Source organism: Rhipicephalus microplus, chromosome 1 (genome assembly GCF_043290135.1).
Source record: "Rhipicephalus microplus isolate Deutch F79 chromosome 1, USDA_Rmic, whole genome shotgun sequence".
Lineage (NCBI taxonomy): Eukaryota > Metazoa > Arthropoda > Arachnida > Ixodida > Ixodidae > Rhipicephalus > Rhipicephalus microplus.
Window position 1 is genome coordinate 192,162,142 of NC_134700.1, and position 144,179 is coordinate 192,306,320.

The 144,179-nt window shown below is 47.4% G+C and overlaps 1 protein-coding gene across 3 annotated transcripts; it reads left to right on the plus strand.

Moving 5' to 3' along the window:
• Nucleotides 1-734: 734 nt before the first annotated feature.
• Dgkepsilon (diacylglycerol kinase epsilon) lies at nucleotides 735-77,000 on the plus strand. 3 transcript variants are annotated; one of them, XM_075889274.1, is made up of 11 exons: nucleotides 735-817; nucleotides 1,162-1,237; nucleotides 1,863-2,163; nucleotides 3,124-3,476; nucleotides 8,085-8,228; nucleotides 25,113-25,261; nucleotides 26,586-26,640; nucleotides 28,363-28,476; nucleotides 61,024-61,226; nucleotides 75,298-75,409; nucleotides 76,529-77,000. In XM_075889274.1, the coding sequence occupies exons 2-11, from the start codon at nucleotides 1,178-1,180 to the stop codon at nucleotides 76,655-76,657; spliced, it is 1,620 nt and encodes a 539-aa protein (XP_075745389.1). In that variant the 5' UTR covers nucleotides 735-817; nucleotides 1,162-1,177; the 3' UTR covers nucleotides 76,658-77,000. The 3 variants fall into 3 exon arrangements, with proteins under 3 accessions (XP_075745389.1, XP_075745381.1, XP_037284965.2); XM_037429068.2 differs by having other exon boundaries at nucleotides 810-980; XM_075889266.1 differs by lacking the exon at nucleotides 1,162-1,237 and having other exon boundaries at nucleotides 768-980.
• The last annotated feature ends 67,179 nt before the right edge of the window (nucleotides 77,001-144,179 follow it).

The window sequence follows — 144,179 nt, forward strand, 5'->3', positions numbered from 1 at the left end:
GTATCGATACCATTATCGAAACGGCCAGGAGAGCTAAATGTCGTAGGCGGCTAGATAGATAGATACGCTCAGAGTTGCTGAAGCTCGCTAAGAATGCTTCGCATTTAAAACTAAGCTCGAGGACTAAAATTCAAAATCTACTGAATTCTACTCATATTGCTCAAAAAAGTCTGCTACCATATTTTTGTGTGTCGTGGCAACACTGCGTCCCTGTTGCGAGCGCGAACTATATATAAGTCGCGCGGCCATAGGACGGCTCCGAATTTCGTCTACTGGTAAACCCGCACACGCAGTTAACGCTGGCGATCCTCCCGCGAATTTTCGATCATGCTGCATGACTGAGGCAATCGTTAATTTGTACCGTTACAGTATTCTAGTATATTCGAATGGTCTTAGACAGTGCCTCCTTTATCTGTCTATCTAACTCTATCTGCATATCTAACTGTCTTATGTTGCCCTAGTTTTCACCAATTTTTTCTGGTGTTACATCGTGAGCACGCTTATCAAAACGAAGCTGTGTTGATAACTGTATAGTGTTTCACCTTTCAAGTAATGAGGTTATATAACGCGTGCAGTGCGCAAGAAACCCAACCGGTTAAATAACGCGTAACCTCCGCTCATGGTATTCGACTCCAAAAGAATGTTTTCAAATATTACCGCCTTTCAAAGAGGGCGCCACTGTTAATTTCGGATTCAGGTCTTCAGGCAGTTTGTTTACTGCACAACAGCTCCACGTGTGTTCACTTAGCTGCTTCTCGTGCGCGCGCACGCCACTCGTTAACTTCCTCCAAAAATGGCGGCTGCCGCTTCGAGAATGGTACCTCGAAGAACATTTAAATATTCTACGTTATGGGACGATGTGTTTGGTCTTCTTCCGTAACTGTCCTCTGTGCAAACGTCACGTTCTGTGTTCTGTGTTCGTCTTGGTGTTGGTTGCAGGAACTGTCGATGCGCTTTTTTCTTTAATACGTCGAAGTGCAGTAAGTATACACAGTGAACCTCCGGGCGATCAGCTGTAAACACTGCATGACTATGCACATCTTATCTCGCACGCTTTAACCTTGGTATGAAGCCTTGAAGTACTCAAGCGCATCAGTAGTTTTACTACCATGGCAGCCGATCCTGTGTAGCGCTGCTAACAAGCCTTCCTTGCATTCGTAGGTGCTGCTACGAGAGAATGCTGCTCCCAATATCGATGGCCTTGCTCTCGGTCGAAAACTTTGCGAGATTATCTGAGGTGTGTCAGCTCTTGCGAAATTATTCATTTTGTTCATCTGACACCTGTGGCCTTATATGTGACAGCATATATCTATGTAAATGTTGACAAATCTGCAGCCTTGCACGCGAAGGGTGCATGATGTTACGTTGTGTGTTTCGTAATTTCAAGCATTGGAAACGTTCATTGTAATTTGATTTAAGCTTACACTTTAGGCGGCAGTAAATTAAGAGGCGCTGTGTCAGGGAAAGCCGGATTAGTTCATTCCGTCTCGTTTCACATCGGAAGTTTCCGTGTGTTTGCGAAGAGCGTAATGTTCGGCGTTGTAACTGTATTAAGGCAAAAACTGTTACGCCTTGTAATGTTTTCAATGTAGACTGGACACATTTTCTGAATTTAAAAGTGCTTGCCTCTGCCTCATAAAAAAACAAATAAAAAAGACAACCTCACCTGCCTTACTCCGTTCATGCATTGATATGCGAATAATTCTTTCATGTTAACCGTTGCTATCTAGCCGTGTTTTGTATTATATTACGTGCAATGCAGAGATGTTATGGCATTTTTACGTTCTAGTGCATGCACTCGATAAAATTTCAGAAATATAAAAGTATGAGCATGTCTAAATAACTATTTGCTTCTCTTTCAGGTTACAGTTTATTTAGGGATGCTACTGTTCATAATCTTTCTCATATGGAGGTGCTTCAAGAAACCTCCAATCTATGAGGTACCAGCTTGGGACATCACCAAGGGCCACCGTTGGTCTGTTACGGACATCCTCAGCCGCACAGGTTATTGCAGTGTCTGTGAGAATCTTATTGTGGATGGCCTCTTCTGTGACTGCTGTGGCATATGTGTGGATCACGGCTGTTGTGGTGTAGCTGATAGGAATTTCGCATGCAAGACTCTGTCCTCCAGCGGCGATTCCATCAATCATCACTGGGTCAAAGGTATGTTCTCATACGGTACTTTCTCGAAGAGGATTAGTAGTTGTTACACATGGTACGTTTTTTTAATAATAATATGTAAATGCTGCTGTTGTGGGTCAGGAATTCATCGCTTTTAAGAACAATTGAGCGTTCTCTTGACATTTTGAAATGCTAATTCTCTCGGAGTACAAAGACAAGCAAGTAGTTTCTTTCTCTCCTTCATTACCCTTTGTACAGGCACTGTCTTCTCTTCAGTACTTATTTCTTTATAAAACATGTGGATAATGTCGGAACTAAGCGTTAAGCCTATTAGGATTTCATGCTTTTCCGCTTCATGTAATCTCGGCTTGTGCAGTTGAAAATGAACACAACCAAGTGATGTCAGTTGATCACATTCAATGGTCATGCGAGACAATGCAGTACGAGTGTGCGACTGCATGGTCAGGCAGGGTCGGAGGCCAATCCCAATGGCTATCCCTTTCATATGGAGCAATCGAGAGCTTGTTTCTTCATGATGTCACGTGAACAGATTGCTGGCATCATGACTCGTGCTTATAAAGTGTTAGGTGTCAGGAAACAGTAATGCACTTATTTTCGTATTCATGGAGGTAGTCTAGGGGTCCAATAAAAAAAAAACGTATTTGTGAGGGCTCGTGCATGCGCTATTCACACAGCCGCACGCAAGCGGAGAGCAATAGAGCGCAATTGATATCCTCTTTTGCCCTCTGCTTGCGTGCGGCAGGTGTCTCGGCACATGTGGTGCGGGTAGCGCGTGTACAGGCCCTCAGTGCTACACGTGGGATAGGTAAAAATAAATCTTTGCGACTGATGTGCAGAAAGTCGATCAACGAGCTGTCATTACAAGACAGCAAGAGCAAGCTCTAAGTCAATGCAAGTTTTAAGAGAGTGATTATGGCGGAGAAAATGGCAACTGAACATTCGGGACACTACTGTGGCTGACTTCTCATCGAATGTGTGCAGGCAATACCTCTCCAAACAGCCGATGTGCGGTGTGCGGCCAGCTGTGTGGGCTGGAAGCAGCGTTGTCCGACTTCCGGTGCTGCTGGTGTCAGCGGACGGTGCACACAGGGTGCACGGGCAAGCTTGCTGAGGTGTGCGACCTGGGGCGACATCGTGCATGTGTGGTGCCGCCGTATTGCGTTCGATTGCGCATGGTCGGCTGGAAAGGGCGGCGCCACCTGGTTGTGCGCAGTGTCAACCCCCCAATTTACAGTCCCTGGAGCCCGCTCATTGTGGTGGCCAATCGCCGCAGTGGCAACAATGATGGCGAGCACGTGCTCAGCGCCTTCCGTGGCATCCTCAATCCAGCACAGGTAAATGGCTTATCAACTTGTGAAACCTCAGTTTCAGTAGCATTTAAAGGGGCTCTGTAATATCTTTCCAAGTGATTCTGTAATGCCCTCATTAAAGAAGCTTATTTCCTTTTGGATTGACTACCGCAAACATTTTTACAAGTCGTCAACTAAATGTGGAATTCCGGTGGTTTGTCGAACACTTCAAGCGCTTTCTCTCTCTCTCTCTCTTTGTTTTAGCGAGTGTGCTGAAAGCCACACATGGGAGGGGGGCCAAGGGCTCAAGAAGCTACATCTGTTCTTCAATGCGCTTCATAACTTCTTTTTTTAAATGCCTGGCTTTGCTAGCACAGTGCAAACATGTTGCGGCATCTTGTGGCAGCTGCGATAACTGTGCAGCTCACTATGCTTAAATCAGCCAATTGCCATGGGCTTTAGGTTTATGGTACAGTCATTTTGGATTATGGCACCTTTGTTGAGAGAAAAGCGAGCAATTTCTAGCCCTCTTTAAAATATAGTTGAAAATTCCTGGCCACTTGCACTATAATGTTTGACTCACTAGTACTAAGGATTCTTGACTGCCCATTGAAAGTGTTTTCTGACCATGCTCAAAGGCTGTTGAAGGGCTTAACTGTGCCTCAAAGCTTGCTTATGCTGCTCTTTTACCCGATGCTCTGGCCTGTTATCATTAATATTTGATTGATTTGTGGGGTTTAACGTCCCAAAACCACCATATGATTATGAGAGACGCCGTAGTGGAGGGCTCCGGAAATTTAGACCACGTGGGGTTCTTTAACGTGCGCCCAAATCTGAGCACATGGGCCTACAACATTTCCGCCTTCATCGGAAATGCAGCCGCCGCAGCCGGGAATCGAACCCGCGACCTGCGGGTCAGCAGCCGAGTACCTTAGCCACTAGACCACCGCGGCGGGGCTATCATTAATATTTTGCTACTATGATAATCTAGAGTGTGCTTCGAAGACACCAAGCTTTCATTATTATTGTTGGTAAACACTACGCAGATCGGCAAAAAATTAGACAGCCTCTGTGCAAATACGGTAGGTTCTCATTAAACAGAACATGAAGTGAGCAGGAAAGTGGGCTCCCTTTAACAGTACTTCTGTTTACTGAGTGGTTAACAAGAAGTACAATTCAACCATGAAACCAATGATGCTAGAGGCAGTTGTTCCATTTTAAGGAGTACTGACACGATTTTGAAGCACCCTAAAAAGGACATATATCGTTTGCATGGTGTGCACTATCAACATTTTTCACACACCAGGGTCAGACAACTCATAGAAAATATTTTACATTGATTTTAAAGCTCATTGCCTAACATTGTCGAGCCAGCCCTACAGCAATGGACATTATCATGACAAGTCAACACAGTTCACTTGCTCTAAGAAATTTTCATCCTGCGTGCGACCTAAATCGCAGAAATTGATGTCAGAGTCTCTGGACTGTAATTCACTGATTGTTGTTTACATGAACCACATGGGACTGACAGCAGACCGGCTGTTGTTGCTAGTATGTAGGGAGTTGCAGCCTTCGCATGATGTCAGACAACTCTTAACACAACACACCGAAGCCACCTTCTCGATACTGAAATGGAAGTTGTTGTGTTAAGGTAGTGGGTATTAAAGCTATATTCAATCACTTCCTAAGCACTACGGCACTCTTTTTTGGGGTTCTTGACACCTGCGTTTTTATTTAACACAACAACCTGAAAATATTTAAAATTCGTGTCAGTAGTCTTTTAAGCAGCAGTTCTGTTTAACGAAGAGATTTTTGTTTACTGATGGTCTACTGTACCTGACAACTACTGGGGATGTCTTTAGGTATACAACAGTTCAAGGTTCACACAATAAATTACAGTCGCCCACCGTTTATTTGGACTCGACGGGAACCGTCGAAAAGCCCGAATAATCGGGAGCCCGAAAAAACGGATTCACTCGAAAAAAGTGCTTTTATAGGCCCTATCACCCGAAAAACTGTCTAGTCTACACACACGCACGCTTCTGAGACAGTTTGCTTGAAAATAGAAAATTCCTGAGTCACTTCAGACTGAGGTCGGCCGCCTTCTACCTGGCGAATTATCTCCGCTTTCTTCGTCATCGTGAGCATCTTGTAGCTCCTACGTTGGCCGCGTTTCTTCACTCCCGACGGCGCAGCAACGGGTGGCGTCATAGCCATTTCAGCACTGCACAGAACACGCAAGAGAGCGAGAACAAGACGAACCAGGCCTAGCCGCAGAAGCAGCTGACTGACACGCTGACACACGGCAAACGCCACAACGAACAGACTCCGTAGGTGGCTTGGCTTGGCCGCTTGACTGGCTAAAAAAAAATTTTTAAAAAACGCGTCGCCACACATAGCCTTCGAGATCGTCAATGGCGATTTCTGCATGCATTTTGACACTGGCTCGACTTATGATTATGCTGCTCTCTTACCCAATGTTCTGGCCTGTTATCATTAATACTTTACATACAAGCATATCAGCGCTGGCAACCTAGCAAACGTATTGTTAACGTCGCTGTCAGCGTGTAGTGGCTTATGGCAACGCATCCGGTCAGTCAAACGAAGTCCGAATAATCGAATGGGGCACAGTGGGACGTCCGAAGTTTCGGTCACGAGTTTACCTTAGGATCAATGGGGCGAGTGGCGATGCCATGAAATGTCCGAATAAACGGGCATGTCTGAATTTTTGGGGTCCGAATAAACGGTTGGTGACTGTACTTGAATATAAACATCCGAAAGATGTCTGTCTAGTTGGGTATAAAAACTGGGAAATGATTTTAACTCCAAGCGAAAGTTTTGAAGAAACCCAAAGAAGAGGCCCACGTGATTGCAGATCTCAGAAAAAACGGATATCCAAAGAACTTTATTCAAGCCGCCACCTGCCGCGCAGAGCAACAGAGGGTGCGAAAACCCCAATCAGTGTTTATTGCAGTCTTCTGAAACGCGTACCAGTCCCATACGTTCAGGGAACCAACAAGATGTTGACACGGATCTTCAAAAAAGAAGGGGTTCGCTTCGCACATGTGCCTTCAAGTATGCTGGGCCGCCTCCTCCCCCGCCCGAAAGACCGGCCAACACTGGACAGGACCCCCGATGTGGTTTACAACATTATTTCGCTCTCTTCTTCGCGTATTAGCAAAAGAAACGAAAAACTTACCGGAACGACTTAAACAACACGCCAAGGGCGTGTGGAAGCTCGACAAAGAGCGCAGCGCAGTCGCCGAGCATGCTGAGACGTTGGACCACCAGATGTCGAAGGAACGACCATCCTTGAAAGCGAGACTAACTGGAGGTGAGGGTTACTACTCGAGTCGTGGCATATTCAGCGACCGGTCCAAAACATCAACCGCTCTCTCAGAACCATTCCCCCAGTGTATACACATGGGCTGCACTCCACCGCAAAATGAGAGAGGGAGAAAGGGGCCATAAACCACCCCGCGAGTGCTTTGAAGACACTGCTGCTACGTAGTCTCAGTTTCTCTCGAGAAAGGAACCAGCTCGGTTCCGAAACGTCGGGTTTCTTGGAAAACTTTTGGTTGGAGTTTAAATCAATTCCCATCAAATTACTTCTGTCCAGCCAATGTGCTTCCATGTGCCCGAATAGGGAAAAATGCCAATATTGGAGGAAGTTCTTCTTAATGAGGATTTGGCTAAAGTGAGCAAATGTAGTTGACTCAAACGGTTGTGCTAATGTGCCCTTCTACTGTCCCAAAATTTTGCAATGTTTTCCAACAATCATGTTTCAAAGATGTTAAGAATATCGATATTAAAAAAAAAAAGAAGATACATGGTGTTCCTGATAGCGCCATTCTTGTCAGTTTTTGATCCTTCGGTTGTAAGTTGTCCCAGCATCACAAAAGATGAGATGAGCAATTAGTTTGAGCAAATTTCTGCACAGATGTTTGTGAAGCAAAAACAAGACTGACAACCTTTTGTGACAGCACTTGGCCACTCACCCTCGACTTTTCCATGTTCACTGCAGCTTGTGTGCAGCATCTGAACTTTAGTCTTTGTCTATATGTGGGGGCATACTTAACAAAATTCTTCGCCAGGTTGTGCCGTTAGTCTTTGTCTATATGTGGGGGCATACTTAACAAAATTCTTTGCCAGGTTGTGCCGCAGTGGGAGAGCGCTTCGGATGATGACGATAATGATCGTCAGCAGCGGAGATCGCCATTGCGGCGACGCTTTTGTCGAGCATTTACGGTGACGATGTCACCTTGGCGCAAATACGGGCGAACCAAAATGCTTCCAAGCAAAGTATGAGGCAAGGCAGAATCATGGACTTTTTTAAGCCTGCCTGATGCAATAAAGTTCATATTTTTGACAAAAGGGAATTTTCTGGACTGTTCGATTGTTCGGACCTTTTCTGTTGGTCCCCTCCAGGTCTGAAAAATCGGTCAGCGACTGTACATGATTTCGCTTGTCGAAAAGTGCAGTATTATTAGATCGTTTCCGACTTGAACAGAAATGTATGAGGAGACTGACAGACAGATGTCTGGATAAGTCAGCACGTGGCCTGCTGTTAAGAGTTCTGATATTCAGCTAATCAAAATAGCTACTGGTGAAATGCTTTTGATGTAATAATTCGTTTTGCCTTGCTTTATGCAGGTGGTGGACTTGAATGACCTGCCACCAGAATCTGCCCTCGAGTGGTGTCACCTGATAAAAGGTCACACCTGCCGCATCATAGTAGCAGGGGGTGACGGCACGATCAACTGGATTTTCACTGTCATAGACAGGCTGAAACTACAGGTGGGTTTTGCCTATGTTTCGTATTACTTCCTGACCGAGATTTGGTCATCCCTTGTGATGTATGGTCTCACAAGTGGGAAGAACTTGCATGGCGTAAGTGGAATGTCAAGTGCTGGTGGAACAAAACACATTGTACATCAGAGTGCAAACAAATGAAGAGGCTTCTGTGTCAAAGTTGTATTGTGGAACCTGTAAAACAGCTGCTTTTTTCTGAAGTGTGGCGAATGAGTTTCAAGAGTTACATTTTGCGGGCTGACGGTGTGTTGGAGAACTTAGAGTTACAGTGCAGAACTTGTTCAGTATCAGCTCAGGGAGTACTACAGTCAAGCTCACATATAACAGCCCAACTTAAAGTGAACTTTTCCTTAAAACGAACAATGCTCACGTGACCATGGAAATATACATTATATTTCAATGGCACAAAATTGCACTTGCAATGAACGTCTCTGAGGGCTGCCGATCGGTTTCAGCGAACGGAGTCTGCACTCCAGTGACTTCCTGAGACACCACTTTCGACCACCGATAAGCCATCGGCAAGGTGCCCATAGATTTACTGTTAAACGTTGACCCTGCCTTTGCAGCCCTTTAGTTGTAGCTCTCCCTAACCGTTTTTTGTTATGCACCTTTCCATCCTTTGTTCCCCTGCTACTCTGAGCGCCCTGCATCGCCAGACGAGGCCATGTTTTCACATTGCCAATGATTTTCCGAAAACCGGTAGGCTGACAGGTCCTTTGTCAGTTTTTCATTGCTGGTTTTGTTACACTATCGTTAGCGTTGCCAGCCTTGAGTGACCAGACCATCTGCAAACATCATCAACCAGTGACTGTACCCGATTGTCTGCATCTTGTCTGGATAAGTCTCATATCGTTCCAGTGCATGCGCTTGTGCTACCCCACCGACTTTGATAATTTGCTATTCGTTCCATGTTTAAAACTTGTTCTTGCTCACTTCGTATGGGTGCGGAAGTGTAAAAAAAGCTGTTACACGGTACGAATTGCAAATAATGCAGTATGTCGAGCTGCGCGACCACGCCGGCACCATAATGCGATTATTTGACCTCTGCGCATGCAAGCCACTCTCCCATGTTTTCCCACGCGTGCATTGCGCATTTCGCGGACCTTTCAAACAAGCTAGCCGACCTGCCTTTTTCTTGCGTGTTTTGGTTTTCAAGGTCCCCTTCCTGACGTATGTTCCTCTCTTTATCGCAACTCCTTCGCCTGTCTCTACCCCTTCGTGATTAGGAAGTTTCTATGAGGAATCTGGCTAGAAACGGGTGTAGAACAGTCCCACGCGTCCTGGCTTGTATGTCACGCGTGCGCGTCTTGCTCGCTGCTGTGCGTGTGTGGTCAAGATGGTGTATGGGAGGCCTTTCGCGTCTTTTCCTGCCACTCAACACAATGCCGAAAGCGCAACCGCTTGGCTTGGGTGTAATCGGTGTGTTTAAGACTTATTTTAGGTGCCGCGTTGTGGAGTGCTTGCTCATAGCTGTTGACCGCCCAGCAGCTGACTTGCCACTTGAAGTGTCCCTGTATTCAGCTGTAGAGATGGTGAAGGCTACGTGGACGGAGGTAACGACTACATGTGTGCAAAGCCGTTTCCACGAGGCCAACTTCGTGGATGTCAAATTAGATGCTGAGCCTGAAGCACCCGAACGAGACCACTCCGGTTGCATTTGTGGAAGGGGGTCGTCGAATTCATCAAGGGGCGAGACATCTACTGCGATGTTTTTGTTACGGCCGATGATGATGCTGACACTGTGGGGCTATGCATGGATGATGGCTTTGTGAATGAAAGGCTCGGAAAGAGCGATTAGAATCAGATGATGACGACGACGAAACCATAGAGCCAGTGCCTACAAGGGTGCCAGTAGCAATAGGCTACATTAATAGCCTCTGGCAGCTTGTATATGCCAAGGGCCTCGGTGAAGAACACCCTGCCGCTTTAAATAGACTCGAAATTACTTTAATCGCTTCTGCTCTTCGAAACACAAGTACTACAAACTTTTTGGCAAAAAAATCTTGTGTTTTCACATGCAACTGTTTGAAAGCTGTGTTTTGTTGACTACGAACTTCAGCATACAGGGAATGGATGCGGCGTTAGGCTCAGGTTCGTTGTAATTAATTAACTATAAGTAAATAACTATAGGTATTCGTTACATACAAGACCAGGGTTAGTGCCAGACCCAATTCCCTTGTTTCCCCCCCCCAAAATCACATGGAGGGAATGCTGATGAGTGGGGCGAAGCATCCGTGTGTCCGTTCGCCCATGCATGCGTCCGATCACGTTCGAAAATGCAGATAACGCGCAGGTAACACCGACGAGACGTAAGCCAAGGAAGCCTAGCACAAGTGTCTTTAATGCGCCTGCCGCTCTGCTTTGTCCATGCCCCACCAACGATCCGACACGTATGGCCATTATCCAGGAGACTGAGAGAGGCACTCATTCTTTGTGTACCCAGGCACAGCCCTCGCAGCAGCCAATCGGAGAGTAGTGGTACAGCGCCATCTAGAATATTCTCAGTCAACTGCAGTTTGTACGTACAGTGAAATACCATTATAACGAACCTCAGAATAACGATTTTTCGCATATTTCGAAAATCCCCCTCCCAATGTCCATTGATTCAATGTAAAAGTATTTCATTACTACGAATTTCAGAGCAATGAATGTTTCAGAATAACAAATGGAAATTGATCGCCCGGCAATCTTAATAGCATTTCAAAATAACGAATTATTAGTGGTGATCTACTGTATTTACTCGCATGATCTTCGCACTTTCATCGTGCAAAATCGACTAAAAGTTAGAGGGGTGCAATAATTACGCGGGGAAAGTTTTCTCTGAAAACGTACAGATTAATTATGACCCTTGTTATAATAAAGAAGTTCCGCCTCAAGCTGGGGATATTTTGCACTCAGGCCCACGGAACATCCGACACGTGTTGGTGGCCTCCAGTTTCTCGTGCTGCAGTCGCCAGTAGCGAACACAAAACTCACCGACTCCGAAGTGCCTGCCGACAACCCTATTGTCGTTGTTTTGTGCATGGTCAACCGCTTTCAACCTAAAAGCAGCCATGTAGCTTCCGTATCAACACATTGCAATACCACATGCTGCACGAACTTTTACTAACATGCCGCAACGGGTGCTTGCCACTTTGGCTTGGATTGGATTGCGGCTCCGTGCGTTGGTAGTATGGATAGTTTTCAAGAGATGGTGCCAGGCTGTGCATTATCATCATTGGTTGAAAGTAAATATTACTGCGCGAGTGCGATAATCAGTACTTGCGGAAAAATAATATTGCATTTTTGTTGGTTGATTCGTGGAGGGAGGGTGCAAGAATCATGCGAGTGTGAGGATTACGGGAGTAAATACGGCAAATGCCCAGCTCCATACTATGTGGCACTATTATCATCATCAAAGCTTTCGGATCATTTCTCCATACGTCGCCCTATGCTATTGCAGCGCCTTCGATCGTTTTTTGCATCCTCATTCAGCTATTTATCCAAGTTTAGCCTCGCCCACTGGCTTAGCCTGGCAGTCTTTGTTCAGGCGACTGTCAATGATGTTCGATTGTCGTTTAACGATTAGTGTTATTGATTAATGTCAGCGCCTGGTTTATACATTCGTTTCTACGTTTGCCGTTTGCAATATCTACCGGGAGTAGCCTGAGAAAGAAGAGGAGGCAGTTCTCTTTACAAGAAAAAATGGACATCATTTCTCAAATAGGCGGCGATAAAAAGTAAATCCACATTGCGAATGAGATGGTGGTCGTACCATCAACTAACGCGACCACCCTGAAGGATCAGCAGAAGATCATCGAGATGCACTGAGGGTTCCAACTCGCACCGTCACGAAAACGACTCCGACCTGGGAACTTTCAGGACGTGCTCATGTGGTTCCAAGACGCGCGTTCTCAAAATGTGCCAGTGTTGGGACCCATGCTGCTGGAAAAATCCCGGTAATTGGCTTTTGCTCTAGATATCACGGGCTTCGAAGCAAGCGCGGGGTGGCTCCATCGTTTCCGTGAGAGGAACGGAATCACCTGGCAAGTGGTGTCAGGCGAACAAGATGCGGCAGACGCAGCGAGCGCTACTGCAGGGAGGGACAAAAAGTTCCGTGAAATTGTCGCTTTGTACTCTGAAGATGATATCTTCAATGTGGACGAAACGGCGTTCTTCTATCAGATACTTTCCGATAAAACAATGCATTTTAAGGGGAGATGTAAGTCGAAAAACCGCAATTTTTTTTCGAAAAAGTTGATTTGGTGTTTTTTTTCGTTTTGTATTCCTCCAAGCCTTCTCCTTAATATATTAAAAAATCAAAGCTGAAAATAGGTAGAAGTTATCAAAACATACAATTAAAGCACTCGCGGTGTCTCGTGAAAGTGCGAAGTTACCTGATTTTCACGCACGTGGCATTTCGCTCTACGGCATCGCCGGCTCTTGAAATTTCGCGGGCATGTAGGTCTAACCCTCTTCTCCCAGAGCCCACTTTGGTAAAGCGGCATTCACGCTAAAAATACAGCAAAAAAATTGTTTTCCCACTGCATTCTAGCATGGCGACTGGGCCTTCGAAGTCACATGGTATGATCGGAGCCCTGCCATTGGTTGCGAGCATTCCGCCGCACAGTCGGATGCGAGCGCTTTCTTCGTTCTCTTGCAAAAGCCGAGACATCGACGAACACAACCGCCGGAGTTAATATTTCTGCGCCATGGATGCCCGCGAGAAAAGCTACTTTCGTTCATGGAAGTTCATTACGCAGCACCAGTACAAGGGAAGGCACCCCGAACGCAAGCAGTGAGCGCCGGCGAGAGGTCTGTCTGCTGCTAGGCCTAGCCGCGGCAGCAGCGACGCACCCGATTTGGATTGCTTGAGCTTTATTTCTACCGTCGATGACTTCGTCAGCGCTTCAGAGTGAAAGATAAAGATGTTCGACGACTAAAGCAAGTGTCAGGGTGATCGCGGAAGCACATTTATTTGCGAGACCAATGCGATGCAGAACCTCCTCAGCGGCATAGTATGCTCCAACTGAGGCCGGTGCGAGCTGTTCATTCGAGTAATGACAAGTAGATGATAAGGACTGGCATCGTGTTCAACACTTTAGCGCCGAAATGACGCATGTGCTGCAACTGTTGTTTCGTCCACGTATGCGTCAAGCCGCGTGTATCTGTCATGCAGTGGAAGCGAGGAGATGTCCGCCAGCGGCAGTGCACGGGACAGCTTCGCTGTGAGCGTGAAGTCGGTGGTCGAGCAGCTTGTGCGGGTTTTGTGCAATCGTTGATGTTAAAAACCAGTATGTCACAAGAACTGCCATTCGCAAAAAAAAAAAAAGTGCATACCGCGCCGAAACCTCGAATGAGCCCGAGAGCAACAACCCATCGCCGCAGTACCGAAAAAAAAACAAAATGTCCGTCGAAAGGAGGCAGCTTGGAGAGATTGTAAGGGCCCAATATATAGTGCTGGATTATTCTGAAACTGTCAACTTTTTCAAGATAGCGTTGCTGACATTCTCTGTGAATTTCATGGATATTGGTTGAAGAGTATAGTATTGAGCATGTTTTGAACTTTCAAACCACTTTTTCTCAGTTCCTCATTTTTCGGCGTTTTTAGAGCTTGTGCACCATAATTTGTATGCTTTACGTAGTCGGATTGCAATGAAACTTGGCATGCTTAAAGTTTAACATGTCCTGAATTCAAATGAACAACTTTCAGAGGTCTCCAAAGCATATTCAGCTGGATTATTTCAGAAGCTTGTTTCTTGAGTATGGTAAAACTCAAGTTCAGCATTAGAATTTTTTTCTAGGCCAGCACACAAGTGTTACACAATGTTTCTTTGCTTAATTGAGTTCTGCAATTCATTAGGAGCAACATTGGCTATTTTTCGGAGCTTTCTTGTGCTTACTATAGTTGCCTAAGCTTGTGCAATAATGCATTGTTTTTACAAATGCATTAACTGCAAAAAATTAACTGAATGAGCCATGAAAAAAATAAAAGCAGATTTGAAAAGAAGAGCTCGAACTCTATAACTTATGGAAGTTTCATTGAGCTGTCACCAATATCTGAAGAAAAAGTTTTTCGAGGAGCATCTCCCCTTAAGGGGGGAGGCTACCCTGGAGACCGAACTTTTTTATTTTTTAAGATATCTGAATGAAACTTTCAGGGGTTTTTCACTACAATAAAACTAGCACAACTGCTAAGTTTCACGAAGCTGTGTTTCTTAGTTCCAGAGTTATTGAGGTTTAACTGGGTGCTTCACATGGGTGCCTGAGGAAGAGTCGTGAGAAATCCCAGGACATAGTAGAAAGCTGAAATTCATTGTGGTCATTCCTTGATAGCTATCCCAGGGCGCTACAAAGGCGTTTTTTTAATTCCCCCCCCCCCCCAAAAATTTTCACGCAACTTTGAATTTGATGTAACCAGTAATGACCAGATTCATCAAAAATTAATTGTTTATTATAAATTAATAGCACCAATTTTCAAAAAAAAGGAGCTTGTTACGCCCTTGCAAGGTCATTCAGGAACAGAATAAAAAAAAAACGGCACACAAATCTGATGAACGTTTTTCGAGTTCTTGCTTTCCTCAGCACCACAACTAGCAAAAAAATCTGTTCTGAGAAAACAGGCCGAGAAAGTTCAAAACACGTGTTTTCTTCAAAAAGCTCCAGCACAGTAGCTAGAAGTGTCCTGGCACACTCTTTTCTTCTTTTGCCTGGCCTCCATCTTCTCTTGTTGTCTTTTAGAATTCTTTTTTAGGTGTAAAGCGTCTTTTTCACGAGCTCGCTGGATGGCCAGATGACCTGGTTGAAGTCCAATGGAGTCCGATATCACTTGGGTTGCAGCAGCCGGAATTGTAGCGCAGCACTGCTTCATGCAGTGCTGTTTCTACCGCGATCAAGGATGAGTGTTGTTCCTTCAGCATCAGAGACCACAGAATGGAGTGGAATGATTCTGATGCATTTTGCGTCTTCGCTCCCAGGCAGCGCTGAAGAAGCGACTTTTGTGACAGTCTTTCGTAGATGGGCAGCATAGCTGCAGCAACATAGTCCGGTAGGCTGTGTTTATGTTTTGGCTGTGGCTCACGCTTTGCCTCTGCAGCTCTATGGCGGTACCACGATTGAGCCCCCTCTGGGCAAAGTTCATGGTGAGGGTCCTGGTCTGTCGATGTGACGTGGTGATATGTTGCCATCACTGCACGCTGCATGGCTGTTAGGTCAGTTGAATTGTTTCTCAGGGCCCAACCATAATATCCTGTCAGCTTTTCAATGAGGGCTTTAGTCAGCTTCCCCTTCCCACTCAGTGGCTTATCACTTTTCTGCACAATGTTTCGAAGAGCACTTCCAATCCTTTTCTGAACATGGTTCAGACATTCTTCTTTTACAATTGGCACTAGCCCGTACACATTCTCTTCTGTGAGGGCAGTGAAGGTATGGCTGTCTCCGTCGGACACAAGAGTGCTGTATCGCAGGCCATGCTTGGATACAGACCGCCCAAAGAGAGTCAAGCCTGCCTCCACTTCCATGCTTCCCGATTTTGCGTCTGTGTTTTTCTGGCAAATGTGGTGCTTCTGCCAGCTTTCGTATGCTGCATCTCCAGGTTTGGGCCCTGTTTGGCATCCAAGGCAGTGGTTTGAAAGAACTACAGCATCCAAGATGAGACCTGTAAAGAAGTCAATTACCGATCCCACTCCGATGTGTGATGTGTGACCCCGCTTATGCCATGTGCCATCGTACACTACGGTGATGTCCTTGCAGAAGCTGGGGTCCATTTCTTTATATGTTTTGATCACTGCTGTGGCAGAATCAGCATAAAACTTCTCCAAAGCGGTGGCCTCTGGCTTCCTGAACGCCTCTTTCAAGTGCTTTTGAAGCGTCTTGTGGTGAAGACCTCTGAAAGAGACGTTCATGGCAGCCCAAAAGTCATTAAGAGCTGTTTGCCCCTTGCCTATTTGCTTTATAGCCATTATGGCGCGGGCATTTACATCGAAGGCCTGCGTGTCTTTTTTGCGGGGTGATGTCCATAATTTATCGACGGTGCCACAAGAGGCGCACACGACTTCAAGTTTTGTTGCAAGTCCAAGCTTGGTGCTCTCTCGGACAGTCATAGCACCTTTCAAACATTCTTTGCACACTGTGCGGCTGAGCACGACGTTAAAGATGTTCATTTGAACGAGCGAAAAATGTTCGCCCTCACTTGTCACTGCAGGTGCAAGAGCCAGCTGCATCAGTTGAAATTTCTTCTGCGTCGCCGGCGTAGACTCGAGTCCAGCGCGAACGGCGTCACGACGTTTCGCATTCGCATCGATTTCTTCCTTCGTTAGGAAACGCGTCCGCAGATGAAGTGACGGTCCACTCACGCTCGATGGCGGCACCGATTCAGACGAAGTGCTGGGTCCGGCGATATCAGAAGCACTCGGTGTCACGCTCGATGGCACCGATTCAGACGAAGTGCTGGGTCCGGCGATATCAGAAACACTCGGTGTCACACTGGATGGCATCGATTCAGAGCACGTGTCGAGCCCGGCGATCTCGGAAATACTCGGTGCATTTGCGGCTCCAGCCACACTCGATGTGTCGGATTCTCGACTGGCGACAGCCGACAACACAGTTCTGTCGCTGCAAGCGTCTACGCAGTCGGCACCCGCAGCAGAATAGCGGAATTTCGATGATCGTACAAGCCGCATAGCGCGCCTCCGCGCACCGGACTTCCGCACTGACTTCGGCTTCGTTGCCGGCATCGCCCGCAACAACAAAGACGAAAGGCACAGAACTAGTGCAAAAAGAAAAAAAAAACGAGAGAAAATGATCGAAAAGATAGCACAAGGCGAAGAGCGGCTTGTAAGCAGACGTCTGTCGAGGCGGACGGAGCAGAGAGCAACAACGAAGCGAGCGCGCTGGACGCGCCATCGAGAGGAGCGACCGCCCCCGCTGCTGCACAGCAGCCAATGGCGGGCACGCTTTCTCCCGCGAGATATGAATGCGCTGCTCTAGCCAATCAGCGCTTCGAATCGCATCGCGGGAAAACGCCAATAGCGTCTCAACTGTGCTGCCGACGCCATTTTGCAAGGCGGCGAACGAGGGAGAAAGAATTCACGGTCAAAACAACACCAAGATGGCGCGGGACGACCGCATGGTCCGGGAATGGCGCGCGCGCGAAGTTTGGTTTGATTTCGGGATTTGCGCCTGTTTTGGACGCCGCGGCGGCCTCGAAAATAGTGTTTTTTTGCACTTTGCGGTTGAATTAGATGCTGATAATTACAGAATAGGTAGTTTATGAGACATACAACCCAAAAATGTGGTTTTTCAAAAACCGACTTTCTCGCGATTTTTCGGTTTTCAAGGGCCGCATCCCCCCTTAAGGGGAGGAGCTGTAAAGGTGGCAAGCAATACAAAGTTTGTGTTTCGGTGTTGTTCTGCTGTAATGCCACACACACAAAGAAGCTGAAACCGTTGGTTATTGGTAAATAGAAGAAGCCTCGGTGCATGAAGAACGTTGTGTCACTGCGCTGCGATTATCGGGCTAATTCATGCGCATGGATGATGCGAGAGCTCCTCTCTGAGTGGCTAATGAAGGTGGACGACGAGATGAGGCGAGCAGGCAAGAAAGTATTAATTATCGCTGACAACTGCTTGGCGCATCTTGTGAATGTTAGGCTGACTAATGTGCAGCTAGAATTCTTGCCTCCTAACTGCACTTCGTTGCTACAGCCACTCGACCAAGGCGTCATAAGAAGCGTCAAGGCCCATTACCGCAAACGCTCCGTTCAGCGATTGCTGATTAATCTTCGGCTGAAGCTGCCTACTTCAATCAGTGTGCGACAGGCCGCAAAAATCGTTGCCGGAGCTTGGTGGAATGTTACAGCAATCAACATCCAGAACTGCTGGAGAAAGGCAGGCCTAGTATCGATTCCACATGAAGTTGACTCCGAAGAAGGCAGCGAAGAAAGCGACGCGGACGGCATGTGGCAAGAAGTTGCCAAAAAACTGGCGATGGATGCCTCAGTTACGTTCGAGGACTTTGTGGAGTGCGACAGTGAAGCGTACATGTCAGCTGAACTGATGATCGATGACATCGTCAGCGCCGTTCGTGGTTACGATGATGCCAATGGCGAAGATGACGCTGAGACTGCGCCCATGTGCCAGCCCGAAGAATCTTTTTTGAATGCCGACATCATGGAATGCGTTCGAAAGATGGGCACCTACCTTAGCACGTGCAGCAATGCCACCGACCAAGAACATAAGAATGTGGACAGCTTCGAAGTGTTCGTCCTGCAGCAGTTAAGCCGCACCCGCCAGGCCAAGATCACCGACTTTTTCAAAAAAAAAAAAAAAAAAGTGGGCTCATTCTGGGATATTTCGCGTTTTGTGTCTTTTCTCAATCGTCATAGAAACATGCATTTGTGGATGTGCACCTAGCAAAGGTAGGTAGGTGACTTTTGTTGCGTTTGAGATATTTAGGGCCAATTTCGATGTTTTCACTATAGCAATGTTTCGAGATAACGAACGATTTTCCACGGTTCCTTCCAATTTGTTGTATCGAGATTTCGCTGTACTTCCATGCGACAGCGCTAACTGTTATACTGTTCTGTAGATACTGCCTTCTTTCCTTTCTCGTCTCCTTTTCTTTCTTTTACGCGTGTGTAATGAATGGACGAAATTTGGGTGCTAAACGCGTGTGCCTGTGAACTTTGGTGGAATTTGGAAATGTTCGTGCAAGCATTCGAGGAAAAGAAGGACGAGGACAAAAAGCCGAGCCAGTGACAGGTGGTACAAGAGAAAAAAAAAAGAAGAGAGGCGCGTAGGGAACACGCAGAGAGCCGATCAAAACCTAGCTGAAGGACACGCCGGACCAGGGCGCTGTCCTTAGAGGTTTTCGTGGGGTGCTAACAGAGGGCTTGGTGCTCACCTAGTGGTCCTGACGGTGGCTCCAGCTGGGACACGCCGGACCAGAGCGCTTTTTGTGGAGCTCCTCCTATCTTTTGCCTGGGGATCGAGGTCCAGGAGCAGCGGTACCTGTCCAGGGCTACTGACACTGGGCGCGGCTCCTGCTACGTCGGCTTGCGCGACAGAGACGACGAGTTTGGAATCGCCGCCACCACCTGAGACGGCTGAAAGCCGTCTATGAATGTGAGGCCTGATGGAAGCCTTGTCTTTGCTGCGACGGCACGGGCCACCTGCATGTCTGAGCTCGCTACGGACAAGGGGCATCGCCGTGTATGGACTGTCGCCTCCTCGGGATGCTGGTTCAAGCAACTGTGAACTATCGTGTAACCACAAAGATTGGACAGTAGCCGCTCGGACTTTAGGCAGTTTAAGTGTGTACTTCTGTGCTAGTCTTTGTTATAGGCCCCTTGTTCTTATAAATGTTGTTCAATGTCTACTCCGGTGTCATCTCATAACGTTAATTCCGTTGACCACGCACGGGCAAACGTGACTAACCACTCCTGGCGTTACAATATTATCTGGTGTCAGCGAGACAGCACCAAGCTCTGTCGTACATCTTTGAGCTTCACGTTGCTTGAGTGTGGTGGATGACGATGGACAAGCAGAGAACGCTCGTAGAGTTCAAAAAGGAGATGGGACTCAGTGGAGAGGCGCTGCTAGCAGGCGTTTTAGTGCAGAGCGGAAAAAAAATGAGAGACCAGCAAGCTAAAGAGCGGGAAGAGGCTAAGGTAGCGGCACAGGAGGAACACGCGAGAGAATTGACGCACATGGAGGCAGAGCAGATTCTCCTGGAAGCACGATGGCGTGTGTTAGAGGCAGAGCAGGCGATTACAAGAACAGCGAGACTATTGGTGGTCAGTTTCCGCAGCCCCCACAAGATGTTTCCTTCGTTTAACGAGAATAGGAATGAGCTAGATGCTTACATTAAAAGGTTTGAGAAAGTAGCATCTTGCCAAGGTAGGCCACAAGACAAGTGAGCCTTTTCATTGAGTCTCTGCTTGATGGGCGAAGCACTGACAGCAGTAGGTCGCATGTCTGCGGAAGACGCTACCATCAATGCTAAGCTGAAGTAGGCTCACCCCCCACCGAGGGACAATGGGAGGCCCTTCTCTCCAGCAACGACATAGACATCCAGACACGGGTCCTGAAACGAGCGGAAGAAGTCATCGAGAAGCACAGCCTGGCAGCCTTCGTGGCTTAGCCTCCCTTACCCCTCACCCCTTCGATTAATAAAGTTGTTACTCACTAGACCCTATTCTAGCAGTTGTGCTACACGGAACAAGGCTACCGTGTAAAGTTTCGAATGCCAAGCTTGAAATTGTTGAAACAGCACGGCAGTTTGCTGGTTGTCTTCTTGGCCACTTTGACCATTTCCAAGAGCTAGCCAAGACACCTAAGACGTATGGAGCGCTGCGAGACAAGATCGTGTCGGAGCAGTTTCTACGTTTTTGTGAAGAAAAGCTGGCGATCTTTCTCAAGGAAAGAGCCTGTTACAACATCGACACACTGTCAACGACAGTCGACCAGTACTTGGAAGCCCAAGGCATCAGTAATCTTGCAGAAGGCAAGGAAGAAAAAGAAAAGAAGATGAAGCTGCCTGGCAGTTATAAAGCCGCTGCGACGACAGGAAGCAAAGAAAAGCCCTTCTGCTTTCGTTGCAGCAAGCCGGGACATGAAGCTTCCGACTGATGGACTAGATATTCAGCATCTAAGCAATCACCATACTAGATGTGCAAGCAGACTGGCCACAGTGCGGACATGTGTCCTACTAGTTCTGGCAGGCATGAAGCTTCATGTACTCTTCTCGGACTTGACCAGATGCAGTGTGAGCAGGAGAAGCCGAAGCCTGCCCAGCAAAGTGCATGTAACGGGCATGGTATGATCGACGTCGCCCAGAGCTGTACAACATTCTGTGGAGGGGGCCAACAGATGCCGACAGTCACGGGAGGTCTTGAGGGGAAAGTGGTTACTGTTCTTTGCGATTCTGGCTGCAACATGGTTGTAGTGAAACGGTCCCTTGTTCCCGACTCCAAGCTAACTGGTCATCGCCGTGTTATACGCTTACTCGATCGGTCTGAACAGTGTTTGCCAGAAGCCAAAGTGTTCATTGATTCCAAGTTCTTCAAGGGAGTTGCTGTTTGCATAGAGAACCCCCTGTACGATGTTATCCTTGGCAACATCGAGGGTGCTATTTTGATTGCCAACCCCGAGGCCAAGCAAACAGACTTACCAAAGGAGAAAGTGAAAAAAGCAGCGAAAAAAACGCAGGAAGTCAAAAGAGATGGCTGATGCAAAAAAGGTGCATGAGCAAAGGAAACTACCCATACCATGAGTCAAACAGTCAGACATCAGTAAGGAAGAACTGCAGGAATGGCACAGAAAAGATCTGAAGCTGGAGGCTTGTTTTCAAGCAATGAACCAACTGGAGGCTGAGATCAAAGAGATTTCTACAAATGTCGTGGAGCTGAAAATGAAATTATCGTATTTACTCGATTCTACCGCGCCCTCGATTGTAACGCGCACCCGATTTCCATTGCGAAAAAAAAAAAAAAAAATGTAAGACATCGATTGCAACGCGCACCCATTTTTTTTTCGCTGGCCCGCACGATCACACCACTCGAAAAAACGATTCCTTTCGGAATTGTCTTCCATTTAAATGTGAGGTACGGGCGAAGCTTGTGTTCATTTGACGTGTAACAGAGCATTGCCGTCACTGTAGTTTTACCGTGGACCGATGTCAGCACGCGAACTTGCTTCGCTCCCTTCTTCTCGCAGGCATGTCGAAGTAAAGAGGCGTCTGATCGGCATTCCAGATTTGCCCAAGCAGGTAGCCGTTGTTGCGCCGCAAGTTTAGGACGAACCTCTGAAAACTGTAAAGCTTTTCATAGTACTTCTCCGCAAAAGTTTTCGCATATGCATGTTCCCCTTTGGAGGGAAGAGCCTCGTCTCTTCATATAGTTAATTAGCCAGCACCTGCTCGCTTTAAACTGGCTTCGCATTAGACCTTTTTCTAAGACTAATTGCATAGCCCGCACTTGGAGCAGTTCTGTCGTCACGGGCCGCTGTGCCGCTCGCTCCTCAAGCACATACTCGCCGAGCAGCTCTTTAATTTGCGGAAACCGACCCTGCTGTGGTTCACTGAAGCCTTTGCGTGAAGCTTTGCTGTCGACAATCTTCTGCTTTTGTTTCCGCCGGTCCCGCACGCACGTTTCGGGAACGACCGCGATGCGGCCCGATTTCCGTCCGTTTCTGCACACGCGATGACTTTTCTTTTAAAAGCGGCATCGTGGTGCACTCGAGTTTTTGGAGTCGGCCCTTCCACGCCGTCGATGCTGATGCACTACTAGATGACGAACTCCTCAGCACACGTACGAAGTGCCGCACATGGTAAACACATAGGCAGAAATAGCCGACGCACCATGCCGACGCACGTAGGGGGCGGCCATTTTGAATTTGCGATGGCAATAGATTGACCGTAATTTTTTTGTTCGTACTTGATTCTAACGCGCATGCGATTTATGAACTCGCTTAACCGGAAAAAAGGTGCGCGTTAGATTCGAGTAATTACGGTACAGAACACCTGTGAGGTGGCTCATGAAACGCTTCAGAAGACAAACGCCTCAGGAATAAAACACTGCTGCGACAGGAAACTAAAACTTCTACAGCTGTCTGCAGGTGACTAAGTGTTGCTGCTCCGTTCGTTTGACAAGAATGAGCTCATGCGCACTTGGGAAGGCCCCTTCATAATCATAGAGAAGCGCAATGTCAATAACTATCTGGTAGACCTGGGTTCACGAGTTAACTTATTTCATGCCAGCCTCCTCAAAAGACATGAGCAGACGGAAACCGAATCACATCACCGATAGGGTCTCTTAGAATGCGTGTGTATTCCGTTAGCTCTGATCAGTCGTTAATTTATGATGAACACATTGTAAATAGTAATATGTGTTGTTTGTATTCAGGACTGTGAACAAGTTGTTTTATTGGAACAACTTTTTTGAGGGGGGGGGAGAATTGTAACGAATGTAACGAATTGTAACTAAACCCGTGTGGGAACTTTGGTGGAATTAGGAAATGTTTTTGCGGGCGTCCGAGGAAAAAAAGAACGAGGACAAAAAGCCAAGCCACCAACAGGTGGCGACAGGTGGCACAAGATGAAAAACAAGAGAAAGAAGAGAGGCGCGTGGGGAACGTGCAGAGAGCTGATCAAGACTTAGTCGAAGGACACGCCGGACCAGGGCGCTGTCCTTTGAGGTTTTCGTGGGGTGCTAACAGAAGGCTTGCTGCTCATCTAGTGGTCCTAACGGAGGGTCCAGCTGGGACACGCCGGACTACGGCACTGTTTGTGGAGCTCCTCCTGTCTCTTCCCCGGGGGATCAAGATCCGGGAGCAGCGGTACCTGTTTGAGGCTACCGACGCCGGGTGTGGCTCCTGCTATGTCGGCCTGCGCGACAGGGACGACGGGTTTCGGATCGCCGCTGCCAACTGAGACGGCTCAAAGCCGTCTACAACTAGGAAGCCTAACAAGGCCTTGTCTCCTGCTACGATGGCACGTGCCACCTGCGTGCCTGAGCTTGCTACAGACAAGGGGCATCGTCGTGTATGGACTGTCGCCTTCTTGGGATGCTGGTTCAACCAACTGTGAGCTATTGTGTAGCCACGAAGATTGTACACTAGCCGCTCGGACTTTAGGCAGTTTAAGTGTGTTCTTCTGTGCTAATCTTTGTGATAGTCGATCGAGTCCCTTGGTCTTATAAATGTTGTTCAAGATCTACTCCGGCGTCATCTCATATCGTTCATTTCGTTGACCACGCACGGGAAAGCATGACGAACCACCCCTGGTGTTACAGGGTGACACAAGACAAGGTTAGACTAAGAGGATCTTCGTTCCTAATGTCCTAGTGAGTGTCGTCCCTGTACAAGCCTCCTATGAATGGAAACTTGGTTTATGAGATGCAAGTGTATAATCGTAAGAAGTGAGTTAATATTGGTATATTGTTCAGGGCTGTCACATATCTGAGCTGACAAAAAAAAGCTAAGACATACCCTGTAATATTTTTAACTGGCACGCAATATTACATGTGCCTTTTACCACACATCTGAAGGTACTCGCTATGGCGATTTGTTATCTATGGGTTTCTGTAGCCAAACTCAAAAATGCAGTTCATATTCCTTTCTGACAGCATTCAAAGCTTTGTGTAGAGAAACGTGGCAGGAGTACAGGGTTCTAATTGAAGTTCAGCAAATGCGTTGTTTAGCTGGCTCTGAAAAGAGCCGAGCTCCGCCGCAGTGGTCTAGTGGCTAAGGTACTCAGCTGCTGACCCGTAGGTCGCGGGATCGAATCCCGGCTGCGGAGGCTGCATTACGGCGTCTCCACTACGTAGGCCTCCACTACGGCGTCTCTCATAATCATATGGTGGTTTTGGGATGTTAAACCCCACAAATCAATCAATCATGAAAAGAGTTGAAAAGAAGAAAGAAAAGAAAAAAGATGCGTTGTGGCGGGTGCTACCGCATTTGTAAATCCTTAGGCGCAAAAAAAAAGTCACTTTTTGTTTCCGTCGCGTTCCTTTTGCCTGCAATGATGTCTGCCTAAATTTCAGTTCACGTCATGCTGTCCCTGTACACTGATGACAGTGTCAGTGCTCGCGTCATCTTTGAGCTCGTTGGCTCTGTAGGTGCTGCCTCTTTGATCTCGGTGTGGGAGTCATCGGAATCCTCTGTAACTGGGCGAATTATTTTTGTCATCGGTAAATTCTGCTTACAGCTCGAGGTCTTTTTCTCTTGGCATGCTCAAAAAAGAAAAATTGGTCACACTTTTCGGACCTTGGCTGGGCTGTTTGTTTCAAATACGTGTGTTAATCTGAGACACTGAACTCCGGCATTTTGTCAAACTTCATATAGTTGCATGCAGTGGGAAACACTTATGTCATTGCTTTTGGCTTGCAGCCCTTGCCTCCTCTCTGTGTCCTGCCATTGGGCACTGGCAACGACTTTGCACGGGTCTTTGGCTGGGGTGAGGGCTACAGCTCATCAGACATCAATGTCACCGACGTCCTTGACAGCATTAACCAAGCTAAAGTGGAGAAGATTGACAGGTATGTGCAGGTTATGCAAAATATACAGAAATATTGCAAATGTTTTGTTTGTTTAGAATGTAGTTGATGAACAGTCTGTGTCCAATTTCCCAAACCCTCAAAGAACTGCAAAAACGTCTGCAAAATTGGGCAGTTAAGAAAAACGAATGCAAGCAAAAACACATTTTTTGATAGGTATTTTTTGCTGACGAGAGGAACACAGCAGGAGTACAGAGTTCTAATTGCAATCCAGCAAGTGCATCGTTTAGGTGTCTCTGAAATGAGCCGAAAATAAGAAAAAAAAATAAAATGCGATGTGGCCGGCGCTCCCGTATTTGAAAACCCTTAGGTGCAAAAAGAAGTCGCTTATTTTTGTTTGCAAGGCGTTTAACTTTCCCGCAATGATGTTTGCCTAAATTTCAGTTCACGTCATGCTGTCCCTGTACACTGATGACAGTGTCAGTGCTCGAGTCATCTCCGAGTTCGTAGGTGCTGCCTCTTCGATCTCGATGTCGAAGTCATCGGAATCTTCCGTAACTGGGAGAATGATTTCGTCATCGGTCAATTCTGCTCACAGTTCGAGATCTTTGTCAGTGTCGGTGTAGCCTTTAAGGGTTATCACGGCTGGAATCGAAACACTGGCATTGTCTGCGGGTGTAAGTTCGTCGCACACGCTGTCCATTCTGGGCGAGACAGCCGTCTCGGCGTCCAGTATGAAGCTTGCGTGGCGAAAACACTACCAGAGAGTCTGTTGCATAACCGCCTTCCACGAGTCTGCGAGGATGCCGACGGCAGACCGTAGTTCAACAGTGTAGCTTTTCCTGCATTCGGAGCACAGGCTGCACAGTACCGTCAAGCTACGGATGGCAGCAGATTGGTGTTGACTGGATTGAGGCATTTTCAGTTTCTAGGTTACGGCAGCTGCGGAGTAGTGGGTTCGAGCGTCAGAAAACAACGAAAATGGTGGCATCGATAGTGACTTCAAGTCTGTGATTAGTGGTAAGAAGACCGGTAAAAAGACCGGAAGCTAAGGTGGAGCAATACGAACCATTATTGGCTGAGAACCATAAATGTTTAGTGGCAAGAAAAGTTTGTCCATAACCAATTATACGTTACTTATTGTCATGGCGTATAATACTGTGCAACAGACTGTAAAATTACTCACTTAATTGAAATCAGCATAAAAGCCTATATATACAGCAAACATTTCACTGCCCTAGGCGACAGATTAGCACAACTTTTTTTTTCTAATCGCATCTCTCCTTAATGGCTAGTTTACATTAATGTTGTATCTAAGCTAGTAGATGCTCATGGCATTCACCACAAGCTTTTGGCATCTTTTTAGGTGGAGAATCCACATAACTCCTCATCGGCGCTTGGGCTTTGCACCACCATGTCAGGCAAGTTGCTTTTTTTTTCAGTAGTTTTGCACTTTCCTATGCAAACTCTTCTTGTGCACTTCTCTGTTGCTGAAAAAATAGTAAGTACAAAACTGTGACCGATGTTACTGTCAGTGTTCATACTAGTTACTGGTAAATCCAACGAAACATGCCAAATTGAACAAAATGTTGGCAGGCTGTGCATGCACTGTATTTATTTTTCACATTTACAAAATTTTCTGCTGAGAGAGAAAAACAGTAGTAGTGCCCTTGGGTCACTTCTTTTCTTTTTTATGAGTTTTTGTCTCCAAAATCGTTCGCCAGCTCCACTTTGCTGTATGTTTTGATGTGTACCACACTAAAAAAATGAGGCGCAAGTGAAATTTGGAACCTATGACTGTGCAGCTCGCACAAGTTAGTATAAACCACTAGCTTTTCAGGAGATAAAAAGTTAATGCAATTTCTGACTCTAAATACTAGTTTTAACTAAACATATGTTTACAGGACTGACATGATTATGACTGAAGTATGCTGACGTCGGTTGCATATAAACGTGTGTACAGAATCGCATCCAGAAGCACTCCTAGCCTCATACAAATTGCATTTTTTGCTGTGGTGAATTTATGTTCTTCTGTTCTTTTTCATCGTGTGAATCTAGTTGACCATCATGACCTTGACTTATTTTCTTTATCTTGCTTGGTACCAGGTGGCCTTGTGTGGCTTGACCGCTTATCTCGTGATGCCACGAACTGAAGCGGCAGCAACTCTCTAGTGACAACATGTGCGGTGTTGTAGAGCCTCCTGTTTCTGCAGAATTGATTCTGGTCTGCCTAGTGTAGTGATCACTAGCTATGCAAATACTACTTCCTTTGTCGCGGATGTTTTGTCACTGGTTTGTTTGTCATACTAGCTGTGGCAGCTCAGTGGATATGATGTGCTTCTAGGTTTGTGGTTCTAAACCCTTGTTATTTCCGTCAGGTCACCTTAGATGATGTCAATGTCACAAGGCGTGGTGTATAATACTGGATCACACGTGAACTTGGAAATTAATATAAATCACCTACAAAGTTATATACTCATACTGAGTTTTGGTGGGTGACATATCAGTGTTAATGGGACTTGCTCCCACGGGCTGTCTCTGCCACGAAATGCTGTGTCAGTACTTCTGTCATGGCTAGTAAAACGTGAACGAGTCAGGCAAAGTTAAAATGCACCGTGAGTTTGGTTTTCGCCCGAACATATAATTTCAGCTTGGTATCTGCTTGCATGCTTATTGTGAACCTTCATAAATATCTAGCAATCACTTAATTGGCAGCGTAAGGTAGTACTCTCAAGTTGTACACAAAAGATTTCCGACATTTTAAATATATGTGTGCATTTTATCTCCCTGTAAAAGTGCATGGAATGTACGATAATTACAAACATTTGCTGGTTTTGTCTAGAACATTGATTGGCATGGAGATGTAGCATGATGATGTAGGAGCGCCTGTGAAGTTATTTCTTTTTTAGGGTGACAATAGTATGCACCCAACGTATTTGTAGCAAAAATACTGACATGTCTTGTTTTATAGTAGGAAGGTGACTGGGAAGAGAACTAAATTGTGCCAGTAATATTCCAGTAACAGGATTCGGGATGCAAGGATTCGGGATGCATATAGAAACTCCTTTATTTGAGTGAAACCAACCACTTCCGCTGTGCTTTTTTTTTCGTCCACATCATCTGTCATTCGAACTTTCTTTCAGGAAATGTACATGACCAACTATTTCTCTGTGGGTGTGGACGCCTTGGTTACCCTCAACTTCCACAAGACTCGGCAGTCTTGGCTCTACTTTTGGAAGCATCGCCTTTTCAACAAGGTGAACAATGAGTGGCAGTACTGCTGCTATTTTGATTGATTGGCCGTGGTACAATTGCACAGGAATTGCATGAAATGTGTCGATATAGTGCAGGGATGTGATGCTTTGCGTTCAAGTTCACTTAAAGTTGAAACCCTGCATGAGCCTGAAAACAATGTCTGAATCAATCTGTTGGTAAATTAAAGTAGATATTGAGGAGCAATGAGCAGATGCTGATTACATTAAAATGAGTTTTTTTTACTGAGTGATACCATAAATTTTTTTTTCTATATTGCATATAAGCATTCTGAAAACTGCAGTTCTCTACATTTTGGAAATGACAAGAGCTTAGTTTTGTGGTATTCACTGTTATAAAATTACCGTATTTACACGATTGTAAGACGACTCGAATGTAAGACGAACCCCCCAAAATCGCATCTCAAAAAAAAAAAAAAAAGAGAACGCGCACATTTTACACAAGGGAAATTTATTCACGTGGTTGCGGAGGATTATTCATCGTCGCTGGAGTCGTCCTCGCTGGTGCTGCTGCCGTCATTGCTGCTGCAGTCCCACAGCACGTCGTCGTCAAGTGTGAGTCCACACTTCGCGAACGACCGCACCACGGCATCGCGTGGGACGGCCGCCCATGCGGAGAGGACCGATTCTGAACTTCCGTCCTGCTGCACAGTTGTTGGTTTCCTCCGCATGAAGAATAGCAGCCCGCTTAAACTCTGCCGTAAACGAGCGCCGAGTGTTCTTCGAGCCTACGGCACTCATGTCAGACAGAAGTGACTCGAGAGAGCCGGTCGTGGACACAAGCGACAGGAGCACGCGGCGACGCGCCCGCTTAGAAAATTGTATCACAAAGAGGAGCTCTTCCGTCAACTACCAATACCCCCCTACGGCGGCTCTTCCATCGATTACCGGTGCTCCCTCAAGAGCCGTGCGCTCGTCATAAAGGCACTCGTAATGCGCGCAGTAGATGCTAAAAAAAGAAAAGCTTTTGTATAAGCACGGGGAAAACTATGCGCTTTGGGTTGAGCGGGAAACTATTCGAGATGACAATACATGGTTCGATTTCGATTCTAAGGTACATGGTTCGATTTCGATTCTAAGACGACCTCCCAACATTGGATTGTCAAATTTGAAAAAAAGGGTCGTCTTACAATCGTGTAAATACGGTAATCTTTTTTTTTTTTCAAACTATAGCAGTCAACCAGTCTCACCTACATGATAAGGGTAAACGGAAATGCCCTCCTTAAGAATGGGCTGCCTTCTGAAAAATTTTTATGTAAATATAAATTGGTATCAATTAACTTAAAATCCAGGGTCCATTTTCTTATGGTCTCATGCTGCACCGACAGTTTGCTTCACAGCAGTTGTAAGCTGTCTGAAAAGTTTAAAAAAAAATGCAGGTCCAACATACAGTGGTGATCGATGTAGGTAAAAGTTTCAAGTGCTTTCTCTGCCATGAATTGCTAAATCGTCTCAGGTGCACATAGAGCAATAAGACTTTGACTGTTATGTTTACCAATCGGTTGCACTATGCACTGCAGTGAAAGTTACATCAAAACTTGATTTCATTAGAAAGTTTGGCTTTCAAATAACATGGAGGCCAGAAAAAAACCGGAATAATGCTGCCGCACTTCTATTTGTCTACAGTTCAGTCTCGATACCTTTTTCATCTGAATCTGCAAATAAAACATATGCGAAACTTATGTTAACTAAAAGGGTAGGATAACAATCTGCATACTTCATCAGCAACTCAATTTTTTTTTAGCTGGATAAAAGTAGCTGGTCAAAATTTACTGTGTGCTTTCTTCTTTTAAATGTGTTGGTGTAAATGCTAAGCAAGAAAAAAAAGAGCTGTAGTTTACTCACTCACAGTTGCGTTGGCCGCAAAGCTACGAATTCTGTTGAGGTATTGCCATGCTTGGCAGTGATCTTTTCGCTAGAAAACCAATGTTGCTGCGGCCTCAGCCGCTCTTCAGTGGGCAGATTGTGGCATGTTGGAACGCGTTTTCGGGTAGTATACTGAAGAATGAAAGAGGCATTACTAGACATATTGCCCAAGACCCACTTTTGCATGTGTATTGTCAAATCTTGAGCATAAATGTGATCGTATTAAGGGGACATGAGTCGTGAAATTTTTTGAAATTTTTCATCGATTGACATGAAACTCGCTGAGTTTCCATATATTCGTGCGTGTGAAGAAGATGTGCCTGCAGCAAGCAGCATCGCAACGCCCGGCTCTCTCGGCTCGTGCTTCGGTTCGTTGCTGTGTCGATTGCTGGACGGTTCTTCACGCTGTCTCGTCACTGTCTTTAATGGCTAATAAACCTCTTCACATTTGGTGGAAGGTGCTGTTAATCCCCGTTGCTACACCCTGGAGCTGCGAAGCCGCACGCTACCGCCTGCGATGACTGACAACGCCACTACATCGGCGCCTTCGCCCCAGTTCAACTGCCCTGGCCATCCTAGGCTACGGGAGCCGAAGGTCTTCAGCAGTGCGGATGAGACCGACTTCGAAGACTGGCTCGAGCATTACGAACTGGTGAGCGCCAACAATAAGTGGGATGAAGCCGACAAGCTGGGCCACGTCATATTTTATCTCACTGGCATCGCCGAATTGTGGTTTAACAACCACAAACACAACATCCCCACATGGAGCGTCTTCAAGACGACATGTGCTGAAGTGTTCGGTCGGCCGGCTGTCCGCAAGCAGCGGGCAGAACAGCGCTTGCGCGTCCGCTCTTAGCAGACTGGCGAGACCTTTACCAGCTATATTGAGGATGTCGACGTGCGAATGACACCATGCCCGAATCTGACAAGGTCAAACACATCCTGAAGGGCATCGACGACGGCGCATTTCAAATGCCCTTGGCGAAAAATCCGAGCACAGTTTTCGAAGTCGTCAGCTTGTGTCAGAGCTACGACGAGTTGAAGAAGCAGCGCACTATGACTCGGCAGCCTCAGCATGGTGGTGAGTCACTGTCCAGTTTCGGCACACTGCCTGACAATTCACCGTTGCTTCAGCAAGTTCGAGCCTCCGTCCGTGAAGAAGTCGCCCGCCAACTTTCCCTAGTGCCCTTCACTCACGAGACCACCACCCGTCTACCTGCCCCGCTTCGCACAGCTATTTCGGAAGAGGTTGCCCAAGCTGTTTTTCTTGCGCACCACGAGCCGCCTCTATCCAGCTGTGTTCACTGCCAGCGTGTCGCGCAGCCGGTAGGCCCTCCTGTCGCCTATCCGCCAGCCGTGCAGCCTGTGGCCGCACCCCTAACGTATGCAGCGCAGCCTGTGGCTCCTCCTGTCGCCTGTTCGCAAGAGATGCAGCCTGTAGCAGTGCCTTTCACATATGCAGACGCTGTGCGTGAGCTTCTGCAACCACCCTACACCTCGTGCTCACAGCCCGCACACCCGGCTGCTTATACTGCACCTTGGGCGGCACCACCAGTCGCCAATCCTTGAAGGACGCCCGATAACCGACCGATATGCTACGCCTGCTTCACTCCCGGACACGTTGCCCGCTACTGCCGCCGTCGACCTTAGATGTTCGGCGACTATGTCCGATCGTCGCAACCAGGCAACCAACCCTTCGCGCAATACGGGCCGGTCTCGTCACCTCGCTATGCCCCTCCCAACGACCCCGACTTCGTGACGCCGCGCGCACCCTCTCCTCGTCGGCGATCGCTCTCCCCCATGCGTCGCCGGCCCAGACCTTCTGACCAGCAAAACTAAGCACCGTAGTTCAAGAGGCAAGAACTGCGCTATTTTCGAACTGTCTAAGCCCTCACCCCTCTCCTGCTAACGTGGTCGCAGTAAATGTTGAAGGTTATTGTACTTTCGCCCTTGTGGACACCGGCACCGCCGTTTCTGTTATTGCCACTAATGTCTGCCGTGTATTACGTAAAGTCACGATGCCGCTTTCGGGGATGTCACTCCACACCGCAAGTGCACAGCAAGTAACGCCTCTCGCAGCCTGCACTGCAAGAGTGTCCATCGAAGGCATTGTTTACATTGTGGAGTTTATTGTCCTCGCTGTCTGTTCGCATAACGTGATCCTCGTATGGGACTTCCTATCCCGCCATAATGCCGTCATCGACTGCGCACGTGCTGAAGTTGAGTTTTCACCCTTTTGTGATGTCCCATTACTTGACGCTCTTCATCAGCCGCCGAAGTTGTTTGTACATGAAGATACCGATATTCCACCTGAAAATTTCGCACTTGTTCCAGTTTCATGCAACGCCTACACTGACGCTACAGTCTTTTTTATGCCTTCCGATATCTTCACAAGTCGTCGAGCTCTGCCACTGCCTTTCGCAACGATTGACCTTGCCGCCGGAAGAAGCAATATGTTCATACTCAACCCGCTTTCCACACCTGTCACTTTGCTTGCGGGGGAATGTCTCGGCGGCGTGCAGGATCTCGACCCTTCATCTTTGGTTGATGTCCCGGATGACTACTGCGACCACCCAAAATCACTGTCGGCCCTCGAAAGGTCGTCCAAGGATACGTTTTCCAGCGCCATCACCGACACCCTCACTCCCACCGAACATGACGACCTGCTTGATCTTCTACATGAGTTCCGGAATTCTTTCGATGTGTCGCAACCTCAACTAGGCCGCACGTCGCAAGTCAAGCATCATGTTGACACCGGCCTACACCAGCCACTGCGTCAAAGACCATACCGTGTCTCCACTGAAGAGCGCCGCGTCATCAACGATCAAGTCGAAGATATGCTTCATAGAGACGTCATTCGACCATCTCACAGTCCCTGGGCGTCTCCTGTCATCCTGGTGCGTAAGAAAGACGGATCTATTCGATTTTGCATGGACTATCGTTGTTTGAATAAGATAACCCGCAAGGACGTATATCCTTTGCTGCGAATTGATGACGCCATTGACACCCTTCACGGAGCGGAATTCTTCTCGTCGCTAGATTTGCGGTCTGGCTACTGGCAAGTTCCAATGGCTGAAGCTGATCGCCAAAAAACTGCATTTATTACACCTGACGGACTATACGAGTTTAACGTCATGCCTTTTGGGCTTTGTAACGCACCCGCCACGTTTGAACGACTTATGGATAATACGCTACGTGGCCTCAAGTGGAATATGTGCCTCTGCTACCTTGTCGATGTCATGGTTTTCTCACACGACTTTCCTGTGCACCTCCTTCGCCTCAGGCACGTTTTGACTTGTCTGACCAACGCTGGCCTGCAGCTTAACCTGAAAAAATGCCGCTTCGCTGCACGTGAGCTCGTCATCCTAGGCCACATCGTGTCGAAGCATGGCGTATTACCTGACCCAGCAAAACTTCGAGCAGTCGCAGAATTTCCCAAGCCGACGACCATGAAGGAACTTCGCAGTTTTGTAGGCTTTGTTGCGAAGCCACCTCCCAAATCCCACCGCTGCCACCACTGTTGCGCACGACGGACCGATCCCGCCGAAGCCACCACTGTTGCGAAAGACGGCGACGCCAACACGGTCCTGTAGGCGCCACTGCTTCCAACTCCGCCGGGAAGGTCACCAGCCGTTTGGTAGCGTATGTTTATCAGCTCGCGACTGCTTCTGCGCAGAGCTGATAAGACGAGCGGACGAGACGACGGTGAAGTAAACAAGGTTTATGTACAGCATATACACAGAGGCATTACAAATTCGGCACTGGGGCCGACAGAGACTCGAAGAGCCAAGCTCTCCTCTCTAATACATAGGTCAACTTTTCGCCTAAGACTGCCGACTCACACACATGTCGGCTCTCCGACATGGGGACTCCTCTCTCGTAGGACCGCCGATCGCGCCGCGCCGCAGGGCTTCTTTTATTTGCACCGGGTCCAACCAAAAATGTCCAATTAGAAGCGCCGCTGGTCGTCAGGGCAGATTCAATGGGGGCGCCGCGCAATGCGTCAGACCACCAGACACGAGGACGCCGGCTCGCTGTCACGTGCGCCGCTGACTCAATGCATATGGGCCAGAGAGGCGCCGCGCGTGTTCACGCCGTCGAGTTGTTCCCGTCAGGCGGACTGCGGGCTGGCCTTGACCCAGATTGCCTTTTTCAGAGGCACGGACGTTTGACGAGGACTCGCTGGCATACCAGCACCCCCGCCGCCAGACAATGCACCGGAAAGACGAGCTGCTTCCACGGGGCTCGGATGTCAGGTGCGCTCGTTCGCCAGGTCCCTCCAGGTTCGCCTCCAGGGCCATGGGGAGACTACAGCTCCAGACTGTTCCGGGAACACATCCCATTTTTGACGACGGATCCCAGCTCCACTGGCTTGTCGCCACAACTTGTCGACCAGCTTCACTCGTCTCTTCTGACCATCTTCGGTTTCAGCACTTGTCGATGGTTCTGCAACTTGCCAAGAACGGATCGACAACAGACAACACATGACACACGCAAGTGCCTTCGGTCACCCGACAGAACACCAGACAAAGTATAGTACAACATATACCTATCTACGTGTCTATCGGAATTTTGTTCCCTCTACATCAAGAGGCACATGTGGGACACAAGACTCTTAAAATGACAACTCAATTTTTTTTTTCCACGTACAACAACGTAACGAATTAGAATACCACAAAGTTGGCCCCTTGAGATCACTCTAAACGAGAGCGCTCAGCCCAGGTCGTGATGAGGTCAAAATTTTGCCCCGAATCGCCAGCCAGAAACCGAAAGGTTGAGAAGGTACTAGCTAGAACGCACTGCTCAATGCACCTCCATTAGCGTTTAGCTTTCCCCCCCCCTTTTTTTTTTTTTTTAGCGAACGTCAAAGTTGCGCTGTGGAGCAACGTGCTCCACCTCAGTAACCGGCCACTTTTAGGCGACGATACCTATGCGGCACCAAGAGCGGCTCACACTTGCGACGTTGCACAGGGGAACAACGATACGGCTTGCTACGGATTGGCTACATTAGCTCGATATCGTGTTCGATCACCCTCGTGTTACCGGGGCGGTCCGAAAACACGTCTTCAAACTCGGAACCAATCTTTCTCAGGTCCTCTTTCTCAGGTCCTCCTTCACTTAAGCTAGGCTCTAGGTTTATCTGCTCCCGGATTACTTTCGATCCCCCTTCAATTACCTCACTAGAACTCAAAATTTCTGCTTCCTCTTCCTCTGAAGCATTCAACAACAGATTTACGACCGCTTGATGTTGAACGTATAGTTTCATCAAGTTGTAAATTTTGTCCGGCCGCCTTCCTAATTTCACTTCATAATTTGAATCGCAAGGCTTCGATAATACTGTGGCGGGCCCTTCCCAATCAACCTCAAGCTTGTTCCTTTTGGACGGCTGCAGCAGCATTACCTGATTATCAACTTCAAAAGCGCGCTTCTTCACCGATTTCTCGTAGTGCTCCTTCGACAGCACTTTTGCCGCGTTTTTCTGGCTTTCCACTAGCGCTTCAATTTGGCTTTCCACTAGCGCTTCAATCGAGAGATCCTCGCGCTGCTCTCGAATGAGCGTCTCTCGATCAACTCTCGGCAGCTCGCTCCAACTTTCCGCTACAGGCGAGAGCGTTGCAACCCTCTCGCTCTGACTCAATGGCGCCATGTCGTCTCCCCTTTCTACGGAAACGGCGCCGGTCGGTTCGGCGACGGGCCGCTCGCGTGACTGCTCACATGACTCATGCGGAAACTTTCCTTTCTGGGGTTCCGTCGACCCGCCGACAAGGTCACTTGAGAGTTCACCGCATGGAACCAGATCAAGCTGCCGCGATAGCTTCCGCGCTTGCGATCGCGTGAGAGCCATGCACGCTAAGTTGGGGAAGAACGATTTGCCCTGCTCTTTGAGAAGCTGCTCCGAGTTGTTGGAGAAAAGATAAGGAAAACGATCATTTAGCGCGGCAGACACAGCTGCTTCGGTGCGAAGCTCACCGAACGGGCCTTCAATGACAACCGTGGCGATTGGTAAGCGCACACTCTGCTCCTCGGCGACTTGCCTGATCCACGCGCATTCTCCTGTGAAGTCATCCGGAGACACCAATGAAGGATGGACAACGTCCAAGGTTGCCGCTGAGTCCCTAAGTGCTCGGCACGTTTTCTCATTCACCCTAATTTCTTGGAGATACGGCTCCAATAACCGCATGTTTTTTTCTGATTCTCGGATCGTTGCGAAAGCAAACTTTTCCTGACAGTTTCTCGCGATGTGTCCTTCCTTTTTGCAGTTGTAGCAGATTAGCGGCTTTCGTTTGTGTTCCGATTCAAATGCCTGTGTGGTAGAAACCTCACTCGATTTCTCCGCTTCTGTTTGCCCTTCCCCTACACTGTCCTTCGTAAGAGACGGGTCCTTCTTGAAATTACGGTGCGGAGCGGGTTTCCGTTGATCAGGTTTCCTTGAAAAGCCCTCTTTCCTTTCATCCTTTTCAACGCGCACTGCCCTGCTATGCAACTTTCGGCGAGTATAATACTCCTCAGCTAACTCAGCTGCCTTGTTTAACCGTACTTCCCCAAGTCTGTCCTGCAGCCAAAGTTTGACATCCTCCTCGATGCAGCGGTAGAATTGCTCCAATGCAACGCATTCCACCACTTTATCGCGGTCGTCATAAACACCTTCGCCCTTGAGCCATTCAATCAAATCGGCTTTAAGACGAAACGCGAAGTCAACGTGTGACTCATTCCCCTTTTTAGCATACCGGAACCTTTGCCTGAAAGCCTCGGGTGACAACTTATAACGTCTCAAGAGCACTTCCTTAACCTCGACATAGCTCTCAAACGCTTCCCTCGACAAGCAAGTTATCGCGTCGGACACTTCGCCGGGAAGAAGAGCTAACAGGTTCCGCGCCCAAAGACACCGCTCCAAAGCGTTTCGCTCACAGACGTGTTCAAACTTGACGAGATACTTCGCCATGTCCTCGCCTACTACGAACGGTGGCAGTTGGTCCCGAATTCTAAAACCGCTGACCTGAATCGTCTGAGAAGCTACGCTAGGCGCCTGCGAACACTGTAGGATTGCCAATTCTAGTCGTTTCAACTCTAGGCGCTCTTGTCTCTCGGCCTCCTCGCGACGTTCGCGCCTTTCCACTTCTTCACGTTCGCGAGCTTCGCGCCTTTCAGCTTCTTCACGTTCGCGAGCTTCTACTTCTCGCCTTTCAGCCTCGTCGCGGCGTGCTTTAATATCCACCCAGGCCTCATCGACTTCCTCAGCCGACACTCCCTCATCCTTCCTGATCTCAAGGATCGCTTGCTTTCGTTTCGCACGGCCCAAAGTAATGCCGAGTTCCTCACAAATTTCGATGAGTTCCTTCACGTTAAGGTTCTCCATCGTTCACACTAGCCTCTTGCTGTTTGCCCCTGTTAACAATTTACTTGCCGTACCCACTATAAGTCAACTAGCAAGACGCGCAAGCAACTTTTCACTCTCCCGTGTTTACCCCCTCCGCATTAACTTTGGTTTCAAAGCACTTCGACTTTGCTTGAAACGATCAAAGCTCACTCTAATGCTTCACACAGCCCTTCTCTAAACTACTACAACCTGAGCTAGAGTAGTCTGGTGAACTGAGGGGAAAACATCAGGCACTCACCGCATCGATGTCGTTGACGCCGGCCGATCCCACCGCTGCCACCACTGTTGCGAAGCCACCTCCGAAATCCCACCGCTGCCACCACTGTTGCGCACGACGGACCAATCCCGCCGAAGCCACCACTGTTGCGAAAGACGGCGACGCCAACACGGTCCTGTAGGCGCCACTGCTTCCAACTCCGCCGGGAAGGTCACCAGCCGTTTGGTAGCGTATGTTTATCAGCTCGCGACTGCTTCTGCGCAGAGCTGATAAGACGAGCGGACGAGACGACGGTGAAGTAAACAAGGTTTATGTACAGCATATACACAGAGGCATTACAAATTCGGCACTGGGGCCGACAGAGACTCGAAGAGCCAAGCTCTCCTCTCTAATACATAGGTCAACTTTTCGCCTAAGACTGCCGACTCACACACATGTCGGCTCTCCGACATGGGGACTCCTCTCTCGTAGGACCGCCGATCGCGCCGCGCCGCAGGGCTTCTTTTATTTGCACCGGGTCCAACCAAAAATGTCCAATTAGAAGCGCCGCTGGTCGTCAGGGCAGATTCAATGGGGGCGCCGCGCAATGCGTCAGACCACCAGACACGAGGACGCCGGCTCGCTGTCACGTGCGCCGCTGACTCAATGCATATGGGCCAGAGAGGCGCCGCGCGTGTTCACGCCGTCGAGTTGTTCCCGTCAGGCGGACTGCGGGCTGGCCTTGACCCAGATTGCCTTTTTCAGAGGCACGGACGTTTGACGAGGACTCGCTGGCATACCAGCACCCCCGCCGCCAGACAATGCACCGGAAAGACGAGCTGCTTCCACGGGGCTCGGATGTCAGGTGCGCTCGTTCGCCAGGTCCCTCCAGGTTCGCCTCCAGGGCCATGGGGAGACTACAGCTCCAGACTGTTCCGGGAACACATCCCATTTTTGACGACGGATCCCAGCTCCACTGGCTTGTCGCCACAACTTGTCGACCAGCTTCACTCGTCTCTTCTGACCATCTTCGGTTTCAGCACTTGTCGATGGTTCTGCAACTTGCCAAGAACGGATCGACAACAGACAACACATGACACACGCAAGTGCCTTCGGTCACCCGACAGAACACCAGACAAAGTATAGTACAACATATACCTATCTACGTGTCTATCGGAATTTTGTTCCCTCTACATCAAGAGGCACATGTGGGACACAAGACTCTTAAAATGACAACTCAATTTTTTTTTTCCACGTACAACAACGTAACGAATTAGAATACCACAAAGTTGGCCCCTTGAGATCACTCTAAACGAGAGCGCTCAGCCCAGGTCGTGATGAGGTCAAAATTTTGCCCCGAATCGCCAGCCAGAAACCGAAAGGTTGAGAAGGTACTAGCTAGAACGCACTGCTCAATGCACCTCCATTAGCGTTTAGCTTTCCCCCCCCCTTTTTTTTTTTTTTTAGCGAACGTCAAAGTTGCGCTGTGGAGCAACGTGCTCCACCTCAGTAACCGGCCACTTTTAGGCGACGATACCTATGCGGCACCAAGAGCGGCTCACACTTGCGACGTTGCACAGGGGAACAACGATACGGCTTGCTACGGATTGGCTACATTAGCTCGATATCGTGTTCGATCACCCTCGTGTTACCGGGGCGGTCCGAAAACACGTCTTCAAACTCGGAACCAATCTTTCTCAGGTCCTCTTTCTCAGGTCCTCCTTCACTTAAGCTAGGCTCTAGGTTTATCTGCTCCCGGATTACTTTCGATCCCCCTTCAATTACCTCACTAGAACTCAAAATTTCTGCTTCCTCTTCCTCTGAAGCATTCAACAACAGATTTACGACCGCTTGATGTTGAACGTATAGTTTCATCAAGTTGTAAATTTTGTCCGGCCGCCTTCCTAATTTCACTTCATAATTTGAATCGCAAGGCTTCGATAATACTGTGGCGGGCCCTTCCCAATCAACCTCAAGCTTGTTCCTTTTGGACGGCTGCAGCAGCATTACCTGATTATCAACTTCAAAAGCGCGCTTCTTCACCGATTTCTCGTAGTGCTCCTTCGACAGCACTTTTGCCGCGTTTTTCTGGCTTTCCACTAGCGCTTCAATTTGGCTTTCCACTAGCGCTTCAATCGAGAGATCCTCGCGCTGCTCTCGAATGAGCGTCTCTCGATCAACTCTCGGCAGCTCGCTCCAACTTTCCGCTACAGGCGAGAGCGTTGCAACCCTCTCGCTCTGACTCAATGGCGCCATGTCGTCTCCCCTTTCTACGGAAACGGCGCCGGTCGGTTCGGCGACGGGCCGCTCGCGTGACTGCTCACATGACTCATGCGGAAACTTTCCTTTCTGGGGTTCCGTCGACCCGCCGACAAGGTCACTTGAGAGTTCACCGCATGGAACCAGATCAAGCTGCCGCGATAGCTTCCGCGCTTGCGATCGCGTGAGAGCCATGCACGCTAAGTTGGGGAAGAACGATTTGCCCTGCTCTTTGAGAAGCTGCTCCGAGTTGTTGGAGAAAAGATAAGGAAAACGATCATTTAGCGCGGCAGACACAGCTGCTTCGGTGCGAAGCTCACCGAACGGGCCTTCAATGACAACCGTGGCGATTGGTAAGCGCACACTCTGCTCCTCGGCGACTTGCCTGATCCACGCGCATTCTCCTGTGAAGTCATCCGGAGACACCAATGAAGGATGGACAACGTCCAAGGTTGCCGCTGAGTCCCTAAGTGCTCGGCACGTTTTCTCATTCACCCTAATTTCTTGGAGATACGGCTCCAATAACCGCATGTTTTTTTCTGATTCTCGGATCGTTGCGAAAGCAAACTTTTCCTGACAGTTTCTCGCGATGTGTCCTTCCTTTTTGCAGTTGTAGCAGATTAGCGGCTTTCGTTTGTGTTCCGATTCAAATGCCTGTGTGGTAGAAACCTCACTCGATTTCTCCGCTTCTGTTTGCCCTTCCCCTACACTGTCCTTCGTAAGAGACGGGTCCTTCTTGAAATTACGGTGCGGAGCGGGTTTCCGTTGATCAGGTTTCCTTGAAAAGCCCTCTTTCCTTTCATCCTTTTCAACGCGCACTGCCCTGCTATGCAACTTTCGGCGAGTATAATACTCCTCAGCTAACTCAGCTGCCTTGTTTAACCGTACTTCCCCAAGTCTGTCCTGCAGCCAAAGTTTGACATCCTCCTCGATGCAGCGGTAGAATTGCTCCAATGCAACGCATTCCACCACTTTATCGCGGTCGTCATAAACACCTTCGCCCTTGAGCCATTCAATCAAATCGGCTTTAAGACGAAACGCGAAGTCAACGTGTGACTCATTCCCCTTTTTAGCATACCGGAACCTTTGCCTGAAAGCCTCGGGTGACAACTTATAACGTCTCAAGAGCACTTCCTTAACCTCGACATAGCTCTCAAACGCTTCCCTCGACAAGCAAGTTATCGCGTCGGACACTTCGCCGGGAAGAAGAGCTAACAGGTTCCGCGCCCAAAGACACCGCTCCAAAGCGTTTCGCTCACAGACGTGTTCAAACTTGACGAGATACTTCGCCATGTCCTCGCCTACTACGAACGGTGGCAGTTGGTCCCGAATTCTAAAACCGCTGACCTGAATCGTCTGAGAAGCTACGCTAGGCGCCTGCGAACACTGTAGGATTGCCAATTCTAGTCGTTTCAACTCTAGGCGCTCTTGTCTCTCGGCCTCCTCGCGACGTTCGCGCCTTTCCACTTCTTCACGTTCGCGAGCTTCGCGCCTTTCAGCTTCTTCACGTTCGCGAGCTTCTACTTCTCGCCTTTCAGCCTCGTCGCGGCGTGCTTTAATATCCACCCAGGCCTCATCGACTTCCTCAGCCGACACTCCCTCATCCTTCCTGATCTCAAGGATCGCTTGCTTTCGTTTCGCACGGCCCAAAGTAATGCCGAGTTCCTCACAAATTTCGATGAGTTCCTTCACGTTAAGGTTCTCCATCGTTCACACTAGCCTCTTGCTGTTTGCCCCTGTTAACAATTTACTTGCCGTACCCACTATAAGTCAACTAGCAAGACGCGCAAGCAACTTTTCACTCTCCCGTGTTTACCCCCTCCGCATTAACTTTGGTTTCAAAGCACTTCGACTTTGCTTGAAACGATCAAAGCTCACTCTAATGCTTCACACAGCCCTTCTCTAAACTACTACAACCTGAGCTAGAGTAGTCTGGTGAACTGAGGGGAAAACATCAGGCACTCACCGCATCGATGTCGTTGACGCCGGCCGATCCCACCGCTGCCACCACTGTTGCGAAGCCACCTCCGAAATCCCACCGCTGCCACCACTGTTGCGCACGACGGACCGATCCCGCCGAAGCCACCACTGTTGCGAAAGACGGCGACGCCAACACGGTCCTGTAGGCGCCACTGCTTCCAACTCCGCCGGGAAGGTCACCAGCCGTTTGGTAGCGTATGTTTATCAGCTCGCGACTGCTTCTGCGCAGAGCTGATAAGACGAGCGGACGAGACGACGGTGAAGTAAACAAGGTTTATGTACAGCATATACACAGAGGCATTACAAATTCGGCACTGGGGCCGACAGAGACTCGAAGAGCCAAGCTCTCCTCTCTAATACATAGGTCAACTTTTCGCCTAAGACTGCCGACTCACACACATGTCGGCTCTCCGACATGGGGACTCCTCTCTCGTAGGACCGCCGATCGCGCCGCGCCGCAGGGCTTCTTTTATTTGCACCGGGTCCAACCAAAAATGTCCAATTAGAAGCGCCGCTGGTCGTCAGGGCAGATTCAATGGGGGCGCCGCGCAATGCGTCAGACCACCAGACACGAGGACGCCGGCTCGCTGTCACGTGCGCCGCTGACTCAATGCATATGGGCCAGAGAGGCGCCGCGCGTGTTCACGCCGTCGAGTTGTTCCCGTCAGGCGGACTGCGGGCTGGCCTTGACCCAGATTGCCTTTTTCAGAGGCACGGACGTTTGACGAGGACTCGCTGGCATACCAGCACCCCCGCCGCCAGACAATGCACCGGAAAGACGAGCTGCTTCCACGGGGCTCGGATGTCAGGTGCGCTCGTTCGCCAGGTCCCTCCAGGTTCGCCTCCAGGGCCATGGGGAGACTACAGCTCCAGACTGTTCCGGGAACACATCCCATTTTTGACGACGGATCCCAGCTCCACTGGCTTGTCGCCACAACTTGTCGACCAGCTTCACTCGTCTCTTCTGACCATCTTCGGTTTCAGCACTTGTCGATGGTTCTGCAACTTGCCAAGAACGGATCGACAACAGACAACACATGACACACGCAAGTGCCTTCGGTCACCCGACAGAACACCAGACAAAGTATAGTACAACATATACCTATCTACGTGTCTATCGGAATTTTGTTCCCTCTACATCAAGAGGCACATGTGGGACACAAGACTCTTAAAATGACAACTCAATTTTTTTTTTCCACGTACAACAACGTAACGAATTAGAATACCACAAAGTTGGCCCCTTGAGATCACTCTAAACGAGAGCGCTCAGCCCAGGTCGTGATGAGGTCAAAATTTTGCCCCGAATCGCCAGCCAGAAACCGAAAGGTTGAGAAGGTACTAGCTAGAACGCACTGCTCAATGCACCTCCATTAGCGTTTAGCTTTCCCCCCCCCTTTTTTTTTTTTTTTAGCGAACGTCAAAGTTGCGCTGTGGAGCAACGTGCTCCACCTCAGTAACCGGCCACTTTTAGGCGACGATACCTATGCGGCACCAAGAGCGGCTCACACTTGCGACGTTGCACAGGGGAACAACGATACGGCTTGCTACGGATTGGCTACATTAGCTCGATATCGTGTTCGATCACCCTCGTGTTACCGGGGCGGTCCGAAAACACGTCTTCAAACTCGGAACCAATCTTTCTCAGGTCCTCTTTCTCAGGTCCTCCTTCACTTAAGCTAGGCTCTAGGTTTATCTGCTCCCGGATTACTTTCGATCCCCCTTCAATTACCTCACTAGAACTCAAAATTTCTGCTTCCTCTTCCTCTGAAGCATTCAACAACAGATTTACGACCGCTTGATGTTGAACGTATAGTTTCATCAAGTTGTAAATTTTGTCCGGCCGCCTTCCTAATTTCACTTCATAATTTGAATCGCAAGGCTTCGATAATACTGTGGCGGGCCCTTCCCAATCAACCTCAAGCTTGTTCCTTTTGGACGGCTGCAGCAGCATTACCTGATTATCAACTTCAAAAGCGCGCTTCTTCACCGATTTCTCGTAGTGCTCCTTCGACAGCACTTTTGCCGCGTTTTTCTGGCTTTCCACTAGCGCTTCAATTTGGCTTTCCACTAGCGCTTCAATCGAGAGATCCTCGCGCTGCTCTCGAATGAGCGTCTCTCGATCAACTCTCGGCAGCTCGCTCCAACTTTCCGCTACAGGCGAGAGCGTTGCAACCCTCTCGCTCTGACTCAATGGCGCCATGTCGTCTCCCCTTTCTACGGAAACGGCGCCGGTCGGTTCGGCGACGGGCCGCTCGCGTGACTGCTCACATGACTCATGCGGAAACTTTCCTTTCTGGGGTTCCGTCGACCCGCCGACAAGGTCACTTGAGAGTTCACCGCATGGAACCAGATCAAGCTGCCGCGATAGCTTCCGCGCTTGCGATCGCGTGAGAGCCATGCACGCTAAGTTGGGGAAGAACGATTTGCCCTGCTCTTTGAGAAGCTGCTCCGAGTTGTTGGAGAAAAGATAAGGAAAACGATCATTTAGCGCGGCAGACACAGCTGCTTCGGTGCGAAGCTCACCGAACGGGCCTTCAATGACAACCGTGGCGATTGGTAAGCGCACACTCTGCTCCTCGGCGACTTGCCTGATCCACGCGCATTCTCCTGTGAAGTCATCCGGAGACACCAATGAAGGATGGACAACGTCCAAGGTTGCCGCTGAGTCCCTAAGTGCTCGGCACGTTTTCTCATTCACCCTAATTTCTTGGAGATACGGCTCCAATAACCGCATGTTTTTTTCTGATTCTCGGATCGTTGCGAAAGCAAACTTTTCCTGACAGTTTCTCGCGATGTGTCCTTCCTTTTTGCAGTTGTAGCAGATTAGCGGCTTTCGTTTGTGTTCCGATTCAAATGCCTGTGTGGTAGAAACCTCACTCGATTTCTCCGCTTCTGTTTGCCCTTCCCCTACACTGTCCTTCGTAAGAGACGGGTCCTTCTTGAAATTACGGTGCGGAGCGGGTTTCCGTTGATCAGGTTTCCTTGAAAAGCCCTCTTTCCTTTCATCCTTTTCAACGCGCACTGCCCTGCTATGCAACTTTCGGCGAGTATAATACTCCTCAGCTAACTCAGCTGCCTTGTTTAACCGTACTTCCCCAAGTCTGTCCTGCAGCCAAAGTTTGACATCCTCCTCGATGCAGCGGTAGAATTGCTCCAATGCAACGCATTCCACCACTTTATCGCGGTCGTCATAAACACCTTCGCCCTTGAGCCATTCAATCAAATCGGCTTTAAGACGAAACGCGAAGTCAACGTGTGACTCATTCCCCTTTTTAGCATACCGGAACCTTTGCCTGAAAGCCTCGGGTGACAACTTATAACGTCTCAAGAGCACTTCCTTAACCTCGACATAGCTCTCAAACGCTTCCCTCGACAAGCAAGTTATCGCGTCGGACACTTCGCCGGGAAGAAGAGCTAACAGGTTCCGCGCCCAAAGACACCGCTCCAAAGCGTTTCGCTCACAGACGTGTTCAAACTTGACGAGATACTTCGCCATGTCCTCGCCTACTACGAACGGTGGCAGTTGGTCCCGAATTCTAAAACCGCTGACCTGAATCGTCTGAGAAGCTACGCTAGGCGCCTGCGAACACTGTAGGATTGCCAATTCTAGTCGTTTCAACTCTAGGCGCTCTTGTCTCTCGGCCTCCTCGCGACGTTCGCGCCTTTCCACTTCTTCACGTTCGCGAGCTTCGCGCCTTTCAGCTTCTTCACGTTCGCGAGCTTCTACTTCTCGCCTTTCAGCCTCGTCGCGGCGTGCTTTAATATCCACCCAGGCCTCATCGACTTCCTCAGCCGACACTCCCTCATCCTTCCTGATCTCAAGGATCGCTTGCTTTCGTTTCGCACGGCCCAAAGTAATGCCGAGTTCCTCACAAATTTCGATGAGTTCCTTCACGTTAAGGTTCTCCATCGTTCACACTAGCCTCTTGCTGTTTGCCCCTGTTAACAATTTACTTGCCGTACCCACTATAAGTCAACTAGCAAGACGCGCAAGCAACTTTTCACTCTCCCGTGTTTACCCCCTCCGCATTAACTTTGGTTTCAAAGCACTTCGACTTTGCTTGAAACGATCAAAGCTCACTCTAATGCTTCACACAGCCCTTCTCTAAACTACTACAACCTGAGCTAGAGTAGTCTGGTGAACTGAGGGGAAAACATCAGGCACTCACCGCATCGATGTCGTTGACGCCGGCCGATCCCACCGCTGCCACCACTGTTGCGAAGCCACCTCCGAAATCCCACCGCTGCCACCACTGTTGCGCACGACGGACCGATCCCGCCGAAGCCACCACTGTTGCGAAAGACGGCGACGCCAACACGGTCCTGTAGGCGCCACTGCTTCCAACTCCGCCGGGAAGGTCACCAGCCGTTTGGTAGCGTATGTTTATCAGCTCGCGACTGCTTCTGCGCAGAGCTGATAAGACGAGCGGACGAGACGACGGTGAGGTAAACAAGGTTTATGTACAGCATATACACAGAGGTATTACAAATTCGGCACTGGGGCCGACAGAGACTCGAAGGCTCTCCTCTCTAATACATAGGTCAACTTTTCGCCTAAGACCGCCGACTCACACACATGTCGGCTCTCCGACATGGGGACTCCTCTCTCGTAGGACCGCCGATTGCGACGCGCCGCAGGGCTTCTTTTATTTGCACCGGGTCCAACCAAAAATGTCCAATTAGAAGCGCCGCTGGTCGTCAGGGCAGATTCCTCCAATGGGGGCGCCGCGCAATGCGTCAGACCACCAGACACGAGGACGCCGGCTCTCTGTCACGTGCGCCGCTGACTCAATGCATGTGGGCCAGAGAGGCGCCGCGCGTGTTCCCGCCGTCGTGTTGTTCCCGTCAGGCGGACTGCGGGCTGGCCTTGACCCAGATTGCCTTTTTCAGAGGCACGGACGTTTGACGAGGACTCGCTGGCATAACAGCCTATGCTCTTATTTCCGGCGCTTTGTTCGCAATTTTGCATCCATCATGTCACCATTAACCCAGCTTCTTCGCGGTGACGTGAACCTCTCCTCCTGGTCCCCTGCATGTGACGTTGCCTTCACTACTCTGCGCCGTCTGCTGACCTCCCCACCTATTCTTCGCCACTTCGACGCGACGGCTTCTACCGAAGTGCACACCGACCCCAGCGGCATCGGGCTAGGCGCTGTCCTCGCTCAACGAAAGCCCGGCTATTCAGAATACGTTGTAGCCTACGCTAGCCGCACTCTGACGAAAGCCGAAACTAATTACAGGGTGACAGAAAAAAATTACGGCATATTCACAGGGTGAATGATGATGAATGGGCGAAGCTCCGGAGGGATTCATCGGTAAACTGTGAATCTTCCGTGTAATTTGCCCAGTCGATCATCATGTAAAGACGTGAGAAACGCTGTGTGTGTATATACATAAATCAACTTTTATTTGTTCTTAGACGATGGATGGCTTGCGATGTCCCTTGCCTCGCGCGCTCGCACATCGGGATTCTGTCTGCGAGCGCGCGCTGCTGCCGCCTTGCGCTCTCTCCGCTGTGCAGCCTTAACCATCCGGCGACTCCGAGCGCGCGCCAACAGCGAACGGATTTTATTACAACGCTCCCCCTAGCGTACGTCGCCGCACTAAATCGAACGATTGCCTTCAACCAATGACACGCGCCATATGTGACATCATTCCTATTTTATAAGATCTCGCGTCTTTCATCAACTACAAGTACCGCTTTCTAGTTTATAACATCTTGCATCTTTTCATAATCAGCTACAAGTACCACCATCTAGTAAACACTACAAGAACTAAACGAGAGGTGGCTACATACAGGAGACGGTACCGCCATCTAGTGAACACTGCAAGAACTAAACTAGAGGTGGCTACATACAGGGGACGGTACCGCCATCTAGTGAACACTGCAAGAACTAAACTAGAGGTGGCTACATACAGGCTACAGGGGACGCACAGCCCACGCCCTAAGGAGCTTCGCCCCTAAAAGAGTGTTTGGCTCTGGTGTGGGCGCTTGGAAAGTTCCGGCCGTACTTATATGGCCGCCCGTTCGATCTAGTAACTGATCACCACGCGCTTTGCTGGCTCTCCACGCTGAGAGACCCTTCTGGCCGCCTGGCGCGATGGGTACTCCGCATCCAGGAGTACGACATTCGCATCGTATACGGCTGCGGACGCAAACACTCTGACGCTGACGCCCTGTCCCGCTCACCTTTGCCACCAGATCCGAAGTGCGGAAACACGTGCCTCCAGACCATGTCATCGTTAAATCTTGACTCGATTGCCACCGAACAACGTCGTGACACGTGGATCGCATCTCTTCTCGAATATCTATCTGGTACGCCCAACCTTCCGGTATCTCGATCCCTTCGACGTCAAGCTTTCCATTTTGCCATCCGCGATCAACTTCTTCATCGATGCAACTACGCTCCTGTTGGCCGCCGGTGGCTGCTGGTCATTCCACGCACTTTACGATCGCAGGTATGCGCCTCTCTTCACGACGATCCACAATGTGGCCACGCCGGGGTGTTCAAAACTTATGAACGCCTTCGCCATCGCTATTACTGGCGTGGCATGTACAATTTTGTACGCAAATTTGTACAGTGCTGTCCTGACTGCCAGCGACGCAAATCAACACCGCTACGTGCGACTGGCGAATTGCAGCCACTTCCGTGCCCTGCCAAGCTATTGGATCGCGTTGGCGTTGACCTTTACGGCCCCCTTCCATTGACACCAGATGGCAATCGATGGATTATAGTGGCGGTCGACCATCTAACACGCTACGTTGACACAGCCGCTTTACCGAGCGCTACCGCTCAGGATGTTGCGTCTTTCATTTTACGTCGCTTTATCCTTCGACATGGCGCACCTCGACAGCTCCTTAGTGACAGAGGCCGTGCCTTCCTCTCAGAGGTCGTCGAAGCTCTGCTTTCGGAATGCCACATCATTCATCGGAAAACGACATCATACCATCCGCAGACTAATGGGCTAACGGAACGGTTTAACCGCACGCTGGGTGATATGCTCTTAATGTACGTGGCATCTAATCATAGCAACTGGGACCGTGTTCTCCCATACGTCACATTCGCATATAATACTGCAATACAAACAACCACGGGATTTTCACCTTTCTTTTTTCTTTATGGACGTAACCTTTTTCATACAATTGATACTCTGCTTCCCTACCGTCCTGATGCTTCCGAATGTCCAGCTATCTCCGATGCTGCTCGACAAGCCGAAGAGTGCCGCCAGCTCGCCTGTGCGTTCACCACGGACGAGCAGCAACGCCAGAAAGAAAACCGTTGCACATCTCTTCCGGATCCCAGCTATGCCCCAGGGTCTCTCGTGTGGCTTTCCATCCCATACCAAACTCCGGGACTCTCATCAAAACTTGTCCCGCGGTACGAGGGGCCTTACACCATTTTAGAGAAAACCTCTCCGGTTAATTACCTAATTGAGCCAGTTTCCCGATCGGATGACATGCGCCAGTGTGCACGTGACATCGTCCATGTTTCCCGCCTAAAACCGTATAATGAGCCTCTCCCTGAATCTTCTTAGGTCGCCAGGATGGCTCCTTTTTCAGCGGGGGCGATTGTGAAGAAGATGTGGCTGCAGCAAGCAGCATCGCCAACGCCTGGCTCTCACGGCTCGTGCGTCGGTTCGTTGCTGTGCCGATTGCTGGACGGTTCTTCGCGCTGTCTCGTCGCTGTCTTTAACGGCTAATAAACCTCTTCACATGTGCAGATTTCAGAAATGCATGTTTTTTAGCGCAATATGTCGTTTTTAAAGTACTATCAGCCATTTTATTTGCTTTTTCGAAGCCATAATTTGCCTTAACTGATGAGTTAAAAAGTGAATAAGCACACCAGAACAACCTGGGATGAGTACACAGTGCAAACAAAAAATAACAAGAATGGGTACTGTAAGCTCACTTGAACAAAAGTTATTGTATGTTGAACATTCGCCAATGAGTCTGCATCAAGTTGGTATTTCAGTCAGAAATATTCAGCATACCAGAACTTGTGTTCAAATGGGCTTAGAACATCGATTTCTGACTTTTTGCTTTCTGTACCAGGTCATTCTCATGGGCTTGCTTAATTGTTAACTCTATCAGTTTAGGCAAAGTATGGCTCCCAAAAATGGCACCTGGTGCTTAGAAGCTACATACCTTACTATGAAAAGAATTGCATACGTAAAATTTCCACGCACCAAATTTGTATAAACTTTGCAAGTTTCATTGATATTGACGAACAACTTTTAAGAAAGTTTTCAGGTGCAGTGTTGTTGCTCCTTTAACGAATGAAAATCGTAAAGGAAGTTGGCCTGGAGTATAAAGGAAAACATATTAAGCCGAAAAATATATTGTACAGAATCATGTTAGTGCAATTCCAATGTACCGTAAATGCGTGTGTATAATACGAGTTTTTTTTTCCAATATTGGAGTTTCAAATTTCCGCTTCGTACTGCAGTCGCCGACCAATTTTTCCGACCTGGCGGGGACCGAAAAAAAGTCTGGAAAATTGAACAGTCCAAAAAACTTCTTTTTGTTGGAAATATGAGCTTTATTGCATCAGGCAGGCTTAAAAAAGTCCATGATTCTGCCTTGCCTCATACTACGCTTGGGAGCAGTTTGGTTTGCCCTTATTTGCGCCAAGGTGACATCGTCACCGTAAATGCTCGACAAAAGCGTCTCCGTGGTGGCAATCTCCGCTGCGGACAGCCGCAGGCGATTGTCATCATCCGAACCGTTCTCCGGCTGGCGAAGAATTCCTTCGTCTGTGGGCTCCACGCACGAAATTGCCCTCGTTTACACGAGCGAAGTCTTTAAATAGGGAGTTTTAGATTGCAGGCGCTGCGCGCGTTGCGGGTAAAGCGAACGCATTATAAGTTTTAGCATAGCCTTCTAGATTTCCCTTGCCTGCCGGATGAGCGCGAAACACACGTCATCTATGGCGGCGCTACCTATGTAAGGGTAAGGGTCTTTGTACTTGGCCTTTCAGATCGGCAATTTTGGCGTTTGCTAATTTCAGAGGCTATGCCTTGTATTGAAGGGGTTGCCTGCTGGATGAGTGTAAAACGGCTGTCATTTATAACGGTGTCACTTATGTGGGATTAATTATAATTACGTTTATGCCTTTTTAACACTTTTTAACATTATTTGTATTGCATATAAGCTCCAACAACGCAAAAACTTATTTGAAGACACCCTTACTTAAGTGGCGCTACCACCATAGTTTCTACAACGGCCGCTTCCTTAGTGAGTGCCGATAATCCGGCAGGCAAGGGAAATCTAGGAGGCTATGGTTCTAGAATAGCGTTTGCTCCCCCTAGGGAAAGGTCTAGGGACATTTGCCCCGATCGCAAACTCAAATGCACGGAAGCTGCACACAACACTTCGCAGGCCGTGATCGCCGCACGCTATTTTGGATTTTCTGCGGGCAGGCCGCGAATGGCGACTCGCGTTACGACGTATGCGCAGTGTCAGCGACCGCACCGCAAGGGCTCACGATGCGTTATTTTTTTAAAACTCCCCAATGTCATTGTGGCAGGCTCATTCACTCCACTACTGCGCAGCTCCGCTTCCTCCTTGTACGGTGCAATGATGACAGTGCTGACCATTACGGCTGACCAAATACGAGAAAACGGTCCCGTGCCGCGTTTTTTTAAGCAGACACGGCCTCGGAAACTTGAAATATGACGTTTGCTTTCCAATCTTGGAGGCAGGAAAGCCATTTTAAAGTTAAGTTACTAAGCTTAGTCAAGCCGGCAGAAAATCCAACATGGCGGCGTCCATACAGGTTCGTGGCGCGGCTCAAAACAAGCGATTTAGTCAAAAAAATCCAACTTTAGGGGGTGAATTCGTCCGAAAACTTAGTTGGAAAAATTCGTTAGCCCCATGGGAACCCTGACAGTGCACTTTTGAAGTCTGAAAAATCGGTCAGCGACTGTATGTGCAGATTCGAACGAAAACTTGCTCGAAAAATGAAATTGTGCTTGAAGTTTCGGTTTTCTAACTGTCGCTTGGCTACGGCTTCGTTTTGTTTACGAGTGGCTATGGCTTGGCTTTGTTATCTTTGCGCCGTTGCGTGGCAAAAGTGAGCGCTAGTGCCATTTCTTTTTTTGTAGTTGAGTATTTTGAGCGCTTGCAATATGCCAAGGTGCAATATGCCAAGGTGCAATATGCCAAGGTGCAATATGCCAGGGCACCGAAACCAGTACTCAGCTGCATTCAAAAGAAAAGTCATCGCAGCTGCCAAGGAAATCGGCAACAGTGCGGCCGGAAGACAGCTCGGAGTCACCGAGGGAAGGGTCCATAGGTAGTCACGACAGAAAAAAGCGCTTTTCGCGTGCAGCAGAAAGCAAAAAAGATTTCGTGGTCCAAAGAAAGGGGCCTTCCAAGAGATTTAACTCGCACTGATAGAGTTCGTTTGACAGCAGTGGGTGGTGCACTTGCCAGAAACATGGAGCTGATGCAGATGAAAACGAGGGAGCTGGCGAGAGCAAAGGAGATATTGAGCTCGGACTTCAAAGCCAGCAAGCACTGGATCTACCGTTGCATGTGCCGAGCCGGATTTTCCCTGCGCTGGCGAACCTCCGTTTCTCAGAAGCACCCTGAAGCCTTTGAAGGGCTTCTTATCTCATTTCAACGCCATGTTATTACGTTGCGCCGCTTGCAGAACTTCCAGCTTGGACAAATCGGCAACGCCGATCAAACGCCAGTTTACTTGGACATGCCATCGCCCCTTACAGTTTATGAGAAAGGCTCGAAGCAGGTTAGTGTTTGTACCACTGGCAATGAAAAAAACACGTGTCACAGTGATGTTATCGTGCACGGCGGACAGCCACAAGCTCCGACCTTATGTCGTCTTCAAGCCCAAGACAATGCTGAAAGGGAAAGAGCTACCGAAGAATGTCATCGTGAGATGTCACGATAAATGCTGGATGAACGAAGACCTTGTCCTAGACTTGGTAAAGTCCTTGTGGTGCAGACGACCTGGTGCCCTGCTGTCTTTTCCATCCATTCTGGTGCTGGACACGTTTCGCTGCCATTTGGCCGACTCAGTGAAGAGGCTCTTGTGCGACTGCGGCACGGAACTGGTCGTGATCCCGGGTGGGATGACAGCTCAACTGCAGCTTCTCGACGTTTGTGTAAATAAGCCATTCAAGGATGCGGTTAAGCGTTGCTACGCCTAGTGGATGCACTCAGGTGAGCCTGCAGTGACGCCGACCGGGCGACTGAAACGGGCATCGTCTGCCACGCTATGCAAATGGATCATGGACGCTTGGGCAAGCATCCCAGAGGACATTGTGCGTCGTTCCTTCAAGAAGTGCAGCATGTCTAGTGCCCTCGATGGCACAGACGACGAGCACCAATTTGACGATTTGTCTGACAAGGAAATGTTCGAGGAAAGCACAGTTGAAGACAACAGCGATTGACATGGCGGATGTGTGCTCAATAAATGTGTTTTCGGTGACCTTTCTTAGGTCGTTTTACACGCGGGTACAAAATTTTTTTTTTTCGTTCCGTGCCTCTAAAATTTGGCCTCGTATTATATTCCGGTTCGTGTTATACGTGGGTATTCACGGTAGTTGCTATGATGCTATTACATTCGAAACAGTAATTTGAAAACAACTTCACAGAGCATCCACATGGTTTCTCATGAAGTTAGTAGTCACGCTGTGGGAATGTGGGACAGCTGTAAAAATTTATTGCCTACTGAAATTCAAAGCTTGTTGCAGAAGTGCAGCGACTTGTTACAATTATTTTTTCTGGGAACTTCATTTTTATGAGCAAGCCAAGAACAGCCTCTTACTGTTTTAGTGCTATGGAGAGTAAGCTCAGTGGTATTTCGAAACGAATGTTGTCATAATTTTTCTCACTGATCCTTATTGTTTGGAAGCAACTAGTATTGTCATGAACAAGATGATATATTGTTATGCATATGTGATTCGGGTTTGAGCCTCTGGGTAGCGGAACAGGCAGATTAAAGAAGAGAACGTTCGGCTAGCGAGATAGGCCTTCAGTGCACGACCCCTTCAAGTCTACCAGTATGCCACAGCGTAATAAACACATTTCTAAACGTAACAGAGTGGTGGAGGTGTGGGGTACAGCACGTCGACGAACCACGAAGCCACAGCTGTTTGAACTTCGCCGAAGCCGTCGTCTTGCTGGTCTGCCACCGACAACAACTGCCATGGCTGAAAGTGAAGGTCACGGCTTCTCAATTACTCAAAGGTCAGTGCCGGCTGCACCTCGGTATCGCTATATGAAACTCCACCCATTCGCGGGAAGAGCAGGGGAAGATGTGGATGCACCGATCAACTGGAAAATGTCGTGCTGTTCCTCACGGAAACCGCCTTGATGTGGTACGAAAACCACGAAGATTCCTTAACAACGTAGGATCGTTTCGCCGAAGAACTCAAGAAATGCTTTGGCGACTCTGTTGGTGCATGTTGGCTCAAAGAGCCCAGACTTCTGGAGAAACGTGTACCACCTACATAGAGGAGGTTCTGATGCTCTGCAAGATCATAGACCCGTATATGTATAAAGAGGACATGGACGGACACGTTCTGAAGAGTATAGCAGAAGTTGTCTACAATTTTTTTATAGGCAGAGAAGACCTCACTTCCGTCTCCGCCGCCCAACGTTACTGCCATACTTTCGAGAAGCTGAAGGCCCGTCGTATTGCCCCGAAATTTGGTAGGCTGGCAAATGTAACAACGGTCGCCAGCGTGGACTTAAGCCCACCTGCTGACCTTGCCACTACTATCAGGGCAATAGTGCGCGGAGAGCTACAGCGACAAGACACACTGGTCGACGAATCCATCCATCATCCGCTTACCTGTTCATTCTACTACCCGGCGCCGTTCGCTCCTCTGCCACCATCGGTATGTGCGACGGACTTTAGCAAAGCTGGAACTTCCTGGCCACGCCGAGACTCATTCGCGCCTGACCAGCGGTATGACCGACACCTTCGTACCGGCCCCGCTACACAGAGGCGGGCAGTTTCCGTTCAGCAAGCTGCTCCACTTCATTCGGGTAGGCGACCTTACACAGCGGAGCGCTGTCAGCAGTGGTTCGGCGAACGACCCCTACCCGTCTGCTACAACTGTGGGCTCGAAGGCTACATTGCCAGGTACTGCAACTACCGGCAGCCGCCAAGGTATGACCACTCACCTAGATCCGACCTGTCAGGCTTTACACGAGCACCAACGTTTCCTGGAAGCGCATCGCACGAGATACCAAGGCTGCTGGGAAACCGTTCTCCGGCCTCTGACCGCAGTCTGACAACCCTGCCAGCCCCTCGCTCCAATCGACCGCCGTCTCCTAGGCACCGCTAACCTTCGCCGCCTCTAGAAAACTAGTCGGCACCATTGGAGGTGAGGTCTCTGGACAGTCTTCGATTTCCACAGAAATGCCTCCTTTAATTTGCATGTTTAGAAATAAGGTTTGTGTGCTAGTCGACGGTGTCTCAACAATGGCTTTAGTGGACACAGGTGCAATCATATCAGTGATGAGTCTAGCATTCAAACTCCTCCTGGGACGAAAGGTTATGTTCCGTTGGGACCGTGCTGATACATTTCGTGGAGTGAGCGGAGATGTCTTACAACCTGTTGGTGTCTGCATAGTGACTGTTAGTTTGGGTGGCCGGAATTTTTGCTGATTTTGCTGTTCTCTTTCATTCACGCATGATGTAATTCTAGAACTCTATTTCCTGAATCTTTGTGATGCCACTGTCGATTGCTGCACAGGAGAGATTACAGTAGATTCAAATGTTCCAGTAGCGTTTATGGAAAGCCCGCCCTGTATGGAAAGTACCCTTTGCGTGTCCATGGACACAACTGTACCACCCTTGTCTGCCAAGTGTGTTCCTGTCGTCAGTTCCCCTGCAACTGAGACGACATTTGATGCCACCGTAGAGCCCATTCACCTCAGCTGCATAATGAAAAACGTTCTAATACCTTACTGTACGTTCTCGATTGTGCAAGGGCATACTGGTTTGTGGGTGATCAACGGCTACAATGAACCTTTGGTACTGCCAGAGGGTCTACAACTTGCTAAGATCCATCAACATCAGGTGTTCTCCCTTGCCATCCTTGCAGAGAGCAGTGATTCTCCGGATAAGCCCGATTCCAATCATTTGCACGCCATGGACACCTCAATAATGGCAATGATTGACAAGTCTCTTAGCACCAACGAGCGTAATGACCTGGCGAGTATTCTGCGCAAACATGCTGGTCTTTTCGATTTCGCACAGCTACGCTCCACTGTCATTCCCTGCTTCTCGTGTAAAGCACCGCACAGATACGGCATACCATAGACCTCTCCGACAAAAACCATACCGGGTATCGCCTTCGGAACGCGCAGTGATAAATGAACAGGTTGGTGAGATGCTAAAGAAGAATGTGATTCAGGAATCATGCAGTCCGTCGGCCGCTCCCGTAATATTGGTCAAGAAGAAAGATGGAACATGGCGATTTTGCGTTGACTAATGCCGTCTCAACGCCATCACAAAGAAGAACTTGTACCCACTACCACGTATTTATAATGCTATAGACTGTCTTTCATCAGCCTCCTGCTTTTCGTCTGTTGATTTGAGGTCAGGGTATTGGCAGATTCCAATGCACGAGGAAGATAAAGAAAAAACGGCATTTGTTACACCAGATGGACTTTTTGAATTCAATGTGATGCTATTTGGACTATGCAATGCGCCTGCAACTTTTGAGCGCTTCATGGACAACATTCTGTGTGGTTTGAAGTGGGAAGTATGCATGTGTTATCTCGACGATGTTGTGATTTTCGGGCGCACTTTCTGTGAGCACAACACACTCCTCGACCTTGTGCTGAACTGCCTAAGCAAAGCACGCTTGCTGTTCAACTCAAATAAATGTCGTTTCGAAGAGCGCCAAACACTCGTCCTTGGACACTTGGTGAACAAAAAAAACATACGGCCGGATCCCGTGAAAACGGCTGCAGTGTTCAAGCAACCTCACTCAGCGAAAGAACTACGCAGCTTTTTGGGCCTCTGCTCATACTTCCGTCGATTCATCCCTGGATTTGCTAATATTGCGCACCCACTCATGTGCCAGCTTCAGAAAGGTGCGCCATTTGACTGGACTCCGGAATGTACGCCCGCTTTTTCTGAGTTTGTTTATTTGATTTGTTTATTTGATACCCACAGTGCCATAAGGCATTACAGTGGGGGGAATACAACATGACTACAAGACAGAACACAAGCTCGATTTGCGGCAAGTACAGTACAGTCCAGATAGTAGGAAGTACACTGAATACACAACGTATTGGAGATTTACAAAAATGTACGAAAAATGCCAGCAGGTAACATACAGAAAAACAAATACAATATGTATAGCGCACAACAAGACACCCGTCATCAACTGAACAATTCACTTGACTCTAACAAAGGAAGAAATGAATCACTATCAACAGCTGGAACGATCGCTGAAGGTAATCGATTCCACTGGGAAACCGTTATAGGGACAAAAGAATTAGTGAACGCTGCTGTCTTATACCCCTGTCACACGGGCACCCGTGAAGACCGTTTAACTCCCTTGTCTTTACGACAACGAAGATGCGGTCGGTGTCACACGGCCACCCTTAAGCAAACGAAGGTGAACGGAGCATTTCGCAAAGGACGTTCAATGATCTTCTTTCGCAGCGAAACGAGGTACTCTCGTCCTCAGCAGTCTAGAGGTCAGAGAAAAATTTCGAGCACTAAGTGGCCGCAGTGAAAGAATAATACATTTTAGCAATATTAAACGTTCTTTCGTTGTAGTACTCATTCACAACGCATGTTTGTTTACCATATTTACGCCTGCCAGAGTTCACTTACTCTCAACACCGATGCCCTACACACCGTGCCTCGCGAGTTGGGCCGGCCGGCGCCAGCCGATCAGCGTCATTACCAGCGCAATATCGCACCACTTCTTCACGTCGTCCGCTGTGTCACTCATGGCTGAAGAACACAAAATGTGCACTCACGAGGCAAGGAAGCATAAGAACTTTCGTACCAGGCATTTATACAGGCAACAAAACAACTAAAAGCACAATGTGGCCAGCGTCACTAGCAGCATTGCTACATTTAGCAAATGCATTTTTATTTAAAATTATTTTTAATAGTTTGTTAGTTGCATACCTACTTAATAGTGCTTTTTTGTAGAAACCGCATAACGAGGATTCACAAAAAAATCAATAGGGATCAAATTAGAATACTTTTCCGAAAATCAAACAGCGCCAGCTGAGCCCCCTCGCGGCAACTGTTACAACCTTGTCATTACCGTGTGCCACAACTCGTTCTCCGTCGAACCCCCTAGGGGAGATTTACGTTGACGGTGTTCAACGGAGTTTGGTGGTGGCCGTGTGACAGGGGTATTACATCGGTACTGAAGTTGAAGTTCCTTTTGACATCTCATCCGATTCTTTGACACTTCGATCCTCTGGCTCCCACAGAACTTCAACAGACGCTAGCGGTGTCGGTGTAGGTGCCGTGTTGGTTCAACGCTTGGATACCAAAGAACATGTCGTTGCGTATGCAAGTCGCTTGCTAAGCAAGTCCGAGCGTAACTACACCGTCAGAGAGCAAGAATGCCTCGCAGTAGTCTTCGTAGTGCAGCGCTTCCGGTCCTACCTGTACGGGCTCCCCTTTACCATCTTGACAGATCATCATTCGCTCTGCTGGTTGGTCAATCTGCGTGACCCATCTGGTCGACTAGCTCGCTGGGCACTCCGTCTGCAGGAATACGACTTTACGGTTTTCTATAAAAGCGGTATTCGTCACGCTGATGCAGATTGTCGTTCGCGACTACCGCTTCCATCGACGGACTGCGACGCGGGCAACTGTGACACCTACATCGCGCCATTGCACCTGCCATTTCCTGATATCAACGCCTTTAAGATCGAGCAGCAAAGGGACCGCACCATACAGGAGTTCCTTCCTACCGAGTCAAGACCATCGGGGACTCGCTTCTGCATGCGCGACGGGCTTGTGTACAAAAAGAACTATGCTACGACTGGCTTACGATATCTTCTCGTGGTTCCGAATAGCCTTCGCGTTTCCGTCTTGCAGGCTATGCATGATGACCCAACGCCAGGCCATCTAGGCACAGCGAAAACTCTTTGCCGGCTTCAAGAAAGATTTTACTGGTCGAAAATGCGCCAGTCGATGGAACAGTACATCTCTAGTTGCAACGAGTGCCAACGCCGCAAGCGCCCTACTAGTGCTCCTCCAGGGCGACTACATCCTATCCCGCCCCCTATAACTCCATTTGAGCAAGTTGGGATTGACCTTCTAGGTCCCTTTCCGAGGTCTTCTAGTGGTAATCGCTGGATAGTCGTATGCACTGATCACTTAACACGGTACTGTGAGACAGCGCTATACCATCGGCAACTGCAGCTGGCATGTGTTTATTCAGGCTGTGTTTTGTGGTTCTACGACATGGACCTCCTAAAGTTGTTATCAGTGATCATGGGCGACAATTCACTGCAGTCGTGGTGGAAGAGATGCTTCGTCTATGCATGCGCTTCAAGCTTTTGGCACTCTACGCCATATCACCCCGAACAAACGGCCTCACGGAACGAACTAACAGGACTCTCACGAACATGCTTTCTATGTATGTCACAGCAGATCACAAGAACTGGGATGGCGTGCTACCTTTCATCACTTACGCATATAACACTGCACAGCATGAGACTACCAGCTACAGTCCGTTTTTTCTTCTGTATGCTCGGCCACCTCGTCATACCCTAGATACCGTCGTCCCGTTTTTGGACCACCATGATTCCGGTATATCTGAGATCGTCTGCTATGCAGAAGAAGCCCGACGGCTTGCTTACTTGCGCACCCTCGCTTCGCACCCTTGCTTCGCAAGATCGCTCGAAGACACATTTTGACCGTCTACGTCGACACGTGACGTTTATCCTGGAGACCATGTGTTGCTGTAGAGGCCAAATAGGAAGCGTGGGTTGTGTGAAAAATTGATGGCACACTATGCGGGACCTTATGTTGTTCTAGACCGCATAAGCGATGTAACTTACTGCGAAGCACGTTTTCACTCAAATGGCCGACGATCTGCAAAGACTGAACGTGTCCACATAGCACCTTTGAAGCGCTATATTCTCAGAGAGACTCTTTAACTCGCCCGGTGGGCTTCGCCTGCGTGGAGGGAAATGTTATGCATATGTGATTCGGGTATGAGCCTTTGGGTAGCGGGGAACAGGCAGATTAGAAAAGAGGAAGTTCTGCTAGCGAGATGGGCCTCCGGTGCACGACCCCTTCAAGTCTACCAGTACTCCACAGCGTAATAAACACATTTCTAAACGTAACTATATATTCGTAAAGTAACAAATAGCATGGCAATGGCAAGGGCTAGGAAGATGCACACTTAAATTTGTATGAATTTTACGTAAGGTGGTATGATGGTGCCTGTGTAAGGCAGACCAAGTTTACTTTAGCTACTGTGTCATTCAAGTTGTTTTCAAGAATTCCATGGTTTAACCCAGTTTTCTTTCTCGTTATCCTTCTTTGAGGGTAAGTAATTAGAGCTCATATGTCATATTTTAGGCACTGTTAAGCCTAGCAAAGAATGCTACCAGATTCAAGAAGCATTTATCTGTGCTTAAGACAAGGTGCTAGAACCTTCAGCAATGGAATTCTGTCCGAGGGGTGTTTCACAAAAAGATGGGGCATTGATGTAATCGGGTGACTGTAGTGATAAAACAAGTGACCTGACGGGATGATTTCAGGGTGACATCATTTGTTTGACTGCTGTATCAATATTTTTGAAATGTAGTGTGTGACATGTGCTTAGAGGGCTAAAGTGCAATGAAGACAGTGAATGTATGAATGTATCCATGCAGTTCCTATACATCACGTATGGCACCCGTGACTTGCTCGAGAAGAAGTGCCGGGATCTTCCGCAAAAGGTGCGCCTTTGGTTGGACGGGGAGCCCCAGGACCTGGAGCATCTAGAGGCCATCACTGTGCTTAACATTCCTTGCTGGGGTGCTGGTGTAAGGCCATGGCACATGGGGGCCGGAGGTCAGCTAGCTCAGCCCCAGAGGTATGTATTTATTCACAGTCTTAGTGCTTCGTAGATAGCTAGAAGGCTCCTCACCATGCCGCATAGCATGCTGGAGTCAACTCTGTACTGGAATTTTCAAGGCGCTGTCTGTGAAGCATTTAACAAAAGTAATTTTAAAAATTTATGAATTCTTGGTCAAAATAGAAAAACGTGAGGGCCTTAACTGCCCCTGTTTCATACATTTCGTTATATATTTGTGCCAAGTTGAGCCCAAATCTTGAAATTTGTTGCAATTTCATCCCGTAATCCTAAAGTGCCCTACCAGCCTCACAATTCCCTCACTTATGCCAATTTTACCAACAAATTGGCAACGTGCAGTTTTGACATCATCATCGAATTCATTCCAAATGCAGAGACTTTTACCTTAAACCCATTGTGAAAAAAAAAACAAAAAAACACCGCCATATTCACAAAGGGAATGATGTCAGAGCAGCATGCTCAGAGGTGCACGTGGCGTTTCGGGAAGAGACCATTTCTGTCAGAAGGCTTCTTAACAAGTTGGCACATGATGTGTACACCGAAGCCAGAGTTGTCAGGCTCGTTCCGCAGCCGGCACTGTACAGTGCTGGCCACGTCGATCGTGCCGGATGTTAACCACCTGCCGCTGCTTTATGCCACTGCTGTGAGTCAAATGCCTAACGCTCATAAATGGCAGAGGTTCAGCTATCAGGCATTTTTCAACAGGGCTGAAAACAGGCAGGTGAGCGAATTCAGGAGGATATCAGTACCCATGCATAACACTCCTCGTAGGAACTTGTCACATGCTGCCGTGGCTATGAAGCGACGAGAACGAAATGGACGTAGTCGGGAGGAAGCAAGTACGCGTGTCATCGAAAACTGACGCCTTGGGTGCCGTCGCGCCATCTAGTGACCATTGTTGGCATTGCCGGAGAGTCAGCCGAAGAAATTCAAACTAGCAACACTGGTTTAGGTAGATATGTGGGGTTTAACGTCCCAAAACCACCATATGATTATGAGAGACGCCTTAGTGGAGGTCTCCGGAAATTTTGACCCCCTGGGTTTCTTTAACGTGCACCCAAATCTGAGCACACGGGTCTACAACATTTCCGCCTCCTTCGGAAATGCAGCCGCTGCAGCCGGGATTCGATCCCTCGACCTGCGGGTCAGCAGCAGAGTACCCTAGACACTATACCACTGCGGTGGGGCAACAACACTGGTTTACACGCTGGCTGCTGCTGGACAAGACGTGAGCATAGAAAGCTTGCCGAGCATGCTCCTCAAAAAAACCCGGCTGATCCCTTCGTCATAGGAATTAGTATAACACTGAAGTGAAATGTGTATTCATAGAAGTACATTCGAGCCTAAATATTACATTCGAGCCCAAAACGGCCCCATTTAACACGAACTTTCGTTTGAAACGAACAATATCCGCGTGACCGTGAAAACATACATTGTTTCAATGGCACGAAATTGCACTTTCAACGAATGTCTGCGAGCGCCGCCGATCGGTTACAGCAAACGAAGTGTGGCATTGAGCTGTTTTTTCTCGAAAAAAAAACTAGCAAATGGTCAACGTTTGTGCTTTGCAACTTCATTCTTTTAGGCTTACCATTTTGAATTGGGTCACAAAGTTCAAAAGGGTTCAATCTTTTCTTCAAAACAAAACTGTGACCAGCAATAAACGAAGCCGCAAGTACCAAGAATAGGCAAATGTGTGTACTACCCATTACTCCCATGGTCGCTGAACGATCGCAGCACCAGAGTCCCCTCTAGTTAATTTTAGGAAACTCTAATGTGTTTAGGACCTATTGTCGCTCACTTCACACTCTACTCAGCATGCTGTTACAAAGACCGCGAGACGCCAACACGGTTTTGAAGGCAGCACTGCTCCGAACTTCGCCGACACGGTCACCAGCCGTTTGGTAGCGTAGGTTTCTCAGCTCTTGACTGCTTCTGCGTAGAGCTGATAGACGAGCGGACGAGACGGTGATGAGTTAAGGCAACGTTTATGTACAGCAAAGAAATAGAGGCGTTACAAATTCGGCACTGGGGCCGACAGTTTAGGGACTCGAAGAGCCAAGATGTCTTCTCTCGCACGCTGTTACAAGGTGCACCACCGACTAGGTTACGATGGGCCCCACGAAACTCGCCGCTGCCAAGGACGCAGGGCGCGCCGACTGCGAAGGGGCTCGAACTGATGAGAGGCTCTGACGCATAGGTCAGCTGCTGGCGACGTGCCGCAGGGCTTTTTTTATAGGCACCGGGTGGATTCGTTGAGTAACCAAATGTCTAACCTAAAGCGCCGCTGGCCGTGATGTCGGAATCCTTCGATGGGGCCCGCCGCTGCGCGTGGTTGCACCAAGGACGAGGGATGTTGCCACGCATTGCGTAAGACTCGGCAGACTCGAAGGCGCCGATTGCTGCGCGTGGTTTGCAGCCAAGCACGAGTGACGTTCTCCCGCATTGCGCAAGACTCGCCAGACTGGAACGCACCGATAGCTTCAACGGGCTCGCGGGCTGAGAGACCTCGCTGTGTGTTGCGTGACAGACCGGCGCCGCCGCTTGATGACGTCGTTGAGTTGGTCGTGTCAGGCGGGCTCGATTGCTGGCCTTGACACAGATTGCCTTTTTCAGAGGCATTGACGTTCGATGTGGACTCGGAGGCGTAACAATGCCCTCTGCACGCGTGTGTAAGCGTTAAAACGGCTGTTAATTTGCGTAAAACGAATCACGAAATATCGATGTCGATGAGACCACGCGAACCTGCTGGCGCAACAAAACGATTCTTTGACCACGGCCGCCAATGCATTGAACATCAGCGCATGCGCGCTGATCCACGCTGCTCTGCTTTGACCTCTGCGCACGCAGGCACTCTTTCAATTTTTTCGGCGTGGGGGTTGCGCGCTTTGCGGACTTTTCAAGCAAGCTACCCGACTTGCCTTCTTCCCACGTATTTTGGTTTACAAGGTCGCCTTTCCACCGTATCCTCCCCTCTCTTCACCCTATCACAACTCCTTGCCCTTCTCTCGCAAATCTGCTCTCCTCTCTTGATAACAAACTCCTTTGCCCGTCTCCACCGCACTGCGACACCAGTCACACTGGCTCGAATTCAGAAATTTCGTTTTCCGACTAGAAACGGGCCCAGAGCTTTACCACCCGTTCTAGCATATGTGTCGCATGTGCGCATCTTGCTCGATTTTGGTGTGCGTGTGTGTGGTCAGGATGACGGACGGGAGGAATGGAATGGAATGAAAAAACTTTATTTGGAATTAAAAAAAAACTAGAGGCCTTGCACGCTTTTTTCTGCCGCTCAACAAAACGTCAAAAGTGGGACCGCTTGGATTGGGCGTAATCCGCACGTTAGGTGCCGCGTTGTGGAGCGCTTGCTGTTGACCACCTGGCAGCCAGGTTGCCGCTTCGGAGGATCACTGCGACGGCAATTTGTGGCTGCGCGTCGTCGGCTCCAACATGGGAGAGCAGGTGGCACATCTGTTGCGATGGTTTCATTACAGCCGATGATGATGCCGACACCGCTGAACCGTGCCTGGATTAGGGCATTGTGAATGAAGTACGCAGCAAGAGCGATTTAAAGGAATCGGATTGCAAGAACGACGAAACTTTGGAGCCAGTGCCTCATGCAGCTTATGCCACGGGCCTCAGCGAAGAGCATGCTGCTGTTTGAAATAAACTCGAGACTGCCCTCATTGCTATTGCTCTTTGAAACACTTGCCTCATGGACTTTTTCTGGCAAAAACATTTGTGTCTTCACTCACAACTTTTTTAAAAGCTATGTTTCATTTACTACGACTTTCGGGATACAACGAACGGATGCCGCGTCAGGCTCAGGTTTGTTATAAGCAGGCCCGACTGTAGTAATTATTGTGCAGTGATATACGAGAGCTTGTACCATTTCTATTAGGGTTTCGCAGCTATAGCACCATTTGATGTGGACACAGCCACGTTGACGCCTAGTGGCACGTCTCTATCGAGACGACTACCACGCATGATTATTATTTAATTGTCATGGTAACTGAAGTTTTTAACATGTACCGGAACACAGCGTATCGTGTATCGCCCACAAAGATGACTTCAACAAGCACTCGCTAAACACTGCTGCTCAATATGCGCGCATTCAAAGATCTTCAGTTATGGAGAAAAACAGCGCGGTGTGCGCTCCTGAAACCTACGCGAGTTCTCGCGCATACTGCACTTCAGCAACGCGGGATGCAGAGGTTCCTAGCTGGAGCCGTGAAAGCGCGCCGACATTCCACATCCAGCCTGCCTAGGTTTCACTCCACCAAGACACGACATGCGCCCGCTGACATCGTTGCTTTTCCACGCTGTGCACTGCAGCAGTTTTATTAAATAAGTCAGTGCTATCACACTCGCAATAGTCGGTGGTGAAACATCGTAGGTGCATGTGGAAGCTGCACGACTTCAATTACGAGCTGTCATGCACTAACACAAGTGCAAGTCAACATAACTGCGTCTGCGACTCTACGATGCCCGGTCAGTAAGAATGCCTGCCTGCGTGCAATTTTGGATGCCATGCTTTAACTACGTCATGCCGAATTACTTCTCTTGAGCACTCACATATGGCGGCACTGCCCCGCTTTGCCAACACAGAGCACAGAGCGAGAGAGCATGTGTGAAAGATATAAGGCGTGTTCGTACGGAGCCTAGCAACTGTTTCAGTAGCTCAGTTGATAGAGCACTTGGCGCTCCTTGTTGTTTCCCAACTAGTCGGAGGTTCGACGCCTGACCTGAAAACTTTTTTTGAGTGTTCTTTTCTTTCTCGTTTTATAAGGTTAATTTCTATGTCATATTTGTGATGGAAACATGTCACTGAAGTCTTGGTGGACCCCTGTATAAAACTCTTCCTTGTTAAGGGGAGATGCGAGTCGAAAAATTGCGTTTCTAGCGAAATTTCTCGTATTTCTGATTTTTTATTGCATTGTAATATTCAAACCTTCTTCTTTCATCTGTGAAAATTTCAAAACTAAGTTCGAACCGCAAAATGCAAAAAAATGTGTATGAAGGCATCGCGGTGGCTCAAAATTTCGTGAATATGCGCCGATATTGGCCATCTTTGACTGCGCGCTGCTCCCCGTCGCAGTGCCGCCCGCCATCGCGATCGGTTGGGAAAGTTGCGTCCGGCCTTCTTCTTACAGCTCCGACGACCGCCAGTTTCGTACGTGGGCAAAAAAAAATAAAAAACGAAGCCTTTTTATCACATGGTTTGAGCGGTTTGAAACGCGCGGCACCCTAAGCCGCATCGTCATTGGCTACCGAGTCATTGTCAGCTGTGTTGGTGGCGGCCATCGGCATTTGGTCCGTCTGCTTTTCTGCGCGTCTACGCATATTTCCGTGATGACAAGCCCGAAAAAGTGCAACGTGAGACCGCAGAAGTTTCGAACGAAGCACAAGTTCAAGGGAAGCGTCCCGAACGACGGCGACGAACGAGAACGCGCCTACGTGTGCTAGGCCTGACGGCGGCATTGACGAGTGCGCGAGCGACAGTGGCTGCGATGAAGGGATTGACGCTGCGCTTTGTTTCGTCAGTGTTTCGGAAAAGAAGCTCGGCTTCTTCGAAAAAGACGAAAGACAGCGCGATGAGGTTTGTGCAACGACAGTTTTGTGCGACACCCTCTTGCTGACGGCACTTGTGGCAGGTGCGGCATGCCCTGCTTGCGGTATTCAAAAACTTGCCGTTCGGGAGCCGGCAGAAAAGCGCAAGGGACTTTCGTCGCTCCTCGAACTTCATTGCGAAAACAGCAAATGCTCAGCGACTGTTCTTTCGTGCTCCTATACGTCACTGCGTGTTACAGCGGACGGCAGCAGCCGAGTGAGCCAACGGTACGACAGTGGGAGCTCCCGAGATAGTTTCGCTGTAAATGTGAAGGCGGTGGTGGCTGCACGCGCTGTCGGCATTAGGCATGAGCAATTGTCGAGATTTTGCTCCATTATTGGACTCGCAAAGCCAATGCACCACCGAGGATTTTTTTGGATAGCAAAGAAGGTGCACACCGCTGCCATGGCAGCTGTGAGTGAAAACTTGCGCCGATCCAGAGAGTTGATGAAGAAGTAGCAGGCGAAACTGATGTGGCTGTTATGTTCGACGGCACTTGGCAGAAGAGGGGCCACAAAAGCCACAACGGGATTGGCGCAGTTATCTCCTTAGATACTGGCCTCTGCTTAGACTTCGAGGTCATATCAAATTACTGCCTGATATGCAGTAGGCACAAGGATATGGGCCCAGACGAGGAAGTGTGGCAGGCATTCCATGGCCCAGTCTGTGAAAAAAATGCAGACTCTTCCTCCTATGCCATGGAAATGGAGGCTGCAATGCGCATTTGGCAGAGAACATTGACTTATGACACTCCACTGCATTTCATGACATTCTTGAGTGACGGTAACAGCAAAGCATATAGTGTGGTTGCAGAGTCAAAAGTCTATGGTGCTGTCAATATAGAAAAAGAAGACTGCACTAATCATGTGGCCAAGAGACTTGGCACCGCGCTACGGAAGCTGCATGTGCCATTACCACGAGGGCAGAAAATGAAAAAGCCAGCCATTCAGAAGCTCCAAACATACTATCAGATTGCCATAACAAGCAACAGGGGGAGTGTACGGGATATGTACACTGTAGTATGGGCTTCGTACTTCCACTCATGCTCTACTGAAAATGCTGGCAGCCACAAGTTTTGCCCTGCAGGAACAGAGTCGTGGTGCAAACATCAACGCGCTGAAGCACTTGGTGAACCTGCAACACGCCACACACCTCTCCTGACAAAAGCACAGGGATTGGCTGTTTTGCCCATTTATAAGCGGCTAACGGATGAGAAGCTCCTTGCTCGATGCATCAAAGGGAAAACCCAGAACGCATCAAAATCCCTGAACAGCAAAATTTGGCTACTTTGCCCCAAGACTAAGTTTGTCTCCCAAACGGTTGTCGAGACTGCCGCAGCTATGGCAATCCTGTGGTTCAACAAGGGTCAGGCTACTTTCGAGCACATCCTGGAAGAGCTCAACATACTGCCATCTAGAGATCTAGTTACTTTCAGTGATTCCTGCGATGCGAGGCGCATCAAGAGAATGTCCGAGCGTCTGACAGCAGAAGCAAGGGCCCACCGTCGTCGTGGAGTGAAAAGGGCACGGCTAGAAGAGAGTGCTCGCAAGGACCGTGAGGGCACAACCTATGCTGCAGGACAGTTCTAGTAACTTGCAGTGCTTTTCAAAGTTCTGTTGAACATTATGGCCAAAGATTATGCATTTCTAACAACTCTGTGATAAAAAAAAAAAGGTTTCAAACTTTCAAATGCCTTTTTCTCCTTTTGCAGTTTTGTGTGATCTGTGCTTCTTATACACGCTAGTTCGTATACTTAGAATTGTCATACCTCTATGAAATTTTGCACATAGCATGATGAAGGCCCATAGAGTGCAAGTATCTATTCAGATTGTCAGTGCTGCTTGATTATGTTTTTCAAAAATTACATAACATTGAAAGCCCATGGCAACTAGAGCCATAGTAAATTTTTCTATTTTATTATTGTATTTCACCTTTTTACACACAATATTTATATAGTTTTTTGCACTCTACAGTTCCAAAGGATCATAGTCAGCTATATCTGCATGCTTTATCTCAAATTTTTATAGGTGAGAGTTGTTGCATAACAATAGCCATAATTTTGCAGTATCTGACCTGTAGAAAGAAAACCAAGCGATCTACATGAAAATAAATGACATATTTGAAAAGAGGAGAAAAAACTCTATTAGCATGCCAATTTGTGTTAAATTCAGACTCTTATTAAAGAAAATCGTTTTTCGAGTAGCATCTCCCCTTAAAAGAAAAAAAGAACGGCGGTCTTAACTTTCCTGGCCTCGTTCCATTGCCAGGATTTCTTTCCAAGCCACATTCGCTGCAGTTCACCAGTGTGTTGGAAATAAGCGAGCTAAGAGTTAAAAGAGACTATCAGTACTAGCTGTCACTGGACACTGCACATATTGCTCTTCTATCACTCGTGCATGCACGTGCCATATATTAACGAGTACTAGTAAAACCACTGACATCTAAAAATGTTACTATAAATAATTCAGAGCTGTATGTGATGTTTTCGTAGCTCTGAGAAACAGTAAACAAAAACGTGTGGCACTCTTATTTTTAATTACCCCCACCTATTTTTGTGTTAAGTCTCCTGAATTTCGAGGACGCCAAGTTGGCGGGTCTGCATTAGCATTTGCAGTGCGTGTCAAGTCGTTTCACAGGAGGTCGGAATGCTAATGCGTCTGTTCACACTCTGGGTCATTTCAGCACATTGCTGTTATGAAAATAATAGTGCTCACATGCGCCCTGCCCGAGTTAGCTCATGTTGAATCGCTTGTGCATATTTTTAATGCAAAGCATTTTTTTGCATACTGCAAACACTTTTGGCGTCTACCTGCGTATCTATCTATCTATTTAGCCGCTTACGTCTGGGTGCTCTCATGATCACCCCCTCCAGAAGGAACGTGGCCTTTGAAGATGAAAAAATTGGGAAAATGTTGATTTTTGGCAAACCATATATATTCTGGCAGTATGTATCATAAGCTATCTTTTTTGTAAATATAATCGTCTAGTTTGTTGCAAAACTATTCAAAATAAAGTTTACAATAAGCCATGGCAGCCCTCGAATGACGTGCGAGCGCTCAAAATACCCCAAAATTGGCACGATTGCAGTTTCTCGACCGCTGAACGGAATGCTGCCATTTTGGTGTTGTTTTGTTTGTGAATTCTTGCACTTTCTTTTCCCGCTACTCGTGGTGGCGGCAGTGCAGGAGAGTAGCAAGCCGCTCATGATTAGAGGGCTCGCTAGAGCTTTGAAGTTTGCTGCGGCAAAGGCCCGCCACTAAGAATGGACAATGTGAGCGCTCTTCAAGGGCGAGAGGGATTCCGCGACTGCCATTGGCTGCTGCGCGCGATGACGTAGTGCTCTTGCACCTAATGAGGCCTCTGTTGTTTGCTGCTCCTCATTGAATGGTGTCATACTTTTGTTCCGCTCGCTATCGTCTGTCGTTGCAGCCGTTCGCATACTCTTCACAGTTTTACCGTTTTACCAAATGATTTTCAGCCATCTTCACGAGACGATTTTCAACCATTTTTACGAGACTGTTGTTGCGTTCGCATACGATGCACCCAACGAGAACGAAAACGCTACAAGTTTTCGGTGCAAGAAAGCTTCTTTGATGGCTTCCACTTTTTCATCCAAAAAGCTTACTCCGTCCTTGTTGATACAGTACCATATGTCACAAGCGAGCGCTCAAAAACGTGTGCGCCTCTGAATTCTAATAGCATCGACAATACCGGGTGCCGTTTGAATGCGACAGAAGTCGGTGCAATAAGGAAACAAGCATTTAAAGACGCCGCACATGCACCTTCTCTCCCCCTCGAGGGCGGCGCTGCTTCGCCAACCAATCTCCTCGAATCTAACACCTAGCAAACTCCAGAACATCTCGAAGAAAAGGGGCATGGTGCTGTAGAGTTTCGTCACGTTAGAAGAGGGGCCCCGCCCTTTCCACAGCCTTGGCTGTGCTGCGCACCGACGAAACGGCTAGCAATTTGGCAACCCGACGGCTAGTGCATATAAGCAGCAGCGGAGGGAGTCGCATCAGGAGAAGAGGTTTTCCACCTGCAGGTGAAGGCTTCTCCTACAAGCAGAACAAGTGTGTGTGCTTACCGCCCGTGGGCGAAGACGTGTTCTGCAGTCACAGCGCCTGAGTGGCCGACATGTTACCGGCAAAGAAGTTTTGTTATTGAAGTGTGGACATCTGACGAGGCGAGAGTTTCCTGGAAGAGAAACCTCAGATGCGACAGAACGACAACCGGTGCTGGACTTAGAGTGAGTGTTTTCGGGAAGAAAAGCATTCAAGCTTTGTTCCAAGAACATTGGACTGAATGCGTTTGAAAAACATCTTAGTCAATAAGTGTGTTGGTTAGTTAATGCATGAGATGGCATTGTAGCATGTGTTGTTGTTGGTGCCCATTTTTTGAGCACATCTTGCTGTGTTTTGTAGCCCATTGTTTTGAGCATTTCGTGATTGGTGAGGTATTGTATTATTGCCGAATGTGCATGTATGTGTGTTTTTGGTTCTGCCTTATCTGAGAATAAATTTTTGTTTTGTTATCAACTCTCGGCTCTGCTTTGTTTTTTGGATCACAACCGGTGTTCGCCGGTGCACTAAAAGGAACCAAAACTAAATTGTCCGTGCTTTCGTGGCGCGTATGGGGGGGGGCAGCACGTGTGCCCTTGGAATCAGGGCGACGATTGCTTCTATAATTAACAGAACAAGTGACACCATGTATGTACGACTCCATGAAGATTACCAAGATTATCAATGGAAGAGCCGCTGTTCCAATCAGCAGGGGCACTCCTGTCAGCAAGCAGTGGCAATTTGTTTGAAAGATACCAAAATAGACGGCGGGAGAGCTTCTCTTTCGTGCTCTTTGACATTTTTTCTTTAATTTATTTTTCGGCTGCTGCCTTTGAGAGATATGCTTCATAGGTGATGAATTGCCATGAATTGAAACTCAGCATAACAAACACATCATACCATTTATCATCAATAAGCATAAATGACACTTATAGTGGGTTTGTACTAAAACAGTTCGTTAGTATGTGCCCACTTTAAGTGCACTAATGATTAGAACATAGTTTCAACAAATCCCCAACTTACTTTCATAGTAACTCTTGCATTTGCAGACCGCTTAAGCTGTAATGTTCGTCTTATGCCTACCAGTTAGTGCGTACTGACTGCGTACTGTGATGAAATTCTGCCCAAAAAATTTTACTGCACCGCAGAACTTGCTGATGCCACAATGTACCGGGAACGTTTTTCTGCCATGTTGATAAGTGCAGAAATCAGCGGATCAGTTACTCGAACATTTGCGTGATTGCGGTGATGACATTGAAGTAATCATAGGGGAAAAGCGAAGGCAAGGTGGGGACCACTGGCAAATGTGCCGGTATGACTTATCGACGATAAAAAGCCTTACTACAGTAAGCATTTCTGGCTGTCTGCTCGGGCATGCGCATGTGGCGTAGCGCCACTTTAAGCCTACTGTAGGCTTTTAGTAAGTGACTACTTGAATGCACTAGGCAGCCGATCGCTGCCGCTTGCTTCGTTGTGCGGAACCGTGTTCAAGCGTGCGCTGCTTTACAGAAAAGTAAGCAGCTTGGTGTCACGTAGTTTAGCATTGCTGTAATAACCTTGCTGTATTATGCTAACACGCACACCGTACAGCAAGCATGCTGTTGTAATAGATCTCTCCCTGTTTGTAAGCAGTGCGACGTCATGGCGGGCACTCCGCCTACCATGCCCTCTCTCGGAGCAGGTGCTGGTTGGCGAAAAATTTCCCAAAGTTCCGCTGGCGGCATCTTTCTGCATAGCAGAGCTGCGTCTCTGCATTCTTTCGACAGAAATTTCTACATTGCTGTGTTTTAAAGTCACAGCTTTTGAAAGAAGAAGGTCATGGAAGGGTCCCTGCTCATAGTGTGGTAATTTGTTTGTCGTAGTTGGATGGATGGAGAAACTTTATTTAGAGTACTGAGAGACGCGACTAGCACGTAGTGGGCTTCACCCACGTAGATGGCAGCCATAAAAAAATCAGTTTTTGTTTAAGCAAACGTTTTCAATGTACACGGTGACTGGCACTTTGAGAAATATTTGATGGCATGGATGTAAACTTATTCAATTTCCATTGTGGCATGTGCAATGCAGTTTTAAATGAGGTACAGTGTGGGCAGCAGCATGGTTTTAAGCTTTTGTGTGCGACGTCACAGATAAGATTCTCACTCATTGCGCAAAAGTCTGATTGGAGATGAATAAAAAAATTCTGCCGCTGCGTTTCTCAATAACCCAGTGAAAATTCATGTGATGTAAAACCCGACAACTTGATAATATATAACATTATCTGGCTCTGTTACCTTGCTGCATTTGACACCTATAATGTGTTTTCATACCTGTATTGCTCCTTTAGGCCTGATACACGAACTGCTAATGCGCGTTGTCACTTCATAAGGATCGAGCCGTAAAAGTACAAAGTAGATAAGAAACGAAAATCGCCGCTGTTTCCATTAACACGTATCAGGTATCTGATAATATGAGTTATAGCCATGGTGAAGCACATATACAGATTCAGCAACGCTACAACATGCTGATAGCTCATGCGTAGTCGTATATATCACCCGGAGATCATGCACTTTTATTCTTCTGCACGCCGCACATACGCTGAGATAAACCCACTTGCAGATGTTCACCTCAAATGCATTTTTATCTTGACTAAAATGTTGGATTGTAAAGTTCCATCGACAACCGGTTACTGCAGCCGGCCGACAACAGATACCAGTGTTTTCGCCAACAGGATGCATCGCGTTATTCACACTGCACACACTTCGCACAATATTTCCAGTTTCACCCTTTGTAAAGGTGAACCAATATTGTCGATGACTTTCAACGCACACTACACGCCACAGTCAATGCTGCTCATTTTGAAAGACGACACCGCTGTTCCTCACACAGGCCGCCACATGTGTTCACTTCTCCGAGATAAACAGCCAGCCAACGTGGCAAGTATTTCATCACGCACTTTATCACACACCTAGATGTTCTCTGACATATACCACAGCTAATGTTGCCACTGTGAGATGAAGATTAAGCTTTCAAAAAGAAAAAAAAAACTTGCCATAAGTACCGAGCGACTGCACCCCACTCAGCCACCGGCGGGAGTGTTTTGCCAACCACCGCCTTGCACGTTCACCGGTCACGTCACTCTGTGGCGTACCCCGGTAGAGCTCTTCCATACTGCACAAGTTTAGAGATAGGCCGAATGCACCTCCATTCGCTGCCGGGACTGCTAGAGCATCGCAAAGAGCACGTCGCTTACAAAGAGCGCGTCGTCGCCACGTTAACCCAACAGGCTACTTGCCGCATCGGTTCATGGCCTGAAGCGCAGTGGGCGTACTCTGCAGCAAACGGATCAGCAGTCACATTGTGCGCCGACTGGGCGAAGTGCTGCACGCAACTACCCATGTAGTAAATGATTAGGCTCTCTGTGACCGTACCGCGTTCTAAAAACAAGTGTGTCAGTTTTCTTGCAGAAGCAGACTGCAGAACTCGTGTATCAGTCATCCGATTATGTTCTTTTTGTCGCTGTACCATGCTGCCTGTCCCAGACCCCGCCGTAATTTCGAAATGTTTCTGGACGTCACCACCGCAGGCTATCGGACGGTTGTGCGAGAGTGACACAATTTTTTCTGCACTTCGGCAAAAAGAAAGAAATGGCTTCGCGGTGGGCACTTTAGGCAGTATTTCCAGTGGCACTGCATTTATTCCTTTATTGGCGGTGATGGCACATGTGAGGAAATGCAAATATGCAGCTGGTGGTTAATGCCTAGTATGCTTACTACGTAGTTATGCCGCCATTCCCGGCAGGTACGTATTAACTGGGTTCCACTGTATATAAAATGCACCCTTTCACTTACTACTCGCATGCGTGCGTCTTCTTTACATGTACATATTCAACTGTAATGCTTTTTGTTTATGCTGTTGCAATTGTATCTTTTCTTATGTATTTTTGCCAACTCTATATGTATATGTACATATGTATTGTGTAATGCCCTCCTTACTCAATTCCCCCCTCCCTCCGGTGCCTGTAAGGTACCTTGAAATAAATAAATAAATAAAAACTGTGCACCACTGTGTGAGTAGTGAATGTCACGGGTGATTTGTCATAATACCAAATGATCCCACTCCTTTGCCTGCCCATCATCATTCACTTTGTGGATATGCTGCGATTTTTTTCACAATGTCACAAATGTCAAATGCAACCTGTCATGAACCTTTGATTTATGAGAGTTTGTATGACAAGCAAACTTTTAGATATTTAAGTTATAGGAAATTTGTCTTGTTAACTAAAAATACGGTGCTTCAATGTAAAAACATAGTGCATCAGTCAGCAGATGACACATATTAAATGAAGTTGTTTGTATTGACGAAGTCTCATATATTAAAGTACAGTGAGCACCAGTTTTACTTGCAACATTTGCCTCCTCAGGTATAACGATGGTCTTGTGGAAGTTATTGGCCTGTACTCATCCTTCCATGTGGCACAGCTTCAGGTTGGCATATCCGAGCCTGTACGGCTTGGACAAGCTAGGGAGGTCAAGGTGAGTTCCTTAGAAGGTGGAATTGTTTCGCATGCTAAGCTAGTGAGAATAAAGCCATGCCACATGTTCTTGGCTTGTTGATGTATTGCATGCATCAATGGATGAACACTTGTTAACGCAGTAAAAGCTTGTTAAGTCAAAGTCATGTAAGCAATAGCTCAGGTAATTCAAACTTAGTTAATTTTAACTGACTCCCTGGTTTATGCACAGCCCTGTATATTTCTTAGGAGAACCCCCCACGGAGGTATAGTGGCTAAGGCACTGTAAGTCGCGGCATCAAATCCCGGCTGCTGCGGCTGCATTTTCTAAGGGTGCGAAAATGCTTGAGGCCCATGTGCGTATATTTAAGTGCACGTTAAAGAACTCCAGGTGGTTGAAATTTCTGTAGCCCTCCACCTCAGTGTCTCTCACAATAAAATGGTGGTTTTGGGACGTTGAAACCCCAACAATTATTTCTTAGAAGAAAAACTCTTGATAATTAAAACGCATTGATATCCACAACAGGAATGCAAAGTGGGAGGGCCTCATTCTCATCACTCCTCACAAAAATCAGCCTAACGTGATCATAGTGTGTTGGGAAACAAAACCCAAAGCAAATTTACTGGAAATTGAAAACAACAATACAGCACTATTTCTCAGCAGATGAAATCCAGGGAGCACTTTGGCAGGCTGAAAACAATGCTCATAGAGTCTCGATGGTAGAAATGCAAGCGAGGGAAAATTGCTGATCACTTTTAATAATATTGATTGCATTAACTCTGCAATGTAAATTAACCTGTTTTGACCATAACTAGTGACATATATTTTGCCATTAAGGCTCTATGCTTACGTGAATGGATATCGGTGCTTGTTTCTTACAAACCACTATCTGATCAACTCTGCTCGCTGTTAGAGCTTCATAGACCTAATACAGCACTTAATTCGTGGTAAAGTGTCTAGAAGTGCCATCGTTGGGTTCTGCTCGCACCGTGTGGCGCGACCTTTGTTCATTTTAGCGCCGTTAATTTCCATTAAGAAAGTCAGTAGCTTTCCCTGTAGATACAGTTACGATTATATTAGCAATTGAACTAGCCAGTGAGAATGTTTCAAGTTGAGTTTTACTTCTTTTGTTCTGGCCAGTTGGAGTTGTTGGAACGTCTTCCTGTGCAAATTGATGGTGAGCCTTGGGAGCAGGCCCCTGCCACGCTGTGTATCACGTTCCACTGCCAGGCAGCTGTGCTCGTGAACCAGGGCGAACATCCATTGTGAATTTGCGATCTCGCAGAAGAAAGGGCTGTTGTCTAATAGGAACACCACATTTCTTGATCGCCGCAGAACGCAATGAACATATCGGTTTTGCTTCTGCAATTTATCTTGCTTCATTGCGAGGCTGTGGGAGCCGATGCTTCTGTTTGTGTATGTTACTGTATTTAGATATGCCTGTGTACTACATGGCTACGCAACATTGTTGGTGTTGGGATGTTACTCCCAATGGACACGAGTGATTAGAGTTGTGACCTGCCTTATTATTTTTTTACTAGAAGCATATCATTCCATCATTTACATTGCTTCATGCAGATTTGCTATATCGTGTTTTTTTTTATCTCCCTGCAATACTCAGTGCTGGAAATGTATATCTTCTCTTGTGATCTGGTTTTTGCGGGATTGATGAACCAAAGTAGTTTACGAATATATTTTGTTTCCCATGTACCTTCAACGAAAAAATTTCAATTGACATAGTACACCAGGAGTTTAGCCAATTTTTACATCTTTATGTGTCGGAGCTCTGGGCTTTGTCAGGCTGGAAAAATAGAAGTATATAAGAACGGTGGGGCAAGCTGTTCACATTAAAGATTTTTGTAACTAGTGCATTGAGGCCATGATGAATGTAGTATTAGGTCTAATTGCACACTCCTTCGTGCATCTAGAATACTTGCATGTGGTCTACAGGGCTTATAATGAGTAGTTACACTTGCTTGTGATACACTTTTTCTTGCATTATTACTGAATGTTTTTACAGTATCTGTATGCTCATAAATATATTCATGCTAATTCGTATTGTTGCCGGCCAGACATAATTTTTTGCTTGGTCATGCTGTTTTTTTTACTTGCATTAATAGCGTACGCATGTGGCAGATATAGCTGCAGTGTAGAAAAGCCAACGATATTGTCATTACGCATTGTTATTGTAAATTATGACGATGTTGTTTCTAATGTGTACTGTTGTGATACTGCTCATCAGTTGTATTGTACATTTAGATGTGCGAAATCATGCTGGAGAACTTTTTATCTTGTTAGCATTTGGACGTTAAGTTATTTGTACATGCTATTTATAAAGATGGTAACATAATTTGTGTCATTTTAATCATCACATCGTTCATTAAACAACATGCAATGCATTTTTGTGTGTGAGTTTATTAGATTATGTGTTCTAATAGTTTTTAGAAAATGAAAATTGGTTAAGAACTGGTGTCTGTGGGTATTTTCTCAAAGCAAGCCTTGAGAAAGTACTTTCTAATTTCCATTGTTGAAGCCCTGCAATAAAATTAGTGTGCTGGGCTAAGCGTTGGTGCTGCTTATATCAGTTCGGCACATTGAATGGTGTGGGGGGACAGAAAGGAAAATGCAGCACTTGTACTGTTAACAGTTGTCTTGAAATTGCATTTGTAATGCTGAGTATGGACATCTACTGTGCATGCCAACACAAGCTTAGCTGTAAAAATTGGTTAGCTTGTGCTTAGCATTGACCCTTTGCTACTGTTTTGTGAAAGCACATGTCCTCCCAAATGCCACATTTTTCATATATTTACATTTTTGAGGTGAGTAATGCATTAAAAAAAAAAAACACTGCTGTGCAGTGCAAGAGTGTGCTCCACGGTTGGATCTGTATCTCAAATTATTGCGTTTGTGGGTTGTGCCAAAAATGTACACATCTTGGAGATTGGTTATTTTTACATCGCATAATTGAAGGACATGACATTTACGGTGGTACTCCAGGCTACATTGGGAGATGGAAGCTTTTGCCTCGTATTAGGGTGCCTCTATACCATGAGCAGACTAGGCATATAAGTGGCTTTTTTTTATTTGAATAAGAGAAAGACGATGAAGGCATATAGTCCGCTCCAGTGTGTAATAGAAAGACTTGCAAAATATTTTTGATCGTAACTTCAATCCAGTACTAGTAGACATCAATGAATGAGCTACAGTGCAATTCATTTGTGAACCTTTGATTACGTGGAATGAAACAGGAGCTAGAAGCTGTCCTAACCAGTATGACTGTGCAGTAGTGTGGAGTGGTTAACGAAAACGACCCAGGCAAAGGGGTCAGTAGTCCTTGTTACTCTAGCAGCTAGCCAATTCTTTGTCAGTTGCTTGTGAGAAGTGTAAAAGTCACATTATCACAGCATGAATCAGATGTCAAAGTAGAGCAGTGGCGTTTTATTATGCCATTTAGTTACAATAAAATTTGACTCTTGTTGATGTATTTTTTGCATCAGTGCGTTCCATTAGAATGAGTAGCTTCAGTATGTAATTATTTATTATTCATCACTTTTGTTATTTATTACCGTGTTCTCTGCTCCAGTAGTAAAGGCATACTTTTTTGGTGTGTGTGTGAAGGGGTGGGGGAGGCATTGAGCCATACTTTATTCATGTGCATGTACATCTGTATGTGTGTGTGTGTGCATATAGCGTACCCCAGCTGTCTTTAGCCAGAGTTAAAAATTTTCTGATGCACTCAATGACGACACGACCGTATGCTTATTGCTTTCATATGGCGTGAAGTAAGTCAATATTTTAGGGGTAAAGCTCCTTAAGCCATGAGTCGTGCGTCTGCAATGTATGTAGTAGTAGTAGTAGTGGTAGTAGTAGTAATACGTAGCCACCTCCATGGCTGGACTAGAGAAGCGGCACCTCCCCACCAATATGTCACGTGAGTCGCACACTGGCGGTCAAGAGGCGCGTACTTTTGCTCTCCGGTGCCAATTCGGGTCTAAACAAACCATATGTTACACGGACATCGCCGGCCCTTACCTTGGGGGTTGGTATACGGCCGCTGTGGTCCACCAAGACAGGCAGGTGGGTGCTCTGTCCTTCCGCGCAACCAATGCTACCCTTGCTGAAGAGGTGGCCATAGCTGGGGCTATATCACACGACAGTTGTCAAACCAGATTATTAGACTCTAAGGGAGCTTGCCGAAATTTTCAACTGGGATGGATCACACCCATAGCTGCGGAAATTCTTAAATCTTGTCCGCGAGTAGGTTACCCCTCTCCAAGTTGAATAATCTGGACTCCTGGTCATCAGGGCCTCGCATGCAATGAGGCGGCGCACGCTGCCGCCCGCGCACTCATTCCCCGGGCCACTGCCTCGCCCACCGATGACCCCTCTGTTCCAGAAGAGAACGCTCCTCTGGTAGAGAACTTGTAGAGAGATAATTACCCATTACCGGGACTCCCACTGCAGTTTTCCTCCGCCCTGTAAAGGACTCGGGAAGGCGGACGAGAGAATTCTTCTCCGGCTATTTACCAATACGTTACTGCGCCAGGCAATGCTTGAACACTTTGACCCTACCTTTTCCGGCATCTGCCAGTACTGTGCGGAGGTGGCTGACACCTACCGCATGGTATGGGCATGCCAGCTCAATCCTTCTTTACCCCCAAACCCAAATCCAACAAGAGAAGACTGGGAGGCGGCCCTGCTCGGTTGCCAGGACTTTGCGGCCCGACGAGCCATGGTCCAGCGGGCCAGGACAGCCGCCACGACCAATAGGGTCCCTGACAAGGGACTCCACCTAGTACTCCAGGGAGGCTGACCCACTAGAGGCAGGTCTCCCTGGCAACCTGTTTTTTTAAATAAATGTTTACTACTTCTACTACTACGAAATGTGACTTGCTGCATTATGCGCCGATGCGTTACCCTGACAACACCGCGTCTCCCTATTTTCGTGAAGGAGGGACGCCGGAACCGCTGAAACGCGCATGCGTCAAAGCAACGCAGCGCTGCGCGTGCCTGCGAGTATATGGCAGGACCGGCGCCTGGCGTGGCAACGCCGGGGTGACGCGACGAAATGAACGCTGGTGAGCACGCGCACCACGTCACGTCCAAATATATCGACTCCTTGACTGTGGAATGTAGTCCTGTTCCCACACGATACGCATCTCATGATTATCATGTTTGCACCAGTCACATACCTTCATCATCTATTGGCGTCATGTAATACCAAGTCTGGCATATGTGAAGCTAGCGAAACGGCCGCGAGTGCATCATCAGTGTGGCATGTCATGTTACATGACACGCATCTCATGGTTATGTTTGCACCAGTCACATACCTTCGTCATCCATTCACGTGCCGTAATACCAAATTCGGTATATGTGACGCTAGCGAAACGGCCGCGAGCGCTTCATGAGCGTGGCATGTTGTCATGTTACATGACAACCATGTCATTGTTTTCATGTTAGGGTCTGTCGCTTGTTTTTGCCATGCAATTATGCCATACCATACCAGTTTTGCAAGACGCCTTGGGAGCAAAACTACCGTGAGAGTTACATTACTATAAAATGTAAATCATGACATGTCATAATTTTCATGTCATGACTAGTCAAATATTTTCTTCATGCAGTCTTGTTATGCCATACCAAGTTTGGTATGAATATCATTATCGAAACGGCCAGGAGAGCTAACAGTCGTAGGCGGATGGATGGATGGATGGATAGATAGATAGATAGATAGATAGATAGATAGATAGATAGATAGATAGATAGATAGATAAATAGATAGAGACATAGATAGATAGATAGATAGATAGATAGATAGATAGATAGATAGATAGATAGATAGATAGATAGATAGATAGATAGATACGCTCAAAGTCGCCGAATTTCGCTAAGAAATGCTTCGCATTTAAAATGGCGGGCATCTGTAGTAAGCAGAACACTGAAGACGCCGCTCCCAACACCGGGATATATGCTAAACAAGCCTTCTAAATAAATTCCCGGCAACAGAATTTCTGCGAAGCGAGCTTTCAATTTTTCTGTGAAACCGGTTTTTTCAGCTGTCGTCACTCGGAGAGCACTTTAACGCTGTCGCTTTGAAATAAGTTGCAAGAGACGACAGCCGAAATGAGTCCCACATCGCTAATGTCTTGAAAAATTGGGAATTCCCTACTACACCATCTCCGTACACCACGGAATATTAAAATCTCATCGTTCGTGGTCGTTCCGTGACAGCAGTCTTTGTGTTAAAGCATGATTGCAAAGACGAGAGCTGACGAAACGGTTTGGGAAACGAAACGTTGAACATGCGTATTCCATCTCATGATAATCAATATCTAATCTATACTATAGGTCACGGTCAAAGTGCGTGAGTGCTTTGTCTTGCGCACGCAGTGCTTACAACGTGGCGACTATTTCTTAAAGCTACGTTGCGGCAAAACTTGCAATTTTCCCAGGCATATAATTGCCATAAACGTTTGCCACGTGCGAATTTGCGAAGCATTTTGAACTGCGTATTCATGTTAAAGGGTCTTTACAGTTTCACAATCTCGAGCGCGGAAGCTCTGACTTCACTGATTTACTAGTGATGGGCATCTACCCACTCTTTCACCACGCACAGCATCGCGTCACGCTTTATGTTATGCTCTGCCAAAGACGGGTGCATACAATTTTGACCCAATCTTCGAACGTCACTACGCCGGATTGTTTGTCGAGCATCCTAAAGTTCATGCACGTGTACGTATGCGTTCACATATTGCGCATAGAAACGAAATTAAATTTCACGCATAATAACCAATGCCTGAAGAACAGAAATTAGAATGCCATATGGTTGATGTTGACGTCACTTATTGTACACTTTATCAAATGTTTCGTGTGATCAGCCAAGTTTTTCTCTGCGCTTTTATGGTATAGTCGAACGAAGACATTCACATTACTTCACTAACATACGCATGGACATTTGCTTCGTGATGTTTAATCTCGGGATAAAGCTACATTGATTCGCCATAGTGACCTAAGCAGCAACAGAGAACTGTTGTTTTTTATTGATTTACAATGTATGGGGTACAACTTCAACACGCTGTCACTTCTGTTCACGTACTAGAGTCGTGCGGTGTATCAGACGTGCGGTCAAGAAGTTCACCAGAGCAGCTCTCAATTTTACGACTACATTCTTCGTACGCAGGGAGCATGTCTAAGATGTTTAGTGTCGTAGCGGTACTAAGCGTTATTCACGTCTCGTTAATTGTTTCCCCAGTTTTCTCATCTTGCAGCAATCGCACTATACCTCGACTGCTACGAGACACACTCCTCTCGGCCCGCAGGCCGCTGAATGTGATGCTGCTGTCGCTCAAAGGGACGCCGCCGAAAGACTGGTACTCGATCTTGAAGAGCGTCCAGGTACCCGTTATACAATGGAACCGACTCGGTGCAGAACAGCTGAATGAGCTAAAAGCTCACGTCAATCACGGTACGAAGGTCTGGGTGGTAATGCCGTGGTCGGACATAGAACAGCGGAGTCATATCTTTTCAACGCTGAATGAATCTGTGTTCGGCCTTTCACTCGCTCGTTTTGTGATCGCACTTCAGCCCGGCGAACATCTGCCTCACGATCAATTTGCAGAACTGTCCTGCATTTTGATTGGAGTTAATGACACAGTTATAGATGTTGCCACAGACGGATATCGTAACTGCTCCCAGAGAAAAGCCCTACTTTCACCGGCTGCACTTTTCGATTACAACACCGGGACATCGTACAGTGTCTTCAACACTAGGAAACTCATAACCGTGACAGAAATCACACTGGTGACTGTGGGTGTTCATCACCACTACACTCGAATCCCGGAGGCGGTCCTGCTTTTAAATATTCTGCAAAGGCTGAACGCCACCATTATACCTTACCACTTCAAGGGAAGCGGAATGGGACAAGACCGTATCATGTACAAAGTTCGTCGAAAAGAAATTGATCTCTCATTGTTGCCTGCAGGACTCAGTGCAGAGGTGGACGCTCTCATTGACGTTAGAGCTATTAATGCTTTTCGGTCTATTGTCTTTTACTCACAGAAGGGTATGCGGGTGCCCCCTCGACTATCACACACGCTTTCATCATCGGGTCACCTCTTAACAGCCATCACAATATCTGCATTCATTGTAGTCATCGTCTATCTTTTTCAAGATCGCCTGCTTGGATGTCGCACAAGTTTGACCAAGTTCCTGTTATTCCTCTTCTCAAGTCTTGTCAACCAAAGTTATTCCGAGCCACCCCCGCGACGTGGTAACGTAACTCGAATTGTTTGCTTGTCTTGGGCGATCGGCATGATGTCCATCTGCGTGCACTTACAGTCTGCGATCACCTCCGAAATGAGCGCCCCCATGGTAGAAAGAAGAATAAAGAACTCCGATGACCTGCTGAAGCTCGCCAAGGCAAAGCGTGTGCTCCCATGCTTGGAGCAAAGTTCTTTTTCCGAGAGGTTCATCAAGACCACAACAACAGAAGTTGGCACAGTGCTCCGTGAGCTGCTCAAAGGTTGCCCAGACTGCGTAAACACCAAAAATGGACGGGAAGGTATATGCTTTAACCTCACCAAGCGCGGTACGCACGTCTACATACGTGTGTACGACCTCATTACTAAAATGTACTGGGATCGGCGTGGCGTCGCGGCCAGTGAAGACAGCTTCCGTCTATTGCCGAGCGCTCCCATGATGAATAAAGGCTTTCCCTGCGCACCAGCCCTGAAGCGCCTCGTTGTGGAACTACGGGAGCATGGACATGAGCAGAAGGCGACGAGAATCCATGTCTGGAACATTGCACGCATGTTTCGTGGTGCTCCTTCCGACACACAGGACCTGGCTCCTATTTCTTTCTGGGACAATTACCTGATATACGCCGGCGGGACACTTGTGGCTTGTGTTTCGTTTATTCTTGAGCTTTGCTTCGCGCATGTCGCTCAACGGAAACGCTAGCATGATCACTGAAAGGCTCTCAATATTAGCGTGACCTTTGACTTGAAATGGTCCTGCACTGACAAAAAAAAAAGGTATGTGTAACTCCTTCTCAGTTGTCTTGACATGTCGCGTCAACGTTTTTGTGGGTGACTACGTTTCTCAGCGGAGAGTATAAGGACCCTCCAAAAAAAGTTTACCTGGCTCTTCAAGGAAAGTCATATACATGGCAAATCAGTACTACTGGAAAGGATTCACGCATACTTGTTCTTTTCATTTTCTTAGAGTGTAGGACCACTTTTCCAAGTAATTACCAAATTACCTCATTGCCGGAGTCTTTTGTCTCACAAATTGGTAGTCGCAGTAATGTCTCGAATCCGCCGAGAACGGACGGAGTTTCAAAAGTTCGTCCATTTATACCTCATTATCATCACCATCAGCATAACTACGCCCACTGCTGGGCAAAGGCCTACCCTATGTTGGCCCGATCGGTTTAACCCGGCCCTGTGCTTGCTGCTACCGCGTTATCGCCACAAAGTTCCTAATCACGTTGGCACATCGAACTGTCCACATCCACCTCACGCTTTTGCCTTGTCTTGGAATGCAGTCAGTCACTCTTAACGACCAGCGGTTATCTTGCGTACGCGCTATAGACGTGTCCACCCCTTGACCATTAAATCTTGGTTTCAACTATGACATCCGGGACATCAGTTTGTTTCCTGGCTCAATCTTCTCGCTTCCTAATTAGAAGTGACAGATAATATTGCCAAGGAAAGTATAGAGGAAGATTTTTGTAGTGAAGGTAATGTAAATGTGAAGAAGGATTAGTGGACCAAAAGACAACGAGGGCAGGGGGGAGGGTTAGGAGAAGTGGTTAGCGATTTAGAGTACTTGGTACTCTACAATGGGAGAGCTTAAAGCCGTCCCGTGAGCCTCACATTTCATGAGCGTGCCGCAGGCGGGTACCAAACCTGCGACCTTCGAATAACGCGTCCGACGCTCTACCAACTGAGCTACCATGGCAGCTTTCACCCCTTCCACCATAAGGAGTGTATATGTACATTTCAACGGGGGAGCAGGTTTGGTTCCTGCCAGCGGCAAGTTATGCTTTAGTCCACTTTTATTTCTTCGCATGTAAATTACCTTTACTACAAATGATTTCCCCGACATTTCTCTTGGAGTTATTGTCTGTTATTTCTCGTTAGTGTTGGGTCTAACAAAAAAAAAGAGCCCGTAAAATTAATGCACTTTTTTTGTTCCCTTCCTGTCTCTTGAGATTACACTTATAATTATTCTCTCAGTTGCTCGCTGCGTCATCTCCAACTTAGGGTGAGCTCTGTTTGTAAGCCTCTGAGTTTCTGCTCCGTAGTAAAGTACCGGTAATATGAAGCTGGTATGTATCTCCTCCTCGAGGTACAGTGGTAAACTGCCATTAATGATTTGAGAATGCGTGCTGAATGAGCTGCACCTAATCATCATTCTTCTATTTACTTCACTCTCATGGTTCGGCTCCGTGGTTTCTGCCATGTCCCAAGTGGACGTATTCCTTTACCATTACCAGTACTTCGGAATGTACTACATACTGCAAAGCGATGTTCTCTAACAAGATTGTTGAGTTTATTTTAGTTGTATGCGTATTAATATTCAGAGCTACTCTTCTGCTTTTTTTGTTCAATTCAGTAATGATTGATCCCCCGAGTTCCATACTTATGCTCGCTTTAACCGCTTCTTGGCTACTCTATAAAGAACCATGGAGTAGCCATGTCCATATAGAACGAAGGTACGGCTGTGTGCGTCACGATCTGGTTTTGTTTCTTCCCCCCATTGTCACTATTGTACACAAACAGAAGCTATAGAGTACTTTTTCACAGAATGCCGGAGATATCAAAATTTAAGAAAAAAAAAAAGGCAGATCCCACGAACAGTGGGAACCGACGATATGTGAAGCACGAATGAGGAAGGTTTATATGTCACTTTAAAATCAGCACAACTTCACGAGGCGGCGGTAAATTACGCCGTACATGACTTCCTTGTTATGAGTATCATATTTGCACGTGTCATTTACCTTCGTCATCTATTCACGTCACTTGATACCAAATTTGGTATATGTGGAGCTAGCGAAACGGCAGTGAGTAAGCTATGATCGTGGCATGTAGTCATGTTTTACATGACATGCATATCATGATTATCATGTTCGGACGTGTCATTTACCTTCGTCGTCTATTGACGTCACGTGATATCAAATTTGGTATATGTGAAGCTAGTGAAACGGCCGCAAGGGCATCATGAGCATGGTATGTGCTGTTCTTACATGGCACGCGGGTCATCATTATCATGCTTGCACCAGTCGTATACCTTCGTCATACATTGACGTCATGTGACACCAAATTTTGTATATGTAGAGCTAGCCAAATGGCCGCGAGTGCGCCATGACGGGCCCAATATACTCCGACCGCATGCTCAGCGCAGCGACGGTGCGCTAGCAAAACGGACGCCAGGTGCGACCAGCGTGACCAGCATCCGTCGGCGCGGCTCAGCGGCAATCGGCACGAAAGGTAACATGCTGCGTTTCGCGCGCATTACGTTACCCAGCTTTACCCAGACAACACCGCGTCTGCCTCTCTTCGTGATGGAGGGACGCTAGGTGCGCTCAAACGCGCATGCGTCAAAGCAGTTGACGCAGCACGGCGCGCGCCTGCAAGTTTATGGCAGGTGCATCGCCGGCGTGACGTGACGAAACGAACGCCGGCGCACACGCGCGCCGGGTTACGTCGAAGTGTATTGGCGCCCTTAGTGTAGCATGTAGTCATGTTGTTACATGACACGCACCTCATGATTATCATGTTTGCACCAGTCACATACCTTCGTCATCCACTCACGTCCCGTAATACCAAATTTGGCATATGTTAAGCTAGCGAAACGGCCGCGAGTGCATCATGAGCGTGGCATGTAGTCATGTTACATGACCCGCACCTGCACTAATGATTATCATGTTTGCATCACTCACATACCTTCGTCATCTATTGGCGTTCCGTAATACCTAATTTGGTATACGTGTAGCTAGTGAAACGGCCGCGAGCGCATCATGAGCGTGGCATGTAGTCGTGTTGTTACATGACACGCATCTAATGATTATCATGTTTGCACCTGTGACATACCTTCGTCATCCATTCACATCATGGAATAAAAAATTTGGTATATGTGAAGCTGGCGAAGCGGTCGCGAGCGCATCATGAGCGTGGCATGTAGTCATGTTTTACGTCACACACATCTCATGATTATCATGTTTGCACCATTCATGTGCCTCCGTCATCCATTCACGTCCCGTAATACCCCATTTGGTATATGTGAAGCTAGTGAAACGACCGCGAGCGCACCGTGAGCGTGGCGTGTAGTCATGACTAGTCGTAACATGAAAATCATGACATGCATGTCATGATTTCCACGTTAGAATCTGTCACATATGTTCGCTATGCAGTCATGTCATACCATGCCACTTGTGCAACATATCATGTGAACGAAACCACCGCAAGAGCAGCAAGACCATGAAATGTAAGTTATGACATTCATGACATTTATTCTATCATTGTTCTGCTCTGGCGGCATGCCCCCTGTTACCTGTTTCTGGGATTCTTTGACGCGGCCAGCGCACTCGGTCGCCTTGGCAGCAGGCACCTGAATGCTGAAGGCCGTGCCCCTTGATCGCGAACAGCTCCTGGACTGGGAATGGCTTGTGGATGGGGTACCACTCCTGTATCGGGAGCGCCCTCGAGCTCCAGGACTTGGACCTGGACTTGTTGGCCGGTTCGGACGGCTCATGTATCGGTGGGAAGTGCTTGTCAAAGTCGCGTCTCTCCCTTCTTCACTGTCTGACGATGTAAGGTATCTCAAATCTTTGATTGATTGATTGATTTATATCTGGGGTTTAACGTCCCAAAACCACCATATGATTATGAGAGACGCCGTAGTGGAGGGCTCCAGAAATTTCGACCACCTGGGTTTTTTTTAACGTGCACCCAAATCTGAGCACACGGGCCTACAACATTTCCGCCTACATCGGAAATGCAGCCGCCGCAGCCGGGATACGAACCCGCGACCTGCGGGTCAGCAGCCGAGTACCTTAGCCACTAGACCACCTCGGCGGGGCTATCTCAAATCTTGGTCTACAGGTTCTGTCGGCCTTTGGATGAGGCACTGAAGGTGCACTTCGGCGAGCAAACGTGCTGGTCGCCAGGGGTGGTCATTCCGCCACCCCAGCAGATGATATTTCCTGGAGTGTGCCACACGTCGGCTCTGTGGCCGAGTCTACCGCACGCGTAGCAGACGTCCGTCGGCCGTTGGTAGAGGATGCACCTGACTAGGCTGGGACTCCACATGACGTAATTCGGGACTCGAAGTCCTACGAAAAGGATAACGACTGTGGCAGAATTCTTGATTCGTCACACTTAGAGAACAGTGGGATCCCTCGGCTGAATGAGAAGTCTTCTGAGGTCTTCATCGTCAATCCCTATATTGATGTTTCTGATGATGCTCTTGCATGTGTTGTTGGGCGCAGCAATGTATGAGCTAACTTTGTACCCTGCGTTATTAATGGTGATGGCCTCTAAACTTGCGGAGACCTTGGCATTGGCTCGCGATGGCGTACTAATCACAACAATGTTCTGCATAGCGTTAGGAGAAATTATGTCTTCTGCGACATCTGCAGTGGAGAGATGCGCCGTTGTCATGAGGCCTTGAGAAATCCGGACGTTAGTGGTATTTTTAACGTTCAGGCCTCCCCTGGGCCTAACAATGATTCGAAAATGTTCCCTTAGTAGATGAGGCAGCCTTGACGCGTTGGTGAGGCGTTTCTTTACGTTGGCGGGAAATTGGGCGCCACCGTTCTTGCCATATGGTGGGCCTCGAACTTCAGCGCCCGCCACGGATTTTTTAGTTGATTTACGCTTAAAAAGTGCCGTTGTCCATCCAGAATTCCTCGGGAGAATTGTCCTCCCTTTGCACAGCCATCTTGAATTATAGTGAATCGCACTTGAATAGCTCAACGCGCTAAGCCGACCGTTAGGCTTAGCTAAGCGTAACCTTAGGCCTAGCAAGCCGCAGCGTAGTCGAGCAAGAAAGTCTTTCAAAAGTAGACAAAAGTTCCACCCACTGCGACAGAAATTCTCCATCTGGTCCTCAAGACATGAGGCGTCGACTAGAGAAATGAGCATGTTACACACAGCTAAATTTCCACAGAAAAAGGGTGAACAAGCAGAAGCCAGCGTTTTGACGACCGCATGAATACACAATGATGAGATGTAAAAGAAAAGTTTGGGCTGTGGTCGGGTGCAAAAAATGTGACGAAGACTAAAGACGGAAACCGCCCGCTTTGCTGGACTTCGCGGGAGCGGTGGCGGCGAATCAACCGGCCGTTGGCGACGGTGAATGGGAAGTGGAAAAGAGAAGGCCATTAAATCACGTGTTCAAACGTGGCAGCACCTGTTCGTTGTGGCGGTTTTCCACAGCGGCAAACGGGTGCTGTCACGTTTGAACACGTGATCTATAGACGGTTTTCCGCAGCGCCAAACGGGCACTGCCACGTTGAACACGTGATCTAATGGCCTTCTCCTTTCACTTCTTCAACGTCTCCGATGGCCGGCCGATTCGCCTCCGCCGCTCCCGGTTTGAAGGCCAGCAAAGCGGGCGCAGCGTATTGTGACGATGGAACGCGTTTATTTACACGATGGGCATTGCAGAGGTGTAGCTCAGCGAAGGATCAACAGCATCGCTCGCGAGCCAGTCGAGTCTCTTCTTCCTCTTCATCGAATCTTCGCTAGCGCGTTTCACTTCCCGGTTCGCAGACGATGCCCTCTGGGCGAGTCACTCAGATGGTTGATGGTGGCACGGTTTAAGGCGCGCAACGTGTGTCAGTTGTGTTTTGCTAGAGCGGCGACCATTGCTTGTGACGCTCGAGATTACGTACGTGACGTCGCTGAGGCGGTCAAGAATGACGAATGGACCGGAATAGTGGGCCAAGAACTTCTGGCACAAACCACGTTTGCGGACTGGTGTCCATAACCACACAAGATCGTCCTTACTATAAGATACGGAGTGATGGCAGGCGTCGTAACGTTTCTTAGAACGCTGCTGGGATGCCAAGGTTCGGAGGCGTGCGATGCGACGGGCTTCTGCGCGGCAGAGCGTCTTGGCTATCGAGGTTTCCACGTATAGTGTAAAAGGTAGTATAGTGTCGAGACAAAATCGTGGGGAGCGAGCGTACAGCAGGTAAAATGGAGAGTAACCTGTAGTCTCATGCTTCGCGGTATTGTACGCGTACGTGATGTAAGGTAGCACTTCATCCCAGTTTTTGTGCTTAGAATCGACATAAATAGACAGCATGTTCGTGAGAGTCCGGTTCGTGCGCTCTACGAGACCATTGGTCTGTGGGTGATATGGTGTGACATGGCGGAAATGGCAGGCAGACAGACGCAGGATCTCTTCAACGACGTCGGCAATGAACTGACGTCCGTGGTCGCTAATGACAACGCGTGGAGGACCATGGCGGAGAATTATACAGCGAAGCATAAACTGCGACACGTGCATGGCCGTTGCAGCAGGTATTGCAGCAGTTTCTGCGTAGCGCGTTAGGTGGTCAACACAGACGACGACCCATCGATTGTTACTGCTCGATCGTGGAAAGTGACCGAGCAGATCGACACCAACAGTCTCGAAGGGAGAGTTAGGAGGTGGAACAGGATGGAGAAGTCCTGGCGGCGTAGCCGTGGGACGTTTGTGTCGTTGGCATTGTTCGCATCCAGCAACGTATTTTTCCGTGTCGTGTCGCATCTTGGGCCAATAGAACCTTTGCTGGATTCGTTGAAGCGTTCTGGCGAAGCCCATGTGGCCGCAGGTTGCGTCGTCGTGTAAGGACCGAAAGACGTGAGCCCGTAAAGTGCGTAGAACAACTAGAAGCAGACGGGCGCTTTGTCCGGAATAATTCTTCTTGTAAAGGACGCCGTCATGAACCACAAAAGAGCTTGGGTTTGCGTGTTCATTTGCGAAGGCGAACAGAGAATCTAAGGAGCGGTCCTCTTGTTGGGCTACCCGGATAGTCGCGAGATCAGGGAACTCAGAGGCAATAGCGCCGATATACTGGTCGAAGTTGTCAGCGTCGCACTCAGTCGTCGGTAGAGGAAGGCGCGATAGGCAGTCGGCGTCTGCGTGCCGGTTACCGCTCTTGTGGCGTACTGTGAAGTCGAACTCCTATAAGCGCAAAGCCCATTGCGCCAGTCGTCCAGATGGGTCTCGGAGGCCTACCAACCAGCATAGAGAATGATGGTCGGTGATTACCGAGAAGCGACGGCTGTAGATGTATGGGCGAAACTTGTGCACGGCGAACACGACTGCGCGGCACTCCTGTTCTGTCACTGTGTAATTTCGTTCTGCCTTGCTGAACGAACGACTCGCGTAAGCGACCACGTGTTCAGCATTGTCATGGCGCTGAACGAGCACTGCACCAAGGCCGATTCCACTGGCATATGTGTGAATTTCTGTTTCAGCAGAAGGATCGAGATGGCGTAGTACCGGTCCTGAAGTCAGTATGAACCGAAACTGCTTAAAGGCTGCTTCGCAATCCGGTGTCCAGTGGAAAGGGACATCCTTTTGCAGCAAGTCAGTCGGTGGTTGTGCTTTATCAGCGAAATTCGGAACAAATCGACGAAAGTAAGAACACAGGCCCAGGAAGCTACGCAACTCCCTGGGGGACTGCGGCTGCTTGAAGTTGCTGACAGCGGCGACTTTCTGCGGGTCCGGTCTCACGCCATTTTTATCCACCAGGTGTCCCAGAACCAAGGTTTCACGTTCTCCAAAGCGACATTTTTTTGAGTTCAGTGTAAGCGCAGCTTCCTCGAGACAGGTTAGAACGAGGTCAAGGCGATGATTATGTTCTTCAAATGTTCGGCCAAAAATCACCACATCGTCCAGGTAACACAGGCAAATTTCCCATTTGAGGCCCCATAAAACGGTGTCCATATATCTTTCAAATGTGGCGGGGGCATTACACAAGCCGAATGGCATAACATTAAACTCAAACAGACCGTCGGGTGTAACAAAGGCCGTCTTTTTTTGTCAGCCGGATCCATGGGGATCTGCCAATACCCGGATCGCAAGTCCACTGATGAAAAATAGGACGCTGAATGCAGGCAGTCGATTACATCATCGATGCGAGGAAGCGGGTACACGTCCTTCTTAGTTATAGAGTTAAGACGTCGGTAGTCAACGGTACCCAGCACCTCCACCACAATTGTGATGATGGAACGCGTTTATTTATAAGATGGGCAATGCAGAGGTGTAGCTCAGCGAAGGATCAACAGCGTCGCTCGCGAGCCAGTCGAGTCTCTTCCTCCTCTTCGTCGAATCTTCGCTAGCGCGTTTCAGTACATAGCCCTTGCCACCCGTTTCTCTCTTTTTTCTTCGTTTTTCTCATCGGCACGGCGCCGTGTCGCCTTATGGCTGACAAATTAGGTGCATTTTTCTCTTTTTCAAGAATCACTACCGACATTTCTCGCCGTAGGCTGGAGGGCAACGTCCACACATGCCACATCGTGGCAGCGCTGCCGAAAGGAAGGTCGTGATGTTTCGGTGCAGTGGCGTCATCTAGTTTTGCATAAACAAACTAGCTTATCTATAGATATGAAAAAGTAGCCGATAGACATAAAGAAACATAACGAGAAAAATATTGTAAGAAATAGAACAGGCACTTACACTCGCCTGGTTTGAAGAAAAACAAAACATATATTGACGTTTCGGGGTCGCTACCGCAGGTCTCTTGTATATGTTAGTACTTCTATATATGTTTCGGTTTTCTTCGGACAAGGAAAGTGCCTGTTTTATTTCTTCCAATGAACTTTTGTCAGGCGAGACGAGCTCTAGGTGAACCTTGGACAAAGTTAAAAATGGCAGCATATCCATGGGGTGAATGATGGAGAGTGGGACGAAGCATCCATTCGTCCATTCGTTCTTGCTTCCGTCCGTCCATGCGTCCGTCTGTATCACCGTCCGTACATCCATCCACCCCTTCCTTGCGTGCGTCTGTTCGTGCGTCTGCACGTCTATCCGTTCGTCTATCCCTGCGTTCGTCCATGCATCCGCCCCTGCGTCCGTGCATGCGTCCATCCGTCGGTGCAGCCATCCGTGCGTCTGTCCATGCATCTGTTTGCGTGTCCGTTCGTCCATCTAGTCAACACTCCAAGTACCACCATCTCGCATCTTTTCATGATATATACCGGATATAGAAGCACCGCCATCCAGCGGACATTCCAAGGACTAAACGTGAGGTGGCACAAGCACACTTTCTTACGGCTTGCGCTTCGTGTCTATTTCCCACCTTTAACCACCTCGAGTTCATTGCATATACTAGTTCACTGTATTCATGGTACTGCGGCCCAACGCTCGCTAAACCTTTCTAAAACCAAGGAGGTTACGCCCAGCGAGTATAACGTAGTAACCCTTTTTTGTCAGATAGTCTCAATGTACATTCCATTGGCTGCTAATGGAGAATGAGAGACAGGAGAATTCGGCTTTTAGGTAACGCGCACGCTGCGATTTTTTTATTGTTTAACAACGCACAGGAGAAATTTCCCACTGGCACCACCTTGCAGGTGAAAGCGTAAGACTTGTTACGCACTACTAGGATGTACGAATGGGTGCCGCTGTAAAGAGCTTCGCCCCTAAAAAAATGTCGGGGGTCGACTGCCGTTTGAATATCGGTCCTCCGCGTGGTAGTCAAGTCTTGTACCACAGAGGTCCGCTGGAACTAAAAACTCATTTGAAAAAAGGCTCTCTACAGATGTCATGTAAGGCAAGAAATTGCACTGACAACCAGTCATCACACAATGCTAAGTGCGCAACGAGTGCGTGGTTTAGTACTTGATAACCACTGCAATGTGATAAGTCATTATTCCTCATCGTCATCAGCCACATTCAGCATCAGCAAAGGGAACCTATACCGTATAGATGTCACTCGATACTCGATACCTTGCGGCAGGGGCGTAGCCAGGGAGTGGCACACCGAACACGTAATCCCCAATCTCCCCCGAAACTTTTTCTTCGCCATAGCACAGAGAACAAAAATAGCCATTTTTAGTAGGATCCCCTCCCAAAATCAAAGTGCCCCCCCCCCCCCCCGACAAAAAATGCTGGCTACGCGCCTGCCTTGCAGAACGCCAAAACTTCTGGCGCAGTTGACTTTGACCCAGCCAGAAGCTACACTCAGGATTTGTATTAGACAGTAGCGTGATCGTCGGTGAACTATTTTTCAAGGGACGTGCTTTCGAGAAGTACGAAAAAAAACAATAAAATAAAGTGCAATATCTTTGTTCCCGCTTGGCGCTACGATAAAGCCGAGAAAGCGTTTACGGTTTTTAATCTACATTGCTTCACCGAGCACAAGGCTGCGTGTGGGCTACGGCACTGTACCAACAGATCAGTTTTTCCTTGGCGCTGGAAGTTGCTGACGGAGCTTCTTTACGGCTGTGTTATCGCCTGCCCTTGGTCCAGCCTCGTCTGTGGCAGTGAGTAGACTGCTTCTGTTGTTACACGCTAATTGGTCCGCCTTGGTGGAACAGTGGCTACTCTGCTTGGCTAATGACTCAGAAGTCGTTGGTTTGATCGCAGCAGCGGTGGTCGCATTTTGATGGAGGCGAAATGGTAGAAGCCTATGTGCTGTGCGATGTTAGTGCACGTTAAAGATCACCATATGGTCGAAATTTCTGGAGCTATCCGCTACGGTGTCGGTCATAGTCATTTCATGGTTTAGCGACATTAAACCTCATAAACAATATTTTCGTTATGGTATACGAGAATAGGTAACTGAAGCCATGCAGGCGATGCAACAAGCGGGAAACTCGCCCACAGTTCAAGTGCTTGTGTGGTAGTGTGCGGAGCGCCTGGGTTGTTCTGATAGGTGTTGGAAATGAAAAGAATAAAACTGAAAAGTGCTCTCGGTGCTTTTACTAATCGAGAAATACGAAGGCGGGTCCCTGATGATGTACGGAGGTAAATTTACAGTTTCTCAACTTTATTCGTAGAGTGTGCGCCCCAGAATCATAAAGCATAATATGTGGGCTCAAGTGTTGAGAGAGTGGTTCATGAGTATAGAGCTTAGCATCGGTTCGCATCAACAGGACACTGACGGGCACATTGATATACCTGCTGTCAAGTCTTTATGCGACATGGAGCGTGATATTTCGCGTAGTTTGCGATAAGGTGTTGTGCAAAGGAAGTTCCTGAAGTACGTCTAAAAGGTAACGCACGCTTTTTATATATATGACTAAATCACAGAGTGTTAGTTCATCACTTGCTGATGCGAGGAATTTTCGCGTTTCTGTTTTGTGATCATAGCAAACAATTCTAAAACTGTATCTGCATTAGCGTAATTTACTGCTGCCACATCTCTCTTGCAGTGTTCCGAAAGTAGGGCTAAGTCACTGAAGTACGATTAGGCTTTAGCGTTCTCACACAACTAAACCTGATCTTCGCATTTATCCAGATTAGTTTAGCCTCAGCGCTTATTGGTGTGTTTCTATGTGCCTGTGTAGAAAGTGTTTTCTGTAAAAAAATTGAACTCGTTCTTTATCTGCTGCTCCAGTTTGCAAGTGAATCACCGGCTGTGTGCAATAAAAAAAAAGCTGTGAGTCATACCAGCTGGACAATCAAACGTTACCTTTTCTGCTGCTGTTCATTGGCTAATAAGAGATGCGAAAGTACAAAAAATTTAGTGTGATCTGCTGGCACAAAGATTATATTCCTTAGATGGTGAATAAAAAAAAAACTAAGGCTGATATAAGGTCTGACTCAATGCATTGGCTACTATCATTTAAATCGGCAAGACCGAACCTGGTGGTTGGCTACTGTAGCCAACGTCCAGATTAAGATACCGTATAGAAATACGTCTTCCCGTACATGCTTTGGCAGCATTCACACAATATGTAGTAAATAATGCCTGATCGATGAAAAGATCTTGTTCGATGTTTACATGAGGATGACACTGTTACAACATGATTACAGAAAAATCTTAACGTTCAGCGTACGCAACATAAAAAATATCGTTGTGTGATGATAACGTTTCTGAAAGCACTGGAAATAAATGTTCCGGAGGAAACAGGCTCTTTCCATCGTGCAGAAGCAAACATTTTCGTAGCACATGGAACTCATTTTGGCGCTTTATCTTTCACCAGGCGTTTCGAAAACGGCGGCGATGAGCATTGTGAATACTTTTTAGTGCTACCACTTGAACGCAAGCTTCAAACGCACGTTGCGTCTTCGCCACGCTAGTCTCTTCCTTTTCGCCGAGCTATTGTCATCTGGTAACGCAAGTGCCAAAAGGATGCGCTATGCTGCGGCACATAGAAAGCGTCGAAAACGTGTGCCTACGATCAAGAAGCTGCCACAATGATTGTAACCGATACAGTACTTGCCAGCTCTTTCTCAAGATACGTCCATCCACCAAAAAGGGTGCAGATATTGCACCACTCGGCTGGGTGAAAAGGTCCAATGGTAGCACCAACGCACCACATAATGACGCACCTGGCCCCTGCCTTCAAGGCACCGCAGGGCGAGGAAGGTAGAGTCTGGAGAGGGAAAGTTGAGCTCCTCCGGGGAGATGGCTGCTGACCCGAACGTCAGCAGTGGTCCATGGCTGTTTTCAGCTACAGGCTTCCAGAACTCTCTCGAACACGCCAGTTCAAACGCTCGATCCCGGGGCTGGCTTCTTGGACGTCTTCCCACGCTTCAGGACCGACGGTGATTTTGTGACGATTTCACGTCGGCGACGATAGTAGCCGAGTCCAGAGGTTGACTTAATGAGACCAGACACAGTGGCGCCGTCCCACACTGTTCGAGCCCGTTCAACAAAAGGTTGTCTCGCCAAGCTTTCGCTGTGACCCAACTGCTTCCTGGAACATCTATAGGACGGCGTCTTGCAGAGTGGGCGCCGATGGGGCTGAAAGCATCTCTAGCAGACCGGTTTACGCACAATAGAATCTGCCTAGATGAATTGCCGGGCCAAACGTAACAGCTCCTCCGCCGCCCGAGAAATCTCGGCTGGCCAGCGCTCCCAACCGCTTGGCACGAAGAGAATGGCTGGTGACGAGGTCGATGACATGGCTAGGAACCTCCAGCCGCGAATTGGCAACTAACTCCTAAACCACCTCACAATGACTGACAACAGCAAAACGAACCACACAACACAATACCATGCCGAAGTTAAGCACATTGGACTCGCTTAAAACTCTCCAGGCTTCTAAAAACACACGAATAACTTCTACTTTGAAATTTTGACAGAGTTTTTTGCCGCCTAAGTTACAACATTCGTGGATGTGGAGATGCCTACTGAAGATTGAACAATTTGTCGTGCGAGAAAATGTATCATTCTCGTCAGGGAAATGGAAACTGGGGCAGAGGACAAAACTGGCGTGCGGATGGCCGCATGGTCTTTCTGACACCGGTCAGGAACCAAGAAAGTCGGGCCCGCAACCCCCGCCCCCCCCCCCCCCTTCGCGAGCCGAAGACGACAATGACCAAGGCCTAAGCGTCTACCCTTGTTTTCTGTACTATCTCCTTGCGACATTTGCACGCTATTGCTAGCGCCTAGCAATAAAGTGTCGTTTTGTTGACCTAGCCTGTTGCCCCTTTCCCCGAACCCGTGTAGCTGCAATGAGACAAGCTACGGATAGGGGATGTTAATCGTGCACGGTATGGCTGTGTGCTGCTGAAACATTAGATAGGCTTCTGCATGAGCCGTACATAGGACGGACCCCCTGCATCTGGCGCCCAACGTAACGAATTTCGCAACGTGGCTAGTTCTGTGGACGTGAGCAACTACCGACGCTCCCCCACAGGTACGATAACAGGCATGCTGGAATCCCAATATTTGTCAATGTTGTCTGATGGTGCGTCGCAGAGTGGCGATCCTTTTGCTAACGCGGAGGCACTGTTAGGACTTTCCGACAGCGTAGATTTCGGTCGTTTTACGCGGGATGATATGGAGGGTGCAGAGACCGCGTTAGCAGGGATTAGGCCCACGACTGAAAGTGTCAAGCTTGACGCTCCGGCATCTCGCGACGTGAACAGAGAGGCGCCGCTGCAAGTTGCTCCGACACGCGCCGCAACTGTAGGCGAGTCCGCGGGCAGCAGTTTGTTCTCGGGCGAGGTACTTTTACAGAATGCGCTGTGAGTTATGCAAAGCCTCGTGGGCGCCCTGCAGAACACAGCGCAGGCCCCTGTGCAGACTGTGCGGCCACGTGTCAAGGTGGACATACCTATTTACTCGGGTTACCATGACTGCAAGAGCGCCAACGAGTATCTTGACTGGTTGCTCCATTATCAGCAGGCGTTGGGGCTTTCTGACGCAGAACTTCTCGAGGGCGTGGTCCCGGTGTCGCTCCCGGAGCAAGCGGTCCAGTGGTTCCGGCTAATCGGACATCGCGCCCGCACAGTAGCAGAGTTCCGCGACAGCTTCCACGGCGAATTCCTACCGGTTAATTATGAGTGGCGTTTGTGGAGGGAATTGGAGCTATGCACCCAGCATCCGGACAAATTCTTGCTGGAGTATGTACGGGCAAAAGACGAACTGTATCGTCTCGCTAACACTCACGCCACCAACGCGGGAAACGTCGAGCGCGTTACGCGTCAAGCGCACCCGACTTTTGCGGCGCACTTCAAGGGATGTAGGTTCGCAGACGTAGAAGAGTTTGCCAGCGAGGCGAAGCGCATACAAGAAGACATCCTCGCTGCGCGGTCATATCGCCCACCTCCGCCCGCAGCGCAGTCAATCGAGCCCCGCTGTGCGTGGAATGGCTGCGCGCTAGTTTCAGAAGCGTTAGGGGTAACGCGTCAGCATCGTTCGCTGATGGACAGGTACCACACGTTTGGGAGCTGTCAGACTGCGCTTTCGACCCCTAAGCTTACGCGCTCTGTACGGCCAACGCCAACGACATTCCAAGGCAGGAGCCCGCGGTCGGCATGATGCCTAACGAGCGGCTCAACCCAGAGGGAGGACCACCTGATCGAGGCGACTTACGACCGGCGTGGTGTTCACTGTCCTTGCTATCGGTGCGGCGCCCCGGGGCAGATCGCCCACGAATGCGACCGCACACTGCGTCAGGAGCAAACGCACGGTTCGGGAAACGGACGGCGCCCCCGGTGATTCACATCGGACCCCGCGCGGCGATCAGTGATTCCACCAATGCGTTCGGATGATTGGCACCGTCAGTCTGTCGCGCAGGTGAGGCCATAGACTCGCTCGCGCCGCTAATCGAGTTTACGATAGCTCGAAAGAAGTTCGTAGCACTTTTGGATACTGGGGCAAGCGCTTCTTTGTTCGGCGACGACGTGTTGCACCATCTCCGAGAGAACAATATCTGCTTGAGACAAAGCAACACCATTTTTCATCTTGCTACTGGCACAGCACAATCGAGCGGCGCGGCTAGGCTAGGCTAGTGATCCGCTGGGATAGACACGTGAGGCGACGTTTCGTGCATCTTCCTGGGATGTCAATAGGGAGTTTTAGTGCTGGGTACACATTCTCTTGGGGCCTTGTGGGCTTGGGAGCACGTGGCGTTGCGTGCCCAATCCATACCCAACCGGAATACCTTTTAGTTGGCGCCACTGTGGCACGCACGCAAACGCAAGCCGCACGAAGGTCACAGGCGCTCGCAGCGCCATAGCGTCTTGTCGCGTAAGTATTATTTAGGTATTTTTATGATTTAAAATGTTAAATTAGACATACATAGTGATCAGGACACTTTCTTTATTGTGTACAGTATCTTGGTATATGCAAAAAAGTGAAAAATACAAGGTTTATGTAACGACAGTGTCGACATCTTGTGACCCTTCATGCAACCACACTCATGGACAAGTTAGCTTACGCGTAATGTTTTTGAGGTGAAAATGAATAAAAAGGTTACTCATTTACAATATTGCCGCTGCGCAGTTTTTGCACCAGATGTACAATGCACAATGTGTCTGCAATAACAACGTTGTGGTTGTCTGTTTCACTATGGCCGCGCTAGATAGCCCCACCTATTTAGCTGATGGGGGGGGGGGGGGCTGGCATATCTTTAGTTTTTATGTTCCAGGCCATTCTAGCTTTGGAAATCTGGCTAAAACCGTGTAAATGCTATAAGTGCTCGATCTTTGGCTTATTTTAACTCAACGGCTAGAATATCCGCAGTGTAGACACCATGACTTCTTGCGAAGGTGGACCTTACAAGGCGGACGATCCATGCTGTCCGGGATTTAGCGCCTATGTGCCATGCTATTTGTATAGTGGCTAGCCACTATATTATTTGCGCTTAAAACTTAAAAGTCAGAGTGGTGGCTCTGACCAGCCTAGGCTTTGCTCACCGTCAAGGTAAAATGATGCGCCAGCATGTGCGCCGGGGCAGCTTATCTCCGCTAGGAGGCCAGTGGTGGCAGTGTTGTTTATGGCCACGAGGACGCATGGCCCCATCACCCCAGTGATCTTGCGACGCATCTGTTTGGGGTTTCGCGCATGCGCAATACCGCCGCCCCAACGTCCTGGGTACGCAAGCCGCTTGGGTACCCAGCACTAAAACTCCCTAGTGGGTCGAGACTTTCTCGCAGAATCGGGTATCGTCATTGACATTGCAAACGGCGGTCACCGCGAGCGCGACGGAGACGCGCTAAAGCTTTTTTCGAAGACCCGCATTGACAAAGGCATGCCAATCGCGGGGAGGAAAGCGTGCCGAGAAAACGAGTAACCACCCCGCCAGAACAAAGTGCTGCGCTGCAGGGAAGGGCAGTGCACTTGCTTTTGGTAGAGGCACAGAGCCTACTAGAAGGGGAACGAGCGCAGCTGTCGTCGCTGTTGTACGAGTATGACGCGATGTTTACTGACCATCCCGGCCGCACTACGCTAGTCAAGCATAGAATTGACACGGGTGATGCACCATCTTGGAAATCCAACCCCCGACCGATCAGCTTGGCTAAGCAGAAAGCACTTGGTTGATTGATTGATATGTGGGGTTCAATGTCCCAAAACCACCATATGATTATGAGAGACGCCGTAGTGGAGGGCTCCGGAAATTTCGACCACCTGGGGTTCTTTAACGTGCACCAAAATCTGAGTACACGAGCCTACAACATTTCCGCCTCCATCGAAAACACAGCTGCCGCAGCCGGGATATGAACCCGCGACCTGCGGGTCAGCAGCCGAGTACCTTAGCCACTAGACCACCGCGGTGAGGCGGAAAGCACTTGACGCCGCCTTGGACGAACTCATCGACACAGGCGTAGTTGCGAGTTCAAACAGCCCATGGGGTTTCCCGGTAGTTCTAGGTCCAAAAAAAGATTATACGTATCGCCTTTGGGTAGACTACTGCAGGCTGAATGAGGTTACGAAGAAGGGCGCGTACCCTCTTCCCTCTATTTCATCGTTGGTATCCAACCTAGGCGGGGCGAAGTACTTCACTACGCTCAAAGCAAGCCGTGGGTATTTTCAGTTTGAGATGGACGAGCACGATAAAGAGAAGTCAGCTTTCACTTGCCATAGGGGACGTTAATCGTGCATGGTACGACTGTGTGCGACTGAAACATTAGTTAGGCTTCTGCGTCAGCCGTACGGGGGACGGAACCCCTACAGAATGAATATCGGTGCTTGTTTCTGGCATACCACTAACTGATCAATTCTGCTCGCTGTTAGAGCTTCATGGACCTAATGCAGCACCTAATTCGTGGTAACGTGTCTAGTAGTGGCTTCTTTGGGTTCTGCTTGCACAGTGTGGCGCGAGTTTCATTCATTATAGGCCGTTCATTTCCATTCATTCAGTAGCTTTTACTGCAGTTACAGTTACGATTATATTAGCCATTGAACTAGCCAGTGATAATGTTTTAAGTAGAGTTTAAGCTCTTTTGTTCTGGCCAGTTGGAGTTGTTGGAACGTCTGCCTGTGTAAATTGATGGTGAGCCTTGGGAGCAGGCCCCTGCCACGCTGTGTGTCACATTACACTGCCAGGCAGCTGAGCTCGTGAACCAGGGTGAACACCTATTGGGAATTTGTGACCTCACAGAAGAAAGGAATCTCGTCTAATAGGAACACCGCATTTCTTAATCACCGCAGAACGCGATGAACATATCGGGTTAGCTTTTGCAATTTCTGTTACTCCATTGCGAAACTTGAAGCCTATGCTTCTGTTTGTTTATATGAATGTTACTGTATTTAGATGCCTGTATACTATATGGCTACGCAATATTGTTGGTTTTGGGATGTTACTCCCAACGGACACGAATGACTACAATTGTGACCCACATTCTGCCTTGTGATTTGTGTTTAGAAGAAGTGGGTAATGATTTAGAGTACTCGGTACTCTACTATGGGAGGGCACTGAGCCGTCCCTGGTACGGCAACCCGTTGGTTGCCGTTGGTTTGAATTATTTTTCGGGTAGACGCACATAATTCCATATTTTACATTGCCCTATGCAGATTTACTGTTGTGATTTGGTGATTTTTAAAACCCCGCTGCCATACTCAGTCTTCTATTGTGATATGGTTTTTACGGGATTGATGAACCAAAGTAGTTTTTGAATCGATTTTATTTCCCACATGTCTTCAACGAAATAATTTCAATTGCACAGTACGTGAGGATAAGCCCATGTTTACATCTTTATGTGTCGGAGATCGCGGCTGTTTCTGGCTGGACAAACAGAAGGTTATGAAGAAAATGGGATAAGCTCTTTCGTTCAAGATTTTTTGTAACTAATGCATTACGGCCAAGATAAACGTAGTATTAGCACTAAGCGCACGCTCCTTCATGCATCTAGACTACTTGCATGTGCCCTACATGACCTCTAACGAGTAGTTACACTTGCTTGTGATGTACGTTTTTTTACGTTATTACTGAATGTTGTACAGTATCTGCACGCTTTGGAAATATGAAGTTCGTGCTAATTCGTATTGTTGCCAGGCAGACGCAATCTTTTGCTTGTCAAGCTGTTTTTCTGACTGGTGTCAACAGCGTACGCATGCAGCAGATGGAGCTGCAGTGTAGAAAAGTCAACGATATTGTCATTATGCATTGTTATTGTAAAGAATGACGATGTTGTTTCTAATGTGTACTTGTCTTGTTGTGACACTGCCCACCGGTTTTGTTGACCAGTTAGATGTGCAAAATCATGCTGCAGAATTTTTTATCTTGCTAGCATTTACACGTTATTTGTATAAGTGCTATTCATAAAGATGGTAACATAATTTGTATCATTTTAATAATCAAATCGTACATTAAACACCCTGCAATGCGTTTAGGTGACTCGTGTTATAATAGCTCTTAGAAAACGAAAATGGGATTGGAACTTGGTGTCTGTGAATATTTTCACAAGACAAGCCCTGACAGAATACTTTCTGATTGCCTTTCTTGAAACCCTACAAAAAAAAAGTAGTGTTTTGGGCTAAGCATTGGTGCTGCTTATGTCAATTCAGCACATAGAATGGTGTGTGGTGACAGAAAAGAGAATACAACACTTTCTGTGTGAACAGTCTTTTTGAAATAGTATTTGTGTTGCTGAGTACGGACATCTATCGTGCATGCCTACACAAGCTCAGCTGTAAAAATTTGTTAGCTTGCGAGCAGCATCGACATTTTGCTGCTGTATTGTGAAAGCACATGCCCTCCCAAATGTCACATTTCGCACAGTATTTATCTTTTGAGGCGAGTAGTGCATTAATAAAAACAATGCTGTGAAGTTAGTAGAGAGAGTGCGCTTGATGGTTGGATTTGATTCTCAAGTTATCGTGCTTGTTGCCCAAAATATTCACATCTTGAAGGTTGGTTATTTTCACATCGCATAATTGAACGACATGCGATTTACGACGATACTCCGCGCTACATTAGAAGTTGGGAGTTCCTTGCCTCGTATTAAGGTGCCTCTATACAATGAGCAGATTAAGCATACAAGTGGATTTTTTTATTCGATTTAGAGAAAAATGATGAAGGCCTGTAGCCCACTCCAGTGTGTAAAAGAAATACTTGTAATTTGATCGTAACTATCAATCAAGTGCTAGTAGACATCAATGAATGAGATGAAGTGCATTTAATTGGTGAAGCTTTGAGTACGTGGAGTGAAACGAGATCTAAAAGCCGTCCTAACAAAAATAACTGTGCAGTAGCGTGGAATGGTAACGAAAACGACCCAGGCAAAGGGGTTGTAGTAGTCCTAGTGACTCTAGGAGCTTGCCAATTCTTTGGCCACTGCTTGTGAGAAGTGTGAAAGTTACATTGTCACAGCATGAATCAGATGTGAGAGTAGAGCAGTGGTGTTTTATTATGCCATTTAGTTAAAATAAAATTTGTTTCTTGTTAATGTATGTCTTGCATCATTGGGATCCCTTGGAAGAATTGCAGCTTCACAATATACTTATTAATCATCACTTTTACTATTTCACCGTGTTTTCTGCTCCAGTAGTGGAGGCAAACTTCTTTCCAGCGTGTGTGTGTGATGGGGGGGGGGGGAGGTGTTCAACAATACTTAATTCATGTTCATCCAAGTACTTGTATGTGTGCCTGTATATACAGCACACCCCAGCTTTCTTTAGACAGGCTTAAAAATATTCTGATGCACTGAATGACGGCGCGACAATATGCATGTTGCTTAGATATGACATGAGGTCACTATTTTTTATTCCCCGCTTAGCTGCCTAATCAGATATGATTAATTAACCAACATTTGAAGCAGCGAAGCTAGTAGAGAAATTGCGTGCAAAAAGTTGTACATTGGTCCGGAAAACGTTTGAATTAGTGTTCTTCCACTTACTAGAATGTCCGCGAAAAAGAAGAAAAAAAAAGATTGGCTGCGTATCTGTGTGCTTGGCTGCAAGTGTCGTGGAAAGACGATAGTCATCTGCCGGACATAATACGTGTGTCCGAGGGCATGTCTTGTACAGTAGGTTGAATTTCATCAAGCGGCCATTTGTGTTTTGCTTTGCCTCAGACAGTGCCTCATCTGGCTGGCATTAATAAAATAGAGGAGGTGCGACGTTAGTTACTGTAAATGCTACATTTAGGTAGTAGAGCTGCGCCACTGTTTTCCGAGCGCCGCTCGCTCCGGCGCCACGGGTCCGAGCACTAGTATTCGCCGAGCGCCGCCACGCGGTCAGAAGTGACTCCTTTGCGCTGCGTAGAAGGCGACATTTTGCAGGCAATACCAACACACTGCAGGTTCCGGTCGTCCGAATGTAACGATAACGGGCATCAGCACCGTTATTTCAGATGCGAAGCAGCTCAATGTCGGGGGCTTGTCCTTTGCCGGTCGTCGTAGCCACGCTAGTACTTGAAGTGCTCTCCAGATGGCTTTGTGGTACAGCGCTTGCTCCACTCCGTCACGTGCTATGGCAGGAATGGAGACCGCTTGCAGCATTGCGGTATTTGCAGTGATGGGGGCGCTGCTCCAAATCGCTCCAAACTGCTCCAAAAGAGAAATGCTGCTCCATGCTGCTCCAAAGTGCAATATTTGCCAGTAACTGCTTCAAACCTACTTAGAAAGTATGTTGGCAAACTAAAGAGAATGAAGTTAAAACCGTGTGAGCATTCCGTGAGATTAAGTGAAACCAAAAGCAAGCTGTATACACTATCATTCTAGTATGCTACTCAGTGGTGTAAATCGAGAAAAAATTTCAAGGGGTCACGCATATCAGGCCATGATGTCCAATTCGTATTGTTAGTATGTGTTGTATTGTTGTTTATATAAGAATTAAATCAAGCTTTCAAATGAAATTTAAAAAAATTGACCATGGGGTTCGAGCTGAGAGCAAATGCATTGTCATGTTCACTCTCTTTTTTTTCAATCTTTTTTTTTCGATTTTCATAGTTCACACAGCAGAGGGGCATTTAACACAAGTACACAGTAAAATATAAAAAGACTTTAAAAAGTTGATTGTGCTATATTTGCCTGTAAACTCAATTATATCGCGTGCTAAAGCTCAAGTGGCACACTTGTAAGGGGTGTCCCCAGCCTGAACACTAGAAAAGTTCGAACTCTTTTGACTTTTCCCCCTTCCCCACGCCCATGATTTACGTCTACAATATACTAGCTGTATACTAGCATATGGCATGTTTAATAATAAATATAAATGTTTATTAGATGCTTAAGTGATGCTTTAGACTTCAGGAGTCGTTGGGAACATGTATCTGCTCCGAAAACACCAATAGCAACCCTAAGCTACAGCATTTTTTTCTGCTCTGAATACACTTGGGCCTGTTCCAAAGCACCATCTTTTCTGCTCCAACATCTGCTTCCAAAAGCAAAATGTCGCTTCCATCAGTGTATATGTATAATGTATAGTCAACGCGCTTGCTCCTCTCTCACGCACGCACAGCGTAGTAGTGTGAAGGAAGGTATCAGTGCGGCGGAGGCAAGTGCTCGCAAGTGGCTTCGCTTACTACCTATGGATAGTTCCCTCTACGGGGATATGTGGGCGATTTTTCTATATAGCTGCTGCTTGTCGAGATACGTGTGATCTCAGCTGTATTATTTGGCGACATGTAGAAGCAATGGTTGATTTTGGGTTTTAACGTCTCGACGCGGCTAATAATAATAATAATAATAATAATAATAATAAAAAAAAACGTCGTAGAGGAGGGTGCCGGATAATTTCGATTACCTGGCTCGCTTTAACACGCACTTCAATCGTACCAATGTGATACATAGCGCACACCGGCAGTGTTTTTTCTTTTTGGCGGGATGTTGTGCGCCGAACTTTCATAGCCCCGGTGAAAATGGTAAGACGGTGCAGCGAGGACCGAAATCTCTACGCCGCTGACTCTGGTGGCTTCTGCGTCGTGAGAATCCGTAAATGTTACGTGCGACAAGTGTGATAAAACCTGACTGCAATTTTCTTGTGCGTCTGTTATCAATACTGTGAACCATTTGTAGAGCGCCAGCTGCACTTTGTTGTGCAATCGCTTCTGTGCAGCAGCTGTTTCATATAAAGTGTAGTTGATGATTATATAAAGTTTCTTGATTATATAAATAATCAAGAAACAAAATGATGGTACTGCAAACGATTCACAAATTAATATACGTACTGTAGCATTATAGCGTATAGGCGAAATAAATGTAGCATTGGTTCGTTGTGGCAGCTGCTTCACACACGTAACACATCTATATTTGTCTATGACCCGTGAAATGAGACTAGAAGGCAATACTGTAATTATTGGAATAAATAAAGCGGTGTAGCTGGTTGACCAGCATCAGTCTAAAAATTGTGACTCGTAAATATGAGCCGAGCAATGCAATAACGTGACAGCTTTGAAGAGCTCGTTTCGCAAACTTCCGGCGTCGGTGTCGTGTCGGTGACGTTGGTTGTGAGCAAAAATTTATGTTATGTGTGACATAAAAATGGAGAACGATGCCAATAAACTTAAAAGAATCCTGGTTCAGAGAGGTGATCGAAGCCGGCTCGTTATGGTCCGAGTGGGGATCAAAAGCGGGTCGTTTGCGCGGCAAGCGGATGTTCTACCAAATGGCCATTCGTGTGCTTGGGAATACAGCGAAAAGAACTTCCTCTGCTTGCAAACGCAGTGCAAGTAGCTTTCACGGTTTACAAACGCAATTGTCCTGTATACATGCTTCTGAAATGCAACGTGAAATAATGCAGTAATCATGCGTGGTACAAGTGCCTATTGCCGGCAGGTGTTTCGTAACATGTGATAATCATAATGACTTCGAGATTTAAAGCCGATCACCCACTACAAAAGGCACACACGCTACTGCGCCTATTCCCTTAAGGCCAGGTAGCGGCTGCATAACAACATTGAAAAGGTTTCATGCACTAAGTGTTTAAAGTATGCTCTAGGAACAGGTTATCACTATCGCGTTCAACTACCATAGGCGAAGATTTTAATTTTTTAACGTTTTTTCAACCCCAGTTTTTTAAGCAGTGACCGCATATACGTGCACTTCAAGTATGCATGCTTGCCCCGCCGTGGTGGTCTAGTGGCTAAGGTACTCGGTTGCTGACCCGCAGGTCGCGGGTTCGAATCCCGGCTGCGGCGGCTGCATTTCTGATGGAGGCGGAAATGTTGTAGGCCCGTGTGCTCAGATTTGGGTGCACGTTAAAGAACCCCAGGTGGTCTAAATTTCCGGAGCCCTCCACTACGGCGTCTCTCATAATCATATGGTGGTTTTGGGATGTTAAACCCCACATATATATCAAGTATGCATGCTTATCGCTATCGATCCTGATTGGGTGAAACATTCTCGACTACAATAATTACGCCTCCCACGGCACAAGCCAGCCAAACACGATGGATAGTCAGCATGATATACTCACTCGATGGTAAATGGAAGTGTGAAGATCCAAAGTGGTTTTAGGGTTATATCACCTGGGTTTGCATTGGTCACACACACTTGGCGCAATGATTACATACCAGGAGCATCAACCTAATATTGTAGCTCGTAAACATCAGCCGACCAATCTAGTTTTACTAGTACAAAAATATTTTAAGGAAGGTCGCAATGTCCCGTGAGCGATACTCCTACTTAGATGGAGAGCGGCTTTCCGCATAGCGACGGAGCCCAAAGTGGCGTACCTTGTCGTAATCCTGTTACCTACGCTGCCTCTCAAACAGCGTAGGAACTCTACGCTGCTTTAGATATGGGCGTCATCTGGCAGTTATGTCGGAAAACGGGAATTTGTGGAGAACTCAGGGCCACTGGCAGGTGGCAGCACCATATTGTCGACAGAGCGCTTTTTTTTTGTGTGCATAAAGTCGCATTTTCAGTGCAGCGTGGGAAACACTAGGACCTTTTGATTTTCGTATCTATGCATTTTTGATTAAAGCAACCCACCACATAATACGTATAGATGTTGCACCTCAGATGTGCGTAATAATTGCTTTTTGATCGACAATGTTAAAAAGTATGAATGCAGCCATTAGTTGCTTTTTGATCGACAATGTTAACAAGTATGAATGCAGCCATTAGTTCGAGATGGCTGGGCGTTCAGCAAGTGCTTTAAGCTTTCGCCGTGTGGCTGAATCGTGACAGACATACAGACAGACAAACAGACAGACCAAATTTTTGCATTCAAGTAAGACTATTGGCTTTAGAAATATGCCCCCACCTGCCGAAGAGAATCACGAGAAAATGTGAATGCATTTCTTGCACCGAGAGAGGGTATCATTGCCGTCAAACTTGCGCCTTCGCAGATTTCTGACATCGCCTTGAGAGGCGCCCAGCCAGCGAATGGTCGAGAGTGAGGAGCGAGCGGACGGTAGAGTAGGCCGCCAACGTTCTCGAGTTGGCGTTAGCGTTTCGCAGCGGTGTCTCGAGCACATATTTCCGGATGTTCTTGAGAGGCACGCAGCCACCGAACGCTCGAGAGTAAGGCGTGAGTGGACGGGAGAGCGGAGCACAGGGAGAAGAGAGAGCGAACAATGAGAGTGCCAGTGGCGAAGCACTGCACCTACCCTCTGCTACAATATCTCCCACCCCGTGCTCCGGTTGCTAGGGGCGAAGATAAGCGCGCGCACCTGCAGCTGTTGCTGTAAGACAGAGAGTGAGGCATGGTAGGGCATAACTGAAAGTACGAACAGTGCAATTTAGAAGTAATTACAGCGTAAATACGGACCCTTGTTTTTTCGCTTCCACAATTACGGTGTGACTACTTCTAGGTTGCTCTGATCGTACATTCAGTTACTTGGCCTACCCGAAGGCACGCCTAGGCACTCCGTGATTGCAGTACTCCCTAACGTTCCGCGTACAAACGGTATGCTTCCTTCCCGACGGTTCATCACTGTGATAAGCAGATGCAGCGGTTGTCGCTTCTGTTGCCGTTAGCAAAGCGTGCGCCATCACAGAGCCCCCACCATCGTCACCGTACTGTCGAGGCTGCACATCTGGCCACGTGTTATGGTCGTTTGCACGCGGAACGTTAGGGAGCACTGCAATCACGCGCCCATAGAGTTGCTGTATATGCGACGTAAAGGTAGCATATCAGCCGAACTCTTGGGGCGCAAGCGGCCTTTTCACGTGTTTCTTTTTTTAATTAGGCCGGCATCTGTAGTAAGCAGACGAACACCGAAGACACCACACCCAACACCGGAATATCTGTTAAACGAGTTTTTGAAATAAATTTCTGACAGCGAGATTTCTGCGAAAATGCGAAGCGAGCTTTCATTTTCGGCGAAACGGGATTTCTAGGTGTCGTCACTCGGAAAATATTTTACACTGTCGCATTGAAATAATTTGCAGGCGACGAATCTTCAAATGAGTGTCACATCGCTAATTTCTAGAAAAAAAAACGGCAGATTCCACGTGCCTGGCAATCGACGTTATGCGAAGCATACGCAGGAAGGGTGACCGTGTCGCAATATTTAGGGGCGACGCTCCTTATAGCGGCACCCATTGGTCCCTCGTAGTCGTAGTAGTAGTGTGTAATCAGTCTTACATTTTGACCTCCAAGGTGGTGCCGGTGGGAGATTTCTTCTGTGCGTTGTTGAACAATCAAAAATTCAGAGCGCACGCGTTAACTGAAAGCCGAATTATCCTTCTCTTATTTCCCCTCAGCAGCCATTGGCATGTACATTGAGCACTATCTGACAAGAAACGGTTGCTACGTTATACTGGCTGGGCGTAACCTCCTTGGTTTTAGAAAGGTTTAGCGAGCGTTGGGCCACAGCGCCATGAATACAGTGAACTAGTATATACCATGAACTCGAGGTGGTTAAAGGTGTGAAGTAGACACGAAGCGCAAGCCGCAAAAAAGTGTGCGTGTGCCTCCTCCCGTTCAGTCCTTGGAATGTCCGCTGGATGGTGGTGCTTCTATATGAGGAATATATGATGAAAAGATGCGATATGGTGGTACTTGGAGTGTTGAATAGGTGGACGAACGGACACAGAGACGGATGCATGGACGGACGCACGGATGGCTGCACGGACGGATGGACGCATGGACGGACGCAGGAGCGGAGGCATGGACGAAAACAGGGACGGATGCACAGATGAACGTGCAGCCGCACGAACAGACGCACGCAAGGACGGGCGGGTGGACACACGGGCTGCCACACAGACGCATGCATGGACGGACGGAAGCAAGAACGAATGGACGGACGGATGCTTCGCCCCACTCTCCAGCATTCACTCCGTGGATATGATGCCATTTTTTTCATTGAGCGACACGTCATGAAATTACACTAAATATATGTACAAATGTTGCACGCACAGACATATGTTGAAGAGTGAAGAGTTGCAGTTGCTCATATAATTGTTTTTTGTACTTGCGCAACGATGCCAACTGGAACATGCGTATTAGCAACAGCTGACGCTGATGTGAAGCGTTGATGCTCGCGAGGATGCTGGCCCTGGAGACAGCTACATAAACCAACCTCAGCGCACGACAACTAACAACAATTGACGTTAACCCGACGTGACGGCTGTATCAAAAGAGTACATATGTAATGTATATAAAATATGTTAGGCAGCAATGCAGCCACTATTGACGTTTCACAAACATAAGCGTCTATTTGAAAAGAAGTTCTGAGACTTGGTGTAGCTCTGTGGTATAAGATGCTTCATTGCCACACAGAATGCTTGGGTTCAATTGCACCTGGGACCCTCACATTTATTCTTTGCATGTATCGGATCGATGCTACCGTTGTCATGGATTTCTAACACGCTCACGCATTAATATTTCCCAAGTGTCTTCTCGTTGTTCCTGGGTAAATACAATGTGCCAATCACCTGTGCCACGTACCCGCTCACCAGTGGCACATACCCGCCCGTGGGTATGGGCCACTGTCTGGCGGGAAGTGTTTGACGACGTACACGACGGGATTGTGACATAATTCATGTATTGATCAGTGCGTCATATTCGTCAAACCATCTTAACATCCCATGGTAAATTTAATTGACGCCAAGTCAAGGGGCGACCACGAGAGCACCCAGACGTAAGCGGCTAGATATATAGATAGATAGATATATACGCTCAAAGTCGCCGAAGTTCGCTAAGAAATGCTTCGCATTTAAAATGCGATCACCGTACACCACGGAATATAAAATGTCATCGTTCGTGGTCTTTATGTGACAGCCGTCTTAGCATGATTGTAAAGACGAGAGTTCAGTTGGTGAAATGGTTCGGGAAAGGAAACGTTCCATATGTGTATTCCATTTCATGAGAATTGATATCTAATCTATAATATAGGTCACAGTCAAAGTGCGTGAGTGATTTGTCTTTTGCACGCGGTGCTTACAACGTGGTGACTATTTATTAAATGTACGTTGCGGCAGAACTTGCAATTTCCCCAGGCATATATTTGCCATAAACTTTTGCCACGCGCGAATTCGCGAAGCATTTTGAACTGCGTATTCATGTTAAAGGGTCTTTACAGTTTCACAATCTCGAGCGCGGAAGCTCTGACTTCACTGATTTACTAGTGATGTGCGTCTACCCATTCTTTCACCACGCACAGCATCGCGTCACGCTTTATTTTATGCTCTGCCAAAAACGGGTGCATAAAATTTTGACCCAATCTTCGAACGTCACTACGCTGGATTGTTTGTCGAGCATCCTAAAGTTCATGCACGCTTACGTACGTTCACATAATGCGCATGGAAACGAAATTCAATTTCACGCATAATAACCAATTCCCGAAGAACAGAAATTATAATGCCATACGGTTGATGTTAACGTCACTTACTGTGCACTTTATGAAATGTCTCGTGTGATGGGCCAAGTTCTTTCTCTGCGCTTTCATGGTATAGCCGAACGAAGTCATTCACATTACTTCATAGGCATAAAAATTTGCTTCGTGATGTTTAATTCCGAGATAAAGCTACATTGATTCGCCAAGGTGACCTAAGCAGGAAGAGAGAACTGCTGTTTTATATTGATTTACAATGTATGTGGCCCTACTTCAACGCGCTGTCACTTCTGTTGCCGTACTGTAGTCGTGCGGTGTATCAGACGTGCGGTCAAGAAGTTCACCAGAGCAGCTCTCAGTTTTACGGCTACATTCTTCGTACGCAGTGAGCATGTCTAAGATGTTTAGTGTCGTAGCGGTACTAAGCGTCGTTCACGTCTCATTAATTGTTTCCCCAGTTTTCTCATCTTGCAACAATCGCACTACACCTCGACTGCTACGAGACACACTCCTTTCGGCCCGCCGGCCACTGAATGTGATGCTGCTGTCGCTCAAAGGAATTCCGCTGAAAGACTGGTACTCGATCTTGAAGAGCGTCCAGGTACCCGTTATACAATGGAACCGACTTGGTGCAGAACAGCTGAATGAGCTGAAAGCTCACGTCAATCACGGTACAAAGGTCTGGGTGGTAATGCCGTGGTCAGACATGAAACAGCGGAGTCATCTCTTTTCAAGGCTGAATGAATCCGTGTTCGGCCTTTCACTCGCTCGTTTTGTGATCGCACTTCAGCCGGGCGAACATCTCCCTCACGAACAGTTTGCAGAACTGTCCTGCATTTTAGTTGGCGTTAATGACACAGCTATAGATGTGGCCACGGATGGATATCGTAACTGCTCCCAGAGAAAAGCTCTACTCTCACCGGCTGCACTTTTCGATTACAACACCGGGACATCGTACAGTGTCTTCAACACTAGGAAAATCATAACCGTGACAGACGTTACACTGGTGACTGTGGGTGTTCATCACAACTACATTCGACTCCCGGAGGCGGTGCTGCTTTTAAATAGTCTGCAACGGCTGAACGCCACCATTATACCTTACCACTTCAAGGGAACCGGAATGGGACAAGACCGTATCATATACAAAATTCATCGAAAAGAAATTGATCTCTCGTTGTTGCCTGCAGGACTGAATGCAGAGGCTGACGCACTCATTGACGCAAGAGCTATTAATGCTTTTCGGCCTATTGTGTTTCACTCACAGAGAGCTAGGCGGGTGCCCCCTCGACTGTCACACATTGTTCTGTCTTCGGTTCACCTCTTAACAGCCATAGCAATATCTGCATTTACTCTCGTCATCGTCTATCTTTTTCAAGATCGACTGCTTGGTTGTCGCACAAGTTTGACAAAGTTCTTGATATTCCTCTTCGCAAGTCTTGTCAACCAAGGTTATCGTGAGCCACCTCCACGCCGTAGTAACGTAACTCGAATTGTTTGCTTGTTCTGGGTGGCTGGCATGCTATCCATCTGTGTGCATTTACAGTCCGCGATCACATCCGATATGAGTGCCCCCACGGTAGAAAGAAAAATAAAGAACTGCAACGACCTGCTGAAGCTCGCCAAGGCGAAGCGGGTGCTCCCATGCTTGGATCAAAGTTCTTATTCTGAGTGGTTTATCAGGACCACAACAACAGAAGTGGGCACAGTGCTTCGTGAGCTGCTTAAAGGTTGCCCAGACTGCGTAAACACCAGAAGTGGACGGTACGGTAGATGTTTCGATCTCGCCAAACGCGGTACGCACGTCTACATACGTGTGTATGATGTCGTTTCTAGAATGATCTGGGATCCGGCCGGCATCGCGGCCAGTGAAGACAGTTTTCGTCTACTGCCGAACGCTCCCATGATGGCCAAAGGCTTTCCCTGCGCACCGGCCCTGAAGCGCCTCGTTGTGCAACTACGGGAGCACGGACATGATGAAGAGAAGAAGAGAACCAGTATGTGGAAAATGGCGCGCATGTTTCGTCGTGCTCTTTCCGACACGCCGGACTTGGCTCCTATTTCTTTCTGGGACAATTACCTGATATACGCCGGCGGGACACTTGTGGCTTGTGTTTCGTTTATTCTTGAGCTTTGCTTCGCGCATTCCGCTCAACGGAAACGCGAGCATGATCACTGAGAGGCTCTCAATGTAAGCTTGACCTTTGACTTAAAAGGTGCTGCACTAAAAAAAAAAAAACTATGTTTATTTCCTTTCTCCTTTCCGGTAGTCTCGACTTGTCACTTTAACTCTCATGTGGGACACACGTTTCTCAGAGGAGAGTATTACGACCGTCCAAAGAGAGTTTACGTGACTCTTCAAGGATAGTCATATGTACGCGGCAAGTCAGTACTACTGGAAAGGAGTCACGCATATACTTGACCTTTTCATTTTCTTAGAGTGTAGGACCGCTTTCTCAAGTAATCATGAAACTACCTCATCGGAGTCTTTTGTCTCACAAATCGGTTTCCGCAGTTATATATCGAATCAGTCGAGAACGGGCGAAGTTTCAGAAGTTCGCCCATTTATATGTCATTATCATCGCCATCAGCATGACTATGCTCACTGCTGGGCAAAGGCCTAGCCCGTGTTGGCCTGCTTGGTTTAATTCAGTCTTGTGCTTGCTGCTACCGTGTTTTAGCTTCAACGTTAATCACATCGGCACACCGAACCGTCCGCCTCCCCCTCGTGCTTTTGCGTTGTCTTGGAATGCAGTCAGTTACCCTTAATGACCAGCGGTTATCTTGCCTAAGCGCTATATAGGTGCCCAGCCCTTAATTGTTCACTATTTCTTCGTTTCAACTATGACGTCCCGAACACCAGTTTGTTTCCTGACTCAATCGTCTCGTTTCCTAATAAAAAATGACAGACGAAAATGCCAAGGAAAGTATAGGGAAAGTGTTTGTAGTGAAGGTGAATGTAAATGTGAAGAAGGAACAGTGGATGAAAAGATAACGGATGGGGGCGGAGGTTGAAAGGTGGTTAACGATTTATAGTGCTTGGCACTATACTATGGGAAGGCATAAAGCCGTCCCACGAGCCTCACATTTTCATGAGGCCGAGGCTAAATTAGACAATTGCCAATACGGCAAGATAACGTGCCGCAGGCAGGGACCGCACCTGCCACCTTCGAATAACGCGTCCGAATGTCTACCGACGGAACTACCACGGCTGCTATCCCCCGGTCCATCAGAAAGGGTATATATGTACATTTACACGTGGTAGCAGGTTCGGGCCCTGTCTGCGGCAAGTAATGTTTTAGTCCACTTTTCTTTGTTCACATGTAAAGTATCATCATCATCATCAACATCATCATCATCATCATCAGCCTGACTACGTCTACTGCAGGACAAAAGCTTCTTCCATGTTCCGCCAGTTAACGCGGTCCTGTGCTTGCTGCTGCCAATTTATACCCGCAAAATTCTTAATCTCGTCTGCCCACCTAACCTTCTGTCTCCCCCTAACCCGCTTCCCTTCTCTGGGAATCTAGTTAGTTACCCTTAATGACCAGCGGTTATCCTGTCTACGCGCTACATTCCCGGCCCATGTCCATTTCTTCTTCTTTATTTCAACTATGATATCCTTAACCCCCGTTTGTCCCCTAATCTACTCTGCTCTCTTCTTGTCTCTTAAGGTTACACCTACCACTTTTCTTTCCATTGCTCGCTGCGTCGTCCTCATGTTAAGCTGAACCCTCTTGGTAAGTTTCCAGGTTTCTGCTCCGTAGCTAAGTACCGGCAAGATACAGCTGTTATATACCTTCCTCTTGAGGGATAGTGGCAATCTAGCTGTCATAATTTGAGAGTGTTTGCCGAATGTACTCCGCCCCATTCTTATTCTTCTAGTTACTTCAATCTCATGGTTAGGCTCTGCGGTTATTACCTGCCCTAAGTAGACATAGTCTTTTACAACTTCAAGTGCACTATTACCCATCTCAAAGCGCTGCTCCTTTCCGAGGTTGTTGTACATTACTTTCGTTTTCTGCAGATTAATTTTAAGACCCACCTTTCTGCTCTCCTTGTCTAACTCCGTAATCATGAGTTGCGATTCGTCCCCTGAGTTACTCAGCAATGCAATGTCATCGGCGAAGCGCAGGTTACTAAGGTATTCTCCATTAACTCTTATCCCTAACTGTTACCATTCTAGGCTTCTGAAAACCTCCTGTAAGCACGCGGTAAATAGCATTGGGGAGATTGTGTCCTCCTGCCTTACACCCTTCTTGATTGGTATTCTGTTGCTTTCTTTATGAAGCACTATGGTAGCAGTTGATCCCCTGTAGATGTCTTCCAGAATGTTTATATATAGTTCATCTACGCCCTGATTTCGAAGTGTCTGCATGACGGCTGATATTTCTACTGAATCAAACGCCTTCTCGTAATTTATGAAGGCTATGTTTAGTGGTTGGTTATATTCTGAGCATTTCTCTATTACCTGATTGATAGTATGAATGTGGTCGATTGTTGAGTAGCCTGTTCGAAATCCTGCTTGTTCCTCTGGTTGATTGAATTCTAATGTCTTCTTTACTCTGTTAGCAATTACCTTTGTAAATAGCTTGTATACTACAGAGAGCAAGCTGATCGGCCGGTAATTATTCAAGTCCTTGTCATCTCCTTTCTTATGTATTAAGATGATGTTAGCGTTCTTCCAAGACTCTGGTACCCTTCCCGTCAGGAGACACCTCGTAAACAGGGTGGCTAGTTTTTCTAACACAATCTGTCCTGCATCTTTCGGCAGATCTGATGTTACCTGACCCTCACCAGCCGCTTTGCCTCTTTGCATGCTCTCCAAAGCTTTTCTGACTTTGTCTATCAGTACTGGTGGGTGTCATCTGGGTTACTGCTAGTTCTTAATGTATTAAAGTCGTGGTTATCCCGGCTACTGTACAGATCTCTGTAAAACTCCTCGCTATTTTAACTATCCTATCCATATTGGTAGTTATTTTGCCTTCTTTGTCCCTTAGTGCATACATCCGAGTTTTGCCTATCCCAAGTTTCCTCTTCACTGCTTTGACGCTTCCTCCGTTTTTCAGAGCGTGTTCAATTCTCTCCATGTTATACCTTCTTACATCGCATACTTTACGCCTATTAATCAACTTTGAAAGCTCTGCCAGTTCTATTTTGTCTGTTGTACTTGACACTTTCATGATTTGACGCTTCTTAATTAGGTTTGTCGTTTCCTGGGAAAGCTTGCCAGTGTCCTGTCTAACTACCCTACCTCCAACTTCCACTGCACACTCCGTAATGATACTCGTTAGATTATCATTCATTGTATCTAGGCTAAGGTTGGTTTCCTCACTAAGAGCCGAGTACCTGTTCTGCAGCGACACTCTGAATTCCTGTACTTTCCCTCTCAGTGATAGCTCATTGATTGTCTTCTTGCGTGTCAGTTTCTGTCGTTCCTTCTTCAAGTCTAAGCGAATTCGAGACCGTACCATTCTATGGTCATTGCGTCGCACCTTGCCAACCACTTCCACATCTTACACGATTCCTGGGTTGGCAGTCATTATAAAGTCTATTTCGTTCTTATTTTCGCCATTAAAGCTCCTCCATGTCCACTTGCGGTTTTCTCGCTTTCGGTAGAAAGTATTCAAAATCCGCAAATTATTGCGTTCTGCGAATTCTACTAGTAGCCCTCCTCTGGCGTTTCTAGTGCCGATGCCATAATCTTCTACTGCCTGGTCTCAAGCCTGCTTCTTCCCTACCTTTGCATTAAAGTCACCCATCACTATAGTATACTGTGTTTTTACCTTACTCATAGCCGATTCCACGTCTTCGTAGAAGCTTTCAACTGAAGCGTCATAATGGCTGGATGTAGGCGCGTAAGCCTGTACTACCTTCATCTTGCATCTTTAATTCAGTTTAATTACAATACCTACCACTCTTTCATTAATGCTATAGTATTCCTCTATATTGCCAGCTATGTTTCTGTGAATTAGGAACCCCACTCCAGTTCTCTTCTGTCTGCCAAGCTTGGTAGCAAAGGACGTGCCCATTCTGTAGCACAGTATAGGCCTTATCTGTCCTCCTAACCTCACTGAGCTTATTATATCCAATTTAACACCCTCTAGCTCCTCGAATAGTACAGCTAGACTTCCCTGACTAGATAAGGTTCTAGCGATAAACGTTGCCAAGTTCAGGTTCCAAAGGCGGCCTATAGTCCAGAGATTCTTAGCACCCTCTGCTGCGTTGCAGATCTGACCGCCGCTATGGTCAGTTGCTTCACAGCTGCTGGGAGCTGAGGGCCGTGAGTTATTTGAGGTATGCATGTGGGAGGTAGTGGTCAGATACTGCACCAGGGTGGCCAATCCTTCTCTGGTGAGGGAGTGCGTTCCCGGCGGTGGTTACCGGTGAGGCCGCACCTCAGGCCTCTTAATGCAGTTCCATCAACACGCGGATTTTTTTTTTTCCGGTTGGGAACTGCGTGGCACCGGGATTTGAACCACGGACCTTTTGCATGCGAGGCGGATGCTCTAACCACTATGCCATCGCCACACCCGGGTTGTTATGTTCTAAATGTAGGTTTCAGCGGTGTATCAGTCAAGCTTGTGGTTGTCTTTATAGAAATGTTTTAATGAAATGAAATTTCCGCTGATTACCCCTTTAATTAAGGGTCTAGAGAGTACGGAGTTGGGCCTCCGATTAGCCTATGGGGTGCTGTTTATTGATATATTAATCGGACAAAATTTAGGTTTGTTGGTGAGGTGATGTTACCAAATTAATCTTTTTTAGTGATTAGGATTAATGTTGGTCACAAAATAGTTCCGGTACTATTACTCCTGTCCTGATGAAACCTGAGTGGCGAATGATCTGCAATTAGGACTTTGCTCTGTATGAGTTAAAAGTTTCCCGGTAGGTTATTAGCAAAGTTAAAAGCGATCGTAAGGAAAAAAAAAAACGTGGTTCAAGACTTTGATCTGACGGGCGTACCTTTCTCCCGAGCTGTGAGCCACCCTCCTCCTCTGAGCGAGGGAAGACGCGGGCGCCACACGTTTATTAGCGGTTTTCGTTAAATTCTTTCTAACTCTGCATCTTCCGGTTGTCTTAAGCCAGCAAAATGATTTTTACACGGAAAAAACTGGGCTGTTGTGTTCTAAAAGAAGATATTAGCTATTTTTCGGTGGCGTTTGTAGCTCCTTTTGAAAATTTGTTTTTATGAAATGAGCTTTTTGCTGATTACCACCTTAATTAAGGGCCTAGAGTGTACGGAATTGGGCCTCCTGATAGCCTATGGGGTGCTGTTTATTATTATATTAAGCGGACAAAATTTAAATGCGTTTGCGAGGTGATATTACCAATTTAATCTTTTTAGTGATTAGCCTTAATTTTGATTGCAAAATAACTCTGGAACTATTAAACCTAGCCTGCTCAAACTTAAGTAGCGTCAGGTCTACCCTAAGAACTTTCATCTTTATAAGTAAGAAGTTTTCCGGTAGAATATTAACGAAGCTACAAGCGATCGTGAAAAACACGTGGTCTGCCTGTTGTTGTTTTCAAAGATTCACACTGTTTTCCGCTCCTAAACTTTAAAATTTTCGTTTGTAATAGACGTATTTGTAGCGGTTGAACTCCTTGTATCTTCACGAACAAATATTCACCACTCTGACTCTCCTAGAGCCAATATTACTAAAGTTATAGGCAGATAAGTACAGAGCTCATTTACACGTGCTGCTGACGCGGCCGCTCCCGTGTCTCCAGTAACTTTACAATAAATAACTTTTCCTCTCTTTCTTTGTAACCGTTGTCTGTTATTTCTCATTAGTATTGGGTCTGACAAAGAAAAACGAGCACTTAAAACTTCTCTTTCCTTATGCTTTCTTGCCGTCTCTTGAGATTACACTTATAATTTTTCTCTCCGTTGCTCACTGCGTGATCCCCAACTCAAGTGGAGCTTCTTTGTAAGCCTCTGACTTTCTGCTCCGTAGTCAGGCACGGTGAAGCTGCTTTGTATTTTTCCCATGAAGTACATTGGTGAACTACCATTCATGATTTGAGAATGAGGGCCGAATGTGCTGCACCTAATCCTCGTTCTTCTAGTTATTTCACTCTCATGGGTCGGCTCCATGGTTTGTGCCATGGGCTAATTGGACGTATTCCTTTACCACTTCCAGTGCCTCGGAACGTATATATTACCAAGCGCTGTTCTCTACCGATATTGTTGCACGTTATTCTAGTTGTATGCTTATTAATATTCAGAGCTACTCTTCTGCTTGTCTTGTTCAATTCACTAATGGTGAGTTAGATTCATCCCCAGAGTTATTCATCCACACTTACGCTCACATTAAGCGCTTCTTGGCTACTGCGGTCCCGATGAGCTGCTATAAACTACGCAGGGAGGGATGGCTAGGGATAACAAAGTTACGGCAGTGGGCGTCATGACCTTGACTGTGCGAGATGAAACGCGAGCGCCCTCCCGTTGTGACTCGTGCGCGCGAGTGTGGCGCGCTGTGCAACGTTAGTGAGCTATGGTGCGCGTGACAACAAGTAGATATGATCCAAACCTCGCTCTTCATTTGTGAAGGCTGTTGGCCAATAGCATGCTATATGTCGTTAGACCACAAATAGCTTATGCCACGCCCGAGGACTGGCCTTAGTAGGAAGCAAGTGCTCTTGAAGAAATGGTAGCTTTTCGCTTTGCTTCTAAACTTTCCCTGCCGTCCACGCATGAAAAATTCAATGATTGTTTGCGCTTCCAGAAATTTTACAAAAGGAGAGAAGAAAAAAGAACAACAACTTAGAGGTCAAAGGGACAGTTGTAAAAAATGCACAAGGTGATGAACTTACTAAGGACTTTATAATATCCGTGCCGTACACATGTACGTCACGAGGAAAGAAGAGAGAACGAAACGAAAGGCGAAAAGAATAGCAAATAAATAGCCGGGTGAACTGTAACGAAGTCGTACCAACTGGCACTCATAGCAGCTTTACCTGAAATTTTAAAGTATAACAGGTTTATTTCAGTGTCTGATTTCCGCAGAATGTGTTTCCTAAGCAAGTACGAGGTGTGGTTTACGACCTCTTTGAGTGTGCGACCGCATCTGCACTACACGCCTGAACCGCACTACACACCTATACTGAACAGCATGTGCACAACACTACATGGGTGGCCGTGACTTACGTCAGTGCCACTTCTGTGGCATTAGAACATCATAGCGCTATTTAATATATGGTGCGACCACTTGGCAGGTAGCCTCTCACACGATGACGAAAAGTGGCGCGGCCGTATAATAAACAACGAACTTCGAAAGGTGCCTGGGTTCCTTGCATATGTGATGCGATGTAAGAGAGCTGGCCGCACCCCATGATCTGTTTATGAACTAAGCATTTAAAGTCTCCTGATGTTTCCAGTGTTTAGCGTTAGCGCGTTTTTTGGTGAATACCCTATTTTACTTCCGCGCTGTACTGGAGCATCTTTTCTATGTATTCTTTACCCCGTGTGTAAAATTAGCTATGCTATATAATAGAATACTTAACATTTTCGATATAAGGGAATATTTATGTGAGTGTTATATCTGTGTATTTCGTTTTGCGGTTGTTGATAATCACTACCACTCAGTTTGTTGGAAAACTTTTTCCTCATGTGTCGTCTCGTCTACTGTAATGACAACAGGTGTTGTAAGTTTGACGTAAATAAAAATAAACACACGCTGAAAAAGAGATTGTGTACATCGGCAAACACTTCCACCATATAAAAAAATGGGATAAAGCATTAGAGTGGGGGCTGCCATAAAGCCAGGCGACTGAGTCGGAGATAAATGAAATCAAGAAAATGCTTCCCTTACCCAACATATGCACGGGACACACCAAATGGCTGTTAGTGAAAAATTGTAACTAGCGATTTAGGTGATGGACCTGCATATCTTCAAAATCTGGGGCTTGCTACGCCTCCTGCTTTTTTATTTTTTTGTTTTGTTCGCAACCAGTCTGCCCCTTATATTCGTGAATGCTGAGGCCAGAAATTTGTATTCTGTTGTGTGCATACAAGATATTGCAGGAATTACTCATGACTCATGATTGAGGTGGCCCTCAGGTCAACATGTTGCTCCTGTAAACCAGGTGAAGCTGCCTTGTGGTTTATTTGCTTCCTACAGTAAACAATAGATATATATATATATATATATATATATATATATATATATATATAAATATATATATATATATATATATATATATATATATATATATTTATATATTTATATATATATATATATATATATATATATATATATATATATATATATATATATATATAAGCCGTAAGAAGGCAGGGATGGTTGGGAGAAGTAGATGAGGAAGAAGTGCTTTAGAATAAACATGGGGTATGAGGTATGAGTATGAGTATGGGGTATGAGTAAATCTGTAATTGACTTGACATTTTCAAGCTCATCTCTAAATATATGTTCGTGGAAACTTTAGACTGTGCTACTAACAGTGACCACTTGCCTATTAGTTTTGTACTGAACTTTCCAAGAATACATGTCGCCGAAAAGGCCCGCTCATTCCTCAACTATAGAAAATTAGAAAAAGACTTGAGGGCTACTTTTGATCAGCGCAAGAACATACAAGGTGACATTAGGGCTATGAGTCTGTGTGCAGTGTTAAAAAGATCAGTAAAAGACGCAACGTTTAAATTAGACTCGGCCACAAGAGGTTCTTTTAGTCCATGGTGGACTGAAGAGTGCACGAGGAGCTATAGAAAACGGAAAGCTGCATGGAAACAACTGCTGGTCAACCAATGTCCAAAAAATTGGTGTGATTATAAATTCGCAGCAGCAGACTTCAAACGCGCAGTAAGTACAGCAAAAGATGGTTATAATATTGAACGACATGAGTATCTTTCTAGGGCTAAAACAAAAAAGCGCTCTTCAGATTTTTAAGATCTCAAAAGATGTTACCACCCGCTGAAAATATTGACTCTTCTGTTCTTTCCCCCCGTGAGCTCTCTGATTTAGTAGAGAATATTGCGAAAGGGCTCCAAGATAGATTTATGTCAACTCTACCACTGCACATTGTGAACCCAATGACAGGCGGGGATTTCGAGGAGGTTACTTTAGATGAGCTGGCAGAGATAATAAGGCACTTATCTCCTTCGGCACCTGGACCAGACGGGGTAACAAATTCAATGATAACAGTAATATTCGAGATTTGTCCAACTGAAGTACTTAATCTGGTGAATTTTTCTTTGACAAAAGCTTGGATACCTGCGGAATGGAAGCTGTCTAAAGTGATTCCACTTCTTAAAAAGCAGGAAAAAGGATTCGCCTTGGACAATGTAAGGCCGATATCAATCTCGTCAAATCTGGTTAAGCTAATTGAAAGAGTTTTGAATGCCCGGGTAATGAAATATATTAATAATAACGCAATATTAAACCCCAGTCAACTTGGTTTTAGATCCGGTTGCTCAATATGGTGTGCGCATGTTGATTTAGAGAGCCGAATACAACTGGCTCGGCGTCGGCGCCAATACTGTGCTTTAGTTACTTTAGATTTGGCTAAAGCGTACGATAGGGTTGAGCATTCAATTTTATTAAAACAGATGGGATATCACCACTTTCCCAACTACATCACTGCGTGGGTGTCGGAGTTTTTAAGAGGGAGAGAATATTACTGCTTTAAAGATGGGTACTCATCGAATAGAAATAAGCAGACACGTGGCGTACCACAGGGGGCTGCCCTGTCACCAGTTTTATTTAACATTTTCTTAAGCTCCATTCCATTAACTAAGGATATTCAGTTATATGTGTACGCGGACGATATTGCTTTCTTCGCAAGTAATACCGACCTTCAATCATTATACCAGAGTCTACAAAATTATCTCAATATGATAGAAGGATGGCTTAAAAATATTCATATGACCCTGAACGTAAAGAAAAGTGTGCTCCTTGCATTCTCTTTTCTGCAGCCTATCAACATCTCGTTAATCTACAGTAATGAGCTCATTCCGCAGGCGAATTCCCTTAAATATTTGGGCATCATATATAATGACACATTAAATTGGAGAAGTCACATTGATGATGTGTACTCCAAGGCAACACGGGCCATGGGGTGGCTACGGAAGCTTGCAAACCGTAAAGCGGGTTTAAGAAGAGATGTGCTAATAATGATATATAAACTTTATGTGCAGCCCATCATGGAATTCGGATGTGTATTATTTTCTGGCAGCACAGCCTATAAAATGAGACCCCTAATACTGCTGGAAACAGAAGCGTTGCGTTTGTGTCTCGGTCTACCAAAGTTTGTTGCAAATAACGTGTTGTATATGGAAGCTCGCCTACCTTCTCTGCTAAATAAGTTTAAAATACTTACTGTGCAAGTATTCTTAAAAATATACAGTTCACACCAAAGACTCTCATTTTACGCTTTCATTCAAGAACCGACTTTATTTTTCGAAACCCATTGGTCGCGACTACACACCCCGCAAATAGTATTTGCACAAGCGCTACTAAAGCAAATGAATGTAAAAATAATCAGACATATTGGCCCAATACACAACCTAAAGTCAATGCTTAGCATACAATTCGATGATATATTTCCTCATAACGCGAAACGATTGGCATATAGGTATTTAAATGACCAGTTAGCAGATTATCTAGCCCACCTCGAGATAAGCAATATCATAGCGACTGATGCATCTGTGTCAAAAGAAAAGGCTGGGGTTGGCATCTTCTCTCCTTCTTTGGACTGGTCCTTTTCGATTCGACTCCCAGATTATACCCCGGTATTCATGGCAGAATTATTGGCCATTGTTCTTGCCCTACGCAAATTACCCTGAAGCGAATCATTAGCAGTTATTATTACAGATTCGTTATCAGTTTGTAATGCACTTTCTGCGGCAGTAAATTCAGAGCTGATGAATACGTTTCGGCATCTAGTAGCGAAAAACGTAAAAAAATACTGCATTTGCTATGGGTACCAGGCCACCGTGGATTATATTTGAACGAAATGGCGGACTCTTTAGCAGCAGTATCCCTGGGTGGGCCCACCATCCCAGTTTTGCCAGATACGGCTTACGTAACCGCGCTAAGGTTCCGAAATGCTTGCTTGCAATCGGGAAAAGGTAATTTGGATAAATTCAAAGATTTCGAGCATTTGAGCTATTGCTGGAATAAACAGTGGTGTGCATCTCGCCAGTTAGAGGTCACTTATACCAGATTGCGCTGTGCAGTTCCACAACTAAATTATTACCTTAATAAAGCTCAGCTCAAGGCGTCACCGCTACGCATTTGGTGCAACGAAATTGAAACAATTGAACATTTCTTTTTATGCTGTCATCGTTATTCTTATCAGAGGAAAAGATTTTTAGTAGCCCCAATACAAAAGCTAGGAATACAAGTAAACTTACCAGTAATTTTATCACTTGGCGGAACTTAATTTGGTGACTGCCACAGGGATGTATGCTCCGCTATGTTTGATTACATCAACGCAACTAAAAGATTACCATGCTAGTGAACCACTACCTTTTCAGATCTTTAGTTTATAATTCGTAGTTCTGTCTTTCAAAAACAAAACATGGTTTGACCGCTTGCTCAGCACACATTTTTGTTCTTTGGTAGTATTATTTTAAGCTACTTTTTCAGATTGGCTTCATTTTCAGTTTAGTTTCATTTAAGTATCCTGCCACCCGGTTCTTGGCCCATCCCCCTTTGTGGGTAAGCGCCATCCATCAAAGGTCATCAGCATCAGCATCATCAGTATGAGCCAGGCCACGTCACCCATTCATCATAGCGTCACAAGAGTCGACAGGATGGAGACCTGCCTGCCCCTTCATCAGTCACTCATCATCGACGCAGTTCCCCACAAGACGCCCTGATCATACATCGACTACCGAGTCATCTCCAACCAGGACACAACGACAAGTATCATAACAGATTCTTTGACCAACCTTGACATCCCCAAGTACACCGGAGCAGTGGACGATGGACCTGTACAGGACTGGTTCAACCTGTTCGAGCTCCACGCTACCGCTGCATCATGATCGGAACGGGAGATGAGCCTCAACTTTACCGACTACATCTCCGGTGAGGCTTTCATAGACTACCTCACCCACATATTTAAAAACGACGAGTCATGGGAAAAGATCAAACAAGAAATGACGACTACGACGAAGATTCCCTTATAACCCACACTCCACAGACAACCGCGCTAAGTCGTCACAGTCAAAAGCAGTCCTCAAGCATTCGAACACCCTTCAGAATGAATCGACCACTGCAACAACACAAAATGGAACATCATTTCACTGACAGGCGGTCGTGCGTATCTCGAGAACAACTCAACCATCGAGCGCAGCTTCCTTGTGCACGAAAGTCGGCATTTCCAAAGTCGTGGCACCAACATACGACACGATACGTCGCTCAACCACCTGATGCCCTTCACTCTTCGTCCCGCATACGTGGTCCACCACCTGGGTTTTCGTCACGCGGTTCTTCAAGCGCTCCTAGCGCTCACCACTTGCCTTGTAAGGACGCCGTATTCATGGTAGATGACCTGGGGCATCGGAAAATTACCCTGTCAAGCCATTCTTCTTCCGTATGGTTTCGTGCATCACCATCCGGTGCACACACTCTCGAGAGTCCAAATAAAACAGAAGGGTCAGACGCATTTAACGTCGTACGCTACCAGGCGCAAGAACTACTCGCAGTAAACAGCGAAAAAGAAGCCCCTGAAGAGCTTCGTGTCATTTCTACGGCACCGCAGACTTGCCAAAATCTGCAGTACAAACCTAGTAATGCCATGTCACCTGTGGTGCCCACATGCAGAGCTCACCAATTCATGAATCGAACAAATTCAGAAGTGCATGATACATCAAACCTAGTACACAGTTGTCTTTCGGAAGCGCCCTTAATGAACCCCGTCACCGAAGCCTCTGAGGAGCATGCTAGCAATGATGACGCATTGCCAACTATACCCGACAAGCAAGACACTAGTTCACCATTCATCAACTGTCTACAGGACGCGTCAAACACCGAAGGAAATGAATGCCTCATTCCGGAACGGGTGCCACTACAGCCATTTCCTGAGCAGCCTCAGCAAAGCAAGCAAAGCCCAGTTCACAAACTCATGCTACAACGAGAGAGACTGCAACGAGGGCATCGACGAACGCAAAATTTGACGAAAGCGTACTCTCCAATTGAAGAACATCGGAAAATAGGATCTCTAATTCAAGACGTCAGCCATTTTCGCACAAAGAAAAGTCACCAGAGACACTCTGTGCACTTGCTATTACACCGACTTCACCACCACAGAAAACGCCGAGAAAAACGCGGAAGCCCTGCTTGCACACCGTTATCACTCAGGCTCACTCAGGCTGTCACTCAGGCGCTATCACTGAGGCTGCGTCACAGTCCGTCAAAAAGCACGAAAGCAAGAAGCACTGAGATGGCACCATTCACGACGAAAAAGACAACCCTGACGACATCCGAACTTCAAATGCTACAGGCACTCCCAACCTTGTCCGTTCCTCACAAAAACTCAACCGATGTCATCACCAGTTCAGATTTTCAGGGTGTGGTTATGCCATCCAGGACGCAACAGTCAAGCTCGTCCACCAGAGTCGTCATAGAAATCACCGGACTGCTCCCCCAGCCTTGAAGATTCAGTGAGATTGTGAAACTCCCTCGGGATGCGAAATTGTGAACTTGGCCATTGTTTTGTTTATTCTCTTCTTCAATTTGTTGTAGTTTGTAACCGGTGCCATCTTTCGGGGGGAGGGGGAATCCTGTGACGTAAGAAGGCAGGGATGGTTGGGAGAAGTAGATGAGAAAGAAGTGCTTTTGAATAAATATGGGGTATGAGCCAGGCCACGTCAACCATTCATCATTGCGTCACACACACACACACACACACACACACACACACACACACACACACACACACACACACACACACACACACACATATATATATATATATATATATATATATATATAAAGAAAAAAAGTGTATACGTAAGGGCTCCTTTTTCCATGTTTTTACACACTATTAATGAGATCGAACAGACAATAATGCCAAGGAAAGTATAGGGAATTATATTAGACCAAATTGACATGTAGATAAGAATAAAAGTGGGTGAAACAATAACTTGCCTTGGGCAGGATTCGAACCTGCGACCTTCGAATGACGCGTTCGATGCTCTACGACTGAGCTACCCCGACAGCTATCCCCCCAGCCACTTTATTGGGTTTATATGTGAATTAAACGTGGCAGTGTCAGTCAGCGCCACCAGTAGCCACGGCGGCAAGTGTAGCACACTCTTTTGAGCCTGTTTGGCGTCACGTAGCACGTGAACTTGTTATGAGTGGGCAGCTGACCAATACTCCCTCGTATACAACCTAAAGGCACTACGTCTGCCAGTACGAGACCCTCGGTAATGAATAAGGAAAGAAGTGTATACCTAAGGGCTCGTTTTTCCGTGTTTTTACACAATAATAATGAGATCCAACATACAATAATGCCAAGGAAAGTATAGGGGAAGATATTAGACCAAACTGAAATGTAAATAAGAATAAAAGTGGGTAAAAGATAACTTGCCGGGGGCAGTATCTGAACCTGCGACCTTCGAATGACGCGTTCGATGCTCTACCACAGAGCTACCATGACAGAAATCCCCCCAGCCACTTTATAGGGTTTATATGTGAATTAAACGTGGGGGTGTCAGTCAGCGCCACCAGTAGCCATGGCGGCTTATAGCGGCACCCATTTGTCCCTCGTAGTCGTAGCAGTAGTGTGTAACCAGTCTTACATTTTGACCTCCAAGGTGGTGCCGGTGGGAGATTTCTTCTGTGCGTTGTTGAACAATAAAAAATTCAGAGCGCGCGCGTTAACTCAAGCCGAATTCTCCTGTCTCTCATTTCCCCTTAGCAGCCATTGGCATGATATTGAGCACTATCTGACAAGAAAGGGTTGCTACGTTATACTCGCTGGGAGTAACCTACTTGGTTTTAGAAAGGTTTAGCGAGCGTTGGGCCGCAGTGCCATGAATACCGTGAACTAGTATATACCATGAACTCGAGGTGATTGAAGGTGGGAAGTAGACACGAAGCGCAAGCCGTAAGAAAGTGTGCGTGTGCCTCCTCTCGTTCAGTCCTTGAAATGTCCGCTGGATGGCGGTGCTTCTATATGAGGAATATATGATGAAAAGATGCGAGATGGTGGTACTTGGAGTGTTGAATAGGTGGACGAACGGACACACAGACAGATGCATGGACGGACGCACGGATGGCTGCACGGACGGATGAACGCATGGACGGACGCAGGAGCGGATGCATGGACGAAAACAGGGACGGATGCAGAGATGAACGTGCAAACGCACGAACAGACGCACGCACAGACGGGCGGATGGACACACGGGCGGCCACACAGACCCATGCATGGACGGACGGAAGCAAGGACGAATGGACGGACGGATGCTTCGCCCCACTCTCCAGCATTCACTCCGTGGATATGCTGCCATTTTTTTCATTGAGCGATACGTCATGAAATTTTACTAAATATATGTACAAATGTTGCACGCACAGGCATATGTTGAAGAGTGAAGAGTTGCAGATGCTCATATAACCAGTTTTTTGCACTTGCGCAACGATGCCAACTGGAACATGCGTATTAGCAACAGCTGACGCTGATGTGAAGCGTTGATGCTCGCAAGGATGCTGGCCCTGGAGACAGCTACATAAATCAACTTCGGCGCATGACAACTAACAACAATTGACGTTAACCCGACGTGACGGCTGTATCAAAAGAGTACATATGTAATGTATATAAAATATGGTAGGCAGCACTGCAGCCACTATTGACGTTTCACAAACATGAGCGTCTATTTGAAAAGAAGTTCTGAGGCTTGGTGTAGCTCTGTGGTACGATGCTTCATTGCCACACAGAATGCTTGGGTTCAATTGCACCTGGGACCCTCACATTTATTCTTTGCATGTATCGGATCGATGCTACCGTTGTCGCGTATTTCTAACACGCTCACGCATTAATATTTTCCTCGTGTGTTCTTGTTGTTCCTGGGTAAATACCCAGTGCCAATCACCTGTGCCACGTACCCGCTCACCAGTGGCACATACCCATCTGTGGGTATGTGCCACTGTCTGGCGAGAAGTGTTTGACTACGTACACGACGGGATTGTGACATAATACGTGTTTTGACCAGTGCGTCAGATTCGTCAAACCATCTTACCATCGCATGGTGTTTTTAATTCACGGCAAGTTAAGGGGGTGGCCACGAGAGCACCCAGCCGTAAGCGGCTAGATAGATAGATAGATAGATAGATAGATAGATAGATAGATAGATAGATAGATAGATAGATAGAAAGATAGATAGATAGATAGATAGATAGATAGATAGATAGATAGATAGATAGGTGGATAGTTATATACGCTCAAAGTCGCCGAAGTTCGCTAAGAAATGCTTCGCACTTAAAATGCGATCACCGTACACCACGGAATATCAAAATCTCGTCGTTCATGGTCGTTACGTGACAGCCGTCTTCGCATGATTGTAAAGACGAGAGTTGAGTTGGTGAAATGGTTTGGGAAAGGAAACGTTCCATATGTGTATTCCCTTTCATGATAATCAATATCTAATCTATACTATAGGTCACGGTCAAAGTGCGTGAGTGCTTTGTCTTGTGCACGCGGTGCTTAAAACGCGGTGAATATTTATTAAAGGTACGGTGCGGCGGAACTTGCAATTTCCCCAGGCAAATTATTGCCATAAAAGTTTGCCACGCGCGAATTTGCGAAGCATTTTGAACTGCGTATTCATGTTAAAGGGTCTTTACAGTTTCACATTCTCGAGAGCGGAAGCTTTGGCTTCGTTGATTTACTAGTGATGGGCGTCTACCCATTCTTTCACCACGCACAGCATCGCGTCATGCTTTATTTTATGCTCTGCCAAAGACGGGTGCATACAATTTTGACCCAATCTTCGAACGTCACTACGTCGGACTGTTTGTCGAGCATCCTGTCATTCTAAAGTTCATGCATGCGTACGTACGTTCACATAATGTGCATGGAAACGAAATTCAATTTCACGCATAATACCAATGCCCGAAGAACAGAAATTATAATGCCATATGGTCGATGTTGACGCCACTTACCATGCACTTTATGAAATGTCTCGTGTGATGGGCCAAGTTTTTTCTCTGCGTTTTCATGGTATAGTCGAACGAAGACATTCACATTACTTCATAGGCATAAACATTTCCTTGATGATGTTTAATCCCGTAATAAAGCGACATTGATTCGCCAAGGTGACCCAAGCAGGAAGAGAGAACTGCTGTTTTATATTGATTTACAATGTATGTGGCCCAACTTCAACGCGCTGTCACTTCTGTTGCCGTACTGGAGTCGTGCGGTGTATCAGACGTCCGGTCAAGAAGTTCACCAGAGCAGCTCTCAGTTTTACGGTTACATTCTTCGTACGCAGTGAGCATGTCTAAGATGTTTAGTGTCGTAGCGGTACTAAGCGTTATTCACGTCTCGTTAATTGTTTCCCCAGTTTTCTCATCTTGCAACAATCGTACTACACCTCGACTGCTACGAGACACACTCCTCTCGGCCCGCAGGCCACTGAATGTGATGCTCCTGTCACTCAAAGGGACGCCACCGAAAGACTGGTACTCGATCTTGAAGAGCGTCCAGGTACCCGTTATACAATGGAACCGACTCGGTGCAGAACAGCTGAATGAAATAAAAGCTCACGTCAACCAAGGTACGAAGGCCTGGGTGGTAACGCCATGGTCTGACATGAAACAGCGGAGTCATCTCTTTTCAAGGATGAATGAATCCGTGTTCGGCCTGTCACTCGCTCGTTTTGTGATCGCACTTCAGCCCGGTGAACATCTCCCTCACGATCAGTTTGCAGAGCTGTCCTGCATTTTAGTTGGTGTTAATGACACAGCTATAGATGTGGCCACAGATGGATATCGTAACTGCTCCCAGAGAAATGCCCTACTCTCACCGGCTGCACTTTTCGATTACAACACCGGGACATCGTACAGTGTCTTCAACACTAGGGAACTCAAAACCGTGACAGAAGTTACACTGGTGACTGTGGGTGTTCATCACCACTACACTCGACTCCCGGAGGCGGTGCTGCTTTTAAATGTTCTGCAAAGGCTGAACGCCACCATCATACCTTGCCACCTCAAAGAAACCGGAATGGGACAAGACCGTATCATATACAAAGTTCATCGAAAAGAAATTGATCTCTCATTGTTGCCTGCAGGACTCAGTGCAGAGGTGGATGCACTCATTGACGCAAGAGCTATTAATGCTTTTCGGCCTATTGTGTTTCACTCACAGAGAGCTATGCGTGTGCCCCCTCGACTGTCACACATGCTTTTGTCTTCGGGTCACCTCTTAGCAGCCATAGCAATATCTGCATTTATTGTCGTCATCGTCTATCTTTTTCAAGATCGCCTGCTCGGCTGTCGCACAAGTTTGACAAAGTTCTTAATATTCCTCTTCGCTAGTCTTGTCAACCAAGGTTATCCTGAGCCACCTCCACGCCATAGTAACGTAACTCGAATTGTTTGCTTGTTCTGGGTGACTGGCATGCTGTCCATCTGTGTGCATTTACAGTCTGCGATCACATCCGATATGAGCGCCCCCACGGTAGAAAGAAAAATAAAGAACTGCAACGACTTGCTGAAGCTCGCCAAGGCAAAGCGGGTGCTCCCATGCTTGGATCAAAGTTCTTATACTGAGAGGTTTATCAGGACCACAACAACAGAAGTGGGCACAGTGCTTCGTGAGCTGCTTGAAAGTTGCCCAGACTGCTTAAACACCAGAAGTGGACGGTACGGTAGATGTTTCGATCTCGCCAAACGCGGTACGCACGTCTACATACGTCTGTATGATGTCACTTCTAGAATGATCTGGGATCCGGCCGGCATCGCGGCCAGTGAAGACAGTTTTCGTCTACTGCCGAACGCTCCCATGATGGCCAAAGGCTTTCCCTGCGCACCGGCCCTGAAGCGCCTCGTTGTGGAACTACGGGAGCACGGACATGATGAGGAGATGGCGAGAACTAGTATGTGGAAAATTGCGCGCATGTTTCGTCGTGCTCCTTCCGACAAGCCGGACTTGGCTCCTATTTCTTTCTGGGACAATTACCTGATATACGCCGGCGGGACACTTGTGGCTTGTGTTTCGTTTATTCTTGAGCTCTGCTGCGCGCATGTGGCTCAACGGAAACGCGAGCATGATCACTGAGAGGCTCTAAATGTAAGCTTGACCTTTGACTTAAAAGGTGCTGCACTATAAAAACTATGTTTAATTGCTTTCTCCTTTCCGGTAGTCTTGACTTGTCACTTTAACTCTCTTGTGGGTCACACGATTCTCAGAGGAGAGTATAACGACCGTCCAAAGAGAGTTTACGTGACTCTTCAAGGATAGTCATATGTACGCGGCAAGTCAGTACTACTGGAAAGGAGTCACGCATACTTGACCTTTTCATTTTCTTAGAGTGTAGGACCGCTTTCTCAAGTAATCATGAAATTACCCTTTTAACAGAGTCTTTTGTCTCACAAATCAGTTGCTGCAGTTATATATCGAATCACTCGAGAACGGGCGAAGTTTCAGAAGTGCGTCCATTTATACGTCGTTATCATCGCCATCAGCATGACTATGCTCACTGCTGGGCAAAGACCTAGCCCGTGTTGGCCTGCTTGGTTTAATCCAGTCCTGTGCTTGCTGCTACCGTGTCTTAGCCTCAACGTTAATCACATCGGCGCACTGAACTGTCCGCCTCGCCCTCGCGCTTTTGCGTTATCTTGGAATGCAGTCAGTTACCCTTAATGACCAGCGGGTATCCTGCCAAAGCGCTATATAGGTGCCCAGCCCTGAATTGTTCACTATTTCTTCGTTTCAACTATGACATCCCGAACACCAGTTTGTTTCCCGACTCAATCTTTCGCTTCGTAATGCGAAATGACAGACAAAAATGCCAAGGAAAGTATAGGGAAGGTGTTTGTAGTGAAGGTGAATGTAAATGTGAAGAAGGAACAGTGGATGAAAAGATAACGGGTGGGGGCGGGGGTTGAAAGGTGGTTAACGATTTATAGTGCTTGGCACTATACTATGGGACTGCATAAAGCCGTCCCACGAGCCTCACATTTTCATGAGGCCGAGGCTAAATTAGACAATTGCCAATACGGCAAGATAACGTGCCGCAGGCGGGCACCGAACCTGCGACCTTCGAATAACGCGTCCGAATGTCTACCGACGGAACTACCACGGCTGCTTTTCCCCGGTCCATCAGAAGGGGTATATATGTACATTTAAACGTGGTAGTAGGTTCGGGCCCTGTCTGCGGCAAGTTATGTTTTAGTCCACTTTTCTTTGTTCACATGTAAAGTACCTTTACAATAAATAACTTTTCCTCTGTTTCCTTGTAATCGTTGTCTGTTATTTCTCATTAGTATTGGGTCTGACAAAGAAAAACGAGCCCTTAAAATTTCTCCTCTTTCCTTATGCTCTCTTGCCGTCTCTTATGATTACACTTATAATTTTTCTCTCCGTTGCTCACTGCGTGATCCCCAACTCAAGTGGAGCTTCTTTGTAAGCCTCTGACTTTCTGCTCCGTAGTCAGGCACCGGTAATTTGAAGCTGCTATGTATTTTCCCCATGAAGTACATTGGTGAACTACCATTCATGATTTGAGAATGAGTGCTGAATGTGCTGCACCGAATCCGCGTTCTTCTAGTTATTTCACTCTCATCGTTCGGCTCCGCGGTTTGTGCCATGTCCTAAGTGGACGTATTCCTTTACTACTTCCAGTGCCTCGGAACGTATATATTACCAGGCGCTGTTCTCTACCGATATTGTTGCACGTTACTCTAGTTGTAGGCGTATTAATATTCAGAGCTACTCTTCTGCTTGTCTTGTTCAATTTACTAATGATGTGTTTGCATTCATCGCCTGAGTTATTCATCCACACTTACGCTGACTTTAAGTGCTTCTTGACTACTGCGGTCCCGATTAGCTGCTAAAAACTACGCAGGAAGGGATGGCTAGGGATAACAAAGTTACGGCAGTGCACGTCATGACCTTGACTGTGCGAGATGAAACGCGAGCGCCCTCCCGTCGTGACTCGTGCGCACGAGTGTGGCGCGCTGTGCAAGGTTAGCGAGCTATGGTGCGCGTAACAACAAGTAGATATGATCCAAACTCCGCTCTTCATTTGTGGAGGCTGTTGGCCAATGGCATGCTAAATGTCGTTCGACGACAAATAGCTTATACCACGCCCGAGGACTGGCCTTAGTAGGAAGCAAGTGCTCTTGAAGAAATGGTAGCTTCTCGCTGTGCTTCTAAACTCTCCCTGCCGTCCACGCATGAAAAATTCAATGACTGTTTGCGCTTCCAGAAATTTGACAAAAGGAGAAAAGGAAAAAACAACAACTAAGAGGTCAAAGGGACAGTTGCAAAAAATGCACAAGGTGATGAACTTACTAAGAACTTTTTAATTTCGGTGTCGTACACATGTACGTCACGAGGAAAGAAGAGAGAAAGAAACGAAAGACGAAAGAATAGCAAATGAATAGCCGGGTGAACTGTCACGAAGTCGTACCAACTGGCACTCATAGCAGCTTTACCTGAAAGTTTATAGGATAACAGGTTTATTGCAGTGTCTGATTTCCACAGGATGTGTTTCCTCAGAAAGCACGAGGTGTGGTTTACGACCTCTTTGAGTGTGCGACAACATCTGCACTACACGTCTGAACCACACTACACACCTATACTGAACAGCATATGCACAACACTACATCGGCGGCCGTGACTTACGTCAGTGCCACTTCTGTGGCATTAGAACATCGTAGCGCTATTTAATATATGGTGCGAACACTCGGCAAGTAGCCTCTCACAATGACGAAAAGTGGCGCGACCGTATAATAAACTGCGAACATCGAAATATGCCTGGGTTCCTTGCATATGTGATGCGATGTAAGAGAGCTGGCCGCACCCAATGATCTGTTTACGAACTACGCATTTGAAGTCTGTTAATGTTTCTAGTGTTTAGCGTTAATGCGTTTTTGCTAAATACCCTATTTTACTTCCAAGCTGTACTGGAGCATCTCTTCTATGTATTCTTTACCCCGTGTGTAAATTTAGCTATGCCCTATAATTAGAATACTTAGCATTTTGGATATAAGGGAATCTTTAGGTGAGTGTTATATCTGTGTATTTCTTTTTGCGGTTGTTGATAATTGCTACCACTAAGTTCGTTGAAAAACTTTTTTCTGATGTGTCATCTCGTCTACTGTAATGACAACAGGTGTTGTAAGTTTGACGTGAATAAAAATAAAAAAACACTGAAAGAGAGATAGTGTACATCGGCAAACACTTCCACCATATGGAGAAATAGAAGCAAAGCGTAAGAGCGGGGGCTAAAGCCAGACGACTGAGTCGGAGATAAGTGAAATCAAGAAAATGCTTCCCTTACCCAACATATGCACGGGACACACCAAATGGCTGTTTGTGAAAACTTGTAACTAGCGATTTTGGTGATGGACCTGCACACCTTCGAATTCTGGGGCTTGCTACGTCTCCTGTTTTTTTATTTTTTTGTTTTGTTCTAAAGCCAGTCTGCCTCTTATATTCGTGAATGCTGAGGCTAGAAATTTGTATTTTGTTGTGTGCATACACGAGATTGCAGGAATTACTCATGACTCATGATTGAAGTGGCCCTCAGGTCAACATGTTGCTCCTGTAAACAAGGTGAAGCTGCCTTGTGGTATATTTGCTTCCTACAGTAAACAATATATATATATATATATATATATATATATATCGGCGTAAACAATATATATATATATATATATATATATATATATATATATATATATATATTGCCACCATTGATGAACGAGCCGCTGTGGCTCATACCCGTTTTGGGCTACGAAGAAGAAGAGAACGTTTTTGCTGCTCTGGTTCGGGTGAACTCCTGGCTGCAGGTCTTGTTTTTGCTCGCGACATTACTGGTGGAGGTGCTGGGTACGTGTACTTCGGCTGTGTCGGCCTTCGTGGAGACAACTACATCTCCCAGAGCAAGAAGCAGCTGCCGCCTGCGTGGGTTACCCCCTGAATTTGGTTCCTTGACATCGACACCCAGAAAGATGGCAACTCCGATGACAAGCCAGTCGGTTCAAACCAGCGATGCCCATGGTTCTCTTCTTGCCCATGTTTTTCATGCGCCAAAGACACCAAAGCCGTTCCATGGACATATCTTCGAGGATGTTGATGACTGGCTCGACCACTTTGATCGGGTTGCCTGTATCAATGAATGGGACGATGTTCGCAAGCTACGCCGAGTTTACTTTTACTTGGAGGATTCTGCGAAGACGTGGTACGAGAACTACGAGGGCTCCTTTGCAACCTGGCAAGAGTTCAGCTGTCAGCTCCGTGACACCTTTCGGAACACCGAGAGGAAGGAGAGGGCCGAGCAAGCCATATCCTGCAGAAACCAGCGGCCCAACGAACGAGTATCCATGTTTGTCGAGGACATGCTTCGGCTCTTCAAGCGCGCGGACCCTGCCATGCCCGAGGAAAAGAAGGCGAGGCATCTGATGCGCGGAGTAAAAGAACAGATTTTCGCTGTGCTCGTGCACAATCCACCAACGACAGTCGCCCAGTTCATCAGTGAGGCGACCACTATGGAACGTACGCTGCAGCAGCGGTCATCACAATACGAACGCCAGATCCCGGCCACCGCATGCTCTATCGGCTCTGACAGCGAGAGACAGGCCCTCGCAGACTTCATTCGAAGTATTGTTCGGGACGAAATGCGACAGCTTCAGTCGGTGGGATCCCATCAACCTGTGTCTGCCCTCGCGGATGTAATCAGACAAGAAGTCCGGCAGGCCGTCACACCCCTGACACCAATCACACCACCGATTCCCGAGGCGCCAGTCCTGACATACGCAGCGGCATTGCGATCCCCTGTGCCACCGGCTACAGATCCTGCTATGCGGCCCAGGTACCAGGCTATGCAGTCATTCCACGCCACTGCTTCGAGCCCGCCTCACGGCTCAAGGTTCCCGAGCACACCCACCTATCTGCAGTCTACCTCAAGACAAAGTGGTAGCAAGGCAAGCACGTGGCGCACCTCGGATAACCGTCCGCTCTGCTATCACTGCGGCGAAGCGGGTCACGTATACAGAAACTGTCAATACCGGCAACTAGGTCTCCGCGGCTTCCATCCTGATGCTCGATGCCCGCGCTACGGTGAGTGCCCCCGCGAAATCGAAGCCTATCTCACGGGCCAGCGAACACCTTCGAATGTTCAGCACCACCAGTCGAGATCACCGTCGCCTCGCTGGTCTACGTCACCCAGTTTGCCCTCATCGTCTTCCGCTCCTTTCAGGAGCCGGTCACCAAGTCCCCGCAGGGGAAACTAGGAACGGTGACTTCTGGGGGTGAAGTCGCGGCCCGGCGAACTGTAAAAGACCCTCATTCGACGCAACGACCAGACGAGGACCATTCCGGTTCTGCAGTGTTCTCTGACAGCAGGAAGATCGTTTCTGCCGAAATCACCGTCTTCGTCGACAATCATGCTGTCAACGCCCTCGTCGACACCGGCGCCGACTATTCCGTAATGAGCGCCGCACTGGCATCTGAACTGAGGAAGGTTACCACACCGTGGCAAGGACCCCAGTTGCGCACGGCAGGGGGCCATCTGGTGATGCCTACCGGTATGTGCACGGCACGCATTCGTATACGTACGTCGACATTTGCAGGCTCTTTCCTGGTATTGCGCGTGTGCTCTCGGCCAGTCATTCTAGGAATGGACTTCCTTCGTGAATACGGCGCCGTCATCGACCTCCGTGAATTACTTGTGTCGTTCGAGGATCCTTTTTGCGCTGCAACTGACAGTACACAATTCCGGAAAAGAGCACTTCGTGTTACCGACGATTCTCTGACTCTCCCACCTCGAAGCAGCCTCTTTGTCGAAGTAGAATTGGGACAGGACATGTCTGATGCGGTAATTGCAGAGGCCAATTTGTCTATCCTTATTTCACGACAAATCTGTGTTGCCCGAAGAATCATTCAGCCTAGCAATAGGCATGTTCACCTGCTGGTCACGAACTTCAGCGACGAATATCGCCACCTAACGAGACATAGGGCCATTGCATATTGTGAAGAACTTGCCAATGCCGATGGTTCGCCCACGTTAGCTTTAATTTCATCAAATGGCCACCCTGACGAGGCGTTCGCGAGCACTCTCGACGTAAACGAGAGACTACCTTCGTCTCAACGAGAAAGCCTTTTGCGTTTACTCGGCTCATTTCAAGACTGCTTTGCCACTACGTCAAAGGTTAAACAGACACCACTTGCTCAGCACCGTATCATCACGGAACCCACCGAGAGACCCATCCGACAACACGCCTATAGGATGTCGCAAAAAGAGCAAGACGCTATACGTGACCAAGTCCAGCAGATGCTTCAGGACGACGTCATCCAGCCATCAACCAGTCCCTGGGCGTCGACAGTTGTGCTAGTAAAGAAGAAGGACGGTACGTTGCGTTTTTTCGTTGATTACCGTAAACTCAAGAAGGTCACCAAAAAGGACGTTTATTCTCTACCCCGGATAGATGAATCGTTGGACCGTATACGCAACGCTAAATATTTTTCTTCCATGGATTTACGTAGCGGCTACTGGCAAAAAGCAGTGGATGAGCGCGACCGCGAAAAGACGGCGTTTATTACTCCCGACGGCCTGTACGAGTTTAAAGTGTTGCCTTTCGGTCTATGCTCAGCGCCAGCTACTTTCCAAAGAATGATGGATACGGTTCTCACAGGGCTCAAATGGCAATCATGTGTTGTTTACCTTGATGACGTCGTGGTCTTTGCAGACACGTTTGAACAACACGTCCAACGCCTTCATGCAGTACTTCAGGCAATCAGAACAGCGGGGCTTTCTCTCAAACCCGAGAAATGTCATTTTGGATATGAAGAACTGAAGTTCCTTGGTCACGTTGTGAGCCATGACGGCATCCGCCCAGATCCGGAGAAAACCCGTGCTGTTGCCGCCTTTCCCGTGCCCACAAATAAGCGCGACCTACGCCGATTTCTGGGGCTCTGTGCGTATTACAGGCGCTTTGTCAAAAACTTCTCGAAGATTGCTGAACCCTTCAACAAGCTTACAAAAGACGGTGTCTCGTTTGTTTGGGGGCCCGATCAGTGCCATGCGTTCGACACCATCCGAAACCTCCTCCAGGCTCCGCCTGTACTGGGTCATTTTGACGAAAGCGCTGACACAGAATTACACACTGACGCCAGCAACGTTGGACTAGGAGCGGTATTAGTTCAGTGGCATAATGGCGTAGAGCGCGTGATCGCTTATGCGAGCAGAACGTTATCCCCAGCGGAGAAAAACTATTCGGCAACCGAGAAGGAATGCCTCGCTGTTGTCTGGGCCATAACAAAGTTCCGCCCATACTTGTATGGCCGCCCATTCAGGGTAGTTAGCGACCACCATTCCCTTTGTTGGCTCGCAAATCTCAAAGATCCCTCAGGTCGTCTAGCACGATGGAGCCTTCGGCTACAAGATTTCGATGTCACCATCGTCCACAAATCTGGGCGGAAACACACCAACGCCGACTGTCTCTCACGTGCACCGGTCGAAAATGCCAACACTGACCTGGAAGGCGACGACACTTTTCTTTCTGCCGTATCAGCAACCCGCTTAGCTGAGCAACATCGTCACGACTCGGAGCTCATTCCACTCATTGACTACCTGGAAGGACGCAATTCCCACCCTCCTCGAAGCTTTGCACGCTCGCTATCCTCTTTTTGTTTCCGCGATGGAGTGCTTTACAAAAAGAACTTTCATCTACACAAGCTATGTATCTGCTTGTTGCGCCAACTACGCTTCGTGGTGACATTTTACGTGCGTGTCATGATGAGCCATCGTCCGGACACCTCAGCTATACGCGCACGCTGCAACGGATTCAATGCTCCTACTACTGGCCACGACTCGCAAAGACTGTGAAGCATTACGTTCGCACATGTCGCGACTGTCAGCGACGTAAGGTTCCACCTTTACGACCAGCGGGACTACTGCAACCAATAGGCCCACCAAAGGCGCGCTTTCATCAGGTTGGCATGGACTTGCTGGGGTCATTCCCCACGTCTTCGTCTGGACACCGGTGGATTGTGGTCGCTACCGACTACTCAACACGCTACTGTGAAACGAAGGCGCTTCCAAAAGCAACCGCAGCAGATATCGCCCAATTTTTTGTGAACAGCATCGTCTTACGTCACGGTGCTCCAGCTGTCGTCATAACTGATCGTGGGACAGCTTTCACCGCAGAGATGCTGCAGGAAGTCTTGCGATTAAGTGGCACGGAACATCGTAAAACAACGGCTTACCACCCGCAAGCAAACGGGCTGACTGAACGACTCAATAAGACAATTGCAGACATGCTGTCAATGTATGTGGACATCAATCACAAGAACTGGGACGCCATACTTCCCTACGTAACTTTTGCGTATAATACTGCTGTTCAAGAAAGTACCGGTTTCACACCTTTTCGCTTAGTCCACGGTCGCGAGGTCACGACGATGCTCGACGCCATGCTCCTGCCCGACAACTTAGGAATATACCGCACCGATGCCGCCAAATTCGCGCAGTGTGCAGAAGAGGCCCGTCAAATTGCTCGTCACCGTATTCAACATCACCAAACCGCAGACGCACGCCGCTACAATCTTCGTCACCGTGAAGTTATTTTCAAGCCCGGTGATGAAGTCTGGGTGTGGACCCCTATCCGACAACGTGGCCGTTCAGAAAAGCTTCTTCGCCGCTACTTCGGCCCTTACAAGGTCGTACGACGTCTTAGCGACGTCACATACGAGGTTCTCCCAGAAGGCACTTCGAGACGTTCCCGTTTCACCCCGCGAACTGAAGTCGTTCACGTTTCACGGCTGAAACCATACTTTTCGCGCTGTGAATCGCCAGTGAGTGACTGACTTTATTCGTCTCTCCCTTACATTCTTTCCTATTTTTCTTATTTCTCATTTGACTCTTGGCTCCACAACCAACTATGTTATTCCGCCTTACGCCATTCATTTTGCTTGCATGGTAATTTTCATCTCATTTTCTTTTTTTTGCCTTCATGTACAGCATCGAGACGATGCTTCTTGGGAGAGGGGGTAATGTCACCATTGATGAACGAGCCGCTGTGGCTCATACCCGTTTTGGGCTACGAAGAAGAAGAGAACGTTTTCGCTGCTCTGGTTCGGGTGAACTCCTGGCTGCAGGTCTTGTTTTTGCTCGCGACAATATATATATATATATATATATATATATATATATATATATATATATATATATATATATATATATATATATATATTGTTACGGATGTGATGGGTTTATTTTCAATGAAAAATGTCAGCGCTCTACCGTCACTGCCGAATCACCATCGCTCGAGCGCGTCCGATCTCTTCTTCTTCCTCGCTCTTTCAGTCCGCGTTACATTTCCCTCCGGGCCAGACGAAGCTCACCGAGCGAGTAGAAGCGATCGGTTGTTGTAGGGCTTCAATCGGGCAATGTGCACAATTTGCGTCTTGCGCGAACGCCGGTTCTGAGCTGTCACTTTCGCGACAGCGTAAGTGATGTCACTTAAGTACTGAGTAACGACAAACGGTCCTGAGTACTTAGAAAGAAACTTCTGGCAAAGTCCCTTTTTTCGAACAGGCGTCCACAGCCAGACCAAATCACCTGTAGCGAAAGTCACGGGTGGGTGTTTTGCGTCGTAACGGTCTTTCGCGCGAGCGTGGGCGGAAAGAGTTTGGAGCCGAGCAAGTCGACGAGCTTCTTCGGCGCGGCACAAAGTCTGCGCGACACTGGCGTTTTCGTTCGTCGAAAATGGAAGTATGGTGTCAAAGAAACTTTGCGGATGACGAGCATAGAGAAGAAAGAAAGGCGTATAACCTGTGACTTCGTGTTTCGCGGTATTAAAGGCGTATGTAACAAAAGGTAATACGGCATCCCAGTTCTTGTGATCCGCTGCGACGTACATTGAAAGCATGTTAATGATGGTACGATTGGTGCGCTCAGTGAGGCCGTTGGTCTGAGGGTGGTATGGCGTGGAATGGCGATACTGACACCCACAAAGCCGTAGCAACTCTTCGACAACGTCAGCGGTAAACTGACGGCCGCGATCACTTATCACCACACGAGGGGCCCC

Bases quoted from the DNA above. Each gene is read 5' to 3' on its own strand.
- Dgkepsilon (XM_075889266.1), top strand. From the start codon at position 858: ATGTGTTTGGTCTTCTTCCGTAACTGTCCTCTGTGCAAACGTCACGTT. The intron at 981-1,862 runs GTAAGTATACAC...CTTCTCTTTCAG, and splicing joins CTTTAATACGTCGAAGTGCA to GTTACAGTTTATTTAGGGAT. The intron at 3,477-8,084 runs GTAAATGGCTTA...TGCTTTATGCAG, and splicing joins GCATCCTCAATCCAGCACAG to GTGGTGGACTTGAATGACCT.